Here is a 127,428-nt window from a genome sequence, read left to right as displayed (position 1 = left end):
ACTTTGTTCTGGGCTCCTGAGCTCAGTTGTGGGTACGAGGTGGTGGTGGCTTGGATGGGGGGCTGCCTCACGCTGCGGGCCCTTATGGGGGGCAGGATGGTCCTTCACTGGTCCGGAGGCCCCTTCAAAAGCCCCTCTTCCCTTAACTCCTTTTACCCTCTTCCCTTTCTTCCATCTTCCACCCTTTTCTCACGCTGCCGCATTTAGGCCCCGCACAAGTCCCTGGTCCTAAGCCACCAACCAGATACCTGTAAAAAGGTTCGTCTCCAGAATTTTGGGCTCCCTGCGCCGCCTGGTGGCTTCTCTGGGTAACCGCAGCTGCGCCTTCAGCTCATCCATTGTCGCATCCCCCGACCTACCTCGGTGTGAACCAGCCCTGTGCCAGCCCTTGGGGCGCAGAGGCGGCTTAGCAGATCCCTGCCCTTGACTATCTCCCGGGGGAATGTGAGCGCCATCGTGACATGCCAGAAGTTTTTAAGTTTGAGGGCGCAGGGTACAGCACTTTGTAGGGAAACACGTGGTCCAGGCGCAGCTCTTTTGGAAAGCAATTGGGTGGTCTCTCTCAAGTTCACTGCTAGGAATTGATTCTACAGATATTCTGCACGTGGGCAAAATGACAGATTGGCAGGATGCTTGTATCGTTCTTGATGGCAAATGCTAAGCCCCCCGGCGATGGGCGTGGGCTCAATGCATCCTGGGGCGTGGAGATAATGGGACACAATACGCCTGGAGGAAAGAGTCTCACCAGACCCACCTCTGACCTTGCCCTTCCCTCCCTCTGATCCATCCGGCAATGATCCTCTCCGAGCAAGCACTACAGACAGCCTCCTACCTCTAGGCTTTGCCTGGAACTCTCTCCCAGTCAGAGTGGCTCTACTGCCGCTGCCAATCTGCCTCCACTCCGCTGTCCCCTCACTTCAGCGAGGTCTCTCTTTTTTCTACAAAGCATACCATCTAACGTACTACATAATGTCTTTATTGTATTATCCATCTCCTTCCACTAGAATATCAGCTTTCAAGGGCAAGGACTTTGTCTATTTTGTTCCATTTTATATCTCAGGCACCTCTCCGAGTACCTGACATAGAGCTGACACTGAGTGTCATTTATATAGGCAAAAATGGAGACAGGGAACAGCATTACAGTGTTTTCTATTGTCAATGGAAAAGAGGCCAAACTCTGTAAAACAATTATAAAGACATTTACTCTGAGCCAAATTTGAGGACCATGACTCAGAGCCATGCCCAAGAAGCCTTGAGCAAGTGGGCTCGGTGTGGCTGGGTTACAATTTGGTTTTATGCATTTCAGGGAGACAGGGGTTGCAGGGAAAGTCTTAAATCAATATGTGGGAGGTGTACATTGGTTTGGCCCAAAAAGGTGTGGGTTTAAAGATGCTTTGACTTGTAATTGTTTAAAGACTTGAAGCTTTGTCTAAAGGCTTGGAATGTTTTAAGATAAGGAGATGTATTAATCAGAGATAAGCCACCCTGACATATATCTGTTGTGTAAATTGAGGATCTGCAGATTTGTCTTGCATATCCTTAGGCCTATTAATGGGTTACAAAGGATGTCTCCAAGAAGGGAAGAAGACAGGGTGAGGCATCTGACCTCCCTCCTCCTGGCAGGCAATTTAGCTTTAGGATATCCCCTTGGCCTGGAGGGGGTCCATTCGGTCAGGGTCAGCCCTGAGGGGGAGATGAAGGAGGGAGAGAACTCTTGGTCCGCTTCACGGCCAGCCACTCCCATTATCACCTTCCCTCCTCCCTGGCAGCCCAGCCAGCAAGCCTGAGCATTCCCAGGCTCTTCCACAGATGGGGAAACCGAGGCCCAGAGAGGCTGAGCAGCTGACCCATTCAGTCAGCCTGTGAGGGGCGGGGAAAGAGCCTTAAGATTTTTAGTTCACACTATTCGAGGCTCCAAAGAAACCTGTCCTGATATCTGTATGAAATATAAGCAGTATATATTGGGAGCTTAATAAGTGCTTGCTGCGTACATAAATGAATGAACCCCAACCAAGATTTTCCCTTCCTCCTTGTAATCACCAGAAGTATATATTAATAGTCACAGACATTTGATTGGCTGCTACTGGCTGCATTCCAAGGGGTTGCTTAACATGCCATTGTCAAGAGGTTTCTATCACGAGGGTCTCTGTCTCATGCACCAGGGAGTCTAGGTTTGAGTGAGAAATAGAGAACAACGGTTAAATTGTACCAACATAAAGGTCAGAAAGTAACAGCCATGGACTAAAGGAAGAAAACAGCCATGCTGGGGGCTACAGGACTCAGTCTCCAGGGCTTAACTTCCCCTTTGGCATAATAGATTTAGGGGGTCCAGAAATTTTATTTTTTCACAGACCCGAAGTGTTTCGTACTTGTAGAGGGGAGGGGAAAATGGCATCTCTCCATCTTTCTGGGTTCTGTGGCTGAGCTACAAATTAAATTGACATCAAACAGATTAACAGGAGAAAACCATATTTAGTTACATATGTATGCATGAAAATCCCACAAAATATGAGACTCTTTGAAGGAGGGTCAGATGACTGAAGCTTGAGGAATAGGGGCTTGGGGCTTGGTTGGCGTAGGGGTGGAGACATAAATCACGCCAGGTGAGAGGAGGAATTGCATGCTGAATAAAGAAAGATTTGGTTGTGTTGTTGTGCAGATGAAAAGTCTCTCCGGGAATAAAAGTTGCCTGGAGCAGCCCCCTTCTTGACATAGACACTTTTACTAATGTAGATTTCCTCTATAGATGTGAATTTCTTTTACAAGAGGACAGCTTTTCAGAGCTACTCCTGTGTCTGCAGTTTCTCAGAATAGCCAGCTCAAAGTGTGCCAAAGCAGTATATTTTGGGGAGGCATATTCTGGTCTCCTACAGACATATTTTGGGGTGGTATGTCCTGAACTCCAAGAGGACCAACACTTCCTGAGCCTCTGCGTGCTGAGCGAGGAGGGGTCTGGTCCCCTTCTGGCTCTGCTTACTTCTCATCCCAAACATTTGCCTGGAGACTGATTGTTTATTAAGTAAATGAATGTCGGCCGGGCACGGTGGCTCATGCCTGTAATCCTAGCACTCTGGGAGGCTGAGGTGGGAGGATCGCTTGAGGTCAGGAGTTCAAGACCAGCCTGAGCAAGAGTGAGACCCCCGTCTCTACTAAAAATAGAAAAATGATCTGGACAGGTAAAAATATATATATAGAAAAAAATTAGCTGGGCATAGTGGCACATGCCTGTAGTCCCAGCTACTCGGGAGGCTGAGGCAGAAGGATTGCTTAAGCCCAGGAGTTTGAGGTTGCTGTGAGCTAGGCTGACGCCACGGCACTCACTCTAGCCCAGGCAACAGAGTGAGACTCTGTCTCAAAAAAAAAAAAAAAAGTAAATAAATGTCTTGGAGAAAAAGCAAAAAAGCAAGGCTAGAATTATTTGTAAAAGTCAGCTTGCAATGAGCATTTACTAAGTGCTGGGACCTGTGTGGTGTTTCACATCATGTAGGTGCTAGTTGGAGTCTGGGTTCGAATCCTAGCCTCAGCCCTACACCTACCAGCTGTAGCATGTTCATGTACCATGAGCAAGTTCTTTAACCTCTGAGCCTGTTTCCCCATGTATAAAGTAGGGAATAAAGGTAGCACCTGTCTTTTAGGATGGTTGAAAGATTTAATCAGATATGAACTATTTGTCAGAGTAGCTCAGTGAGCATCAAAGACCAGCTCTGCCCTGTACGAGCCGTGTGACTCTGTGCAAGACTTTTGACTTCTCTGGGCTCATCTGTAAAATGGGGAGGGTAATCACATCTCTCCAAAAGGTTGTGAAGATTAAATGCATTAATTCACGTCAAGCCCCAGCAACACGCCTGGCACTCACTGCTGGTTAGGATCTCTGCCCCACAAGAGAAGGGCGCAATTGTTACCCAACTTTCCACATGACTTGCTTAAGCACCAGTATTTGAACTGTTTTTGCTCCAGGGGACTCTCTTCCTGAGTGAAAGGAATTATGGTGGCCCAGGGTGGGATCAGAGAGAATTACTGGGCAAGTCTTTTGCCCCCTGGGGATCAACTTTCATAAAATCTGGATGAAAGGAAGCTCTCAATAAAGAGAGCCCTTTATTTTGACTTTGTATCATCAGGATTCTCCTCCCAGCGGGGCGGCTGGGCAGATTCCAGGCACACAGTAGGCTCTTGGCGACGCTGGGAGCCCCACCCACCCTCTGCCTGCCTCCACCTCTGGGCGGGGACAGGTTAATAGTAGCCGAGCTGCCTCTGGCTCCTCCCATGCAGAGACTCTGGGGAACTGGACCAGCAGGTGAGTGCGCAGAGCTGGGCGGCTCGGGCCTGTGAGAGCACAGCTGCCGCCACCCGGGGCTGGCAGCCGGCTGGGAGCACACGGCACTGTGGCGGGGTAGGGGGGCGTTGTCTGGGGCTAGTGGGTGGCCCGGGGCCTTTCCCCTAGTTTCAGGGTGCCTGGTGGGGAGAGGCCAAAGGGATAAGAGGGAAGAAGGGCCTCCTCAGCTGCGTGCGGTCAAGTTGAGACAGGCTGAGCCAGCTAGGTGAATGCCAGACCCCTCGTGCTCCCAGGCCAAAAGGAAACAACTAGACTAGGCTGGAGCCTCACCAGCCTGGCATTGAGGGCCGGGAGCTGGGATATGGACGTGGTGGGGAGGGGAACCGGCCCTGCCCCGGGGGAGGCTGCTCCACCAAGGTCAGCCCTGGGAGGGAGATGAAGGAGGGAGAGAACTCTTGGTCCGCTCCATGGCCAGCCACTCCCATTATCGCCTTCCCTCCTCCCTGGCAGCCCAGCCAGCAAGCCTGAGCATTCCCAGGCCCTTCCACAGATGGGGAAACTGAGGCCCAGAGAGGCTGAGCAGCTGACCCTAGGTCGCACAGCCAGGGAGCACAGGCCTGGATGTCTGCCACAGCCTGAGACGTGGGTGAGCAGGGTGCAAGGAAGCACGGCATCCTCTCTGGGCCTTGGTTTCCCCACATCGGTGCAATGGGGACATTGAGTTGGGATGAGTTTCAGGACCACTCTGAGGTCCAAACAAGGAGAGGTGAAGAAGGTCTGTAGTTGCCTGGAACCCAGGACAACGTTGACTCAGACCCTTGTCAAAAGCGGGATGTGTCCAGCACCCAGGCTGTCACCTGGCACTGCCCAGGGGCCACACTGCTGACTCAACCTGCATAGTGAACTCAGGCTCCCTCCAGTGTGGCCGACAGGTTTGGTGCCTGCCGGTTGCCAGCAAGAACCCGGCCACGGTGCCAGAGGGTCGGGTGGCCCAGCCCTTGGCAAACCAGATGGCCACCTGGACCCCAGGGCGAGGACAGGGCCCTACTCACATGGAGATTACACTCCCATGGGAGAGACCAGCACTCAACAGACGGACACAGATAAATTCCTGTAACTGAGCTGGTGTCGCTAACACTAGGAAGGAGTGAGGCAGAGAGCAGGAGGGGGCGGGGTGGGAGCCGCCTGGGCTCTGATGGTAAAGGTGAGGGGGGCTGGGGAAGAGATGGCCCAGCCCACACCTCGAGGGCACACCAGCCCTGGGCAGAACCCCACTCCCAACTCCCTTCACTCCCTTGGGCCCTGAACTCTCTGCTCTTGATGCAAGAATGCAAAACAGAAACCCTCGCCTGAACTGATCCTTCTGGCTTCTCCGTCCGTTGCCTCCCCCTTCCCCTCCCCCCCCCATTCTGGGGCCTCTTAACTGCTTCATTCAAAGACTCAGGTTTCTGTTCTCTCGTAATTGCAGAAGGGGCCCTGGACCCTTGGGAAGCAGAATGTCTCAGCCTCTCTCAGGTCCTCCTGGGCCTGTAACCTGTCTGTCTCCTTCCCGAGCCCAGGTCTAGGGAGGTCATTGGCGAATGGAAAGAAACCCTGCTCCGCCGGGCCCCCAGGGTCTCCCAGAATCCCTGTACCCCAAGGCCTTTCTCGGGCCCCCAGTCAGACAGACCTGGGCTCAAATCCCAGCTGCCAGCTGCCAGCTGCCAGCTGTGAGACTCAGGCAAACTCCTCTCCCTTTCTGAGCCGCAGCGTCCTCGTCTGCGGAAATGGGATGATGCCCACCCCAGGATGGTTGGGAGGATTGCATGGACAGCGTCGGTAAAGACTTTAGCGCAGGGCCTGGGACAATAAGTGGCCAATAAATGTCGGCTACTGTCCTTACAGTTGTTATCATTATCTTTGTCATCGGGATGGCCACAGCAGCTTCCTACCCCGCTAACAGGCTTCACTCCTGCTTCCTTCCCAGCTTCATGACCCTGTTAAAAACTACATTAGAGCTTGGTCTCCTCTGCCCACGGGTGGAGCTATTGGCTCTAGAGAAAACCCCCAAGCTCCCACCCACAGGGCCCTGTCTCCTCCCCGGCCCTCTCACACCCACAGCCACACCAGCCGCCTGCAAGTGTTATTTTCTTTTTATTTCTTCTTTTCTTTCTTTCTTCCTTTCTTTCTTTTTTGAGATGGGGACAGGGTTTTTCTCTGTTGCCCAGGCTAGAGTGTAGTCATCATAGTTCACTCTAATTTCAAACTCCTGGGCTCAAGCGATCCTCCTACCTCACCCTCCCAAGTAGCTGGGACTACAGGCATGCGCCACCATGCCCGGCTAATTTGTCTATATTTTGTAAAGATGGGGTCTCCCCTTGCTCAGGCTGGTCTCGAACTCCTAGCCTCAAGAGATCCTCCTGCCTTGGCCTCCCAAAGTGCTAGGATTACAAGTGTGAGCCACCAGGCCTGGCCTCCAACATGGTTCTTTAAATACCAAGATCTAGTTCTGGGACATGACAGGTGAGGCCCCACCCCAGGGCCTTTTCACTTGCTGTTTCTCTCCTGGACCATTCTCTCCCCAGACGCAGCTCACTTCCACACTTTCCTCAGTTTCCCTCTTTTACAATTGCACGTTCCCGTTGACAATTGCAACCCCCTCCCAGCTTCACTTTCCTCCACAGTCCTTGCCTCGGGCTGACTTGCTCATCTTTCTGATTTTTATTCTGCTTAGTGACTGTTTCCCACACATTCCTGAGAGCAGGGATGGTTGTCCAGCACGCAGTAGGTGCCCAGTAAATATTCGTTAAATGAATAACCAAGAACTACAAGTTAACTGTAGAAAAAATAGAAAATACAGACATTCAGCTTTTAAAAGTATCCCTAGCACACTCTAGCATCAGCCATTCTGGGTCTCTTCCTGGTTCTGAGAAAAGTTTCCCAGGCTTTTTGCACATGGAGTTCCGTCTGCCTTGGACACCCCCTTCACTCTCATTGACGGCCGTTCCTCTCTGTGTCCCAGGTCCATGAGCACATATCATTTTTTGCGGAACGGGATGGGACTTGGGAGTAGGCCCAGCTGGGGAGCCACAGAGGAGATGGTGGGGCTGGGCTTGTTTTCCAGATAAGACAGACTCACGGACCCACATAATGTCCCTCAAGTCACACAGCTGTGGTGGCACCTGGGTCAGAACCCAGAGGACTCAGACTCTGTGAGGAGTCAGGATTCAGGCTTTGGGTGCCTGGGTCTCATCGCTCATAAGTGAAATGCAGACTCCTGCCCTGCCTGCCTGCATCACTCCATCCAACCTCTGCGGGGAAGCTGCTAGGGGTTGTAAATGTGTAACCGGACACCTCGCTGAACTCTCTCATTGGCTTAATGGTTTTTCAGATGACAAAGCTAATTATTTACTTGTTCCTCTTTATTGGGTATATCATTTATTGGCTCCTTCATATCCTTGTTTATTTTGCACCTTCCTCTGCTGCCAGGGCCTGGAGCAGTGTGAACCCCTTCCCCTGCGCTACAGACTGTACTGTGCTTCTGCTCATTCCTCCTGGAATGTCCGAGGCTGTCTGGGGAAGTGTCATTCAGAATGCAGACAGTCACTGCCGTCTCGACTCCTTTATGAATTATAGTCTGTCAACATGACATGACTCTGGGACTCCACGTGTTCCTCCCTCCCTCCCTTTCTCTCTTTCTTTCTTTTCTTACATTTCTCTGGAAGACTTTGCCCCCAAGTTTACTCATAATCTTTCAGTGTCTTCTTAAGCTGTGTATAAACAACTACTTTTGTTAGATTTTGATCAGGCCTCAGTCGGGACAGGATCTGAGTTTCAGAGTCAGGGAATAGGAGGTATTCGTTAGTTTTTGGTTACTGTAATCGGTCAGCATACTTCCTTGAACATGTATCTCTGTACACTCAGATAGTGTTTTGTTGTATATAAAACACTTAAGCAGAATTGAAGTTTGTTTACAACTTAAACAATAGCACTAAACAAACAAAATAGTTCAAGGCTGGCAGAACAGGGCTGGTATGGTTGTTCCCTGCCACAAAGTCCCAAAGGAGTCTAGCCTCCATCTAACCCCCGTCCTATCCCTCATAGTACGTAATAGCTGCTGGAATTCTGACGATCACATCTGAGTTCCAGACAGCAGGATGGAGGAAGAGCCGAAGGGCACACTGCCTTATTTTTAAAGAGACATCTCCAAGTCCCTCACAACTTCGTTAGCCTGTGTTGATCACGTGGCCATGTGCAGCTATAAGGAAGGCTGGGAAATGCAGTCCTTTAGTTGGGTGGCCCTTTGCCTACCAAAAAAATCTGGTCTCTGTGGCAACTAAGGAAGAATGGGACAGTGGCAAATGGGAAGCAGCTGGCAGCCCCTGCCTCAGTATCACACAATGCCCAGTATTTTCCCCCTTCCATATTTCACCAGTGATAGGCAAACATCTCCCAGAGATGTTGAGGGGCAGCTTTTTGTCAGTGGGATTCTGCCTGCTTGGTGCCAGGTCCTGGTCTCAGGAGCGGGTGGGAAGCCATCCTTGTTTCTGGGTCTTCTTGGACCGAACCGGGGGAAGTTAAGCATCTCACTGGGGAGTCCTCCCTCTCTGCCACTCGCTGATGCTCCAGGAGGCATCGCCCCACTCTGCCGCCATTTATTTACCCTCCTTGGCCATGGCGGGGCAGGGAACCCCCTTCTTCTGGCGTCCAGTCCCAGTTGCCCCCTGCTTCCAGCTCTGGCTCTGCACCTGGGTCTGCAGCCACACACCTCTTCCTCACGTCTTTCCTCCCGCGACCCTTACGGCATTGACCACAAGGCAGGGCACAAAGTAGGTGTTTAATAATTCTCAGGGATCAATTAGGAGAAAGTGATGACAAAACTCACATTTGCTGCAAGGGGTCATTTGTGTTGTGGTGTCTGGAATTGTGTTCAAGCTAATTGCATGTTTTGAGTGCAATTGATAAGTTTGCTAAAATAGTAATCTCATGATAGTTAATGTTTATCAAGCCCTTACCGTGTGTCAGGCACTTGGCACATTCGTCATCATAACACTCCTGATGTTGGTACTGGGAGCCTCCCCATTTTGCAAGAGAGACTCTGAGGACAGGCGGTTAAGTCACTTGCTCGGCTTGTAAGGGTTGAAGCTGGGATTTGAACCCTGGCAGCTGGCTCTGGCTGCTGATGGGAGAGCACTAGGGTGGCCAGAGGCAGTGCCTGGAGTCTGGGACCGAGAGAGGGGCCAAAGCTGGGCACAGCAGCTCCCGCTTTGCCCCTGAGTAGTGAGGGATCCTGCACAAGTCGTATCTGCCTCTCAGAAACAAGGGCTGGCCTTTATCAGGGGGTGCAAGGGCTGCCGAAGGTGGGGTTGAGGGGCACCTAAGTTAAAGAGGGTGAGAGGGATTGTTGCCACGTGGCACACAGGCCGGTGTGGCCGGGTCTTCCAAAATACTCCTGAGAAACCAGAAGTCCTGAGTGTTGCACGCCATCTCCTCACTTGCAGGTCACAGTATCTAATCGTTTAGAACACCAAGCAAACCAAAATAGCGTGTCTGCTGCCTAGCTTTGGCCAGTGAATAGACAATTTACAAATCCTGAGCTAAATCGCCTTCAAAATGCCAGATTCCCAAGCAGCCCTGCCCTCAAAGAGCTTCAGTCTCAAGGCATCTGTCTGCACAGAGACACAAGCAGGGCCTGAATTGCAGGGCCCGTGGGGCCCGGGTGAGGACACCTGTGAAGGCTGGCCACCAGAGAGGCTTCCTGGGGGATGGGATCTTGGAGACAGCTTGGACAAGGACAGAGGAAGGGGGTGGTGCTCCGGGCTCGGGCGGCAGCTTCCCTTTGCTCCTTGGGTGCTCCTGGCACGCCCAGAGCCAGCCCCAGACTGTGCTGTTAGTCAGGCCAGCTTCCTGAGTGAGAGGACAGAGTCTAAGGGACATGTCCCCAGAAGAGAGCAGGCAGGGCGGGACCAAAAGTAGGTCTGACCACATTCCACCCCAGTGGCAGCGCTTCCCGGAGGGGTAGCGGGGGCGGCCAGGGTGGCATGTGAGGATTGGGTTCCCCAGTGCAGGGAGAAGGAAGTCTGGGCCCGAGTCCATCCTGTATGTGGGAACCATGGCGGGAGCTGCCAGGGTCCTTCCCGGCTGAGGTGGAGGCACAAGGGACGCTCCTGCTCGTGCTGGAAAGAAGCAGCATAAGTTAGAGACCTGCAGTGTGAACTGAGGGGTCCAGACGTCACCCTGGGCAGGCTGCGTGCTGCAGGGGATCCCATCCAGATCCCAGGGGAGCCCCTGCACCCTTCCGCACCCTGTCTCCCACCTGTAAAAGGAGGAGATTGGCCCAGTGGACACATCTCTGCAAAACAGTGCAGATGCCACTGGTGATTTCGGTTGCTGTCTCGTGGAGGAACATTTCCCCTTTTTTTTTCTTCTTTGAGACAGAGTCTCACTTTGTTGCCTGGGCTAGAGGGTGGTAGCATCACTATAGCTCACAGCGACTTCAAACTCATGGGCCCAAGTGATTCTCCTGCCTCAGTCTCCTGAGTAGCTGGGACTATAGGCAAGAGTCACCATGCCTGGCTAATTTTTCTATTTTTAGTAGAGACAGAGCTCACTCTTGCTCAGACTGGTCTCAAACTCCTGACCTCAAGAGATCCTCCCCCCTTGGCCTCCCAGAGAGCTGGGATCACAGGTGTGAGCCACCGCACGCAGCCCATTTTCTCTTTTTTAAATTTTCATAGTCATGTGTTAATTTTCACATGAATTAGAAAAAAATATGTCACCACCAAACCTGCCATTTCACAATAATCATAGCTAACTCTTAGTGAGTGGCTACTGTGTACCAGGCACTGTTTGAAATAACATAGGCCCACCCACAAACATATTGACATCTCACTACTAACTGTGAGGTTCATAATGTCATTGTCCTCTACATGCAGATGAGGGAAATGAGGCACAGAAAAGAAAAGTCACTTGCCCAAGGTTACCCAGCTAGTAAGTGGCAAAGCTAGGGTCAAGACCAGGCAGCTGGCCCTAGAGCCCAGAGCCTTGCTCCTGGCCTCTCTAATATTTTTGCTTAGACTCAGGGTGGATGGAAGAGAGCAACAGCACAGGGCAGGTGACACTCATACTTGGGAAGGTGGGGAACAGGTGGCAGAATGGCTCTGGAGGGCTGGAGTAGGTGGTCTCCAAAGGCCTGTCCAGCTAGAAAGTTCTATACTTTCTGGAGATGAAAATCCAGATTGAAATTTTATTTCAGGTAGCCGTATTTTTCCATTAGGTAATATGTTCACAACGTTCTCAAATCAAAACTATATTAAAAGTTATATAGGCCTGGCATGGTGGCTCACGCCTGTAATCCTAGCACTCTGGGAAGTCGAGGTGGGAGGATCATTTGAGCTCAGGAGTTCAAGACCAGCGTGAGCAAGAGCAAGACCCTGCCTCTACTAAAAATAGAAAGAAATTAGCTGGACAACTAAAAATATATAGAAAAAATTAGCGGGGCATGGTGGCACATGCCTGTAGTCCCAGCTACTCGGGAGGCTGAGGCAGAAGGATTGCTTAAGCCCAGGAGTTTGAAGCTGCTGTGAGCTAGGCTGACACAATAGCACTCTAGCTTGGGCAACAAAGGGAGACTGTGTCTCAAAAAAAAAAAAAAAAGTTATATAGAGGTGCCACCCAAATCCCATTGTGTCCTTCCAGGGTTGCTTTAGGCAAATACAAGCAAAGAAAACACTTTCTTCCTCCTCTTCTGCATCCAAAAGGCAGTACACTATGTACACCTACCTTGATTTTCTTTCAAGATTATCAAGATAGCCTGGAGACCTTTCCCTATCAACCATCATGATCTGCTTTCCTCATTCCTTATTCCTTTAAACAGGTGTTTGGTATTGCAGAAGCTCTCTTTGATTAGCCCCTCCTCTATTGATAGCCACAGAGGAGAAAGTTCTCCATATTTTGCTATTACCAACAAGGCAACAATGAATAATCTTGTACATGAGTTGTTTTGTCCAGGGCAAGTAATTTTGGCTTTCAGACAATCCCATGGTGAAAAATGGCACCTTGGAGTCATTTTCCCATTGTCAATGAAGGTGATAATCTTTTCATATGTTTAAGGCTTACTTGTAACTTTTTTATCTGAACGTTCGTATCCTTGGCCCACTTTTTTATTGGACCTTTTCATTCTTGATTTCTAAAAACTCTTTATATATTAGGAAAATGAATCCTCTGTCTGTGATTTATGTTGCAAATATTTCCTCCAGGTTGTCGTTTTCCTTTTGACCTTGCTGTTGGTATTTTTTGCAGAAGGTGTTTTGTTTGCTGGTTTGCCTTTGTACATTTAACATTCATGCAGTTGAATGTATCAAACTTTTCTTTTGTGTCCTGTGGATGTTTGAGTCATGGGTAGGAAAGCCTTTCCCACTGGAAGGCTAGTTATAAAGGAATTCATTTGTTTTCTGTTAGAAAAAAGCCAGCTTGTTCATGGGGAGGGGAATGATAAAAGAAAACCCTGGGCCCAAAAGCACAGTCTCTTGCTAGGCAGTGACGTTAAAATCACTCACCTGGTGTCTTTCCCCATCAGCCCCGCTGCAGACTGACCTGGGAAGCAGTGGCCTCTAGCCCAGGGGGGACCCCGCCATGGCCCTCCTGATACACCTGCTGGTCTGCATCTTCGGAATGGGTTCCTGGGTAGCCATCAACGGGCTCTGGGTCGAGCTGCCCCTGCTGGTGACGGAGCTGCCCGAGGGCTGGGAGCTGCCCTCCTACCTCACAGTGGTCATCCAGTTGGCCAACATCGGCCCCCTCCTGGTCACCCTGTTCCATCACTTCCGGCCCGGCTGCCTTTCTGAGGTGCCCATCATCTTCATCTTGCTGGGGGTGGGCACCATCGCCTGTGTCCTCTTCGCCTTCCTCTGGAACGTGACCTCCTGGCTACTGGGTGGCTCCCACAGCATCGCCTTTATAGTCCTCACCTTCTTCCTGGCCCTGGTGGACTGTACCTCTTCGGTCACCTTTCTGCCCTTCATGAACCGGCTGCCCACCCAATACCTCACCACCTTCTTTGTGGGCGAAGGGCTCAGCGGCCTCCTGCCCGCCCTGGTGGCTCTTGCCCAGGGCTCGGGTCTCACCACCTGCGTCAACGTCACTGAGGTGTCAGACGTCACGCCAAGCCCCATGACCACCAGGGAAACCAACGTCACACAGGTACCCAGTCTCACCCTGAGCCATCCTCCACCCTTCTAGGTTGACATAAGGCAGATTAACAGCAGAAAAAACCATTTTCATTACATTAATATGTGTGCACGAAAGTGCTATAAAAATATGACACTCAAGGAAGGGCCAAATAATGAAAGCTTATATAGCATTCTGAGCTACAGAAAGGAACAGAGGCTTGAGGCTTTTGGGGGGGTGGGGGTGAAGAGGGGTGTGAGGAGAAGCAATGTATGGTGAATGTATGGAAAAAGGTTGCCTTGTTATGTGGATAAAAGTCTGTTGGGTGATAAAGTTTGTCACCTTTCTCTTCCTGGTACAGATATCACTTCCTGGTACAGATACCTTTACTAACAAAAATTCCCTTTAGGTGTAAATTTCCTTTACAAAAGGGCAACTTTTCAGAGCCACTCCTGAGTCTGCAATTTCTTAAAATAGCCAGCTGGAAATAATCGATATGTACAAGAGGTCTATTCTGGGTGGTATATTCTGGTGTCCTATGGTCATATTTTGGGGTGGCGTGTCCTGAGACCATGTGGCACGCTCCTGTTCCTAGGCACCTTGGGGAAGCGTACCAGCGGGTCCCCATACGTCCAGACCGATTAAATAAAACTCTCTGAGGATGGGGCTTAACTGAAGTCCTTGGCTCAGATTTTCTTTTGGAGTATGGAGTTTTAAACTGCAGGACATGCCTAGCCTACCACCCGCCAGCGTCCACACCCCACGGGCACAGCAGGGCTGTGGACAGCCTCACGTCCATTCATGTGTTGCTGCCAACCCGAGTCATGAGAAATGTTGATTTTCAGAGCTTCTTAGATTCTAGAATTGTAGATAAGGGATTGTGAACATGTATTTATTCAAAATTCCCCAGGTGATGCTAACATACAGCCAGGTTGAGAACCAGAGACTTGAGACATTGCTTCAATACCTCATTGTTAAAACACCAAACTTTTCATCACTGGATATTGAACAATTTACATAAGTCTGGTATTAGCCAAACCACAGCCGAACAGCAGCAGTTGCAAACCAGTGGCTCCAGGCCACATTGGCTTGCAAGCATGTTTTTTAAGTGTTTGAATTAGTTGATATTTTAAAATGTTGAAATTTCACATATCTAAAACTGGATGTATGACATCTCCCGAAAGAGATCTGGCCACACCAGGTCACATTACCATAGGGTGACCTTGGGTGGGGAGGTTCTGCCCTCAGGGGGGAGGTTCTCCCCGTAGGTGGGAGGCTCCCCCATTCAGTCTCCAGCTAGCCCCCCTCTGAACATATCTGTGGTTGCCACCTCCGTGGGATAGCAGAGTGGTCAAAGGTATAGCACTGGCATTAGTCCACTTTCCATTGCTATGAAAGAATACCTGAGCCGGGAAATTTATAAACAAAAGAGGTTTATTTGGCTCATGGTTCTGCAGGCTGTACAAGAAGCATGGTGCGGGCATCTGCTTCTGGTGAGGGCTTCAGGAAGCTTCCAACTGAGGCAAAGAGCCAAGGGGAGCAGGCCCTGGGGGGGGGGGGGGCACGCTCTGAGCGACCTAATAAAACAAGGACTCATTCATTACCTTGGGGAGGCCACCAAGCCATGCATGGGAGATCTGCCCCCCTGACCAAAAGGCCTCCCACCGAGCCCCACCTCCAGCATTGGGGGTCAAATTTCAACATGAGATTTAAAGAAGACAAACACAAGCAAACCATACCAGCTTCCGAGTCAGAAAGCGCCAGGTGGACGGGCTTTGCCACGTTCTCCCCACGACCCTCAGGTAAGTGACAACCCACGCTCTCCCCACGACCCTCAGGTAAGTGACAACCCACGCTGACTCCTCAGTTCCCGGTAGAATTGGGAACAATGGTCCCCTGTGCACAGGGCTGTTAGGAGCCACACAGGGCTGATATGTGCAAGAGTCTGGTGCTCCCTGGGAGATAAGTGTGAGCCATTATTTTTGCTGCCTTATTTATTTATTTATCAATTATCAATTAATGATAATATATAGTATCCTTTACATATTATCATTGTCATTACTGTTGCTGTTCCCCGCATTCAAACTCCCTTCAGGGATCTGACTGCCCCTGTCTCCTTCCGCAGGGAGTTCTCAGCACCCTGGCGTCAGCCCTCCCGGGGAGGACGGCCCCCGCAGTGCGGCTGGAGAGCCGCTACCTCCCGGCGCACTTCTCGCCCCTGGTCTTCTTCCTCCTGCTGTCCTGCATGATGGCCGGCTGCTTTGTCGCGTTCTTTCTCCTCCAGCGCCAACGCAGGCGCTGGGAAACGTCCGCAGAGGACCTCATCAACTCCCAGATCACCCTCCGCTCCATCTCGCCCCGGGAGCAGAAGGACGTGGGCCCCCCAGACAGCAGCCAGGGCCAGGAGCACGGGGAGAAGGCGGCCCCCGACTCCCCCGCTCGCCTGGCCTTCATCTACACCCTGGTGGCCTTTGTGAACGCGCTCACCAACGGCGTGCTGCCCTCCGTGCAGACCTACTCCTGCCTGTCCTACGGGCCTGTCGCCTACCACCTGGCCGCCACACTCAGCTCCATGGCCAACCCTCTCGCCTCCTTCCTCTCCATGTTCCTGCCTAACAGGTCTGCCCCTATCTGGCCCTGGGGAAACCTGTTTGGGGGAGCACTTCATTCCAGAACCCAGAATTCCAAACCCTGCCTAGGGGGCTGTGTGTATAGTGGTTAAGAAGATGGTTTCTGGAGCTCAGCTTCTGGGATCCAAGTCCCAGCTGTCCCATTTGCACCAGCTGTGTGATATTGGACAGGTCACTTCACCTCTCTGTGCTTCGGGAATATTTATCTGGAAAATGGGGGTAATAACAGGTTTACCTCCTAGGACTGCTGGGGCGTGAGATGAGCCAATTCTGGAAAGCTCTTGGAGCAATGCGGGTCCAGCCTAAGTGTCACCTGTCACTGCCATTAGGCAGAGAAGAGGGGCAGGTGGCTACTGAGGTTTCCATTTACAAGTGGAAACCCCGAGGCTTGGAGAAAGGGCTTGACCTGGTCCAATTCCCAGGATTTCAACCCTGCCCCCAGGCTGGAGCTGGTTCTCTTAGAGCCACGGCAGTTCTAGAAGAATGGCTGGGCAAGTTGATAAGATGCAGATGGATCCAGCTTGGAGTGGGAACAGAGATTTCAGTTTTTACTAGGCAACCCAGGTGGTTCTGACCCCTGCAGGAGAAACACTATCTTAGGATCTTGACATTTTAGGTCCCAAAGCCTCCCATCCACCCCTGGCCTGCCTGCCCCGCTGCCTCCCAGACCTGTTTACAGCCACCACCCAGCCCAGGAAGGAGCAGAGTGAGGACAGGGGAGCTAGAGAGAAAATAGAGGTTGCCAGGAGGTTGGATTTTCTCCCTTCGGGCCTAAAACCATGCAGAGAGGATGGAGGAATTGGAGGAAGTAGGACCAGAGGCCCAGACCTGCAGAATCTGAGAAACCCCAAATGTTAGAAGCACAGAATCTGAGAGTCATGGAATACAAGAATCTTGGAGCAGAGAGAGTCCTTAGGGCAGCAGCAGACCCCTCCATTCTCACCCAGGGCACAGACCAGTCTTGGTGTTCTGGGGACTGGACAGTGGGACCCCTAAAGGGAAGAACAGTGTCCTCAGTTGTCAGACCTAGGGTCTGCATGGAAGGCCACTTGCAGAGTGATGCTATTGCAGCAGCGAGCTAGCTGCCCGGGCCCCTAGAGATCATGCAACCTCTTGGTGCAGACTGGCATAGCTGAGGCCAGAGGGGGGGTCCACCTGAGGTCACACAGCACACCTTGAAGTGCCAGTGCCAGAATCAAAGCTTCCTTCTCATCAGCCTGGCTTCCTGGCTGAGATTGGGCCAGAGGAAATGACAGCAGATAAAATGCCGGGTGGGGCCCACAAAGCAGAGCCGTGTACTCTGCTCCTGTGGTCACCACAGCCCTGCGAGACTCCCATTCTGAAGGCCCAGGGACCAGTCTCACAGCTTAAACAGTGGAACCGGAATTTGAACCAGGACCTTCTGGTCCAGAGTCCATTCGGTTTCTCTTGCTGGGATACTGGGCCCTGCCATTAATGCTCGGGTGACTCAGGCCATCCCTCCCCTCGGGAGCCTCACTGACCCATCTGAGCCAGGTAGCCTGGAGTCTGACCTGACCTGCAGATGTTGGCGTTCCACATGGCCCCAGGGGCGGGGGTGGAGGTCAGGCTTCTCACCTCCTCCACTCACCTCCCTTCCCCCCAACTCCACTCTAGGTCTCTGCCATTCCTCGGGGTCCTCACAGTGCTCGGGACCAGCTTTGGAGCCTACAACATGGCCATGGCTGTGAAGAGCCCCTGCCCCCTCCTGCAGGACCACTGGAGTGGGGACGTCCTCATTGTAAGTATCCCGCCTTGGGGCTGCTCCCCTTCCCCCGCCTCTCACCTCCTAGCCATGGCCCCGGGAGACCCCAGGGACAGCCCTTTCTAGTGACCGGGGTCTCTGTGGTCCCTCTCCCAGGAAGCCCCAGGTGGGAGGGGGCGCTTCTCATTTGGGAGGCCTAGGGAGTTGAGGTGACTGGTTCAGCAGCACTGCCCACCACGTGTACCCCAGCAGTGGCCTTGTCTCAGGTGCCCTTGACTTGGTCACGGGGGCCAGAAAAGCCACTGCGTTTTCCCTTGCCTTGGGGGGGCCCCGCCCCTTAGCCCGGCGGGATCGCCTCCAAAGGCTCTCCTTGCCCACGGGTTTCCCGTAGCCCTTCAGGTCACCTTGTGAGGGCCCTTCGCCCCCGCCACTCTGCCTCTCTTCCCGCCCCGACCTCGCAGGTGGCCTCGTGGGTGCTGTTCATCGGCTGCCTGAGCTACGTCAAGGTGATGCTGGGCGTGATCCTGCGCGACCGCAGCCGCAGCGCCCTCCTGTGGTGCGGGGCGGCGGTGCAGCTGGGCTCGCTGCTCGGGGCGGTGCTCATGTTCCCGCTGGTCAACGTGCTGCGGCTCTTCGTGTCTGCCGACTTCTGCAACCTGCGCTGCCCCGCCTAGGCCGGACACCCACCCCGCCCCGTCACCGAGTCCTGCAAACTGCGACCCAGAGAGGCAAGGGATGTGCCCAAGGGCACGGAGCAAGCAAGTGGTGGGAGCAGGGAGGCAGAGCCCGAGTACTGAACGAGGAACGCTGAACACCCATTAGGGATCTTGAGGAATGTCCTAGGCTTCCTATGGGACCTGGAGGACTCTATCACAGTGCCTGTGTCTCCACCGCTTCACATCTTTCCTTTGACTCTTGAGAGAGAACTGATTTGCAGCATCCAGCTGGAGCCCACTGAGGATGTTAGACAGCAAACAGCTGGGAGGGTGAGCTGTTCCTTGAAAGCTGTGTGGCGTCGGGGAGGTCACTTGACTTCTCTGTGCTTCTGTTTCCTCATCCATAAAATGGGGATTATAAGAAAGAGCACCTACCTCATAGGCTTGGCCCAAGGATAAAACGGTGAAGCACCCAGCATGCGGCGAGCCCTCCTGGGCGCTTCCTGATCTGACACCCCACAGTAATAACAAGAGTGGCAATGAACACGACCTAGAAGTGGCCAGAGGGGTTGAGAGAGGGCCCCTGCCCTCTGTCCCTTTTCCCTCATCCTCACGGAGGCGCTCCTACAAGACAGATGGCTAATGGTAGAATCTTGGGCACCTTGGATTTCTAATCCCCAGTATCGAGGGACATTGTACCCCCTACACACCTTCCTGTCATCCTTCCTGGCGCATGAAGCCCTACTCCTTGGAGAGTAAGTGCCCTGCTGGGAGGCAGAGCTGATTGGAGCGAGCCAGCCCCAACTCCTAAAAGTGAACTCCCTGCCGGAGTTCACTAACTCCAGGCTGCGGCCTGGACACTGAGGACCCTTGGACACAGTTTCCTCAACTGGAGGGGAAAGGGGCGACAGTTATTTTGCTTTACTTTTTGTCTTTCTTTTTTTAAAATAAAGATATTCTCTGCTTTTGCACAGATCAGCCTTCAACGGAGAAGTCCAATGCGAACCGAAAAAATGTATCAACATAATCAGTTTTCAGGTCAAGGCTGAGCTCAGCAATGAACAGAATCAGTGTGTAGAGAATGTCGGGTCCTGGGACTTAATTTTAGAGGTTTTGCTTGCTCCTCGCCACCACAACCCTCCTCCTCCCCCTTTAATTTATTTTGAATAGGTAATATAGTCGTATGTCTCAAAACTCAAGAAAACATAAAATGGTATACAGAGAAAAGCCTTCATCCCTCTCCTCTCCCTCATCTGCCCAGTTCCTCTTAAAACACACACACAAACACTTTTATTGGTTCCTTGTTTACCCTTCCAGAGATTATGCAAATGTAAGCAAATACAAATATATGGTCTTCTTCTCAGACCTGTTTGCAGAAAAAATAGTAAGCTGTTTTGCACCTTGCACTTTTCATTGAACAATGAAAATGGAGAGGGCCGCCTCATTCTTTGTCACGGAAGGCTGGGTAGGATTCCATTGTGTGAAGGTGCTCCGTTTATCTAAACCAGCCCTCAGCAGAAAGACATTTGAAAGTGTTGGGGCCAAAATTAAAATCTCCTGTTAATCCAGAAACCTTTCTGCAAAAGCCAAAGAGAAGGGCAACAGTCTTATTATTGAACTCGCATTAAGCCAGACTGCAATGTGCATCATAGGTAATGCAAGAAAGAGATTGCAAAGGCAGAAAGACGTTTCTTCCTTTTGTATAGCCAGGCAGGTACAACTTACTGCATACGTGTTCTCAAACTAGTCCTCGAGTAGAATGACTGGACAGCGCTGTTTGTCATATAGTTCATCCTGAATTTGTCTGGTAATCGGAGTGGCCATCTGTTAGTTGCCTTTATCTAAAGGAAACATAAACTCGTATCTAGGATAGGTGATGGTTTTGCAACTTGGGGCCATGCACTGAAGTTAGGCTCCTCCTCTCCCGCAGCGGCTGGGCAGTAAGGGTGCTCTAGCTTCCTTGAAATTTACCTTCCAAAGAGTTGGCTCACGGGTCCTTAGGAAAACATCTCTGGGTTATAAAACTGGCAAGAGGCTCATTTCACTTTTAAAAAGGCGCATCTTAAAGGGACAGAGAAGGAATTGCAAGTTTTCTAAAGTGTTTTCTCCAAGAAAAGGAAAGGAGGAATATCTCTTTCCCTTTTTTGCACCCTGGGGAGCTTGACCCAGTCAGTCCTGTCCTAGGCTTGGGCAGGTCCAGCCTCCGCTCAGGAATCCTGGACCCAGGCCCAGTTTCTGCCCTGCCCTGTCCTTCCCTGCCTTGGGGCACACCGCTCCCAGTGGGCGTGGCTCGACTGGCTCATATCTTTTAACACTTTAGACACATGGCCTGTGCTTAGGTCTGCATGTGTGTCCCAAGCCCTGCAAATAAGGCAGCACACTAGTGGTGGTCCCACTCTTCAAGTCTCCGAGCTCCATGAGGGAGTCTGGATTATTCGCCCTGTAGCCCCTCCCCCCCTGCCCTCCCCTCCCCATCCCCCGGGGCTCAGCAGGCTGCCTCATCCTGAGAAGGGCTCAACAAATATTAGCGGTAGGCAGAAGAGCTCCCAAAGATGTAGATGCCCTAATTCCTGGAACCTGTAAATATGTTACTTTACACAGTAAAAAAGACTTTGCAGATGGAATGAAGGTTACAGACTTTAAAATAAGGAGATTATTTCAGAACACCTGAGTGGGCTCAATCTAATCCCATGAGCCCTTAAAACCAGAGAATTGCAAGAGACTCAGCAAAGAAGGTAAGAAGAGAAGCCGCAGAAGTCAGGGAGACTCCAGGGTGAGAAGGATTTGCCACCCTTGCTTGCGGTTGCTGGCTCTGGGATGGAGGAGGAGCCCGTGCAAGAGGAGGAGAGAGCTTGGAGCCCGTGGGCACTAAGGGCAGCCCCAGCCGACAGCCAGCAAGGAAGCGGGAAATCTCAACCCGCAACAGCAAGGAACAGGATTCTGCCAACAACCTGAGTAGCTTGGAAGCAGATCCTCTCCCAGAGCCTCCAGTAAGGAAGGCAGCCCTGCCAACACCCTGATTTTAGCCTCATGAGACCTGGCTCTGACTTCTAACCAACAGAACTGTGGAATGATAAATTTGCATTGTTTTAAAGCTACTGATCCACTCAGGAGGCTGACGTGTGAGGATCACTGGAGCCCAGGAATTCAAAGCCAGCCCGGGTAATGACACCTCATCTCAAAAAAAAAAAAAAAAAACCTGCTGTTGTGGTCGTTCTTGGCAGCAGTGATAGAAAACTGATACAACCTAGTTCTGACATCCCATAAGCCTGTAAGGTGTGTTCATGTGCATCATGACAGACTCAAAACAGCCCCAGGAGTCCAACATCACACTGCACATTTGGAAACAGCAGTCCAGATGGGGGAATGATCTAGCCAGAGTCACCCCAAAAGTGGGTGGCAAAGTCAGAACACAAAGGCCACTCTAGTTGGCTGAATCCAGGTTCTTTCTGATGCGCTGTGGGCATAAATACTAAGATGTGTCCACACTTCAGATTTGTCCCGGAGGAAGGTGGCCTCAGGATCTTGGAAATGTCAAATAGGCCAGGACTGTTTTGAGGACAGCCCCACAGTGTCATCTGAAAGAGAACGGATGAGTATTACATTTCCTCGAGGTTGTGCAGCACAGGAATGGCCAGGCGCTGCCTGGTGCGTCCCCACTGAGGCCCACCCCAGCGACCCTCAACTTTATGGCTTTAAAGAGCCTTCCCACTGCCACCCTTCCTGGTTGGCCATATGCCAGGGCATAAGGTCATGCCTGCTGTCATCTGTGGAGCGCCTCCCCATGCCCTGGGCTCTTTCTGAGGCTTTACTTGTTTAATTCTCAAAGAAGCCCTATGAAATACTTCCTATCAGTCCTGTTTTGCAAATAAAGAAACTGAGGCACAGAGATGTTAAGGGGCAGAACCAAGACTCGGAGCCAGGCCGCCTAGGCTCTGCATCACACGTTCTTTCTATGTCAGAAACATGAGCCTCAAAGCATGCGACTTGGTCAAGAAAACCTTGATTCAAAGCAAACACTGGCTTCCGATGGGGAAACCGAGTCACAGGGTGATGGAATTAAGACCACTGGGACTGAGGGATGCTATGTCTGAGGCTGTGAGAGGACAGGAGGTGAAGGAATTGCCTGAGCAGAAGCCTGAAATAAGGGCAGATGTTGACTGCCTAGTTGGGGAACATACATCAGCGATCTGGGAGTACAGCAAAGCATGCTGCAACCTCAGAGCCGAAGGGGTCTCATGCCTGAAAAACCGCAGAGCCGCCTGACGTGAAAACTCATGGCTGTAGAGGTAGATTGCAATATGTCAGCCCAGGAGAAGGGTCTTAAGGCTTCCATTGTTAGAACACTGGGACAAGTTCCTTCTCTCCCTTTCTCTCCACAATGCCTCAGTTAACGTAAAACCAGTCTCCCAGTGGAGAGCCTGTGGCTTCTTTGTTCCTTGATCAAATGGGTCACAGCTACTGAAGTTAGAAGATTGGTATCCATGTACATAGCTTGACCTTGGGATAAAATTAGTTAGTTTACCTTGATCAAAAGTGTTGTACCTACGGAAGAATTATGTGTTTTTCCCTTCTAGAAAGGAGAAGGTAATTAGCTAGCACAGCTTGTGATTTTGGGGGGGCTCCCTGAGATCTTTGATCATTGCACCCCATGATTTTTTCACATGAGATCATTGTATTTTGCAGCATGGCAAAGAGAATATAAAGCAAGTGCTGGGTTTCAGTCACTGCCACCTTGGCACCAGAGTGCTGGTGGGTCCCCTGATTTCCCCGCTCTTTTAAATACTATTTCTGTTTCTTTCATCTCTTGCAACACATTCTGCCAGGGGACCCCATCTTTATCAGGGATGTTGCAAACCCCTGATAACAGGGAAATAAAGCTCCTCCTTGGATCATCACTGTCTGACTTGACATTGGAAAGTTGAGGAGCCCTCTGGCCCCTCCTCCATCACCCCCCCCCCAACACACACACACACACACAGACATACACAAACTCCTTTGGAAGTGAATAAAAGGGCAGAGAAATTAAGTGCTCTTCTAGACAGGATGTGATTTACACACACAGACTGATGGTGTATCACTTTTAGAGTGACTAGCAGAGGATCTGAAAGTTGCCAGAGGAGTTTTGTCATGCACTTTGTTCTGCGCTTCTGGTTTTATAACGGGATGGCCTTTCCTGATTCTCTTCATGATGTTCATAGGAGTGAAATCTGGGGGAGTGCTGTGGTTGGCAAATACCGGTGGTGTTGCTGGGACTGTGCCTTTCATTTGGAAATCGCTGGCTGGGCAGCTGGCTGCTGGATGTGCCTTAAGAAAGAAGGGCTGCTCTATTATAACTTGTGACTTGGCCCGGGCCAGTGTCCTCTCGCACAGTTCAGTGGTTAGAACGTAAGACACAGAGCTTTCCCTTTTGATGGGGAAAGATAGTATCACTGAAAGAATAAGGTTGAGCAACAAATAGTACTGCTGGTTGCTACAATGTCCATTCTCTTGTTTCTTTCATAGTCATAGAACCCCTGACTTCTCACCCGGCACCATGCAGCCCAGAGTAAAGACCACACTTGCCAGGCTTCCCTGTGGCTAGGAGTGGCCATGTGACTACATTTAGACAAATGGGATGTGATCAAGAATAATGGGTGCAAATTCTGTGTTGTGTACTTAGAAGGAAGGAGCAGGCCCTTCACTCCCCATTTCCCCCTCCTGCTGGCAAGAATACAGATGTAATGGCTGGATCTGGAGCAGCTGTCTTGGATCATGAGGAGAAAGCCACGGGTTGAGAGTAATACATATGCTTACATATACTCACAGCCACACACAACGTGGACTGGAAAGATATATACCAAAATGTTAGCCTAGTTAGTTCTAGGAGAGAAGAGGGATTTCAGGTGGTTTTTGTATTCCTTGACACTTTGTTGTACTCTGAATTTTTATTTGAACATACCTTATTTCAAAATTCAACAAAAGTAAAGAAAAGTAAGAAAAGAAGGGTTCTATAAATAGATCCTATTGTTTAATTCACCTACATTTGCTTCAGCTGAGCCTCCAGAGGACACATACACACACGCTTGGACTTAGGTTTTTTGGACTATTTGGCTGTGTTTTCTGTGGGTTATGGAACTTTTTTTTTTTCAGATGTTCTTTTTACTGAACAGAATGTCTTGGAGATAGTCCCATGTCCTATGCGTAGGATGACCTCATTTCTTGTAACCGTCACCAAGCACTCCCTGGCTGGCCATGCTGGGATTTGCTGCACGGCCCCTGTTGATGGACGTGTGCCCTGTCTCCGACGTTAAGCTACTGGACACAGTGCAGTGACAAGCGTCCTCACACCTGCCTCTGTCCACTCACGTGAGGCTTTGGAGTCTAACAAATGTGGGTTCTAACCCGGCTCCCCTGCTGACTTGCTACATAACCCTCAAGCAAGTTAATGTTTATCTCTGAGTCTCTGTCTCTTTGTTAGGGAAAGTAACAAAGCTTGATCTATAAAAGACAATAGCAGCTAAACTGTATCCTATGTTTACAGCACACCAGGCACTTTTCTAAGTACCTGCCATGAATCAACTAATCTAATCCTCAAAACAGGGTGACAGGAGGTAATGCTTAGACAGCTGTCCTCAAAGTTTTCTAGAAGCTTTCAGCTTTTTAACAACCAGCATGACATCCTCTGGCTAAGTTCTCATATGGAACCCTTCCACTGACTCTCAAAGTCGGTGAACATGTGGACCTTGTAAAGCACAAACATTCTCTGGGGTAAATCAATGGCCAGACATTCCTCCCATCCCTTGTCCACACCCCTTTGCAATGTAACTAAGCTATTCCTCCTGTCCAAGGCCAAGTCTGCTCTCCATTGACTTGAATCTGAGTGAGCCATGTGACTTGCTTTGACCAATAACATGTAGCAGAAGTGACATCATGTGATTTTCACAGCCTAGGCCTCAAGAAGCCTTCCAGCTTCAGTCTTGGACCTTGGGCCCTTGAATCTCTACGTAAGGGAGGATGTTTGACCTAATAAAGGAAGAGTGACCACGTAAAGGAGAACACAGACATCCCGTCAACAATCAGAACCAACTGCCAGACATGTGTGGGAGGCCATGTTAGTCCTCCCAGCCCAGCTGACCTGCTTCTTAAATTTTTTTGGAAGAGTTTGAGAAGGATTGGTGTTAGTTCTTCTTTAAATGTTTTCTAGAATTTACCAGTGCCCTGTTCAGGGCTTCACTTTGTTGAGTGGCTTTGGAGTACTGATTCACTTTCTTTACTCGTTATAGGTCTATTCAAATTTCCTATTTCTTCATGATTCAGTTCTGTTATATTGCGTGTGTCTAGGAACTTGTGCACTTCATCTAGGCTATCCAATTTTCTGGTATACCATCTGTTTAAAGTATTTGCTTATAATCCTTTTTATTTCTGTAAGGTCAGTAGTAATGTCCTCACTTTCATTTCTGATTTTAGTAATTTGAATCTTCTCTTTTTTCCTTAGTCAATCTAGCTAATGGTTTGTCAATTTTGTTGATCAATGTTTTTGTTTCATTGATTTTTTTCTCTACTGATTTCTATACTCTATTTCACTTATCTCTGCTCCAATCTCTATTATTTTCTTCCTTCTGCTAGCTTTGGGTTTACTTGTTCTTTTTTCTCTAGTTATTTAAGGTGTAGAGTCAGATTGTTGATTTGAGACCCTTCTCATTTTTTAATGCAGTTGTTTATAGCTACAAATTCCCTCTGAGCTGCTTTCACTGCATCTCATAAGTTTTGGTATGTTGTGTTTCCACTTTCATTCTCTCAAAGTGTTCTCTAATTTCCCTTGCAATTTCTTCTTTAACCCATTTGCTGTTTAAGAATGTTTTTAATTTCCACGTATTTGTGAATTTTCCTGGTTTTCTTCTGTTGATTTCTAGTTTCATTCCATTGTGGCCAGAGAAAATACTTTGTATGATTTCAGTCTTTTAAAATTTATTGATATTTGTTTTGTGGACATATGGTCTATCCTAGAAAATTTTCCATGTACTCTTGAGAAGAATGTGTATTCTGTTGTTGTTTGGTGGCGTGTTCTATATATGACTTTTAAGGTGTGTTGGTTTATAGTGTTGTTTGAGTCTTCTACTGCTTTTTTTTATCTTAATTGTTCTATTCATTATTGAAAGTGGGGTATTGAAGTCTCTATTACTGTTGAAGTGTCTATTTCTCCCTTGAATTCCACTTTGCTTCATATATTTTGGGGCTTGGTTGTTAGATGCGTATCTGTCTATACTGTTTATGCCTTCCTGATGGATTGACCCATTTATCATTATAAAATGTCGCTCTTTATCTCTTGTAACATATTTCATTTTAAAGTCTATTTTTTCTGACAATATATTCAATCAAGCTTTCTTATGGTTACTGTTTGTGTGACATATCCCTCTCCATCCTTTAACTCTCAACCTATTTGTATCTTTTAATCTAGAGTTTGTCTTCTGTAGATAGTATATAGATGGACCTTGGATTTTTATTTAGTCAGAAAATCTCTGCCTTTCGACTGCATCCATTCACATGTAATGCTATCATCGATAGAGTTGGATTTATGTCTCCCATTTTATTTTTTTGTTTTCTTTATGTCTCATGTCTTTTTTGTTCCTCTGTTCTTCCTTTGCATCTTTTACACTAAATGACTATTTTCTAGTGTAACATTGAAATTACTTTAATAGCTCTTCACTGTTCTGTTTTAATGACTGCTCTAGGCTTACCACGTAGATCTTAACTCATCAGAATCAACTTCGAATTTGTACTAACTTAATTCCAGTGAGATATAGAAATGTTACTTCTATACAGCTCAATTCCCTCTTCTTTTTTGCACCATTTTGGTTACATATATTACATCTACATATGTTACAAACCCAATAATACATTGTTATAATTATTACTTTATATAGTTTTATGTCTTGTAAAGAAGCTGAGAGGAGAAAGGAGAACAACTATATGTTAACAGATTTTGTTAATGATCCCACAAGGGAGGTTCACTGTTACTCACTGCACAGAAAGCCAATTACTGAGACAACAAGGATTGTTAAGAAAGAAAGGATTTATTGCAGGAGACACGTCTACTGAGAGGAGGAAGGTACAGACTGCCTCAAATCTGCCTCCCCAATCAACAGGGTCAGGGGTTTTCTGGAGGTGAAATGAATAATGCATGAGCGAGTGAGCATCATTACATGTTTGGGGTGGAGTGCAGGGCACGCAAAGTGCAGTGAGAAATCATGCTAATACATACATCGCATGATCAAAAAATGGCTGATAAGTCCCTCCCAGGGTAAGGATTTTAGAATTATAATGAGATAGGGGTTAATATTGGTCATTCTTTCAACCTCGTGCACAGGCTCAATGGGTCCTTGGGCACAATCTGTGGTGCAGTATCACTTATCTTGTCTTCTCCGGACAAACAGGTGGTATAAGGCTTTGTAGTTATCTCAAAACTGCAAGGAGGCTCTGCTCTTTCTGGTAAAGAAACTCAAAAGGGAATGCATCAGTGCAACAGGAAGTTACAAAGGTCTGGTCAGCAAATCTTACTGACCTGGGAACTTGAAACATAAGAAAACTACAAAAAAAAAAAAAAAGCATAAAAGTGTTTTCTTGCTTATGGAGCTGGTTATAATTTTATTTTATAAACTTTCTTATTTATCATTTCTGGTTCTCTTCATTTGTTCCTGTGGATTTCTGTTCCCATTTTGTCTCACTCTCTTACTCCTATGCAGTTTTGCTCCCACGCACCTCCTGTGTGCTATTATCATCAAAATATGTTACATCTCTATGTGTCATGGTCCCCACAATATAATTATATACAGATTGTTTTTAACAATCAGTTACAAGAAGGAAAATAAACATGCATTTATACTGCCTTTCATAACTGTATAACTAACTGCCTTTACCAGAGCTCTTTGGGTTTTTTTGGTGTGTGGATTCGATGTATTGTCTGAAGAACTTCCTTTAGTATTTCTTGTAAGGTAAGGTTGCTAGCAACAAATTCTCAGTTTTTGTTTATCTGGGAATGTCTTTGTTTCACCTTCACGTTTGAAAAATAATTTTGCTGGATATGAGATTCTTGGTCGGTAGTTTTTGTTGCAGCACTTTGAATACGTTGTCCCACTGCCTTATGGCCTTCATTGTTTCTAAAGAGAAGTCAGCTTTTAATCTTATTTGGTCTTCCCTTACATGTGATGAGTTACCTTTCTCTTTCTGCTTTCAAGATTTTCTCCTCGTCTTTGGGATTCAACATTTTTCTTTGATGTGTCTTTTTGTGGACCACTTTGCATTTATCCTACTTGGAGTTCATTGAGCTTCTTGAATGTGTATATTAATGTTTTTTTGTCAAATTTGCAAAGGCTTCAACAATTAATTTCTTCACCTTTTTCTGTTTGTTCCTTTCTCTCTTTCCTCTCCTTCTGTTACATATAGTATTATGCATATGTTGGTGCACATAATTGTGTCCCACATTGCTCCAAGGCTCTGTTGATTTTTCTTCATATTTTTCTCTGTTTTTTTCAGACTGTAAAATCTCTATTTGCCTGCCTTCGAATTCACTGAATCTTCCTTCTGCCAGCTCAAATCTATTGTCAATTCCCTCTACTGAATTTTTCATTTTAGTTGTTGCACTTTTCAACTCCCAAATTTCCACTTAGTTCTTTTTTATAATGTCTTCTTGTTGATATTCATGAGACATGGTCATCATAACTTCCTTTCTTCTTTAAGCATGGCTTCCATTATTTCTTCGACCATATTTATAATGGTTGCTTTGAAATCTGTGTAAGTCTGACATCTGAGCATTCCCACAGGCAGTTTCTGTTGACTGCCTTTTTCCTGCATATGGGTCACACTTTCCTGTTTCTTTACAGCTCTTGAAATTCTTTTTTGAGGCTGGGTGCGGTGGCTCATGCCTGTAATCCTAGCACTCTGGGAGGCCAAGGCGGGAGGATCGTTTGAGCTCAGGAGTTCGAGAGCAGCCTGAGCAAGTGTGAGACCTGTCTGTACTAAAAATAGAAAGAAATTATATGGACAACTAAAAATATATATAGAAAAAATTAGCCGGGCATGGTGGCACATGCCTGTAGTCCCAGCTACTCAGGAGGCTGAGGCAGGAGGATTGCTTGAGCCCAGGAGTTTGAGGTTGCTGTGAGCTAGGCTAACACCATGGCACTCTAGCCTGGGCAACAGAGTGAGACTCTGTCTCAAAAAAAAAAAAAAAAAAAAGATTCTTCTTTGGAAAATGAACATTTTAGATGATGTATTGTAGCAACTTTGGACCCTGATTGCTACTAAAATCTCCATTGCTTCTGAGAGCACCCTTAGGTCTGAATTCCCCTGCTCTCTGTTCTAAATAAAATCAGTTCCTTTGGGAACAACTTCAGAGATCTGTGTTGTTAAGACCTGCCTCTCTCTGGGGAAAAACCTCTGGGACATTGCTCTGAAGCTGGGGGTGGGGACAATGGCCCACTTCTCCCAGAGTAATCCCTTTGTTTTATGAGCAGGGCTGTGGGCAGGGGCAGTAGTCTCTTGTTTTCTCAACTTGTATCTCTAGGCATGGAATCTCTGCCCTGAAAAGTGAGCCGATGAGAAAGCAATCAGGGCCTAAATGTGCTCAGCCTGCTGCACTTGAGGTAGCCACAGCCCTGTGAGTGGGAACTGAGTAGGGGAAGGAAACCCTCAATCTCTCAGCTACACCTGCCTGGAGTTTAGCCTCTGCAGCATGTGGCTGGGGCAGGATGACAAATGCTGGCAGCCTGCCCTTCCTGGGGAGATGGTGTACTCCGTGACTAGGAGCTGGGGACAAGGACTCCCATCTTCTTGGCCATGGCTGCTTGGAGTGGAGCTTCCATTACATTAGTGAAATGGTGGTGAGAAAAAGAGTGGATTGTGTCTCAACTTCCACAGACTCACGGTCTTACCTAGATTTAGTAGATTTTCTGGAATAAATGTTTCTTCATTTGCTGTATGCCTTTAGGACAATTCCAGAGACTTCAGATGATTGTTTTTTAGTAATCATCACCAACTGTTTTCACTGGGAAGCTGGTCTGCAGGGTTCCTGTCATTCTGGAAGCGAATCACCTGCGTACCTCGTTATGACCCAGCCTCTAAAATCTCGGAGCGCCCACTGCTGCCCAGACTCAAAGGGAGCAGTCAGGTTCTCACCTCATGATGGGAGGAGAGCCCAGGAGTTACAGCCAGTTTTAAAAACTTCCACAAGCCATGTGCCAGGCTCTGCTCTGTGCACTTGACGTGGATTATCTCAACCAATCCTCCCCGCACCCTGAAAGGCAGGTGTTGTTATCTTTTCCATTCTGTAGAGGAGGGAGGGAGGGAGGCACAGATGGATGAAGGTCACACGGTTCAAGGTGACAGAGCTGAAATACAAACTCCAGCAGTGTGGCTCCTTGAGGCCTCCAGCAATCTGAAGAACTGGTTATGATTCTGATCTTACAGGTAAAGAAGCTGAGGCCCGGTGAGACATGGGCATGTGTACACCGGTTACTGCACATACACTCTGAGTCGGGTCCCGGAAGGAAAGGAACAGAACTAGGGATACAAAGATGACCCAGACCAGGTTCTAGTCTGCCCAACAGAGCTTGTGGGCTGAAAACAGATAAACATGCACACCTGGCTGTATGGAGCCTCCATTCAGGTGGGTACCATGCTGGTTAAGTGTGGGTTGTGGTCCCAGGCTCCCTGGCTTCAATTTCAGGCTCTACCACTCACTGGCTATGTGACCTTAGGCTACTTAACCTTTCAGGCCTCAGTTTCCTCATCTGTAAAGAGGAGAGATAATACTACCTATCTCATAGCATTGATTATATGAATCAATACAAATAAAGGGGCCAGGAGCAGTGGCTCATGCCTGTAATCCTAGAATTCTGGGAGGCTGAGGCAGGAGGATCACTTGAGCTCACGAGTTTGAGACCAGTCTGAGAAAGAATGAGACTCTGTCTCTACTAAAAATAGAAAAATTAGCCAGGTGTGTTGGTGTGCACCTGTAGTCCAAGCTACTCAGGAGGCTGAGGCAGGAAGATTGCTTGAGCCCAGGAGTTTGAGGTTGCAGGGAGCTGTGATGACACCACTGCACTCTAGCCCAGGTGACAGAGAGAGACTCTGTCTCAAATAAAAATAAATAAATAAATGGCTCAGAGCAGTGTTTGACACACAATAAATGCTCAATAAATGTTCCCTGTTTTTATTATCTAACTTCATGCAACCTGTGTGTGGCCAAAAAGAGAGAGAGAGAGGAGAATGATGCACACAGTGTGGGCGATTCTGCCTGGACACGATCCCATCTGTGAGCAAGATGTGGGGGTGCGATCCACTGTTCAGAATCCCACACACCTCTGAGAGAGAACGGAACCCTAAAATTATAGTCTGTAAATATATGTAATCACTACCATATACTGCCCATCTTTATGGTCAGTGTGTCTATTACTGCAAAGGACCATATTTAGAAAACTGTCCATATTGTACTTTATGGGCAACTTAAAGGATTTTTAGGAGTGTTTTTAAAATGTGTTGATTTTTATAGTTTTCTCTTCGCATTGGAATCTAACGCCCACATTACATGCTCTCCCACAGTGACTATATTTCAAAATGACAAGTGCTTCCAAAGGTTGTTCTGCTGGTGGTTGGGGGTGGGGGAGGCAAAGCTGGACTTGAGCCTGGGGACCTCGCGTCTGGTGCTCTTTCTCCTACAGTCTGTATAGGGGTGGGGAAGAACTCCCACGTTCTCCCAAGGACCCTCTACCTCAGCTCCTGGCTCCCTGCTCAGAGGGAAGGGGTGGGTCCTCAAGGGTCCCCAGCAGAGATAAAACTGAGTCTGCACCCTAAGTGGGTGTTTGGAATGGAGGTAAAAGGGAGATGTGGATTCTAGCCCCAGCATCACAGGTGGCTCTGTGGGCCCTCCCTGAGCCTCCGCCTCAGTCTGTGTAAAACAAATGTAATGACCCCTATCTTGGTGTGCATTTAGGTGAGTATTCTGCACACAGCAGGCGCAAAAGTGCATATTCTCTTCCTTCTGCCCCACCTATGCAGGCTGGGTGAGTGCTGGATGCAATGTAGCTTTGGGACAGCAGGTGGCGCTGCAGCCCAAGAAGCAGGAAAAAAGGGGTTAAAGGAAAGGATGTGCGTGGAGAGGTGACAGCTGGGGTCCTGCCGGCCCTGATTGGGGCATTCAGAGCAGAGGTAGGAGTCCAGGCCCCACATATGCAGACACATCCAGAGGCTCACATATGTGCATACCCCAGTGCCAACCTTGCCCCAGAAGGCCTTTCATATATGATCTCCTTGAATTCTCGCAACTGCCCTATAGCTAGTGCCATCATAGTGCCAAAACGATCCCATTTTACAGGTGAGGAAACTGGGCCAAGAGAGGCAAAGTGACCTGCACTAGGTCACACAGCAAGTCCATGGCAGAGACAGGATTTGATCTATGCCTGTGATAGTAGCAGCCAACCACCGTGTAATTTCTGCATGTGCTAATACTGTCCCAAGCACTTCTGTGCCAATTACCTCATTTGATCCTCACGACAGCCCAATGAGGTGGGTATTAGTAGTATTTTTAGTCTCATGTTACAGAGGAGGAAATGGAGGCACTGAGAGGTTAAGCAACTTGGCCAAGGCCACACAGCCAGAGTGGGAGAGCTAAGATTTTAACGGCAGAGTCTGCTCTAAACCACCCCACTCTCCTGGCTGCCAGGAACAGGCATACAGGTGTGTACAAACACACCCCCATGTCATACTCACGTGCTCACTCAGAGCCAGCCTCCAAATCATACAGAGGACGTGACCCCCTGGGTGCTATGATGTGAACAGGGCCACAGGCACACCCCTCTTTCAGCCCTGACTCCCCTCTTGTCTGGCCACCTCAGCAGCCACTCCCTGGTGGCGACCTCCCCTGCTAAACACCCCTGCTTCCCAGGACAGCCTCACCCCTGCAGCCTCCCAGAGGCCATGGCGTCACCTCTGCCATGGCAGCTTCACCTGTTCAGCAAGGGGCAGGAGCTCTCTAGCTGCTGGGCAGGACAGGCTGGAGAAGGGGCAGCAGTGAAGCAGTGACCACGGAGGAGGCTGTGGCAATGGTCCAGGTGAGCGAAGGTGGGGGTGGCTGTGACCCCAGATGGTGGCTTTGGCAGAGGGAGGAAGTATTGGGATTCTGGATATGTTTTAAAGGAGAGGCTCACAAGATTTGATGAATTTGATGTGCAGGCATGAGAGAAGTTGTTATCCTATGTAATAAAATATAACAGAGATCATTTTGTATCAAGGTATTAGTTATCAAATGTCACATAACTAATTAACCCAAAACTTAGTGGCTTAAGATGACAGTGAGCATTTGTATCTCAAACCATCTCCGTGGATCAGGAGTTCAGGAGCTGCCTGGCAGGGTGGTCTGGCTCGGAATTTTTCGTGAGGCTGCAGCAGTCTGAAGGCTTGGTGGAGCTGGGGGACTCACTTCCAAGGCAGCTCACGGCTCACACATAAGGTGCCAGTCGCTACCAAAGCCCCTCAGTTCCTGTCCTCGGGCTGCCTGAGTGCCTTTGTGACATGGTGGCTGCCTTCCCCCAGAGCCAGTGACCGAGAGAGCAGACAAGATGAAAGCTGCAGTGCCCTTTATGACCTAGCCTCAGAAGTGACATTCTTTTCTTTTATTATTATATTAGGTTTTTTTTTTTTTTTTTTTTTTTTTTTGAGACAGAGTCTTGCTCTGTGGCCAGGGCTAAAGTGCATTGGTGTCATTACAGCTCACTGCAGCCTTGATCTTCTGGACTCAAGCTACTCTCCTGCCTCAGCCTCCAGAGTAGCTGGGACTACGGGTGCACTCCACCACACCCGGCTAACTTTTTTATTTTCTTAGAGACAGGGTCTCGCTCTTTCTCAGGCTAGTCTTGAACGCCTGACCTCAAGCAATCTTCCCGCCTTGGCTTCCCAAAGTGCTAGGATTACAGGCGTGAGCCACTGTGCCCGGCCAGAAGTGACACTCTATCATTTGTACAATATCTTGGTTTCACAAGGCAGCCATATTTAGTGTGAGAGGGAACTGATCCAGTCACAGATCACTGGGGGCCATTTGGAGCTGGCTACCATGCAGGAGAAAATTTTTCTCCTTTCTTTTTCTTTTTTTTGGTATGTGTGCATGTGTTTTAAATTGTGGTAAAATATACATAACATAAAATTTACCATTTTAACCATTTTAAGTGTACAGTTTGGTGGCATTAAGTACACTCACATTGTTGTGCAACCATCGTCACCATCCATCTCCAGATCTTTTCAATCTCAACTCTGTGCCCATTAAATGCCAACTCCCCAATCCCCCCTCCCCCCGGCCCCTGGCACCACCACCTACTTTTTATCTCTATGAGTTTGATTACTTCTAGGTACCTCATATAAGTGGAATCATACAATATTTCCCCATTTGTGCCTGGCTTTTTTCACTTAGAAAAATGTCCTCAAAGTTCATCCATGTTGTACCATGTGTCAAAATTTCCTTCCTTTTAAAGGATGAATAGTATTCCATTGCACATATTGCTACATTTTGTTTAGCCATTCGTACGTCAGTGGACACTTGGGTTGCTTCTACTTTTCGGCTATTGTCAATAATGATGCTATGAACATGGGTGTACAAATATCTGTTCAAGTCTCTGCTTTCAATTATTTCGAGTATAGACCCAGCAGTGGAATTGCTGGATCATATGGTAATTCTAGGTTGAAGTTTTTGAGGAACCACCATACTGTTTCCACAGCAGCTGCACCGTTTGACATTCCCACTACCAATGCACAGGGTTCGGATTTCCCGCATCCTCACCGATGCTTGCTATTTTCTGTTCTTTTGATAACAGTCATGCTAACAGGTATGAAGTGGTGTCTCATTGCTTGTGGTTTTGATTTGCATTTCCCTAATGATTAGTGCTGTTGAGCATCTTTTCATGTGCTTATTGGCCATTTGTACATCTTCTTTGGAGAAATGTCTATTTGAGTCCTTTGCTCATTTTTCCATTGGGTTGTTTGTCCTCTTGTTTTCCCTTTCTCTGCACTTAAATGCCCTGCAAGCTGAGACAAACCACTCATTTGGGCTCTGCCTTCTCTCTCTCACCCTCAGTCCATGCCAGGCCCTGCCCTAAATGCTGCAGATGCTGTTGGGAGCAAAACCCAAAGGCTCCTGCCCTGTGGGACTTGCTCTCCAGGGGGGACAACCAGACACTAACGCGATGTTAGATGGTGACAGAGCAGGTTTTGTGTCAGGGTACATCAATAGGCAGCCTCAGGCCCCATCCAGCCCTTATGCCTGGCATGTAAGCCCCTCATCGCATGTTCAAAAAGTCTAGAGTTTCCAGCATTTTGCAAAACAAGGAGAGTTAACATCAAAATCCAGATTTATAGCTTCTCTTGCAACAATGAAAGCTCTGACTACTCAGGCCCGCTTTCCCACCTGGCAGCTGTCACCTGAATCAAGGTGCCGGCCCCCACATGCCTAGAGTGTTGGCTGTTGCTGGCTCAAGCAGAGGGAGCTCCTTTGCCCAAGGTAACCTCCAAAGCTACTCCAAAGACTGGTCATTGCAGGGTACAGAGGCCTGACCTCCCTGCCTCACAATGTGGCATGTCTGAAGGGTTGTCCCAGCTCCAGAGCTCCTGATGGGACTGGCTGAGGCCTCTATTACAGCTGCCTGAGCCCACCTCCCTTGCTCCCCCAAGATCCCAAGAGCACTCCCCGGAAAGCCACCTGTGTGCAGAAGTCCATCCCAGGTCTGTCTCCTGGGCAACCCGACCTTCAGGACACGGCGTGTGCTCGCCAGCTCCCCACTGCCTCTGCCTGCCCCACCTGGCATTTAAGTTGTCACCCCGGTTATGTCTTGGCCTCCCCATAGTGATGGCAACAGGAGGAACTAACACTTCTAAGGCAGGGCTGCATACTGGGCGCTATTCTCAGATATACATGTATGTTCATCTAGCCCGCACAATAATCCTACGATTATCACATCCTTATAAAAATGGCTAAATGTTTTTTAAAAACTGACAATACAAAGTGCTGGAGAGAATGCAAAATGGTACAGTTTCATCGGGAAACAGTCATTTGTAAGTTATAAATACACTTAAAATATGACTCAGTAATTCTACTCCCAGGTATCTACTCTAGAGAAATGTCACCTCATGTCTACACAAGGACCTGTATGCACATGTTCACAGCACCATGATTTATAATTGCCAAAATTTGGAAATGACTCAAATGCCTTTCAGCTGGCAACTGGATAAATTGCAGTGTGTACATACAATGAAATCCTACTCAGCAACAGAAAGGCACGGACTTCGGATGCACGCAACAACGTGGGTGAATCTCGGATGCACTGCGCTGCATGAAAGAGGACAGACTCTAGAAAGCCACATGCTGTGGGATTCCGTCTATGTCATGTTCTTGCAAAGGCAAAACTGTACAGAGAAAACAGACCACGGCTGCTGGGTATATTAGTTTGCCAGGGCTACTGTCACAAAGAGCCACAAACTCAGTGGCTTAAAACAACAGAAATTTATTCTCTTACAGTTCTGAAGCCAGAAGTCTGAAATCAAAGTGTCAGCAGGGCCACTGTCCCCCCGAAAGCTCTAGAGGAGAATCCATTCCTTGCCTCTTCCAGCTCTTGGTGGCTCCTGGCGTTCCTTGGCTTGTGGCCACGTCACTCCGACCTCTGCCTCTGTGGTCGCATTGCCTCCTCTTGTGTGTGCTCGCCCCTCTTTTGTAAGGACACTCGAGATGGCATTTAGGGCCCACCTGGATAATCCAGGCTGATCTCCTCATCAAGCTTTTTAATTTAATTACATCTGCAAAGATTCTTCTTCCAAATGAGGGAAGATTTACAAAATTCAGGGGTAGAACTCGATGTCTTTGGATGCCGTTATTCAACCTACTACAGTAGGGATTGGGGGAAGGGCACTGACTCCAAAGGGGCATCAGGGAACTTTTCACGGTGGTGGTTACATTCTATATGTCAATCGCGGTGGTGGTGACATAACTTATGCACTCATCAAAACCTGCAGAACTGCACATGATGCCCCCAAGGTACCCAGCTGGGGCTGGCAGGACTGGAGAGGCACGGGGCAGGGCTGGGACCAGAGTCTGCGCTCAGTGTAATCAATGCACTGTTAATTATTTCAGGGGAACTGAGGTAGGGTGTGCGTTCAGGATTCCACAGCTGATAATTAAGCAAAAAAGTTTCAAAATGACAGGAATAGATGAGCTCTCCCACAGCAGTGACATTTCACGATTCTGCGGTCTTTTGGTTTTCAGAATTCCGTGAGGCTAAAGATGCTGCCCATTTTGGAGCCAAGAGGGCAGTTGTCTGGGATGCCCCGGCTGGGTGGGGGAGGGAATAGGATGATGGGGACGGATGAAAATAATGGAGGGGGTCTGACCCCTCTCCCCACAGAGCACTCACACCCTCTCCCTGGGGACAAGGCCTCTGTCCCCTCCATTCACTCATCCCAGCTGATGCTGCACCCCCCCCACCAGAGACGTCCCCACCTCCCATCATTGTCTGAAGGGCTCAGATGGAGGGGCAGCCCATTAACCCCTTCCTGGCCTCATTGCTTCACTCTGCAGCTGTCACACCCGCGGCCTCAGGCCCGAGCAGGAGAGGACCCGGTAGTTAATCACAATTAGAGAGCAGCGTGTCAGCTGCGAGGCTGGCCTCCTTCATCAGCTGACAGCCGGCCGAGGCCGAGGGCAACCTGCATCAGCCACGCAGCAGGCTCTGAGACCTGCAGAGGCAAAGAGAGGACAGTCCCTTCCTGGTTCACTCCTGGAGACCTCCCTAAAATCCCCAGCCAAGCGTCCTCTGTTGTCAGAGCTGCATCCAGCAGCTTTCAAACCCACCCAACGCCGCCCACCCCACCAGCCCCTCTGCCTGCTCTTCACATGGCGGCTTCTCCTCTCTGCTGAAATGCCACCTCCTCCCAGTGGCCTGCTCTGCCCTGGCCATCTTGGCCACTGTGTTCCCAATTTCTCTCTATCCCATGCCCTGTCCACCTGTTTTGTTTTTCCAAAGCACGTGTCACTACCTAGAATTGTCTTAGGTATTAATTGGTTTAGTGTGTGTATTTTTTTTTTTTTGAGACAGTCTCACTGTCACCCTGGCTAGAGTGCAGTGGCATCATCATAGCTCATTGCAACCTCAAACTCCTGGGTTCAAGCGATTCTCCTGCTTCAGTCTCCCTAGTAGCTGGGACTACAGGTACATGCCATGACACCCAGCTAATTTTTTCTATTTTTACTAGAGACGGCGGGGGGCGGGGCGGGGGTCATTCTTGCTCAGGCTGGTCTCGAACTCCTGACCTCAAGGGATCCTTCAACCTTGGCCTCCCAGAGTGCTGGGATTATAGGCGTGAGCCGCCAGCCGCGTCTGGCCTAGTTTGCATGTTAGTTTCCTAGGACTATAGTAACAAATTACAACAAACTGGGTGGTTTAAGACAACAGAAATTTATTTGCTCATAATTCTGGAGGCTAGAAGCTCAAAATCGAGGTGTCAGCAAGGCCATGCTCTCCCTGAAGGCCCTGGGTGGGGATGCTGCCTTGCTTCTTCCAAGCTGTTGGAAGTTGCCGGCAACGCTTGGTGTTCCTTGGCTTGTGCATGCATCACTCCAATCTCTGCCTCCATAGCCACGTGGCGTTCTCCCCATGTGTCTGTGTCTAAATTTCCCTTTTATAAGGACACCAGATATTGGATTAGAGCCCACCCTAATCTAGTATTACCTCATCTTAACTTGACTACATCTGCGTAGACCCTATTTCCATTAAGGTCACATTCCCAGGGTTAGGGCTGGAACAATCTTTTTGGTGGACACAATTCATCCCACAACAGCGTGTTTTCCCTGTATTTTCTAAGAAAGCAGGGCCCGTCAGTTCTTGGCTTGGGATGTGTTCTCTAGGCAGCCATCACTTAACTTCAAAAAACAGCACATTTTATCTAAGCTTCTGCCCCAGGCCAGAGCCGGGCCTGGGAAGAGGGAACTCTGGCAGAGTCTAGGGCAGGAGAACCTGCTGTCTGGAGGGGAGCAGAGAGGGAAGCAGGTCCCCCCTAAAGGTGGCTCCCATGCATCTCCAGGACTGACTCTGGCATCCAGCTCATAGTGGGCGTGGGGAAATACATGTTGCTCCGACAGATGAGGAAGAGGGAAGGGAAAAGTGCAGCGGGTCCACTGAGTCCAGAGGGACCGGCTCAGCCAGGGGACAGAGCTGAGCATTCAGGGAACGCGTGTATGCATGCAGGCAGGCCAGAGACCGCCAGGTACTGAGCTGTCTGCAGGTAGGGACAAGTGGCTGGCAAGGATGCTGCCTAGGTAGGGCCACATAAGGCCATGTCAGCTCAGAGTCTGAACTTTGTCCAGATTGCCATGAGGGGCCAGTAGAGGATCTACAGCTTGGACATGGTAATGTCAAATATGTATCTAACTGATCTTTTCATTTTTAGTTTTTAATTAGGTAGTACATTCACCTGGTTTAAGATTCAACAGGTTTGGCCAGGTGCGGTGGCTCATGCCTCTAATCCTAGCACTCTGGGAGGCCAAGGTGGGAGGATTGCTTGAACTGAGGAGTTTGAGACCAGCCTGAGCAAGAGTGAGACCCTGTCTCTACTAAAAATAGAAAAATTATCCAGGCATGGTGGCACACACCTATAATCCTAGCTACTCGAGAAGCTGAGGCAGGAGGATCTATTTAGCCCAAGAGTTTGAGGTTGCTGTGAGCTACGATGATGCCACTGCACTCTACCCTGGGCTACAGAGCAGGCTGTCTCAACAACAGCAAAAGATTCAACAGGTATAACAGGATATAGCAAAAAGTGTCCCTCTTCCCCAGCCCCCGGCCACCCTCTTCCCCTCCCGCAAGCAACCACCGTTACCAGTGGGGTGACCCTTCTAGACGGTCAGTGCAGATACAAACAAATGTCCTCTCTTTTTAAGGAGTATGTGATCCCATAACTCACACACTGTTCTGCACCTCGATTTTTTAAAATATTGAGGTATAGGCCGGGCGCGGTGGCTCACGCCTGTAATCCTAGCACTCTGGGAGGCCGAGGCCGGTGGATCACTCGAGGTCAGGAGTTCGAGACCAGCCTCAGCAAGAGCGAGACCCCATCTCTACTAAAAAAAATAGAAAGAAATTATCTGGCCAACTAAAATATATATATAGAAAAAATTAGCCGGGCATGGTAGCGCATGCCTGTAGTCCCAGCTACTCGGGAGGCTGAGGCAGGAGGATCACTTGAGCCCAGGAGTTTGAGGTTGCTGTGAGCTAGGCTGACGCCACGGCACTCACTCTAGCCAGGGCAATAAAGCGACACTCTGTCTCAAAAAAACAAAAAAAGATATTGAGGTATAATTTACATGCAGTGAATCGCACCTGTGTAATCAACACCCCAATCATGATACAGAACATCCCCAGCATCCCAAGAAATTCTTCATGCCCCTTCTCAGTCCATCCCCCACCCCAGAGGCAGCCACTGCTCTAGGTTAGTTAGTTTCACCTCTTCCAGAATTTCATACAAATGGCATCATTATAACATGCTATTTTGGGGGTCCAGCTTGTTTTTGCTCAACATGTTTTCATCCACGTGCGTGTTGTGTGTATTGGGTTTACTCATTTATACTGCAAGGTAGCATTTGACTACAGGGATCACCAGTTTATCCATTCACTGATTGATGGATATTGGGCTGCTTCTAGTTGTTCTCTATTACACATTAAATTGTTTTGAACATTTGCATACATGTCCTGGTGAAGATATATATTTTTATTTCTTTTGGCCAGAAACCTAGGAATGAAATTGCTGGATCATTGGAGAACTGTATGTTTAAGTTTTTAAGGAACTGCCAGACTGTTTTCCAAAGTGGAATATCTTAAATAGCATTTCATATCAGTGCATTAAGAGTTTCCTCGTGTATGTTTACGGCTGCGTAATGCTCCATGATATGGATGTCCCATAATTTGTATAATCAGTCCCCTAGTGAGGGACACTTAAGTTGTTTCCAGTCGTTTGCTGACACAAACAATGCTGCAATGAATAACCTTGTAGATATGTCACATGTCACATGGGTAAACGCACCTGTAGGACACATTCCTAGAAGTGGAACTCCTGAGTGTGACACAGATTGATGGTTGTCTCCCAATATCCAGGTAACACTTTTTCCTTTGAAATAGAGTCTCAAGATTCGTCAGGACACATGGTACCTGGAATACAGACCATATTTCTCAGTCTCCTTTGTAGCTTAGCATAGCCGTATGAGCAACTTCTAGCCAATGAAATATAAACAAAAGGATCATATGTGATTTCCAGAAAGGGTCTTTAAGGGGACCTTCCTCCCTTCTTGGCTCCTTTCACTTTTCTAATGACTCTCCATCTAGGGATGCAGATGTGATGGCTGGTGTTTGAAGAGCCATATTGGGACACGAAGGGGAAGCCAGGTACTGAAGGGGGTGGAGTAATGAGATAGAAAGAGTTTAGGTCCTTGAACTGTGAAGCACCGTGCCAGCCTTAGACTGCCTACCAATGGGAGAGAAATGTCCCTACCTTGTTTAAGCCACTATAATTATGGGTTAACGGTCACATACAACCACCAGGTTATAGATCCTGTGCATTTGTAATTTTGAAAAACAGTGTCACAAAGCTTTCTTTCAGAAAGGTCATTTTGGAGGATAGGGTGCAGACAGACTAAAGGGCAAGACACAGGAGACAGGGAGACCAGTGAGACAACCGGGCAGAAGTCAACGTGGGAGAATAACAAGGCCTGAACACATATGGGAGTGATTTAGGTGGGAGTGGGGCAGCCAAATTCTCTCCAAATCTAAAGCAGAGAATGATAAACTGGAAAGGATGAAAGAATGATTTGACAGGAGTCCCCACCCCACCCACAGCCCATGCTTTCAGGTGTCCCTGTGTGGGCTAACCTGGCCCACTTCTCTACCCCATTGCTCACCTCCACCCCCTTGCACAGTAAGTACTGCCGCCCCCTCCAAGTTGCTTTCCCGGGATGCACCTCACTTGCTCTTATGCACCCCCTCTGCACCTGCCAAACCCTCTTCCTGCCATGCCCTCATCTCCCTTGGCCCCACCCCTTCACCTGGTCTTAGACTGCGCTTCCTCCAGTGACCCCTCCCCCTGGTCCCCGTCCCCTGTGCTGCCCCTCCTCTAGCGTTCGCCTGGCTGCTTTATCGTCGTCTGTTTATTTAATACAAGGCCGTCTGCTGCATGCGGCTGAGCGCCCTTCCCTGGTGACGATGGGAACCAAAAGGGGCTCAGCTCTGGACGCCGCATTTAGAAACGCGGCCCACCCGCCCTGTCTCGGCGCTGGACCCCAGCTCACGCAAGCTTTGTACAGCCACCCTGTATATTGTTGAGGGAGTGAACGAATGAACGAGTGAGTGAACGAATGAATGAGGTCCCCACCAGGGGGCGATGGCGCTTTGCCACGGAGCCCAGGGCGGGGGAGGAGACGGGAAAGCCGCTTTCCCACCGCCCCCTCCTCCGCGGGTCTCGGCGACCCCCTCCCCAGCCTCACGAGGGAATCGCCTGGCCCCGCCCGCCCCCTCCCTGCCTCAGATAATTAACTCGAACCAATAAAACGCTGATTGCGGCGCCTTTGTACGCGCCGCCTCGGCATTGTCATGGAAAGCGGGGTCCCCTCCCCACCCGGGCTGCCCGCCCCTCCCCGGCCCCCGCAGCTGGCCCGGAGTCGGCCCTAGCCACCTGGACGGGACCGGGGGACCCCGAGCCGTCCGGCGCCCCGTCCATCTGCTCCCCACCCCCACCCCCACCCCCACCGTCAGCTGCGGACCCGGTTCAGCCGGGAAGGGTGGGCGAGGGCTTCCTCCCGGGCCCCGGCGGCCGCGCCCCGTCCCTCCCGTCCGCCCCGCGGCCCGAGGGGCGCGCGCGTCCGGGATCCCGGCCCGCACGCCCGCGGGGCCCCAGAGACGGCGCGGTGGAGGTGTGCTCCGGGCCGGGAAAAAGAATAGCAGTGATGAGAAGCCACCGAGTGCAGAAGGGAGCCGGTGGAGAAGCCCGCTCCCTCCCTGCCTAGTGCCCCCACCCCGAGATAACCTTGCAGAAATAGTCTATCATATATATGTATATATATTTTTTAAGAGGCTACAAATAACACAGGAAAACAAGTTGGACGTAACCAATTTAAACTGGAGTGGGGTTTATTTTGCAAGATTGTTTCCCCTTCCCCGTTCCCCACGACTGTCGGTTTGGGGTATTTCCCTGGGGGTTTTGTCCGCATGCACACTCATCCATGTATGTGCCCGTGCAGACGTATTTCCCTGCACGGAGTCAGAGGCGAGCAGCTACGGCTGGCTTTATTGTACATTACATTACGAGTAACGCGGCAGAGATCTTTCCACCGCAGGGCTGTTGAGGAAACCAGGCTGCCACGGGGCCTCTCTGCTGCCTGCCAAAGCACCAGCTCCCACCCGCAGCCGCTCAGCCTGGGTGTGACCTGCTGTCTGGCCCGTGTGCCCGCCTGCCAGGGCGTTCATTTGTGGGTAAAGGCCCTGCCCTGTGTCCCCGTGTGAATGAGGGTGGGGTGGGGGCTGGGTGTCCCTGGGCTCTGCGTGGTGGGGGTGCCTGTGAGGTCTGTGAGCTGCCTGTCATCAGAGAGAAGTATAATAATAGTAACAACCATGATAAAGAAAAGATATCCGAGCCTTGGAAGTAATGCAAAAGTGTGTCTGTGCACCCTTTCAATATCACACCAAGGCATCAGTTCCACGAACCTACCTGGGTCACCTGACTGTCAGAGAAGTGACATGGTAACTTGTAAGAGATGCACAAGTTGCAAATGATTTCTGTCCTGTAGGAAAAATAACAGCGAAAGCTTATGGTTTTGTTGCCCTGTAATACAAATTAACCAGTTTGGGATGTAATTTTGCCGTCTTATTCTCCTTTGAGCCAGCTTTGCCATCCTGCCGGCTTCCCTCGTTGAGTTAAATAAAAGTTTGACATGTGCTCACTATATATTTGTATGAGGTTCATGTTTTCAACTTCCTGAAAATAATACGTTGGCCCAGTTAACCTTTTTTGAAGCCTCACTCTGCACCAGGGACTGTTCTGAAGGTTTCACATGGAGGAAGAGGCTTAGGGGGTGGGCTCTGGGGTGAGACAGATCTAGGTATAAATTCCGCTTTTGCCACTAACCTACTGTTAGACCTCACGCAAGACTTAATTAAACATCGACTGTCTACCGGGTCCATTCACATTCTTATTCCTTATTTAACTCAAACTGCACAACAAGCCTGCAAGATGATTGGTTTTACATTTTTCCAGGTTGTGCTTGTCCTGGTTTATGGCCCTTCCCTCCCTAAGCCTCAGGGTCTTAGACTGTAAGATGGGCTTGGTAATAGATGACTCCCAGGACTGTGTGAAGACATGGTGTGATCATGCTTGAAAAGGTGGCCCAGGCTGGGTGCCCTGGCTCACGCCTGTAATCCTAGCATTCTGGGAGGCTGAGGTAGGTGGATCACTCGAGGTCAGGAGTTTGAGACCAGCCTGAGCAAGAGCGACACCCCATCTCTACCAAAAAAAAAAAAAAAATAGAAAGAAATTAGCTGGACATCTAAAAATATATATAGAAAAAATTAGCTGGGCATGTTGGTGCATGCCTGTAGTCCCAGCTACTCGGGAGGCTGAGGCAGAAGGATTGCTTGAGCTCAGGAGTTTGACGTTGCTGTGAGCTAGGCTGACGCCATGGCACTCACTCTAGCCTGGGCAACAGAGTGAGACTCTGTCTCAAAAAAAAAAAAAAGAAAGAAAGAAAGAAAAGAAAAGGTGGCCCAATCAGCAGTGCACCTTGTGATTTGCGGTCCAGCAGCAGGACGCTCAGGGAAGAGGTGGAGTAATGTATGCAAAGTCACAAAGCTGGTCCCAGTTTTGCTGGCTTCAAAGCTTGGGCTCCGGTTCCTCCTAATTCAGTCACTCAATGTCTCAGAGCCTCCACTTCCACATCTGTAAAATGGGGATAACAGACCCTGTAGGAGCTGTTGCTAGGCCGACAGCTAACTCTGCCTGGCAGAGGGGAGAGCTATTGTAGCAGCTGCAGACTGTTAGTTCTGTAGTTACGTGAAAGCCTTGATGGTGCATGTGTCACATATCAAGGTCATCTGTGGAGATACCTTTTTCATTCATGCTTTTAGAGCTGGCACCTGAAAAGAGAGGTATTTTTCTTTTTTCTACCCCCAACGATTGCCCTGGATTGGAAGTGCCCATGGCAGTGTGCTGAGTGCATGAGTGATGCGTGGGTTGCACCTCATGCACAACAGGGAGCCCCTCCAGGGCCCAGAGAGTCACTGAGACATGTCTGATTACCTCCCTGGGCCTCAGTGTCCTCACCTGTCAAATGTCAGGGAGGCCCCATCCAGCCCCAAGATTCTGCTCTCTTGTCAGCATCGTGAAATTAGAAGAGTGGAGTCAGAGCAGCATTCAAGTCCCAGAGCCTCCACCTACCTCATCTGCAAGGTCAGGCAGGTCGCTGGCCCCTCCACACCTCAGATCCCTTAGCTGTGAATGGGGCGGATGTTCCTCACCTCCCAGGGAAGCTGAGAGGAGAGAGTGTGAAGGCACAAGAAGGGTTAAACCTTGACTTCACCACTGGGCAGATGACTTAATCCCTCAGGGCCTCACTTTCCACATTTATTAAAGAGGGGGGCAATTATATCTGGGCTGTCGGGCTGCTCTGATCTGAGACTGCATCCGTGCAGGTAAAGCTCTGCACAGAGCCCGGCACACATCCAGCCCTGCCTCAGGGAACCCTGGAATGTCAGGGCTAGAATAACGCTGACATAATGACAGGCACATTTATTGAGCACTCACCATGCGGCAGGCACGGCTGGCAAGGGCTCCCCAGACATGGTCCTAGTTAATCCTCACGAGCGGCACATGACAGACGTGCAGCTGTCGGCCCCCCTCTACCTGCATGGACACACATGCTCAAAGAGACCAGTACCCTAACCTCAACTGCCCTAGACCAACTCCTCCATTTGACAGATGGGGAAGCTGAGACCCAGAGAGGTGACATGATTTCTCCAAGGACGCACACTAGTCAGTGTCAGAACCAGCCTTTCCCAGGCAGCTCACCATGAGAGTAACCCCAGTTCACTCGTACAGTACTTCATAGTTCGTCAAGCTCTCGTCTCCTCTCAGAAAGGCAAGGGCTTCTTTTGTTTAACAGTTATCACTTTGGGATGTTTATATATAATGTGCCAAGCATGGTTCTAAAAGCTTGATGTATATTAACTCATTTAATGCTCACAAATACCCTATGAAGCAGTTATGTTTGTTATCCCCATTCTGCAAATGAGAAACTGAGGCACAGAGAGCTTGAGTAATCTGCCCAAGGTCACACAGCCAGGATTCAAATCCAGGCTGCCTGAGACATTAACCACTATGATGTCCTGTCCTGTTCTTTTTTGTTGTTGTTTTTTTTTTTTGAGACAGTGTCTTGCTCTGTCACCTGGGCTAGAGTGCCATGGTGTCAGACTAGCTCACAGTAAACTCAAACTCTTGGGCTCAAGCAGTCCTCCTGTCTCAGCCTCCTGCCTCCTGAGTAGCTGGGACTACAGGTGCGTGCCACCATGCCCGGCTAATTTTTTCTATTTTTAGGAGATGGTATCTTTCTCTTGCTCAGGCTGGTCTCAAACTCCTGACCTCAAGTGATCCTCCTGCCTCAGCCTCCCAGAGTGCTAGGATTACAGGCAGGAGCCACCATGCCTGGCCTGTCCTCCCCTTTTTACTGCTGAAAAACCTGAGGCCCAAAGAGAGGACAGACTTGCCTAAGGCCACACAGTGGGGGGGGGGGCAGACTGGAGCAGCGGTCTCCTGCCCCCAAGTCCAGGACTGGTTCTCCTCCCCCACAGTGCTCTTTCTCACTCCAAGTTTGTGCATTAACAAGCACCAACGGGGGCCTTCTTCAGCCAGGAGGGCTTCTGCAGCTCCCCTCCCCAAAAGGCGAGGCAAATAGGAAACAGACACCTGAGATACAGAGCGATGCATGGGTTTGTGGAGGTACCAGCAGCAGCCGTGGGAGTACCAGGCAGGACACTGACCCACCCTGGGAATAAGGGAAGGCTTCTGGAAGTCTGATCTCTGAGTTGAATCTCCAAGTTCAAGTGGGACCCTTTCTAAAAGGACAGAGTGGAACACGGCATCCCAGACTGAGGAAACAGCACGTGCAAAGGCCTCAGGTGTGAGAGAGAATGTAACTTGTGAACCTGACATTAGATCCACTTGCAAACCTTGTTGGATCCACATACGAAAGAGATCCCGAATCCACCCATTTCTCCCCACCTCCACTGATAATAGCCTGACCCAAGCCACACTCATCTCTCTATTTTATTTTTTTGAAGTATTATATTCATATAGTATATGTATATAGTACTGTATTCAGACAGGTACGTGCAGCTCAATGAATCCTCACACAGTGAGCATGATGGAACCTCCCTCAGATGAAGACACGGAACACTGACAGCACCCTAGAAGCCTCCCTCACCCCCTATTCCTAGTTAATGACCCCCCTAAGAGTGTGTCCTCTCATGTGCCTGAGTCACCACCATCTCTCGCCAGTTTAGTGCACCAGTTCCCAGCAGGTCTCCTGCTTTCTCTATTGCTCCTTTCTTCCAGTTAATTCAGTTACTTCAGTCAATTCCTAGATCCTGTAAAATGTAAGTCAAAAGATGTCCTTCCTCTGCCTAAAACCCTCCCATGGCTTCCATTTCATTCGGTGTAAAAGCCAAAATCTTTACCATGGCCTGCAAGGTGCTACGCAAGCTGGCACCTCACCCTCCCTCTCCGCACTGGCTTCCTTCTTTCCTCAGACGCACTGGGCACACTCTCAGGCACACACACACAGGGCCATGGCACTTGTTCCCACTGCCCAGAATCCTCATCCTCTCCCCACCCCCGTAACTTCATAGTTGACGCCATCACCTCCTTCAAGTTTGTGTTGAAATGTCATCTTCTCACATCTGCTTCCACCCAAGATGGAGTAACAGAGGCTGGATTTACCCTCTTGCTTGAAACATACACGGAAGGAAAAAAAAATCAAAGCAAAATAATATGAAACGATAGTTTTCAAGACATTGGGCAACAGGCAATGAAGGATTCGTGATCCCTGAGAGATGGAAAACAAACTAGATGAGCCCTACAATTGCCTCAGTTTACTGCCTGGAGAGAGTTTTCAGATGCTAGTGCAGGCAGAGCCCAGCAGACTTCCCGAGTTAAGGAAATAGAGCTGAGAGTCCAGGAAGGACAACGGAGGCAGAGTTTGCAGGACAGAGTATTAGGAGGAGAGAGTCGCACAGAGAGACAATTCCTGACATGTGAAGAAAGAACCCCTTGAGTATGAGGCTGGGCACTGGTTGGTGCTTTTGTGTGTTGAAACTATTTTAGGCTGGGAAGAATCATCTGAAAAGATTAGAGAACAGTGCCCAGCACTAACACAGGACCAGAAATCGTGCCAAACAGAAAAAACTTAACGATTCCTGAGCCATATAGGGTCTTTTCTCAGGAAGGTCTTTTCTCAGTGGTGGGAAATAATTAGTCCTCAACAGAGCACAGCTCTGGACCCACCCAACAAAACATAAAAGCAAAATTAGAAAAGATAAAACTGTTTCCAAGTAACTTTGTTGCATCTTAGAACAAAACTCAATAAGATTTATAGAAATATAAAAGTATACAGCACCCAACAAGGGTAAAATTCACAATGTCTGGCATCCAAAGTTTACCAGCCATGCAAAGAAGCAAGAAAACGTGGCCTATAATGAGGAGAATAATAAATCAACAGAAACTGACCCAGAACGGACACAGATGTAGCAGACAAGAACATTAAAACAAATATTAAAACCGTATTCCATAGGTCTGCATATTTGAAAGTTAAGGAGAAACATGCAAGATATAAAAAGAACCAAACTGAACTTCCAGAGATGAAAACTACAATGTCTGAAATGAAAAATATGCTGACATGGCAGAAGAAAAAAAATAGTGAATTTGAAGACATAGTAAATAGAAACTATCCAAAATTGAGCACACAGAGGAAAAAAAAAAGAATTAAAAAAAAAAAAAGAGCTTCAGGAGCTGTGGAACAACTTCAAGAAGCCCAGTAAACATGTAATTGAAGTCCCCCAAAGAGAGGAAATATTTGAAAAATAATGGCTGAAAATGTTCCATATCTGATACAAATTATAAACTCATAGATTAAAGAAGCTTAACAAACCTTAAGCACAAGAAACAGGAAGAAAATTACCCATCATGATCAAATTGCTCATAACCAGTAAAAAAGAAAAATATTTAAAGCAGAGGAAAAAAGGCTTGAAAAGTATAGAGAAACAAAGATAAGGATGATGGCAGATTTCTTGTTGGATACAATGTAAAGAAGAAAAGATGTGAGTAACATCTTTTAAGACACTGAAAGAAAAAACCTGCCAACCTCGAATTCTATGCCCGGTTAACACATTAACTGCCATGTGAGTTGTATTTAACTCAGTTAGTTTTGAGCTTGGAGCCTCGTGAAGCATATGTAAGTCACATATCTCTTTACCTTGGGAGCCAAGTGGTACACAGGCTACTCACACTGCCCTGCTGTAACATACATGTTACATGATGGGTGGTCCCCTGGGCAAAACCCTACAGCTGGTTCATGAAAATCTTACTTGTTGATGTTCTTATGGTTACAATTAATATTGATAATTTAATTCTAAAGACATGGATTAAATGAATAGAATTCAATAAATATCATTTTTCCATTTATGTTTACCTTTATTTTTTTTTTTATTTTTTATTTTTTTTTGAGACAGAGTCTCACTCTGTTGCCCGGGCTAGAGTGAGTGCCGTGGCATCAGCCTAGCTCACAGCAACCTCAGACTCCTGGGCTTAAGCGATCCTACTGCCTCAGCCTCCCGAGTAGCTGGGACTACAGGCATGAGCCACCATGCCCGGCTAATTTTTTTGTATATATATTTTTAGTTGGCCAGATAATTTCTTTCTATTTTTAGTAGAGACGGGGTCTCACTCTTGCTCAGGCTGGTCTCGAACTCCTGACCTCGAGCGATCCACCCGCCTCGGCCTCCCAGAGCTAGGATTACAGGCGTGAGCCACCGCGCCCGGCCTTATGTTTACCTTTAAATTACACTTAAGCCTGACAAGTCAAGAAAAACACTTTACCCTTATGAACTATTTTTTCAAATTTTCACATTACTTTTTACATTACTAATTTTCAAGTTTTTATATTATTTGTTATTGAAAAACACAGAAAACAATAAAAAATAAATTTTTCATTAAATTTGAAAGGATCATTTTGTTTTCCAAGTTTTTATTCTATTTTCATAATAAAAAACCATGGCCCCAAGGAAAAATTTTTTTCTAGGGTGGCCATCAATGTGTTAAAATATCTTTCAAAAAGTACGGTGAAAGCCGGGCGCGGTGGCTCACGCCTGTAATCATAGCACTCTGGGAGGCCGAGGCGGGTGGATTGCTCAAGGTCAGGAGTTCCAGACCAGCCTGAGCAAGAGCAAGACCCCGTCTCTACTAAAAAAAATAGAAAGAAATTATCTGGCCAACTAAAATATATATATAGAAAAAAATTAGCGGGGCATGGTGGCGCATGCCTGTAGTCCCAGCTACTCGGGAGGCTGAGGCAGTAGGATCGCTTAAGCCCAGGAGTTTGAGGTTGCTGTGAGCTAGGCTGACGCCACATCACTCACTCTAGCCCGGGCAACACAGCGAGACTCTGTCTCAAAAAAAAAAAAAAAAAAAAAAGTACGGTGAAATAAAGATGTTTTCAGATATACAAAAGCTGAGCAAATTTGTCACTAATAGACCTGCACTACAAGAAATAATGCAAGAAATCCTTTAGACAGAAGGAAAATGATACCAGATAGAAATCTAGATCTTCATAAGGGAATGAAGATCACCAGAAATGTTAACTACATGAGTAAATACATAATATTTTTTTCTGATCATTTAAAAGATAACTTACAATTTAAACAAAAATAATAATATTTTCTGAAGTTTATAACATATACGTAAGTAAAATGTATGACAACAACAGCATAAAGGCCCAGAGGAGAGAAATGAAAGTACACTATTATAAAGTACTTTATATGACACATAAAGTGGTATAATATCACTTAAAGATAGACTGTGATAAGTTAGAGATATATACTATAAATCCTAATGCAACCACTAAAATAACAAAACAAAGAATTGTAGCTAATAAATCAACAAAGGGGGTAAAATGGAATAATTTTTAAAATAGTTAACACACAAGAAAGTAGAAAAAGATGAAAAGGAAAGAAAGAACAGATGGGACAAATAGAAAAAAAGTAGTAAGATGATAGACTTAAATCTAACCACATTAATGATCACATTAAATGTAAATGGTCTAAACACACCCAACTAAAAAACAGAGATTGTCAGATTGGATTAAAGGAAAAAAGCAAGACCCAAATATGTGCCACCTTCAAAGAAAGCACACCTTAAATATAAAGACACAAGTTAAAAGTATAAGGATAAAACTAACACTAATCAAAATAAAACTGGAGTGGCCAGTTCAATATCAGACAAAGTTGATTTCAGAGCAAAGAATATTACCTGAGATAGATAAGGTCATTTCATAATGATAAGGAGGTTAACTAATCAAGATCATGTAACAACTCCAAATATTTATGCCCCTAATAGCAGAGATTTGAAATACATGAAGCAAAAACTGAAAGACCTGCAAGGAGAAATAAATCCACAATTACTGATTGAGATTTCAAATCTCAGTAATTAAGAGAACAAGTAGGAAGAAAATAAAGTGTCACCTTCCTAGTGAGTCCTGCCTTGACCATCAACTTTAACTGCACCCTCTCACCGCCTCTCCCTGTCTTCTGCACACATCACCTTCTAACATAATATTTACTTATTAACTAATTAATTTTTATTTAGTTGTATAATATCTGGAACAAAGTCTGGTATTTAGAAGATTTTCAAAAAGTACTTGTTGAATAAAAACAAGATTGAAAGAATATTAGCTGCTATTATTAAGACTAGTATTATGTGACTGTGTATATAGTCTTTCTCTATTGTTATTCGAATGGGTAGACACCAACAAAATCAATAGTGGAGCCTCAGAATTCTACAACATAAGGGCAGAAATTATAGAACTCCAGAGTGTTTGTGTAAGATGCATGCATGGGATACCAAAATTCTAGAAAGTCAAAAGACTACAATATTCGAATGGTAAGATGTTTAGAGGCAGAACATCAGAACCAGGGACCAGGGACCAGAGTCGATGACAGAAGTCTGTGCATGGGGTAGAGGGGAGGCTCAGAGCCAAACAGCACTTTTTGTAGTCCCACCTTCTGGTTCTGGGTGTCCCCCAACCTTGCTACCCATAAGGAGGTGCCCATCCAGCCACTCCAGAGCAGTGAAGCAAAGGACTGAGAAGTATTCACTGGAGGCTTGAGGCGCTGCAGGAATGAGAGGAGTAAGGGGGAGGGAAGCTGTATTTCTCCATTTTAATTCAGCTCCTGCTCACTGGGCCCCTTCTGGACTGTGGGCTCATGAGGCATTGCGGTCATGCAAGACTGGAGTCTGTCATTATCAGAGAGAACCACTGCCACCACCACCACCACCTCAGGGCGAAGGGGGAGAAGCTGCAGCAGCCAGACTGTCCATCATCCCAGAGCCCCTGCCCCATGGCTGCAGAACTGGCTGAAGCCTGGGTCCTAGGGGTGGGGAAATGAGGCTACATGGGGTCAGGTGGCCCAGGGTTTCTAGGCCCATTCTAGTGGGTCCCACTCACCTAACCGGTTATCCTGCTTTGTTTTTACAGATAGCTCGTACCACCCGCTGACCTAACTCATGTCTTACGTGTTTATTTTATTTCTCATCCACCTCCCAAACTTGACTGTGAGTCTGTGAAGGGAACAACAGCTTCTGCTTTGCTCAGGGCTGTCCCTAGCACTAGTGGCACTGCTGTGGACCCGGCATACAAGTATTCAAACGATTCTGCTCTCTTTCCCAGGCTGGGACACAGGGATCCTTCACACACGGGTCACACCCTTCTTGTGGGAACTAGTGGAGGCTGTGAATTCTCTACCCCAAAACTCACACCCCTCACACACTGGTGGAGACACTTAGGATGACAGACACCCCGGCCCCCAGACCCGAGTTCTGCACAGACCACAGGGTTGGAGCCAGAGACCACTCTACCCCCCAGCCCAGGTGTCAGATGGAACTCAAGGGACTCTTTCCAGCAACATCAGGTTTTGGTTTTCCCTGTGCCCGTCCAGGGAAAATCACAGAAAACACCAAGAACCAACGCTTGTGAGCAAGCGCTCACTGTTGCCCACAGTGTGCCCACATGCCTCCGCCCCTCACCTCCGCCACCCTGGGCACGGAGAGGTTCTTTGACCCAACCCCACAGGGTGGGCAGGGGGCCCTTTCCGAACCTCCGCGCTATTGGTCTCTAAAACAGCCTGGATTTACCCTTCCTTTAGGCCCTTGGTTCGCAACATCACCTGAATCACAGGCTGCCTCTTTTGAGGCTGGGTCAACTGCTGGCAAAACCCCAGAAAAACGCACAAAGAGGCACTATTTATCAGCCGTGAGCCAATTCCCAGGGACGCTCCCTCCCCCCTTCCCCCTCCCCCATCCCCCAGCCATTGGAGCCTGTAGACCCCCAAGCCAATAACCAGGCGTTACACACCTGGGGTACAGAATGGGTGGCAAGGTCTCCCTCTTTTATGGACACTGCTGGGAACCCCCCCCCCTCAATTCCTCAAACTGCTGCTGGGCTTCGCACCCCCCCTTCTTAATTAATACCGTACTGCTTAATTGGGTAGTCCCGCATATGTGTGTGTGCGCGCGCGCGTGTCTGGGGCTGGGGGGGGTCACTTCTCACACATGGGGTGGCCAGGTGGAGGGGGGTGCTGGCTCCCTGCCCAAGAGCGAGACCCCTCCCCCAGCCCCCGGCCGCCGGAGGATTGTGAAGCTCAAACAGATGGACCGAGCCAAGGGGGCGGGGGCGCGCCGACGGGGTGCGAGACGGCAGCGGACCGGCCTCGCGGCGCCCCGACAAAGGCGGGGCGGGGGGCGCGGGGCGCCTTATCTGCGCGAGCAGACCGGGCGGCCGGGCGGGCGCCCACGGCCCGCGCTCGGGCGCACAAAGGCCGGGGGGCCGGGCGTGCGGGTGGGGGGCGCGAAGATTAATTGCCCAATCAACTTGTCGGCGCGGGGCGGGGGCGGGGGCCGCGGCCCCGGGGGACGCGGGGCGGCGCATAATGAAGTGTGCAAAAAGTTAATTTGCTCCGCGACTCGCTGCTCACCGCAATCGAAGGCGGGCGGCGGGAAGCTGAGGGGCTTGCGATCCGGAGGTGGGATGGGGAGACACGAGGCACCCCCAGTGCTGGGGGCAGAGGTCTCCAAACGCGCGTCCTACCCCCACTTCCGCCCGCTGTGAGTCTCGGGCGGGTCCTGTCCCCTCTCTGAGCGCCGCTCTCCTCTCCCGGACTGACGACGGTTGACATTTCTGGAGCGCTCACTCCGTGCCGGGCACTGAGCCAAGCGGCCAAGCGTTTCCCTGGCGTTGTCTCCTTTTATGTCACAACCTGAGGAGGTAGCGCTTGCGAGCATCCGCTTTGCTGAGGAGGAACCAAGGCGCGCAGATACTCGGGAACTGCTCCAAGGTCACAGGGCTCTTATCCGGCCCAGCGCCTTAGGTGGAAAACAGCACGGTGGAAAGTGTCAAAGATAACGTACACGGGACAACTGGGGAGATGATATTATTCAAGCTACTGCGACAGGGAGAGCACCCCGGTCCCAAAGGTCCCAAGATCAGAGCGTCTGGGCAGGGTGGGTTTGCCTTAGGCCTTTATAGGGCGGAGCAGACAGGTTACAGGTGGAGGACTGTCTTGCAGTCACGGTATGTCTCCATCAGTCAGCTGAAGAGGAAATGTTTATCTCTGTGTCTAGCTGGTTTCAGAGGGGACACAAGGTTCTAATCTCAGCTAATCAACCATGAGACAAAGAATGGGAAGTGGGAGGGTCTTTGTCTGGCCTTGTCAGCAGGTTCAGGGGAAAGATCCCAGGCAAACAAGGGAGTCATCCCCCCGGCCCCTGCAAATGGGAGTCAGGAGGAAGAGTGGACAGTGTATCCTATCTGAGTCATGTTGGGCAGGGTGGCTTATTTTGGTAAGCCATTTCCCTAAACAGAAAAGGACAGGGGGATTTCAGAAAACAAAAGATAGGGGGATTTCTTAACAATCGCTGTTTTCCAGGAGCACAGGGCTCAGGTAAAGTTTAACTTTGTCAAAAGATGGGCTGATAGCACAGGCAGGCAACAGCAGCTTTGCTGAGTGGCTTAAAGCCACTGCCTGGTGAGGAACCCCATCCTCAGGAAATATAAACCCCCCTTTGCCCATTCCCCTGGGGAATGTGACCTTGGGCAAGTTGTTTAACCTCTCCTCCATAAAATGGGAGTGATGGTAAGGATACTCACCTAGAATACTATTATCAGTGAGGGTGTAAACAGCAAGCCCAAAGCAGAGCACCTGGAACATGGTAAGTGCTCACTTAATGTGTGCTGTGATTATATACTACTATTTTCTCCGAGAGTAGTGGTGTCAGGATTTGAATTCAGTCTGCGTGGTTTCAGAGACCGCAGGCTTACAACTGGGTGCATGGCCAGCTCACCATATATGCATTCAGTCTTCGAACACCAAAGATATCTCAAGCCTGTGTCACCGTGACGAGAAAAAGAGCAGGCCTGACCTCCCTGAGTGGCTCACCCAGCGAGGCCAGCCAGCCCCAGACAGACAATGGCACTGCATGCACGCGGTTGTGGGAGCTCAGAGGAAGTGCCAAGGCCCCCTCCCCTAGAAGTGGTTTCCAGGCCTGGCCAGGCTCACCCCCTGGCTCTGACTGATGGCTCCTGAGTCCTGGTTCCCTGAGCCACTGCCTAGGCCTGTCCCTGGACCCAGGCATGACCAGGGGACTGGAAAGAGAGCCCTTGAGGGTGACAGGAGATAGGCTTTCAGGGGAGAAGGGACGGGGGTCACAGCCTAACCAAGATTTATGGGCCTGATCGTAATAATGAAAGAAAAAAAGAAGAAAAGAAAAAGAAAAAAAGGACACGTGGCGTGTTCGGCAATGCCCAGGGACCAGGACTGCTGCCCTATTACCAAAAATGTCGTCGCTCTCAACTCTGCAAATTAGCATAAAACATGCTGTTTTGCATTCATTTACATGTCATTTGCATACTAATGACTTGCCGCCACAATGCACCCAGTCCCCTAAGAGAGGGTTTTGGCCCTAGCTTTTTCCCCAGCCCCTGCCCTTGTCTTGCATTGAGAGAACCAGAAGATCTGGGTTCTAGGCTAAGCTGGGCCACTCGCTCTGGGCATGTCCCTGTCCCTCTCTGAGTCCCAGTTGCGCTGACTGTGAGCTGAAGGGGACAAACTGAGCGGGGGTTTTCAAATTGTGCTCCGGTAGTCCCCTTGGGGGCTGCAGACACAGAGACGGGGGAGCAGGTGGGGCAGGCGCCCCCCCTCCATCCCCTGCTAACAGCTGGGGCTCTGAGTAAAATTTCTCTTGAGCAATGCAGGGCTCCTCTGTTAAAAACAAAGACCAAAAAGTTTGCAAACAAATGGACTCAGATTTCTCCACTGAGTCTTTCCAGGGCAACATTCTCTAAAGACTTGAATAATATTATAACAACAATCAGAGTTAAATATATAGCACTTCCGTGGGGCAGCCGCTGTTCTAAGCACCAGACATACATAATTCACCGAATCCTCATACAGCCCTTGAAACAGGTGCTATTATTATATTCCCATTTTATAGATGGGTCAACTGAGAATGAAAGGTCAAGTAACTTAGCTCAGGTCACACAGCCACTACATGGCAAAGATTCGAACCCAGGCAGTCTGGCTCTAGAGTCTACACTGTGAGTTTATCCAGGTCAACTCTTCCATTGTACAGATGAAGAAATTGAGGCCCAAGGAGGGAGAGAAAATTTCTAAGCACAACAGTAAACTGCTGCTTGAAACTTGCTTTCTGCCCAAGTCCCCAGAAGGGGAAGGATGGCTGGAGAAGGGAGGCCTGAGGACTCAAATGTGGTCCAATGCGCCTTTGAGGGTGAGGGGTACATTCTTTGGGCCACTACCCGAGCCTTCTTCCTCCTCCCCAACCAGCCTAGTCCCAGCTGGTAGACTTCAGGGAACAGGCCCCTGAGCCAGGCAGGATGAGCCCCTAAATCAGAGCAGCCAGCAGGCTGGTGAGAGCACCAGGTGTGCCCTCCAGAGCCCACACACAATGCCCTGCCCGGCTGTGCAGGTGGAGGCGCCACTGGGGGGGTGGCCTGGCAAAGGGGGGCAGGGAGCTTTATCACGGCAGAGGCTGGCAGTGCCAGGCCAGCAGGTGCTCAGCCCCCACCCCTTGGTGGTCTGGCTGGGAAACCCTCAGACGCAGAGAGGACTAGCCCCGCTGTTGGGAGCTACTCATCCCTTCTCTCTATTCCGTGCCTCTCCAGGGCACCCTGCACTTTCTCCAGCCCCTCCCTTCGGCCCACCTCCCCCTCCGAACTGCCCCCTCACCCTGCCCCAGCCATCTTGGCCTTCTTTCAGTTCCTCCCACACCCCGAGCTCAGTCCCACCTCTGCATCTTTGCACGGGCTGTTCCCGCACCTCGAATACCCTGCCTGGCCCCTTCGCACCCTTTGGGTCTCGACTCAAGGGTCACTTCCCGGAGAGGCCTTCCCTGACCACCGCATCCAAAGGTAGCTACCACTGCCTCCTCCCACGACTCCCTGCCTCTTCAACCTCATTTTCTCAGCAGCTAGGATCACAATCTGAACTTCTCTTGTTTATTTCCGTACCTCCTCATTCAGTGCCCATCTGTATCACTAGAGTCTCACTGCAAGAGAGTCAGGACAGTGTCTGTCTTGCAGCAATAAAGTTCCCAATAAATATTTGTTGCAGGAAAGAAATAAAGAGGGAAGACAGTCGCTGCAGCTGACTTACTTGGTTGGTGTGTCTCGCTCTCCCCGCCCCGCCCTAGGACATCAGCTCCACAGAGGCAAGGATTTGTGTCTGTTGTGTTTACCGCTGTGTTCCCAGGGGCCAGCACTGTGCCTTGTACACAGTAGGTGCTCAACGAATATTTGCTGCATGCATGAGCAAAGCGTGCAAGAGCTCTGGGCAGGGAGTCAGGAGACCTGAGTCTGTTTCCAGATTGCCTCTGATGGAGGGTAGGACCGAGGGCAAGTTCCTTCGCCTCTGGGTCCTTCAGTTTCTTCTCTAAAAGCTGGACTTTGGAATCCTGCCACCTTCACCAGCTCCCTGGAGGGTCAAGTATGTCCTGTCCTCACTCACTCCCCAGGAAAGGCAGACTGTGTGACTGCCAGGAAGCCATGGGCAGGCAAACCTGGGTTCCAGTCGAGACAGGGCTACCACCTGGCTGTGTGACCTTAGGGAAATCACTGTTCCTCTCTGAGCCTATGTTTCTTCATTTGCAAAAGGGGCACAGAGACTGTGAGGACTACATGAAACAATGGAAGGCACAGTGTCACGCAGAATATACAGCACCATGCCCCCGAGTGTCTTTTCTCGCCAGCAAGCCAGTGCACAGGGCTGTTGCGCCATGCCCCACCCAGCACCCGCTCTGTTTCCTTGTCTGTAAAAGGGGCTCCCCACAGTACCAACCTCAAGGGGCTGCTGTGAGGATTAAAATGAGAAAATGTATGCCAACCCCTTGGCACAGGGCCTGGCACCCAATAGGGGCTTTATAACTGCTGTCATCAAGTGCTCTGTGGCTCTTCGTGTCTGATTATTCGGATTCTCCAGACAATCAGAGGACAAAGGGAGACATGGGTGAGGGTGGGGTGGGCACGGTTTGAGGTCAGTGTTGGGGGTGGGTTCAGGGCTTGAGGCTGTGGGTCCCACGGGGTGAGGCTGGAGAGGTGGGCCAGGGGGAGACCAGGCAGCCCGGAGGCTTGGGTGCAAATTCAGCCCTCAGCAGTGGGAACTGCAGAGTTGTTTTAAGAAGGGAAGTAAAATGATCTGATTCACATTTCAAAACACTCACTCTCTCTGGCTCCCCAGTCCCAGGCTGGCATTGCTAGTAGTTCTCCATATCCATTACCTCCATCTCCCTCAGTATTCCAGCTCCCAGATGTAGCCAGGCACATGGACACCTGGAACAAAGAGCTCACTTCCTAGCCTCTCTTACAGTTAGGCATGGCCACGTGTCTACATTCTGGCCAAGAGAAATTAAGTAGAGCACCAAGAGCAATTTCTGGGAAGAGTCCTTAAAGAGAGCGGGGCATTCTTTGCCTCTGGCTGGAATGTGGACATGATGGCTGGAGAAGAGCAGCCGTTTTGGACCATGAAGTATTAGGGTGGAACAAGATAGAACGAGCCTGGGTCCCTGAGGATCAAGGAGCCATTATACCAGCCTGGGACTGCCTGCCTCCAGACTGGTTATAAGAAAGAGAAATCAGTGTTTGTCTCCCTCAAGTCACTCTTCCTGTGGGCTCACTGCTACTCACAGCCAACTCCAAACCAGATAGATGAAGTTGACACAGAAGATCTTGGAGCTGTGGCCACCTTGAGGTGTACAGGGCGGAGGATGCTCCTGGGACTTCGACTTCCTGTCCATACTGGCCGTGAGGCTCCTGGCCCTGACTGCCCAGCTCTGCCCGTCCAAGGGCACAGTCTGGGTCAGTACAGTGGAATGGGCTGATGCCTCTGGCTGGGCCAAGCTCTGACAGGTGCAGAGCTCATTGGGGCCTGAGACCAGGCCTCCCGGTGCTGCCCTCACAGCTTTGATGAGCAGGACAGAAAGAGGATGGTGGACAATGGCAGGGTGACATTGTCCATCCTTTTGGGCCACTTCCAGCCCCTTCTTATCCACCCTCCACACTGCACCCAAGCAGGCTTATTAGCGCCCTCTCCTGACCTCACAAATTCCACCTCAGTGTCCTCCCCGCAGTCCGCCAAGGCCCTGAGATGACGTCCACTCACTGATCTGGCCCACCGGGCCCCGCAGGACATGGTCCCTGGCGATTCTTCAGTGCTCAGCCTCAAGTCAAACTCACGGGCACAAATCCCAGCTCTTCCTCTCATGAGCTCTGTGAACTTGGGCAACTTGCTAAAGCATTTTGGGTCTTAATTTCCTCATCCGTAAAATAGACATGATCATAGCGACCACTCCCTATTGTCGTGGTGAGGCTTACGTCAGTACAGGCTTGTGGTGATTTGCTGCTGCACAACAACCTCAGAACACAGGGCTGTTAACCACTCTCTTATGCTCATAGAGTCTTCCAGGTCAGGAATTCAGACAGAGCCTGCTGGGGGTGGCTTCCTTCTACTCAACAATATCTGGGGCCTCAGGTGGGAAGCACTGAAGGCTGAAGGCTAGAACCATCTAAAGGCCAGAATTCCCACTTGTGGCCTCTCTGTGGGTCCTGGGCTTCCTCACAGCACGAAGCCCAGGTTCCAAGCATGAGTGTCCCCTGAGACGCAAGCACAGGTGGCATGGCCGTTTCTAAACCACCCTTGGAAGTTTGCATAGTGTCATTTCTGCCACATTTTATTCCTGGAAGCAATAAAGAGAGGGGACATAGCCCCCACTCCTTGAGGGGAAGAATTTCAAGGCATTTGGAGACATATTTTAACTTTTTTATTTTATTTATTTATTTTTTTTTTTGAGACAGAGTCTCGCTCTGTTGCCCCAGCTAGAGTGCCATGGCATCAGCCTAGCTCACAGCAACCTCAAACTCTTGGACTCAAGCGATCCTCCTGCCTCAGCCTCCCAAGTAGCTGGGACTACAGGCATGCGCCACCATGCCCGGCTAATTTTTTCTATATATTTTTAGTTGTCCGGTTAATATCTTCCTATTTTTAGTAGAGACAGGGTCTCGCTCTTGCTCAGGCTGGTCTCGAACTCCTGAGCTCAAACAATCCTCCTGCCTTGGGCTCCCAGAGTGCTGGGATTACAGGCATGAGCCACCGCGCCCGGCCTGGAGACATATTTTGAAATGGCTTGAACAGTGCCTGGCTCCTCAGGAGCTCCCGCTAAATGGCAGCTAGGAAAAGGAGAGGTGGTACAGTGTATACTACTAGGTTCAATCCTATGTGCTTTGAAACAGTCATATTGGGTGACACTCGGCATAAAGGGGTTATGGAGGAAGCATGGGGACAGGTCCTGGAACCTGACATCCCCCTAGGCCAGGACAGGCACTAAAGGACAGGGCTAGGATAACACGAACTACTATATCTTGATAAGCCAGACACCAAGCCAAGCGCCTTCCACAAATGACCTCATGTAATCCATACAGCAATCCAAGAGGCAGCTCCTATCATTGTGCCCACTTATTGATGAGAAGACAGAGGCTCAGAGAAGCAAAGGGTCTTGCCCAAGGCCACACAGCTAGGAAGAGGCACAGGCAAGATTTGAACCCAGGCAGTGGGTTGTCAGAGCGGGTCCTCACTTCCCGAGACTGAGCTGGGCAATAGGCCAGCCTGCCAGGTGGAACAGGCCGTCCTGACTGTTTGGTGACAGACAGGGAGGGCTTGTTTCTGCTGGACGGAGAGCCAGGACCAGGAGGTTTGTCAGCTGCAAGCCCACAGCCACAGGCTGGGGGAATGGGGCCAAGACCTCCGTCTGGAGGGGTGGGGGAGGGAGGGAGTGGAGAGAACTCGGAGAGCAAGGCAGAGCCCCCTCCAGAGGCAGCAAAGCACAAAGGAAGGGAGATAAAGCCCTGGTGCCCGGAGCTGAGCCCAAGGGTCACAATGGGGCCCTGACTTCTGCTCCCCAGAGCCCCAACCAGGTTGTCCCTGGTGTCCCACCTGGAGCAGGGCTCAGCCTGATCCTGGAGGTCAGGAGGCCTCATCTGCAGGGGGACGGGGAGGAGGATGGGAGGGAGCACCATTCTGTGCAACACTCAGGAAAAGGCCACAGAGATCATGCTCCCGACAGCACTGGGACAACCGACACACCTGCAGGGGACAGGATGACTCTGCCTTTCATTCTCACCTACCTCCCTTCTCTTCCGTCCCTCCTTCCTTCCATCCATCCCTCCTTCCATTCCTTCCTTCCTCCCTTCTCTCTTGCACTTCTTTCTTCTATACTTCCCTCCCTATTCCTCCCTCCTTCCCTTCTTCCTTTCCTCTCTGCTTCCCTCCAGTCCCTCCCAATACGGAACCCCACAGATGGGAGAGGCTGCGTTCCCCACAGGCAAGGGGAAAGCTGGCCTGAGCCTGGCCATGACCATGGAACATCACCGTAAAATGAAACACGACTCCTAAGCTGTCACAAAACCAGTACTAACAGTGTCATGAGACTCCAAAAATCCTGTGTAAAAGGGGTACCCCCTTTGTACTCTGCCCCCAAAGTACAAAGTGTCTCCCACGTGAGTGTCCTGGGTGTTCCTGGGGTATGGATTATGAGCTGTGTCACCTTGGACTAATGGCTGAGCCCCACCCAGCCCCAGGTTTTGGGTTAAAACAATTTCACGAGGTTCAGAGGTGGGTAAGACTGGAGACACACAGTTGCATCGCCAGCCTTGCCGGTCCCCTGCTGGCACAAGCCTCTGACCTTTCTCCCAAGCCTGTGGGGCGGAGCCAACTCCCAGCTGATGTTGGCGAGCGGCTGGGAGGGTGGACAGGCAGGCTGTCAGGGCCGGCCATGTGCCCAGAGAACCTTCTGTGCCATGGCTCCCTCAGCCAGGCAGGCCCAGCCCACCGGCCACTTCCTGTGCCCCTGGCAGGACAGGGCTACAGGCCCCTCCTCCCCGCATCTCAGCTCAGCTGACCGCGGTGGCCACCCCTCCTCCCCCCAGGCCCTGGAAACAGAAGTCTCCAATATAAATGCAAATTCGCTGCGGTCCCCAGTCTCGGCTGGCAGCTCCAGCCTGTGCTGCAGGCTGAGGACAAGAGCTGACACTGGCCCAGAGGAGATAAGGCGCTTCTGGGCCACCCCCGCCCTCGGCCCTGCCCACCCCTCAGTCTGTCAGCTCCACAGAGACCCCAGGGAGTCCCAGGCAGCTAGCTTCCCTTCCTCTTCCCCGTCCCATAAGGCCTGCCAAGGGCTTGCAAAGCCCCCTTGCCACAATTAAGGAGGAAAGCAACCCTCAATCGGTGACGTTGCTCCACCCACCTGCCCTCCGGGGCTGGCAGAAACAAAGCAGGCACAGAGACGAGAGAGGAAGGACTACACAAGGTGAGGTCTCATCTCTGTCACCATCCTCCACGAGGCTTAGGGTCACCACTAGCCCATAGCACTCCTTTGTGTGAATTAGAAACAGGTACCCTTTATTCCTGGGGTGGCAGCCTCCCGGTGGGGTGCAAGGCATCCCCTGAGCCCCCTGCTGGGTCCCTGGAGCCCAGCACAGCTTGCACAGCTGTAAGCTACAGCCCTTGGCAGGGCCCATCTTGTCTTTGGGACTTGGTTTCCCCTTTGGCCAGGGAGATCACCTGGAAAGACCCTCAGGGTTGCACAACTCCACTGCAGGCTGAATGCAAGGAGCCCCCTGGAGTCGGGCAGGGCAGCACCTCTGGTGAGGCCTCGTTCCACCTGGATTCCTTGTCATCCTTCCGGTCCTATGTCCCTGATGCTCTGTGCCATAAGCCATGGCTGCAGGATTCTTAACAAGGGACTGAGTCTCTGGTGGAAGCATCGACATGAGACAGAGGGAGGGGAGGTCTGGGGTCAGGAGCAGGACTCCAGCATGTCACAGGCCAGGGTCAAATCTAGCACATCACTGGCTCCAGCTCTAAAGTCACCTCCTCAGAGAAGCCTTCCCCGACGTTCCTTCCCTGCCTTCAGAAACCGTATCATATTGCCCGGTTGGTTTTTCTCCGTGGCATTTATTGTTCTGTGAAATCATCTCCTTCATTTATGTATTCCCACGGTTACTTTCCGGCTCCCTTCTCCCTACTGGAATTCAAGTTTCTACAAGAGCAGACACCATGAATCAATAACTCCTGCCCTTGACACTTTCTGGGGGAAAATGACATATCCCCTCCCATCGGGTGAGTGTGAAGTGTTCAGTGAGATAGCCAAAGTTGCTTGGCATACAGTAAGCACTCAATAAATGCTAATGGTTATGGTTATCGTTAGTAGGAGAGGGCTGTGAGTGTCCTGGCCCCAGAGGTGCAGCTCCTGACGCATCCCCACAAATTCCACACCAAATTCTGCATCTTCCCACCATGCTGCGCACACCCACCACTGGGGCCAAGTCCCTCGCCCCCATTTACTTGCTGGAGACCGTAGGCAAATTGCTTCTTCCTCTGTGCCTCAGTTTCCCTCTGTAAACTGATGAGGTGATCTCCTCATTGCCTGAAACTTCACAAGGTTGCTGTGTCAAGTGATGTAACAAGGGAAGCCCACTTTGTAATCCCTAAGTATAATCTCGATACCAAGAACTCCACGAGCCTCTCCCAACTCTCTGGCCTCTGATGGTGACAGCCTCACCCTCCGGAGTCTCCCAGTGGCCCCAGCCTGGAGTCCCAAGGCCTACTTTCCCCCTGATCCAACCAGCCATGTCTTAGGCCTTCGTCCAAGGAAGCAGTCTCTATTGAAGCAGTGTCCCTCAAAGTCTGGACATAGTCACACCACCTCCTCCCCCGCCCCCATCTGCAGTCTGTCTTTCACCAATCTACTTAATATTTCTCTTTAAATTGCCTCATTTTTTAAAAATAAAGCCAGCTCATACTAGTGGGAAATCTTATACTACTTCCATAAATGAACATGAGTATCAATTGCTATAAAGAGAAGGTCTACATTGATATTCACTAAAATAAATGCTTTGCACAACAAAAACCAGGTGAAAAAATAAATAATAAAAGCAAAAAAATAAAATAAATGCTTAAGTATTAACAGCTTGGTACTCTCCCCCCAGCCCCCACAAGAAGAGAGTCCTCCTGATCTAAGGGTTTTGAGTTTCTCAAGCTGAGAGTTCTCTGGGGGACTTTTTAAAAAAATTCCTTTGTTCACCGGACAAACACTTCAGGAGAACGTTTTGTGCCCAGCCCAGGAGGCAGCAGCTGTAGGGGATCCTGTTTCCCACCCTCAACATATAGAGGCGCTAGTTGAGGCTGCAGCTTACACCACTGGAAATATAATTAATTAGCCGAGAATCATTATCCAAGCAGGCCGAACTGGGGATTGCCTGGCTCTTTTCTCTCAACACAACCTAATAATGGCATCTTACCTCGGGAGGGGGGGAGTGTAGGTGGGAAGGAGAGGGAAGGGGAAAATCTTTACCTACCAGGGCGACTCTTTCCATGCACACAGCGGAACATGCCTGCTAACTGCTCCAGCTCAAACACCGTCTCCAGGACCCGGACTCTGCTGATTCCAGACTCTTGGGAAGGACGATTTAACACAATGGCATATTGCTGCTTAAAAAGGAATCAAAAGTGGAACCTCCGGCAAATTTGGTAAAATGTATCAGAAACCTTAAATTCAATGGGCAATTTCACTCCTATGACTTTGTCTAAGAGAAATAATCATGAATGTGGACCACAACTGCTGCAGGATATTTTTGGCAGCATTATTGATCATAGTGAAAAGTTGCAAACAACCTAAATGTTCCTCATAGGGCATTGGTTACATACAATGGAAAACTATGCAACCATTTGCCAGTGATGCTATAGAATACTTAGCCATGGAAAAATGTGCATGCTATATTAAGTGGAAAAGTAGATGTAAAACAGTGTATAGGCTGGGCACAGTGGCTCACGTCTGTAATCCTAGCACTCTGGGAGGCCGAGGCGGGAGGATTGTTTGAGCTCAGAAGCTCAAGACCAGCCTGAGCAAAAGCAAGATCCTGTCTCTATTAAAAAATAGAAAAAATTAGCCAGGCAGGGTGGCATGTGCCTGTAGTCCCAGCTACTTGGGGCTGAGACAGGAGGATCACTTGAGCTCAGGAGTTTGAGGTTGCTGTGAGCTAGGCTGACGCCATGGCACTCTAGCCCAGGCAACAGAGTGAGACTCTGTCTCAAAAATAAAATACAATAAAAGGAAAAATAAATAGGCTAAAGATTTGAACAGACATGGAGAATAGAAAACATGAACAGCCAATAAACATTTCAAAAGATGCTCAACCTCTGAGTAATTAGAGACATCCAAATTAAAAGCTCATTTCATGTCCACTAGATTGACATTTAAAAGTTAGAGAAATCCCAATGTGATCAATTCTGTGGAACAAAGATGCCTTGACACTGGTGATAAGGAAGGCAGTTATACACGACTTTGGAGAACAATTTGGCATTATTTTGCACTTGTTCAATGACCCAGCAATCTATTCCGGGAGACATTCTAGAGAAATGCTTGCATGTGTGCCTCAGGAGGTGTAGGCAACGATGTTCAGATTGGTAGAACTGAGCCCTTCCTGAAATTCCTCTTCCTTCTTCACTGCCTTCTGACTTTTTGGGGACATTTGCCCCAGGGGTGGGGCTTTAGCTCTCCTACACTTCTGGGTGCTCTGTCGGCAGCCACTGGCCAAGCCAGGTTCCACGCACAGAGCCGGGCATCTGGGACATCATCTGTGTGGACACAGCAACCCTCCCCAGGGCCAGGGAGAGGCCAAGACTGCCTGGGGTGTTGGGAAAAGAGGTGGCAGGGTTGTGGACAAGGCTGGTTAATAAATGACATTCAGCCAAATAACAGACTGCTCTGTGGCAGCAAGAAAGGATGGGCAGCTCCATGTGAGCCAACAGGAAATATCTCTAAGATACACTGCCCCAGGAGAAAAAGCAGGCAGAGTGGCTACCATTGTGAAAACGGAGGGGTAAAGTGTATGATTACATGTTCACTTGTATGTGCATAAAATACCCCTGAACACAGGACACGGGCCTCAGGGGGAGGGGTGGGTGGCTGGGGGGAGGAGTGGGAGACAGACTTCCTTTTGGCTGCATCTCCTTCTGTACTTTTCTATTTGTACACTGCACATGATACTGTGGAAAAATAGATAAACACAGTAACTTAAAAATGGAAACAAAATGCCATCACATTCAATATAATATTAATATATATGTAACTATTACAAGAATTGAGTTGTTCATCACCGGTTGATATGATGCTGCTTGGTAGGTGCGTCATTAAATCTTATTGCTTTCAAGTTTGGAAAGTTTTCAAATCTTTTCCCAGACAACTTTCGTAGGTTTTAGATTTTTCTGTAGATCTTTGATGAGCCTGGGGCTTCTTGGCATTGTGCCTGCCGGGCCAATTGTGTGAAGCAGATCCACTCATGACCCATGTTCAGTGGCCCACTGCTGTCCCTAGGGCTACTCCGCCATATGCATTCCTTTCACTTAACTGTCTGTTGGGTCCTACCCCAGGGTTCTTCAGTGCAAGTGAGTCCATGGAGGAACTGGCATGACCCTCCCCTTTCTCAGGAGCCAAGGACACTTTGGGGTCATCAGTCTTCTGTTGGGCTATATGGTGTGTCTCTTCACCAATGCATGCTCCTCTCTCCTACCCTGCACCCCCTCATTCACTCTGCTCCAGCCACACTGGCTTCCTTATTCCTCCAACCCCCTGCTATGGAAGGCAGATTCCAAAACAGTCCCCAAGATTTCCAGTCCTCCCTGCTCCAGATGTACATGTCCTGCAAAATCCCCTGAGCTATGAATGTGGTGGCATTTACTCCCATGATTAGGTTATGTTATTTGGCACAGGCGATCTTAAGCTATGGAAATTCTCTCGGTGTGCCTAACCTAATCCCATGAGCCCTTTACAAAGCAGTGGGTTTTCTCTGGCTCGTCACAGAAGAGGAAGCCAAAGATTCGAAGCATGAGGAAGATTCAACTTACCATTGCTCACTTGTATAGATGGAGGGGCCACCTATTGAGGAATGTGGGCGGCCTCTTACAGCTGACAGCTGGCAAGAAAACAAGGATCTCAGTCCTACAAGCACAAGGAACTGAATTGCTGCCAACGACAAGCATGAACATGAAAGTGGATCTTTCCATAGAGTCTTCAGACAAGAACCAAGCCCAGCCTACACTTTGATTTCTACCTTGAGATACCCTGAGCAAAGAACTAGCCACTGTGTGCCAGACTGTGACCTACAGAACTGCCAGCTAACTGGTGTTGATTTAAGCCACTAAGTTTGTGATGATTTGTTACACAGTAATAGACACTAATACACATGCCAAGCTGGCCCCACTCTGGGCCTTTATTGGGATGGGTCCCTCATCCTGAAAGTCTCCCCCCACCAGGCCTACTCCTTTTCTTCCCCCAGGCCTCTGCTAAAACATCCTCCCCCCAGAGAGGCCTGCCCTGACCACACCATCTAGAACAATACCACCTCTTCATTTTCTATTCCCCTGCCCACTTGATTTTTCTAGATGTCACTTATCACTACCTGACATATGGTTTCAGTTTCATCTGAAAAACTTTTTATTTTGAAATAATGTTAAACTTACAGAAGAGTTGCAAACATTGTACAAAGAATTCCCATAGATCCTTCACCTAGAATGTCCAAATGTTGACATTTAAATGTATTTGCTTTATCATTCTCTCTTTAGAGAGAGAGAGATTATTTTTTTCTGAAGCATCAAGAGTAAACTGCTGACCTGATTCCCTGTTACCTTGGAATACTTTAGTGTATGTTTCCTACAAACAAGGATATTCTACATAACCACAATAAAACCGTCCAACTCAGGAAGTTGACAGTGAGATATTACTATCATCCAATCTGCAGAGCCCAGTCAAACATCGTCCATTGTCCCAATAATAATGTCCTTTATAATAAGCAAAAATATCCATCCAGAAACACTCATTGTGTTTCGTTGTCTTATCTCCTTAGTCTCCTCTCATCTGTGAGGGTCCCTCAGTTTTTCTCTGCCTTTCCTTACCTGACACTTGCGCAGATCACAGGCCAGTTATTTTGTAGAAGGTTCCTCAATTTGGGTTTATCCGATGGCTCCTCATGGCCGGATTTAGGTTTGGTGTCCTAGTCAGGAACATCACCGAAGTGATTTTTTGCCCTTTTCTGTGTACAACATCAAAAGGCCCATGTCGGTTTGTCCCAAAACAAGTGATACAACCTTTGATCACTTGGTTAAGGTAGTCTCTGCCATGTTTCTCCACTATAAAGTCACTCTCCTTCCCTTTCCAATGATTGTATCTCATGGGAAGATACTTTCAGACTATGTACATATCCTATCCTCAATGAATTCTCACATGATAGCTTTACTTTTAGCATCCGGTAATGAATGATTCTTGCTTGAATCAATTATTATGATAACATTTGCATCCTTCCTTCTACACTGATTATTGGGCATTCTAATGTGAGAAGAGCTTTCTCTTCCTGCATATGTGTGTATGTATGTATGGCAGTTCTATTTTTATTTAATGGGTTATAATCTGTTACTGTCATTATTTTGATAACTCACATTGTCCCGGATTTGACCCTAGGAGTACCTGGAGTTGGCTCCTCTGCTCTTTCGACATGTCCTCACCATTGCTTGAGCACTTCCTTAATTTATGGCACAACAAGATGTGTCATGTACCAAGGTATCAAGCAGTGTGGACTTTCCCTGCCGCAGCCCTCAAATTAGCCATTCTCCCAAGCCTTGATTCCTTCCAGTGGAGGGTGGGATTGCTAAACAAAGATCTGGATGCCAGGTGTACTCGTTGCTACATGGTGTGCTCATTACTGCTCCCAGGCTATCTTTGTGGATGGAATTGAGAAATATATGTATGCATCTCTCCCCCCGCACCCCCCCACACATATACTGCATGCATGCTTATGTAACTGTATATGTCAAAAGCCACACGTCTACACTGATTCCTCCAACTCCAATCTAACACCACAGGGTTCATTCTAGCCTTTTCTGTTTCCACATTTGTAATTCCCTTCTCCGATGGTGAGTGACCTGGCTCTCGTTATCCCTGATACATGTGCGTGTTTGTTCAATCCCCCAGCACGCTGAGCCACTGCCTCACTCAGCTGCCTTCCCTGCCTGGTCCCCAACCTCGCCAGCCACCGCCAACAAATATGGGGGAAGGGAAGGAAGAAGGAGGAAAGAAGAAGCTGAATGTTTTTATTTTATTTTGCCTTTTTGAACTAGTAATCCATTCACTGGTGTGAAAGTAAAGCTATAGAAAAGTATACAGTGAAATGTCTCCCTCCCTGTCCCTCATTCCAACCCTACTCTCCGAAGGTAACAACCACTTTTAGTTAGTTATATATCCAAGCTAATATAGATACATTTTTATCTTCCCCTTTTTACACAAACCGTTCCTTTTCTTATTTGTCAATACATCTTAGAGATCTTTCTATATCGGTACATTAAAAAATGGTCTTGCCCTTTTTAATGGCTGTATAGTATTTCATTGTTTGGATGTTCTATACCTTAAATGAGGTATAGAATAGTCAGTCCATAGAGAGTAGGCATTTAGATTGTCACTAAGATTGCAATGCCAAACAAAATTGCAAGAAATGTATTTTATTGAATGTATTCATTTCACATGTGTGCACACACTCCATGGAATAAATTTCCAGACGTGGGGTTGCTGATGTAACCTTTTCTATTCCCCTCGATTTTCCCAGCACCAGGAACCGTTAAGAGCATGGTAGGCACTGAAACATTTATTCACTAAATGGACAAATGATCGCTGTGCTCTGATTCCGGACATGACTATCTGAAGCATTTCTGGAGTACCCACTGGGTGCCAGGTGCTATGAATCATCTTGATACTCCTCCAAACACCCCTGGGAAGGGGGAACTGTTCAACAGGCCCATTTTACAGGTGAGAGTCCTGAGGCTCAGAGAAGGGCCACAACTAGGCTCATGTCACACAACTAACCAAGGCCAAGCCACCATTTCCACCCAGGTGAGCTGGCTGTGTACACGCAGCTTAGTCTTCAGCCCCATGTGGACCCCTCATCTGGCCTCACCTGCTTCCCTGGTCCCGTCTACTGCTCCCCAGCCTCACCCCCAGCCAAAGCGCCTGCCCCCCACCCTCAGCCAGCACAGGACAGGACCAAGGAGAGGAGCTGTCATTTCCATACAGCTGTCCCTGGGAGCCAGCCCTGCCCGAGCCCCCCCATTTTCCCTGAAAAGGCTGAATTGTCTTGGCCGTTTGGGGGGCACCTCTCAGCACAGGCCGGGCCGCCTGGGCAGGGCCCGGCTAGGCTATTATCCTACATTATCTCACTCCCCTGCTCCTGAAAAGAACCAGCGACTGCTCGGCCCCCTCAGCACCCCCCTTCCTGGTCCGTCTTTTACACTTAATTACCTCACTCACTACCCCACAGCCTGCAGAGGCCGGACCACAACTGGGGCGTGAGTAATCCCCGCATCGCACACCCAGCCAGCCGGCCAGCAAGGAGTAAATTGCTCACACAGCCCATAAATAAAGGAACAGGGCCTGCTCAGCCTCAGAGCAGGACTCTCGTGGCGGCTGCCGTGAGGGGAGGCATTGGCCCCAGCTTCCCAGTTGGCCTTTGCCAGCCCTGGTAAGATGGTCTTCACCTCCCCCATCCCTAGACAGTGACCTTGAACTTCCCCAGGCCACTGAAGTCACAGCTCAGTGCCACTGAGACAGATGGGGCAGCAGGGGCCGGCATCCTTTCCTCACTACAGCCAGGGCACCATCCAAGCATGACATCCAGGGGCCCGAGTGACACCCCCTCCAGCCGTCTCCCACCCCCTCCTCCACCATCCCCCATGGAGCACTATGCAAGCCCTGTGTCCTCTTTCTCTCCCAGCTGGCCATTTCTGCTTCCTGAACATCCTTCCTTAGCACTCAGGGACCTGATTCATTCCTCATTTGAGAGACAGCCTCCTCCGGGGACCCTTCTTGATCCCTCTAGGCTGGGTTAGGGGCCTCATGTACCTCCCCCCATCAAACCATCAGGCCTTTCTGTTGTCATTGTCACTGTTTGTCTCTTTTGACAGAAGGACTGAGTCTCACATACCTCCCTTTGCCTGGTGCCCAGCCCAGGTCCTGGCATGCTCCCAGGCCATTGAGTAGGTGCTAAGTCAATGTGAGTGAGTACATGAATGCTTAGCAAGTAACTGTTGTAATTTCCAAGTCGATATTTCAAGATATCTGAAACATCTGCAATGTGATAAGAAAATATCTGGGATTCCTATCTGTGACAATGTCACAGGTCCTGCCAATACCACTGTGGTCGGTTTCCTGCAGTCATCATTGAAGGAATAAGTTTCAGATAGAGGTTAATGAAATTAAAGACATAATACTTTTCCTATCCAAGCTAATGATAGACCTCCTGAATTTGTTCTCTGGACCCCAGGTTAGGAGGACCTGTGACAGGGAATGACAAGTACACCACCAAACGTTACTTCCCTTCCTGTGCTTGGCAGACATTGTTAATCAACTGCCCCACTCTTCTTCACTGAACCCAAACTCAACGACAGAATCTATCACAACATCATGTTCCAGGCAACCACTATCGACCAATCAAGATTGGGCTTTCGGGCTGTAATCAATTTGCCATTCCTTGGGGGCTGAGGGAGGGGGCAAGGCCATTTTGAGAAAGGGATTAAGGAAGAGGGGGTAGTAAAATGAGATTTCGCAACACTATGTGAGGGGGAGGCATAAAAACAAAACATTCGATAGTAGCTTGATATATGTCATCCCGGGAAACAAAAAGCTTAAGAGACGTCTGGCCATGTAATTAAAAGTCCAATATCTAGAGGGAGGGAGGTGACAGTTTAATTCTGCTCGGCTCCGCTCATCTGTTTCTGGGAGTTTTGTGTTCACCTGTGGGTCCCGTACTTTCAGAACATTGACAGACTGCAACGTGGCTCGGGGAAGCAACGGGACGGGCAGAGGTGTGGAAACCACAACCTGGGCCACTTATTTGTTCACGCCATGAGCATGTATGAAGACTTTCCTCTGAGTCACTCTGTGCTAGGAGCTGGGGACACAAAAATGAACAACCCCAGGCCGCTACCCTCGAGGTGAGGGCAGTGGGAAGAACTGGGTATCTGCCTATCCCCAAGGGGCCATGGGGACCAGAAGGATGGAGTCCGTGGACAGGGAGGTTCTAGGTCAGCAGGAGGCAAATGTTATTATATCACCAGAGTTTCCAGACCACAGCATGGGCTGCCCAACCATCCGCAGCTGCAGACACGCTTGAAGAATCTCCAAGAGGGTCAGAAACCAGGCTTGAAGGCTTCATATCCAGAAAAGAAAAAGCTCCAAATCAGACCAAAGCCATGGCCTAAGGAAGACATCGCTGCTAACATCATGGAGCCAAAAGACCAGAGCTCATAATACCAATGCTGGACACTGACACCAGGGCTTTTGTCCCAGTTACCTCTGGACACTCAATGTGGCAACCACCACTCTAGCCTGAATGGCAGGAGGTTAGCCTGGGTCACATGACCCGGCTGCAGAGGAGGCTGAGAAGGCCAGTGCTGACTCCATTAGTGAGAGGCTGGGCCTCATGTGGCATGGATGTCAGAGGGTGCTGGGCAGCCAAAAGGAAGGCCACCTGCCCACTGCAGCCACCAAGAACCAGGGATTTCTGGTCTGCCCTGTTCCATGGCCGGCAGTTTACATGGATTGTCTCTGTTGATCGATTCAGCTCTCCTGAGTGCATCCTGTGCTCATCAATCCCCATTTTACAGATGAGAAAAGTGAAGCTCAGGGAATCTAATTTGTCCTGTTCTTTTAACTACTCCACAGAGCTGAGTCAACTGGGGCAGGGGAGTCATTTATCCACTTTGAAGGCCAGGAGCTCTAGGCACTACCAGTCCTGGGATCTCTAGGATTCCAGATCAAACCTGCCACAGCAAAGTTAAATCAGATTCCCTGAGTCTCAACCAAGCATTTGCTGCATTCTGGACACAAAAGTCACCTCCTCAGAGAGGTCTTCCTTGACTACCCCACCTGAAATGGCTCTCACTCCACCTCTTTCTTTGCCCAGGTCACCTGTCTTCCTAGTGTTTTTTACAATAGGACCTTAGCTATCTACCTACTGTTGGCTCAGTAGGATGTAAACTGCATGACAACAGGTCTTTGTCTTGTTTGTTGCTGTGTCCCCAGCCCTTAACACAGTGTCTGTCACATAGTAAGTGCTCAGTAAATATCTGCAGCCTAACAGCTGTGAGCCCTTGGACAATTCTTTTTTTTTTTTTTTTTTTGAGACAGAGTGCCGTGGTGTCAGCCTAGCTCATAGCAAACTCCAACTCCTGGGCTCAAGTGATACTCCTGCCTAGCCTCTCTAGTAGTTGGGACTACACACACGCACCAGCACGCCCAGCTAATTTTTTCTATTTTTAGTTGCCCAGCTAATTTTTTCTTTCTATTATTAGTAGAGATGGGGTCTCACTCTTGCTCAGGCTGGTCTTCAACTCATGACCTCAAGTGATCCTCCTGCCTCAGCCTCCCAGAGTGCTAGGATTATAGGCGTGAGCCACCGCGCCTGTCCACCTTGGACAATTCTTAATCTCTCTGTACCATGTGTCCCTGTCTATAAAAAAGTATAATCATGCTATAAACCTCCAAATGTAGTTGTGAGGATTCCATAAGTTAATGTGGTATTATAGCCATGCAGACCTTTTAATGAGCACCTGCTCTGTGCATGGTGGCTCCTGCTTGTAATCCCAGCACTTTGGGAGCCCAAGGCTGGAGGATCACTTAAAGCCAGGAGTTTGAGACCTGGGCAACATAGCAAGACTCTGTCTCTACAGAAAAATTGAAAAATTTAGCTGACAGTTTGAGGCTGCAGTGAGCTATGATGATGCCACTGCACTCCAGCCTGGGCAACAGAGCAAGACCCTATCTCTAAAAAAAAAAAAAAAAAAATTAAAAAAAATAGTTCACAGCCTAGACAAGGTTTCAGTGAAATTTCATTTCAGGATCTTGACCATTAGAACTACAGCAGTCAGAAAGAAGAGAGGCTTCTCGGAGCTGAAAGGTCCAAGAGGTCGACACTGAGAGGATGGACTCAGAATTAACAATGACCGACACCACTGAGCACTGGCTGCACGCAAACACCTCACGCATCTCCCATCTGCCCTGTGAGATAGGTGCTATTAGTGTCAACATCCCCGTCTAACAGTTGAAGAAACCAAGGACAAGGGATAGGTAACTTGCCTTCCCAGCACAGATAACTTGTTAGTAAGTAGTCGAGGCTGGATTTGAACCCAGGCCATCCATGCTTTTAACCCCTGTGCCCCCCTGCCCCTCTGCAGCTGGGGTGAGATGGAGGCTGGGAAGGTGAGTGCAAAGCCTGGGGTCAAGCACAGGTCAATATTGACAGCCCCCTGCCTCCGCGCACCTGGGCCACCTCCTGGCTTTCTGCACTAGCTGATGGGTCCCAGCTGGTGTACGAGCAGAGGCAGGGCACAGGAGGCAGAGCTGGGCGTGCTGAGAGGGGTTGATTCTTCTGTGCTAGGAGTCCTGGGAGCCCGGAAGTGCCCACTCTGCAGCTCCAACAGCTGCCTCAGCATCTGCCAGGGCTGGTTCTGAGCTTGGCTGGTAGGGAAGAGAGGGAGGCAGGAGAGGCCACCGTGGGGTAAGGGAGCCAGCATGGACCTGGCAGGAAGCCTGAGTGTTCCAGGGAAGGGACTTCCCTGTCCCATGCCTCAGTTTCCCCAATTGCCTCAGTTTCCCCAATTGTCAAATGAGGGTGGGGAACAGATGATGCTGATATCTCGAAGGTCATTCAAGTAGAACTCCCATTCATTGAGGGCTGCCTTACTCCAAGCCTCATAGAGCCCTATTTAGCAGACACTAGCATTGGCTTCTGTTTATAGAGAGGAAACAGAGGCACAAAGAGGCAAAGTGACTTGCCCAAAGTCATCCAGCTTGAAGCAGCAGAGCCAGGATTAAAACTAGGCTCAGTATGACCCAAACTCCGAGCCATCTCACTTGCTCTAATGTGGGGCTTTTATGTAGGGGCCTTTAGCCACCCCATCCCCAAACCACACCAGGGGCCTGTCCCAAATTCCCTGACTCTGCACGAAGCCTAGTTATCCAATCCCTGCCATCCAGTCCCTTCTAGAGGTTTCAGAGAGCTGCTTAAGATGTGACCTTGTCAGGGACAGGAATTAGCATGTTCAGGAACGTCTCCGACTTTGAAAGAAAGGCATCTTAATGGGGAATATCAGTGTCTGTGATAGTCAAGATAGGAACCCAACTATCCCCCAGAGCAGAGGGAAATCTTGAGGCTGAAAAATCAACCTGGCCCTGGCCAAAGGGAACCAAAGTGAGTGGGGAGGGGGGGTCACAAGTTTATTCATTCATTCAAGAGATGTACTTACTGAGCACTTACTGTTTGCCTGGCACTGGGGAAGTAATGGGAGTGTGACAATGAATGCAGTGGAGCCAGTTCCCCACTCCAGGAGTTGTCAGCCCTGGCAGGGGAGAAGGGTAGGGACACTCCCTTGGAGGACCCTCTCCTCCCTGCCCTAGCACTGGCACCTTTGGCCCTCTTAGAGGAACTCATGGTTTAAGATCAGGGCTTTGCAGCCAGACAGGCTGTTTGAATCCTGATACCACTGGCTGCTAGCTGGGTCTCCTTGGGCAAGTCATCTTGTCTATATGAGCCTTAGTTTTCTCATCTGTGAAATGGGGATAGCAGAAGGCAACATCTCACAGGTTGTTATGATGGTTAAGTGAGGTCATCTATATAAAGGGTTGGACTTGGCTCCTAGCACATAATTAGTGCTCAGTAAGTGTTAGCAGGCCTTATTATCCTCTGGGACTTTGAAACATGCTCCTTCCCGCCACATACCACCCCTGTCCTGGGCTAGATCCAGGGACCAGGCAGGAGAGCAATGGGAGGAGGGGTTAATAGGCAAGGAGGGGAGGGAGGCATGCTGTGGGCAGTGGGAAAAGCATATGCAAAGGCCTTGAGGTTGGAGTCTTTAACAGAGTGGAAGGGGCTGGGACTCTGCCATACCCCCAACCACCCTAGTAGTCCCCTTTCTGAAGTCTGCTGAGGCTCTGAGGTCAATGAGGAATGAAAATGGTCCCCAGAAATTGGCTCCAGCGCCTTTGCAGCTAGAGAGGAGGTAGCATGGCAGAAGGGTCAGAGCACAGTCTCTAGAGCAGACTGCTTGGGTTGGATTCATGGCCCACCACCTACTGGCTGTGAAATCTTGGGCAAGTTACTTAACCTCTCTGTGCTCCATTTCCCCCTCTGTAAAGTGGGGCTAACAGTACTGTCTGCCTCAAAAGGTGGGTGTGAAGATTAACTCAGGTAATGTTTGTAAAGCGCATAGATCAGTACCTGGCACACAGCCCAGAGCTCCCTAAGTGTTTATTAAATGAATAAAGAAAAGTATGTGGCAGCCACAGGGAGGTGCCACTTGGATCTCTTCGGGACTGCTGTCACTGAGAGCCTCCAGCGCCAGCACCTTCGCAATCAGCCAGTGTCCCTTCCAGGGCAGTCCCAGCTGGTGACTGAGCACAGCGAGTCCAGCATGGGACTCCTCTACAGGGAATCTTTGCACTGGTGCTCCCTGTTGGGTTGGCCAAGACTTCCTTAGAGCCACACTATGACCTGAGGCTCCTCTTCCCCACCACTCCTTTCTTCCACCTCCCCTTTCTCAGGGTCAGACCTGCACCCAGGCTGAGGGTGCTCCTCCTTTCACAGGTCTCCTGCACTCCCACCTCCATTTTCACATCTGCTTCCCTGAGGACCAAAGTGACACAAGAGAGAACACAGCATGGATCAAATTTCAGAGGACCCACCACCTGCCCTTGGGCAAGTCATCTCTGTGAGCCTGGGTGCAGGAGCTGTGAAATAGTTCCAGTTTCATCCTTCTCCTACCCGCTTTTCTTTGGCTCGGAGGAGGCAGGTCTGCTAAAACACCAGAGAAACGGCAGAGTAAGTGAAGCTTACCGGAGAAAGAGCCCCATCAGCACGGAGCGAATGCATTTGTGGCTACTCTCCTCCTTGGAATCCATACAGAATTCCATTATCAGCTCTGGACAGCAGCTCAGGGACAATTTTGTCCCATTCCCATTTGACAGACAAGAAAGCCGGGGCCCAGACGTGAGAGCAGAGGGAGCAGAGCTGGGGCTGGAATGGGGCTCCTGACTTCAGGGTCAGTGCTCCCTCCTGGCACTGCAGGGAGAAGCCTACAAATCATACGATGCCCTCTTTACAGATGTGCAAGGTGAGGCTCATGGCGGCTCTGCCAGCCATCCAGGGCCACACAGCCCAGAGACTCACACCCAGACCCTGGTGGCTGCCCTCCTACTCATGGGCAGGGCACAGGTGAAATCTGAAGGACAGGCTCAGTAGGGCAGGAACAGCCAGACCTGTGGCCCCCACCAGCTAGACCCATTATGGCAAGCCTGGGACTCCTGGGGAGGCGTGTGTTGGGCCACATAGACGTGGGACCCTCCCCAGCTCCTCCACACAGTGGCCGTGTACCTTGAGCCCGTCATTTCACCCCCACCTGTAGAACAGGCCAGGGATAGAGCTGAGTGAAGATACATATTAATATATAACAATAGTCAACACTTACCAAGTTCCTGTGTGCCAGGTACTGCTCTAAGCACTTTACAGGTACATTATCATTTAATCCTCACTGCAACCTTATGAGATGGATCCTATTCATGTCCCCATTTTACAGATGAGAAAACAAAGGCACAGAGAATCACAGAGCTGGAAAATGGCAGAACAGGAATCTGAACTGAAAACAGGCTGCCTCCAAGGCCCTCAACCTAAAGCCCAGGCAAGGCCGGCTTCTTCAAAGAGGAAGTGCTTCGCACCACGCCAGGCACGCGGAGCTGCTCAGTGATGTGACTGTCGAGGTAAAAATAACCATCATTGTCACTGGGGAAATTTGCCCCTGGCAGTGCTGTCTTCCCAAAAGTCAGAAGAATGAATAATGAACACCCTGATGTGTTTTACTAAACTCTATCATTTCTTCTGTTTAGAAGTAAGTGGTTAATCAACAAGTGCTCAAAATGAATGTTTGTTGTACTGAAATATTCTGTGATCTTTTTGGAAAATACAAAAAGGGGTGGGGGAGCCCCTCAGTCCCACACCCTTCTTTCACGTTTCTATGCATGTTTATTTTTATTTTGGTTCACAGTTGTGAGCATGCTGTGAGAGATTTTTGGATTCTGTCTCCTCCACTCAACATAATTCTATGAGCTTTTCCCCAAGAGAATGTTGAATGGCTACAGAATATTCTGTCAAGTGGATGTCTTCCTCGCAACCCCCTCCTCACTTTCTCCAGCTTGGGGTTTTTATTACAGTCTCTGATGCTGAAGAAAACATCCTCGGGAATAAATGTTCTCTCCTTATTTGATGTGACTTGGAGAGATGAATTACTAACAATGGACTTTCTGAAACCAGTAAGATGGGATTGGGGGAGGTTCGTGGGACAGAAGGCCCTTGTTGGTGTCCTAGTGATGATACTATGTTGGCCATTGGGTATTTCATCCATGCTTAAGGCCTCCTCCCCTGAAAGTATTTTGGAACCCCATCTTCTGGGCTGAAGGTTTCTTCTTATCTGCTAAAGGTGCCCCTGCCACCTTGAGGTCAGAGAGCTGAGATCTTATCCTCACCCTGACACTAATTGGTTGCAGGACCTTAATATGACACTTCTATGAGGACTCTTCTGATCAGTTAAGGGATGGATCACCCCTTCAGTGAGAAGACCTAATGAGAGAGTCCAGTCCCAGCTCTGTCCCTAAGTTGCTGGGAACCTAAGTTCCCTGTTGAGCACTTTGGCTCAGTTTTGCCATCTCTTATGCAGGAGGTTGAAGGGGTAGGACCATCAGGCGGGCAGAGATGAGCTCACTGGCATCCACTTGCCTTATTTACCCCCACCGGACTAGGTATCCCTAGAGGACAGAGATCCCAGTACCCAGCACAAACTCAAAAATAGGGCTACACCATGAATAACCCCCACTGACTGAACAAATAAACCAATTCCTCTGTGCAAGCAGCAAAAAGTTGTTCTCCAACCAATAAGTCTACCTAGTTATAGTTATAGTCTATAGATATAGACTGAATCTCACCATCATATTCATTCATTCATTTATGCAGGATTTACTGAGTTCCCTCTAGGTTTGGGCCATGCCAGCTTCTTGAACTCACCTTCTTCCACTTCTTGCTGTTCCTCAACTGGCCCAATTTCATTCCTGCCTTGGCACCTTTGAACTTGTGAAGCCTCTGCTTGGAGCACTCTTTCCTTGGATCCTCCCATGGCTGGCTCAAGTCTCAGCTTGAATGTCATCCCTCCCAGGAGACCCTTGCTGGCCACCCTATTTTAAGGCATTATCACTCTCCATCATCTCACCTTGTTTTGTGTTCCTCACAGCCCTGGACAAATATTTGAAAGGATATTATTGATTTAAGGGTTTCCTTTATGTCCATCCACCTTCTCTTGAACATCAGCTCCAAGAGAGCAGAGACAAGGGATGTCTAGTTCACCACTTGTTCCCCAGAATCCCACAAACATGTGATAAATGAGTGCTGGATGCTACAGGCATAGCTATATATACAGAACCCCCATGCACTGAGCACCTACTATATGCCAGTCACCATTCCGAGCCCTTTCTATCTAGCAACTCTTGTAATGCTCCCAACAACTCTGAGGTAGCCATAATTATTATTCCCATTTTATAGCTGGGGAAACTGAGGCACAGAGCAGTTGAGTAACTTGCCCAAGATCCCATGGCTAGTAAGTAGGGGAGCTGGAAGACCCTAGTGCACACTGTTAGGAGAGGGCTGAGCTATACATGAGACACAGTCCTTGTCCTCATGAAGCTTAGGGACTAATGGATGGGCTGGTCCCGTCCATAGTGACGGCAGTTAGGGACACTTCCTGGAGGGAGCGATGCCTCAGCTATGTCTTCAGGACAAGTAGGGGTTTGCTAGGATGAAATGCAGGCAAGGACACTCTGGGCGGCAGACATGGTGGCAGACCAAGAGAACACAAAGACTGAAGAGCTAGAAGTCTGCTCCTGTGGCTGGAATAGAGAATACAGGGTGTGCCCTGAGGCAGGGGTGTGGTCATCTGAACTCTCAGTGACTGAGGTTAAACAAGTCCTGGGGACACGATACAAGGCAATACAACTGGAAAGATGGTCAGGGACCTCCAGATAAGGCAGGGCCTTGGCAAGATCAAGGGCCCAAATTTCATCCTGAGGCTTCTAAGCCACACCTCAGGGAGCATGGTAGGCTGACTCAGTGGTACCCAGAGGCCACTGAGGTCTCTGGCAATTGCTGCTGACTCACTGTGTGAACTCAGGCACCTCCATGCCTTCTTTAGGACTTAGCCTCCCAACTGGTATTGGATGACCCAGTCCCAAAGGGATATCCTCACTCCACCAGCCTTGCAGCCCATAAATGAAATGCCATTGACCAGTGAGAGCCTGGCATTCCTAGAGTCGCATTGGGGAACTCTTGTGCACTGGCCATCCCACACTTGCTGAGGCCGGCCCCCCACCATGGAGCTTCGCCCAGCAAGGCTGAGTTCTCCTGCTCTTTGGTCCTGCCAAGATAGGGGGGCTCCCCCAGGTTTTGGTGCAGTTGAAGGGGGTCTGCTCAGATCCTTCCAGAGACAAAGGAGCTGACCTGCAAAGAGTTCCAGCAGGAGCCCCGCTCCCCCTCCCTTCCCCCCTCTCCCTTCCCGGTCCACGTGTCTCTATTGTCTGCTCCCCGCTTCAGGGAAAGACACAGCCTCGGATGTGTCAAAACCACCACCCCCCCCGGCAGCAGGAAAATTAATTACTGGACGATTTTCACTTCCTCTTGCAGCGCCGGCCTGAGCTAGGCACCGGAACAGGACCGGCTGAGCGAGGCCGGGCGTCGGCGTGGGGGACTCATTCCCCCACCAGTTCTGGGAGAAGAAAGTTGAACCCCAAACCCAACAGGGGGCTCCAGCGCCAGCCCAAGCAGTGAGGGGTGGGGGGAGACTTCCTCTAGTTAAAGCTGAGTGTCCACACCGGCCACTTCGGGACGGGGGGAGCGGGAGAGGACTGGAGGCGGGAGGGCTGCGCCGGCGAGCGCACCTTTTTCCTTCGCGACGCCGTCGCTGGGTCCCCATGTGCTCGGACGCTCTCCTTCCGCTGCCCTCAGCTTCTCCCTCTATTTTGCACTTTTCTTTTCCTTTCTTTGCATCCCTGGGGGGCTTCCTTTTTGTGTGCCTGGATCGCTCTTTTCCGTGTGTGTGTGTGTGTGTGTGTGTTGCTACTTCTCTCCATCCCTGTCTTTCTTCTCTCTGTGTTTCTCTCTTGTGTCTTTTTGTCCTTATCTTGGTCTCTCTGCTTCTATTTCTACCTCTTTCAGCGTGTGCGTCTTTCTTTCCCTGGATGTCTCTCCGTCTTTCTCCGTGTCTCTCTTCCCCGTCTCTCCCCCCGCTCCCCTTTCTCTGTCTCTCTGTCTCTGTGCGCCTTTCTCGCCCTCACTTTCTCCCCTCCTGCCTGCGCGCTGCTCCCTGCGCCTGGCCTGCCCCCACCGCCGCCGGTTCAGGGGAACGTGTGCGGAGCGATTGTCCTGGGGGACATTTGATGGATTAGAGCGCTGAACAGTTCCATTGCTAGGGGACCACCTGATCTCCTCCAGCCTGCGTCCCATATAAAGCCGGCAGCCGGAGTGCTGAGCACAGCTCCAGCGATCGCCTGTCTGTGCGCCGCCGCCGCCGCCGCCGCCGCCGAGCCCGAGCGGGAGCCCGAGCCCGAGCCCGGCCGCCGCTACCGGTGCCGGCTCCGCGCGGCCGCCCGCCCGCTGGGAGCTGTCCAGTGCTGAAACCCCGCGCGGACAGCCAATCGCGCCCGGCCGGCCGCCTCCCCCCACCGGGGCCCCACGCCACTGCCCCCGCCGAGCCCCTGCCGGTTGCACCATGCCGCGCTCCTTCCTGGTGAAGAAGATCAAAGGGGACGGCTTCCAGTGCAGCGGGGTGCCGGCCCCCACCTACCACCCTTTGGAGACCGCCTACGTGCTGCCTGGTGCCCGGGGGCCTCCCGGGGACAACGGTGAGTGGGACCCCGCGGGGGCGGCAGGGGGGGAGGCGAGGGGAGCCGGGGCCCTCCCTAACTTGGGCCGCGAGGAGGGGCGCGCGCGGCAGGAAACCCCGGGAGAAAATTTCCCTGGCCGTGCGCGCCTCCCAGGCTTCCCGAGGGCCAGGCGGGCGGGGCAGGGGCTAGGACGTACAAAGGGAAAGTCGCAGGGTCGGCTCATCCCGCAGCCACGCGCCAGCCGGGACTTTCAAAGTTGTGGCCCTAGAACGGGGCTGGAGTGAGGGGGTGATGAGAGAACAGGGAGACAGGACTGCTCAGGAAGGGCCAGTGCTGAGGGGGCCAATGCACAAGGCAGTCCGAGGGTCCCCTCTCCCGGCGGAGAAAGAGAGTCTGGCTCCCTGAGTGTGCCCTCCCGCTGGGGACAGAAAGGGGCCTGGACTATCAGTCCCTGGGGAGCCGGGGTTGGCTCCCTGGGGGTAGCTGGGGGCGCCCTCCCTCCCTTCAAACCTGTTCCCGCTGGCAATGCCATACAAGTGCTCTCAGACCCCCTCTCTCAACAACTCTTTTGTTACCCTCAGCCACATGCCTGCCAAAGGCTGTGCCTGTCCTGGGGACTGCAAGGAAGGGGAGATATCTGGGAGGGGTTCCCCCAAAGTGGCTCCTGCTCCCCTGGGCTGCACTCCCTCACCATCCCCATCTTCTCACCGCCACCCCAGCCAACCCTGCTGCTCCCTGCAACCCGCCCCCACCCCCACCCCACCCCCCACACACTCCATCTCTTCTCAGAACAAGTTCCTGCAGGGAGAAGGGTTTGGGGGACAAGAGAGGTCATTCTGGCCCAGCAGGGGGTGATCTCTGGAGGGTAGGGAGAAGAAGTAGAGACTGCTTCTGTGGACCCCATCCTCCATGGAGGGGATTACAGAAATGTTCTCCTCTGGGGGCCCCCACCAGGGCAGGTGTCTGGAGAGGAGGTGTCCCTTGGTAGCGAGAGTTCTGATATCACATGTGGCATCAGCTTTGGGTGTGTGTGTGTGTGTGTGTGTGTGTGTGTGTGTGTGTGTGTGTGTGTGTGTGTTGTGAAGGGGGAGAGAGAGGGAGAGAGAGAGAGAAAGGAGGAGAGAGAGGAAAATAAAGAGGAAAAGGAGGAAAGAAAGGGCTTAAGATTGGGGGGGAGCTGAGATGGCAAAGACAGGAGCCTGGGAGGGTGGGGGCTCCCACCTCAGGGATTTCCAAGCACTTTGCCCACATTCCGTCACTCTGCCACGCCAGGTAGAGAGGGGGTGCTGGGCAAAGGGCTCTGTGACCTCATCAAGGTCAAAGAAGTTAGGGAGTGATCAGTGACACAGCTACAGCCCCTCAGCCCCTGGCCTCCCCGGATCTCCAACAGAACCCCCTTCTCTGCCCCATGTCCCTTATTCTACTGTCCTCTCTTCTTGACCCCAGGGCCTCTTGAGGTCGAGGACAGAAGCCCTCCAGATATGGCTGGGCTGGGCTGAGGGCTGGCAGGACAGAGGGTGGACCTGGGGCCATGCCAAGGCTAGGGAGTGTGTGCTAGGAGCTGGTAGAAACTGAAATATCTGCAAGACTGGGATATGGATCCCTTAGGGGACTGACAGAAAGCTCTGGGCTCCCACCCGTTGAACACCCCCCACACACACCAGCCCTTGGTCCTGTCCCTAGGCCAGCAGAGGAAACCCTGAGAAGCCCAGAGAATTTCCCATGCACAGCCAAAACTGCAGGCTGTTCCTCAGGAAAGAGGCAAGAGAATGCCTTGCCTTGAATTCAGTCCAAAAAAGCTTTGAAAGGAGCCCCTGAGTGAATGGTGGGAAGCAGGGTGGGGGCAGAGCCACCAGCAGGGTGTTTCTGTGGAGATTCCACCAGGTTCCACCTAGAACCACCTCTGTCTTTGTCCCTTTCCCCAAAGGGCTCCAGACCAACTTCCTGGCCTCTAGGGGATCCTGAGGCTGTCCTGATAGCCAGACGCCTGGCGTGGAACTTGGGAAGCCTGGGCTCTAACATCTCTGATTTGCTGTGTGACCTTGGGCAAGTGCTTTCCCTTCTCTGGTCCTCAGCCTTCCCAGCAGTGAAAGAGTTTAGATGGCATGAACTAAGCATCCTTCCAACTTTGACAAGCTCAGCTTCTGTGAAGGTCAATTATGGGGTGGGAGGTATTGGCTGAGGGTCTAACAGAATGCGGGGAGGCCATTGTCAGGGTTTCCTTAGGGCTCCATTGAGCATACGCCACCTGGCTGAGGGTGGCGGAGTTTCTGGGATCAGGCAATTTTCCTGGCTTCAGTCTCTGCAGGCTGCCCCATGGTGAGGACAGGCACCCTGGCCTGGCCACCTTGGCAGTGTCTGCAGTGGATGGGCAGTGCCAGAGATGGGGGGTGACCCTTCAAGCCTGGGTACGACTAGGAAATACACGGTCTGCCGTGTCCTGTTTTCAGGAGCGTCTCCCCTCCCTGGGGTGTGGCCACACTGGGCAGGGAGGGATCCCTCATTCCGTGGGTGGGTGGAGGGGACTGGGGGTCCTCAGAGAGCCTGCCAGCTCCTGGTGGCCCGTTGTCTCCGCTCTGCCGGAAATAACCTTGCTGAGCATTTGAGGGAAGTGTGAAAAATTGCTGAGCCGACGTTTTTCTCTCCCAGCGTGTGTAAGTGTGCTGGGTAAACAAGGAGAAAGAGAGGAGGGGGGAAGATGAGGAGAGGCAGGGAGGAGAAGGAAGGGAGGGAGCCAGCGAGGGAGGGAGGAAGGGGGAGGGCCCGGGGCTGGAGATAGTTCCAGTTATTAGAAAGATCTTCTTACAAGCCATTCCTGCAGCTCTGGCTGCAGGGTCAGGATGAGGCTGATGGGAGGGGGCCCTGGGGGGGTTGGGGGGCTCAAGAAGGAGTGGGAGGAGCTTGTAAATATGGAGCTTAGAGGAACCACAGGCTCCTGACTGATAAGGATGCAGGACCCCAAATGAAAGAGGTTTACCCCTAGCTCTGGAAATGCTGGAGGATTCCCACACACACACACACACACACACACACACACACACATGCACGCACGCACACTTTGCCTCCCTGCTCCCTTCCTTTTCAGCCTCTGCCGCCAGACAGGGAAAAGGGTGCAGCAGGTGTGTCTGTGCTCCAGGCTCCCTCAAACCCACAGAACCCCTACATAGAGAAGGGAAGCTCCCCAAGTGGAGAAAGCTCTAAGTCTCTCTGCAGAGCCTCCCCACCCCCGACGAGGGGAAATAAGATCTAATTGCATTGTCCCCTCCAATAAAATGCTTCCTTTCTCGCCTCTGCCTCTCTTGCTCCTCCACTGGTATCCCTCCCTTCTTCCCCTCGGGGTGATTCTGAGCACAGACTCAGTCTTTCCGTGAGGTGCTGCCAACTCTCATCCTCCTAACCCTCTCGGGACCTCACCCTCCAGCTCCACCAAGCCCATTCCTCACAGACCTGGGCCCCATCCTGAGGGATGCTGGACTCTCAGCCACCCCAGGCGGCTCATCCATCTGCATGGCAGTGGTCTCCGTGGGCCCCTGCCAAGGATGTCTTCTGGAGAGCCCACCTCCCCTCACACTGCAACTCTGAGCTCCAGCTGGGAGCCAGGCCCCCCTTCCTCGCCCCTAGCCGCTGTCCCACCCCCATTCCCTCCCAGAGTGCATCTGACCCAGGCAGAGGAGGGATCAATGCCAATCCAATAACGCAGTTGTCTGCCCTCTGCAGCTACATTAAGCCTCACCCAGCAGGCTGAGGAAGCTCTCCTACTTCTACCCATGGGCTTATCTAGTTGACCACATTATACCAGTGCCCACTTCCTCTCACTCCCTCTGATGGCGCCGGGTAGTCGCCCCAGGCCAGGCCTGGAAGCCCAGCAAAATGTCCCCAGCTGCCACACATCCACCCCACACCTCAGAAAGTCCATCTGGGGAGCACGGATGCAAAAGGGCTTCCCCAATCCCTTGGAAGAGGGAGCCCAGAGAAGGTTAGGGAAGTGCTCCAGGACACCCAGCAGGCCCTTCTGAGTCTTTTATAACCACCTCTTCCCCTGGTGTCTTAGTCTTAGTCCAAGTTCAAAGTCCAGGTTAAAGATATGTCAGAGGTCCAGGTTCAAAGTCTAGGTCCAGGCCCAACATCCAGTCCAGCATCCAGGTACAGATCTCAGGTCCAGTTCCTATATCTATGTCAAACCTCAGGTCTAGGACCAGGCCCAAGGTCTAGGTCCAAGGTCAGTGTCTGAAGTTATAGGTCCAGGTCCGATTTCCAGGACAAATCCATGTACAAGTTCAAGTTTCAATGTCTAGGAACAAGTCCAGGTAAACGTTCTGGGTCCAGGAATGAGATCCAGGTCCAGTTTCCAGTCCAAGGTCATGTCCAGATTCATTCTCAAGGCTGGCTGCATTCGAGTCTTAGACCCACTATTAGCTTTCTGTGTGGCCTTGGCTTAGTCTCTCCCCCTTCCCCTAGCCTCAGTTTCCCTCTCATGAGATCAAATAGTTGAACACAATCTCTTTCAGCTCTGATCTTGGTGATCCAGAAATCCAATTTTCCTATGAATTAGCAGGGCTCAGTGGGAGTGGAATGACAGGGCCCATGTGAGATACGGAATCTGGGGGCCCATGATTGCGCCTAAAGCCTGGAGTCACCAGGAGGACGTGTGGGCCCCAGGCCGAGCTTCCATGCTTTGGATAGGATCAGCCTGTGATTGCTGAGGGAGGGCAGGAGAGTACACCAAGTCCCTTATGTAGGGTAGCAATCTACACACCCAAAGGCTCTCAGGCAACACTCACACGGTGGGCAAAGGGCAGAGAGGGCAAGGAATGATTAGCTGCAACCTACAGAGGCAACAAGGAGGTCATGGAGGGCCCGTGACTTGCCCAAAGTCACAGGAGCATAAATGGGGGGCCCTGTCACACCTCCCTGGTGGGTGCTATCCCCACAGGTTCCAGGGGCCCCCACAGCCTGGAGGCCCTCTGCCAAAAGAGGTGAGGCCACCAGACCCCTCAGTCTCCTTCCAGGCTGTGGACACCACTAGGTGAAGTGTCCCCCGCCAGCCTACGGGTAGTGAGGGCTTTGAAATGGGCCCTCCGATTGCACCTTCTGGGGCAGAAACAAGGTAGAGCAGAAGCAGAACTGGAGGGACGAGGGGCATTGTGCGACACATCCTGCCTCCAGAGAGCCCCCTTGAGGGAGCAGGAAGCTGTTCCGTCAACCAGGGCTGGGCAATTCAAGACCCTGAGCCACTCACTGCCATCTCCACAGCCCCCTGAAAAGTCTTTCCTATTGATTCCTGCAGAGCCCTGGACCTCCCTGTAGGCCACAGGAATTGGGTCACAGTCAGGAAAGACCAGAATAGGGGGAATTCTAAGAGGTGGGGGTGGTGGGGAAGGGCCCTGGAATTCTCTAGAAACTCCCTGAGGCTGGGTCAGTGGTTATCAGCCCCATGCCCTTCAGCCCTGGTCATGTTGGACCACACTTCATTCTGTGCCCTGCTCATTTGGACTCAGGGACCTCCTCCCCCATGGGCAGATGTACCAGCTGCCAGGCGTTTGGAGGAGGTGGGTGTCATTTCTGGTCCAGTGCCCAGGGAACCGCTAACAAAGATGCTATAATAAGGGGAGGGGGAGGTACCCAGCCCCTTTGCCCAGCTCTGTGAGCAGACAGGAGAAACTATTTTTATCCCGCTTTGCTGCTGACAGACCTGGCTTTCTGCTCAGCTGGCTGGAGCTGATTCTCCAGGCCCGAGGCCCTGGCACAGCAAGAGGCAGCTCTAAATATACCCGAGCAGCAGCCCTCCAGCCCCACCGCCCGCAGGCCCGGCCCTCCTCGGGAAAGTGGGCCGCCCGGGAAGCTGGCCCACCACCAGGGCCCTCTCCTTCCCTGCCCATCTCAGGACAGGGAGGTGGGTTTGGGACTAGAAACGCCATGGAGGAAGTTTGGCACCCTGAGATTCAGGGAGAGACGGGGAAAGGAGACCTGGACTGGCTCTATTAAATAAAGAAAGGAGGCCAGCCCAGCCCTGAGGAGAACCTGTGTGGTGACCTGAGGTGGGTCAAGGCCCCTCTTTGGGCTTCAGCTTCTGCAGTACAAGGGCATGGGGGGAAGTGAACTTGAACGTGAGCTAATGTGCATAAAGCACTTAGCAGTGCCCTGCGCACACTGAGTCCTCAATAAGTGTTAGTCATTACTGTTATTAAGTACTATTTGCAAATATTTACAAGGCGCTGGAGCATTCTCTACAACAGCTACTTCATACTCCAAACACTCCCATAAGACACAGGCCAGATGCAAGATGTTATTTGAGGAAACCTACCACCCCTTCCCCAACCAACTGAAAATCTTCTCTCCCCCAGCTGGTCTCCATGCCCTCCCTGGTGTTCTGGGAAAAAACACTGGCTTTGGAGGGTTTCAAACCTGACTCCCCTTCCGGTGACCTTGGGCAAATCCTTTCCCCTCTCCAGGTGTTGGGCACAGTGCGGTGTCTGGCTCACAGGGAGGGGTAGTGTTAGTTGGAAACACTAGTAATAACAGTAGTAGAACTTGTTACAGAGCCCCCGCCGCCCCAGGGGGTCAGGCAGTTGGATGAGACAGTATCTACCACGGGCCCACACCTTAATTCTCGTAAATGTCCCTTTCCACCACTCCTTTGGGTACAGAATTTTTTTTAATGGATTCTGGACTTTAAGTTTAAAATATCAAGACTCTTGGGCAGGAAAAACCAAAGTCCTTCTCAGGTGTCATGTGCACATATCCAAAGTGCTCCTGGGCCCAACTTATATGCATACATGGCAGGGGTGGCACTGGTCTCCATCCCTCAAATGGAGGATTCAAGCCCAGAGAGGCTGTGTGACTTGCCCGAGGTCACACAGCTAGGGTCTGGTAAGAGCCAGGTCTCTTCTCTCTGGATCCCAGCTCCTCCCTACCTCTGTCGGGACCCAAACAGCTGTCTCACCCTGGAGGGCAGGCAATTCAGCCTTCTAGAGTCACCACTGGGGCAGAGGGAGACACCCAAAACCTGTCTGGGTTCCATCTGTAAGATTTGAGCATGGCTTATAGTACCCTAAAGGATTCTCCAGGGCTGAGGCCCAAAGAGGTGAGGTGGCTTGCCCAAGGTCAACAGCAGCCTGAGACACCAATGTGTATCTCCTTCCACTTTCTGGCAGATTAGAAGGCTATCACCAGGAAATGCAAGAATAACAATAATAACAATAATAATAATAACAGTTTGAGAGGCCAGCTGTTATGTGCCAGGTATTGTACTCAGCACTTTACATGCATTAATTTATTCAATCCTACGAACTCCCTTATATAGATGTGGCAAAAAGAGGTTAAGTAAGTAACTTGCCCAAGGTCACATATGGAGAGGTCCGTGGATCTGAGAGAATGGGGTGAAGTTGGAGGAGGGACACCCCCCTTCATCCACAAAGAGCATCATGGAGGGACTGATTCAGCCATGATGCAGAAGTGGTTTTCAGAGCACCCCAGTCAACCTTCTTCGTGTACAGACCCAGCCCAGAGAGGTTAAGCAATCTGGCCATGGTCACAAAGCAAGTTAGAACCACCTGTGCCTTACACGACCACACAAACTCATATGATGCTCCCAACCCATGCCAGACTCCATAGAATGGGGACCGGTCTGGGCCCACAACTCCTGTCCTGAAGATAATTCCACGTCGGTCCCTCAGCAAATAAGCAGCCTTTGTTTGAGGCAACCCTATCTCTGTATAAAGAGACCTTAACAGGAATAAGGTGCTACAGTGCTGAAGGCCGCCAGCAGAGGGCGCCAAGCAAAGAGCACCCAGTTGAGAACCGCCTGGTTCCTTGAGCTCCTACTATGCACCAGAAACTTTCTCATCACAACATCAGGTAGAAATTACACATTCTGGGTGAGGAATCAGAGGCCCAGAGAAGAGCAGCAAGATGTGTTGGGGTGGGCGCCAAGAAAGCTGCAGCACAGAAACCCATCTGGGGAGACTGTTACTGTTATTCACAGTAACAGCCAACATGTACTGTGGATTTACCAAGTGCCAGGCACCGGGCTGGAATCCTGGCTCTAACGTACTAGCTGAATGACCCTAGGCATGTTACTTAACTTCCTTGTGCCTTGGTTTCCTTGTCTGTAAAATGGTACCTACCTTAGAGTCATGAGGGTTGCATGCACTCATGTGTGCAAAGCCCTATAACAGTGTCTGACACAGTGCTCTAGGAGTCTGGGTTATTACTTGTTTCACATTGTTTGTTCACTATGGGGCTCCTTACTGAAACTGCAGTGGCAAACAAAGGTCAAGTAGTCTGTCCAATATCACACAGCTGGGAATGGTAAAGCCAGAATGCAGTATGGGCAGTCTGGCACCCAAGTTGTGTTCTTAACCAATATGTCATCCTTCTTAAATAATAGAACATATGAGACATTAGTCACATGATCAGTCACCCCCTCCAAATAAATCCCACACTATCCCCATTCCGGGAAAAATGACCTGAGGCTCAGAAAGGTGCACGGCTTGCCCGAGGTCACCCAGCTAGAATCTGTGTCGGGGAACCAATCGCCCTCCCCACTCCATGGCCCAGGTCCCGTGAGGCGCAGACCTGTCCTGAGACCGGGTGGACAGGACTCCTGCTGGGCTGGGGAGTAAGGCCACCTGGCACATCTCTATCACTCGTTCCACAAACACTGAGTGCTAGGGCCCTGGGGATGGAGGCAAACAGCCAAGCCACAACCCCTTCCTCAAGGACCCCCCAGTGTGGGAAACGAGGGGGCAGTGCAGTGGTTTCCGATCCTTGCTTCCCCCTTTGAGCAAGTACCATCGCCAGTCTGTACCTAAGTTTCCTTTGTAATGAGAGTATTTTTGTGATGATTCAGTGAGATGACGGGAGTGAAGCACTTAGCACAGAGCCTGGCACGCAGTAAGTGCTCAATAAATATTAGCTAGTGTTATCATCAGTAATTACAATGCAATGAAATACAGAAGGAGAGGGTCTGGGAGTGCCCAGCTGGTATTTAACTCAGTCTGAAACAATATTCCCTGAATGTTCTGGAACCCGAGTACTAGGCCTGTTTCCTGGGGTGGGAGGTAGGGGAACCTCCAGACCAAAAGCAGATGGGAGGGGAGGGATGGGGTCCTGAAAGGCTAGGCACTGACTCCCCCTAGATTAAAAAACTGCCACCACCACTGGGCCCCCTTGCATCTGACCACAGAGCCCTTCCCTACTGAATCATCCTTCCCCATGATCCCCAATCACTTCAGTGCGCAGAGAGCCGTGTGCTGGCTGCTAAAGGGACAGAGGAAAAAATAAGGGCACACCTTCCTTTGCATTCAGGGTCAGGGGACAGTCTGCACAGACCTGACCCTGTGACCATCCCAAATGCCAGATGGGAGGCGAAGGTCTGGAGCCTACACTGGCCAGGCTGTTTGAGAATGAAAGCTGGCCAGAGTACCAGCCATAAGTCTGAACGTCTTGGGATCCTGTTTCTGGCTTACAAAGCCCTCGTCCACCTGCTCATTTCAGTGAGGGAGGGTGCAGGGAAGAAGGGTGGTTACAGATCTAGGGGGTGGGGGGAGGTCAGAGGAGAGGGTCACATCCTGAGATTTGTCACTCCCCAGATGTGAAACCTCAGATAGGGGCCTAACCTCCATTGTTCCCCAGAATCAAAGGACAATGGAAACATTTGGTAATTAAGTGCCAGGATGATAAGTTTGTTCTATGTCTGCCAGAAACTCTCTGGGGAGCCCAGCCCCCAGGATCCACAGGGAAGGTGTTAGGGCCAGCCTAGGCCAGGGGAGGCAGAGGCAAATCAGGGTGGACCCTGCCCATGAGAAGCCCCTATGGAATCCCCTGGGAGAGCCCCAGCCTGTCCACCCACCAATCACTCAAACCCTGGGCAGACAGGATTTCTGGTCCAACTCCAGCTAAGTGGGAGAAGGAGGGGGAGGTGAATTCTCACTGCACCCTCAGGAAGACTTCTAGAGGAGCTCAGAGCAAAGCAGGGTTGGGAGCAAGTACAAGGCAGTTCCCTTTCGGGAGCACCTATAACATGCCACACACACCACCACTTTTAAATCCTCCAGCAACCCTGGGAGGTGGGTCTAACTGGATTGGGCGGGTGTTCGTTTATGCCACATCTATGCATCGCACACCTCCTTTGAGCCAGACACGTGCTGGGCACACAGATCCAGCCCTGGGGAGCTCACGGTGTAGTGGGGGTGGCAGACAAATAATCTTCACGCAAGTAAAAAGCATAATTGTAATTGCTAACATTTATACAGCAATTACTGTGTGCTCCCTCTCTTTCTCAATTTCCTTATGCGTAAAATGGGGATTATAATAGTACCTACTTCTTGGGTCTGTGCCCATTAAATGCGTTAACACGTGTAAAGTGCTGGGGCAGAGTCTGGCATACAGTAAGAGCTTAATACACGTTTATTATCATCACTTCACTCAGTCCTTCCAACGACCCTCCTGGAAGGAGGTGTCCAATCACAAGCCCCATTTCCTAGACAAGAAAGCCGAGATTCAGAGAAGTTGTCAGACTGGAGTGGCAGAGTGTTGTTGGAATAAAGAGCATGGACTGTGTCGTCCCACTGCCAAGGTCTGAATCTTGGCTCCTCCATTTACTAGCTGTAAGCTTAGACTGACTGCTGTATCGCTCTGTGACTCAGTTTCTCTACCTGCAAAGTGGGTCTAAGACCTTCACTGCATGGTTGTGAATACTTAAGATAGTGAACACAAAGTCAGTAGAACCGTGCCAGCCCCGTGCTCCACAGGGTGGGGTGGCGGCTATTTGTACCGGGCCCGTGGAAGAAGGATTTGAACCCAGGTCTGAGGAGCTGAGGTGCATGTCAGCGACCATTGTCTTACGAGCAGCCATCATGTTCCAAGACCTGCCACAGGGAGGCCTAGCTGGACGGCGCGGGGGTGACCTGCCCAGGGACGGAAGCCCTCCTACCCGCCTCGCCCTCAACTTACCCCGCTTCTCGCCCCTCCAGGCTACGCCCCGCACTGCCTGCCCCCGAGCAGCTACGATGCGGACCAGAAGCCGGGCCTGGAGCTGGCCCCGGCCGAGCCCGCGTACCCGCCGGCGGCGCCGGAGGAGTACAGCGACCCCGAGAGCCCGCAGTCCAGCCTGTCGGCGCGCTACTTCCGCGGGGAGGCGGCCGTCACCGACAGCTACTCCATGGACGCCTTCTTCATCTCGGACGGGCGCTCGCGGCGGCGACGGGGCGCGGGCAGCGGGGACGGGGCGGGCGCGGGGGACGCCGGCGGCGCCGGGGGACGCGCGGGGCGCGCGGGGGCACCGGCGGGCGGCGGGCACCGGCACGCGTGCGCCGAGTGCGGCAAGACGTACGCCACGTCGTCGAACCTGAGCCGCCACAAGCAGACGCACCGCAGCCTGGACAGCCAGCTGGCGCGCAAGTGCCCGACGTGCGGCAAGGCGTACGTGTCCATGCCCGCGCTCGCCATGCACGTGCTCACGCACAACCTGCGCCACAAGTGCGGTGTGTGCGGCAAGGCCTTCTCGCGGCCCTGGCTGCTGCAGGGCCACATGCGCTCGCACACGGGCGAGAAGCCGTTCGGCTGCGCGCACTGCGGCAAGGCCTTCGCCGACCGCTCCAACCTGCGCGCGCACATGCAGACGCACTCGGCCTTCAAGCACTACCGCTGCCGCCAGTGCGACAAGAGCTTCGCGCTCAAGTCCTACCTCCACAAGCACTGCGAGGCCGCCTGCGTCAAGGGCGCCGAGCCGCCCCCGCCGCCTCCCGCCGGCCCGGCCAGCTGAGCCTCCCGTCCGGGACTCGCTCTCCACGCGCCCCGGGCCCCCAACCTGCGCCCGCAGCGTCCTCTCCAATCCCCAGCTGCGTTTCCCTGCCCACCCTCCTCGAGGAGACCCCGCATCCCACCCCGGAACTTTTCTCTCCAGCCCCCGAACCCACAATTCACTTCGGGCGCTCTCCCCCAGCGCCCCCGACCCACATCATCTTTTCCGGCCGCCACTCGGACCTTGACCCCCTGTCCGCGCCTTCAGGGCTCCCAACTCAGGCACCAGGTCCGCACCTCCCCCGGGCCCCAGAGCCAGAAATTTCCCCTGCCCAAACCCTGCGCCGCTCTCTTAACTTTCAGACCTTTTCTCTCGCTTCTCAGCCGAGCCTCTCTGACCATTCCTCTGTTGGAGCCCCCAATCTAAACCCCAAACCTACCCTTGACTCCCATGCCTGCCTCAGTTTCCCTATGCAAATCTGGATGCAGGCCCTGTCGCCCTCAGACCACAATCCAACCCCAGACCATCCCTCTGGCCTCTGCTGAGTGTCCCTATGTGTCTGTCTGGGGATCAATCTTCCCCTTTCTCGGAGTCTCTGGTCTGTCCTAGATCCCCTGCATGCCTGGGACATACGCACACACACCCCACCCACACATTTTCCACTCTCTTCAGTCTTCGGGGGCCTCATCACCCACTCCCAGCCCCTTCTCTCTCCAGATCCCCTCATCCGTCTAGTAGGTCTCACCACTCTGAGTTTACCTAACCTGGAGCAAACTTGAGGGGGAGTTTAGGGCCTTGCCCCCTAATGTAACCCCTCTCCTACCCCAGGGCAGCCCTTCCCTGGGCTTCCAGTCTCCTCCTCCCAGCCACCCTCCTCCCAGAATCTCTGGAGCACTTTCCCCCACCCCCAGGACTACAGGTACCCCTCTTTACTTGTTGGGGGAAGGTCTGGAGCACCTCGCCAATGCCCTTCCCCTTGTCCGGCTGGGCCCTCCAGTTATTTATTTGTGTATTTATTTATTTATCTATTTATTATTCTATTTAATCTCTTGGCCTCACCCAGGGACAGTTTGGCTTCCCCAGCTGGACTGGGAGGTCAGGGAGCCAGGCAAGGAGAGGGACAGCAAAGGCCATAGCAGGCTGCCCCCACGACACACACACCTGTCTCGGGAGAAGCCCCACCCTCATCAGAGGCTGAACTGGTTAAGAAAGGGGACTCGAGAATGGGAGGGGCAGCCTGCTGACCCTCAACTTGGAGGGTGGGGGCGTAAGGAAGCATCAGGAGGTCCGGTCATGGGGCAGGTCCCCGCCCTCCTGAGCCTTCCACTCTAACTCCATGGAGCCCAGAGAGAGGGGCCTCCTCGATTTGTTTCCTATTCATTCCTCTTCTCGAGAGACCCCAGGTTCCAGGGACCGACTGAGCCCCGGACCCGCTGGGGCCTCCTGCCCGCTCCCCGGGAGGAGCGCTCCCTCCCGGCCACGTCTATGCAACTCTCCCGGGCAGAGGGGCCGGGGCTGCCAGCCACCCGCCCGTTGGCCGCCACTACCTCCTCCGCCGCGCTTTTGCATGCCCGGGCGAGGACCGAAGCACACACCTCCAGCGCAAGGGCCCTGGCCCCCTCTGCTTTAAGCACACGCCTCTGCCCCATCGCTCTGCGCCCAGCTTGTGGGCCGGAGTCCTGGACTCTCGGACCCTCCTCCTCTTCCTCACCCTAGCCACAAAAGAGGGTGGAGACTGGAGGGGCCCCTGGGGCAGGGGCACTTCTCTAGGGCTTCAGAGGGGTGGGCGGGTCTTGGCCCAGCTCCAGGTCCAGCGGGAAGGGAGGCTGCAGGGATGGTGGGGGGGGAGAGGGGTCGCAGAAGCAATTATGGAGGGTGTTGACCCTGTAAATAGGAACTTCTGACAGCAATAATTTTCCATGCATGCTAAGCCTTTTGGCCATATTTTGTATGAGCGCTTGGCGCTCCCCCTCCCTCCTCTTCTCCCAACTCACCCCCAGGCCCCCCTTCCTTCCCCACCTTCAACAGTATTACTTGTAACGCAATTCAGGGATATTAAAGGGACTTTGGCCACTCACCAGCGCCTCTAGACCTTGTGATTGGGGTAGGGGGGAGAAGAAGGGGAGGGCATCTGAGATGGGATTTTTCCACTGCATTTCCTTCTCTGTAGCCTGACCAACCTGTAGCTGCCACGGCGGGGGTGTGGGGGGGGCGGGGGCTTCACACAGCCCCAGGGGTCCCTTAGCCTCCACAAGGTCTCAGGCGTCCTCAATCCCAAATAGTCCTCAAATAAGGGTTCAAGAACCAGATTAATAATATAAGCAAATGAAGGGAGTTGCCTCAAGACATTAGGGAATGATGGAGCATGTGACTAGTTGGAAAGAGCCTGTCTTACCTTAAAGATTTCTTTCAATTCAAATTAACTACACCTGCCAAACAATTACAACTGTGGTCCAGATTTGTCTGTTGACAGCCAGTTTACAATCCCTATATTCTTCCCCACTTCATCCCCTGCCCCTCTGCCCTGGTCAGATATGGTCATGCACGCAGCAAGTGCAAGCATGCAAAAAGGTTGCCTTTGCAGGCAAAGTTGTCCAAAGATGATGAGCTGCCCCTACAGCCTGTGAGCTACCAGTCACTGAAAGTGTTCAGGAAGATATCGGAGAACCAATCCTTCCTGCTTGTCAACTGCCTTGGTGATCTTTTGAAATACAGATTTGTCCTTGCCTTACTAAAAACTTCACTGGGGACCACCAACCCCTGCCACTTCCCCTCAACACCCAACACAGACTCACCAGGTACTGGGGAGGGAGGTGGTTGCAGGCTGGAACCTACCTCCCTGGGGCCTTGTGGTGGATGTCCTCCTTTTGTGAGCAGTGCTTACACAATTTCTAGATGTTCTCCCTACTGCCTGTCCATCTTTGCCTTCACTCACCTCTGGACAAGTGGCTGCACCCTGAGCAATGTGCTAGATGATTCCAACAATGACAGCAGTTGTGGGAACTCCCCTACAAAGTCTCCAATAGGGTTTTGAGGGGCCCAGACACCTGTTGCATTCCTTAACCAGCCACACAGTCCTCTGGCTACACACTGCTCCTGATTGGCTGTTGGATCCCTTATGTTTGTTTTAGGTGCCAGGAATTTTTGGTGGGGGGTGGGGGTGGGTGGGAACAAATGTACCTGGATCTTGGATTTCCCATCATTAAATGCCCTGAGTCTAACACAATGCCTAACCAAGAGCAGGTGACAGTAATTATTTTTACATGAACTCCATACATTCAACTCATCATCAATAATGGTGGCTTATGCTGTTTTAAATCTCTGTGCCTCACAGCCATGGCCCATTTTTTCCAATGTGAGTGTCCAACTAGAACTTGAACATTTTCTCTCTTTCCTTTTCTCTGAACCATAACACCTGTAACTTGGGAGCTGTGGCTCAGTTTGCTATCTGCTTATTACTGTCTATTCTTGCCTTCCTTAGTAAGAGAACTCCAATTTTAACTGAGCTCACTGCCACTATGAATGAAGACTACATATCCTTGCTGTCTTTGCAGCCAGGCGTGGCCATGTGACCAAGTTCTGGTCAATGACATCCAAGGGGAAGTTTTCATATGAAACTGTTGAGACAGCATTCTAAAAAAGGAGAGGGTCATATGCTTTTGCATTTCCATTTCTCCACTGACTTCTAGGCTGAAACTTGGATGAGATGGCTGGCACTTCAGCAGCAATCTTGAACCAGGAGGTGACCCTGAGAATGAAAACCCTGCTCTTTAAAGGCTTTAATTCCATCATCACTGGGGGAGAGGTTCTCTCTCTCTTCTTCTGGATGTGAACATAGAAGGAGGATGCTCCCAGTTGGCACTGGCAGTCATCTTGTGACTATGAAGAGAGACAGTTTAAGTATGACACTGTCTCAAGACCCCATGCAGATGTTCTGCAGGTACCAAAGCTGCAGAAGCAAGAGGTGAACTTTCTGCATGAAATAAGAACAGGAACATAGGGGTCAGTACAGGGGACTAAGAGGAGATGGAGAGGAAAACAGCAAGGGACAGGGGGACCAAGCAACAAGGCGGAAGCCTGTAATCCAAGCCGTAGAAATGGACAAGAGCAGTTTAAGGGGGAAGGGAATTTAAAATTGAATGTTACTTTTGCGGCACAGAAATCCTTTTGTCTTCCCACACACTCAGGAGAGTCCTCTGCATACCTGAATGACTTATGTGCAAGATTCTTTGTCAAAGATGAACGTGAAGGGGTGAGCACTGCATCTAGGCCAACCTGCTGAGGGAAGACCAGAGAGCCCAGGGGTGGGATGGGTAGGGAGGGAAGCAGGGCCTTTGGTTGCATACAACAAACATGGACTCTAACTGGCTTGGACAGAAAAGGAATTTATTGGTGTCCTACTCTTTATCCCCTTGGGCCACCTCTCAGGTCTCCATAAGTAGAAAGCTTCATGCCTCTGGGTCCACAAATGCTTGCTCAGTTCAAGTGCAGGGCAGCTCAGAAATGCCAGAGATTTTACAGCTTCAGGCCACTCTCAACCAGTGAGGGACAGGAGTCAAAGAATATCCAGCCCCTTTGTTCCTCAGAGAGACAATTTGGATGCATGATGCATGATGGTTCTTCAGAGAGTCCCCAGCAGGAATTAGCCCCAGCTGCCCACCAAGTTAACCTTCTCATTAACACACTCTTTAATTGACATTTCTCCCTTCCCTGGTACATCCTGGGATCACCTCCTACAGCAGATGTGTCTTCCAAAGATAGTCACAACATTAGTCTATCCCATCCTGCAGGCTCTCTTTGAACCTTACTACCCCCGCTCCCATCAAGAGATGGTGTCTATGTCCCCTTCCATTGAGCCTGGGAGGGCTTGTGACAGCTCCCACAAATAAAATGTTGCAGAAATGCTGCTGCATGACTTCCAAGACTAGATTGGAAAAGGCCACGAAGCTTCTGCCAGGTTCTCTTGGGACACTTGCTCTTGGAAACCAGCCGCCATGCTGTGAGGAAGCCCAAGCCATATGGAGAGGCCATGTGTGGTTGTTCTGGCTGACAGTCCAAGATGCGGTTCCAGCCGACAGGCAGTATCATCCACTAGACATGTAAGGGAAGACACTTCTAGATGATTCCAGCCCTAGCCATCCAGTCACCTCCCATCTGATGGCCCAGACATCGTAAAGAAGAGACAAACAGTCCCCACTGCACCCTGTCTGAATTCCTGACCCACAGAATCTGTGAGGATAATAACATGATTGTTTTGTGCCACTAAATTTTGGAGTGATTCAATACTAACTAGAACATCTCCCAAATAAACTACATGCACACAAATCCTTATCTGAGGTTCTACTTTTCAGAGAATCCAAACTAAGACACAAAGATATTGGATAGATCCCAGAATTTCACCAGCTTCCAGTTCCAGGCTTACCTGAGCCTCGGTGGGAGATGGCTCACCTGCATCCTAACATGAGGCTTAAATCTGGGTCTCACTGGTTTGGGGATAGGTGGGCCAGTCTAATGGAACTGCTGACTGGACAGGCTGGACAGGTCCTCCCAGTCCCCCATCCCTGAGGGATGGGGTCTCCCCATCAAGCACACAGTCCCGAGAGTGGGGAGGGGAGGATCCCTACAGGAAAACTAGCTGCTGCTATCATGCCTTCCCAGTTCTATTCAGGGATCAGGAGCCATACACCTCAGAGAGGGTAAACCCTTTTGAGCATACGGAGGAGTGCCAACCAAACCAAACCAGTCACTGTAATTCCACTCCCCTTGTCAGAGGCTGGTTGAGGTCTGGACCCTAGCAGGGCAGGGTCAGAGGGGGAGGGTTAGGAAAGGTTTCTTCACTCTTAAAAAGAGGCACAGGCTGGGCACCATGGCTCACACCTATAATCCCAGCACTTTGCAAAGCCAAGGCAAGAGGATCAATTGAGTCCAGGAGTTCGACCAGTCTGGGCAATACAGTAAGACCCTGTCTCTAAAAAAGTCAGAAAATAAGCTGGGTGTGGTGGTGCATGCCTATAGTCCCAGCTACTCAGGAGGCTGAGGCGGGAGGATGACTTGAGCCCAGGAGTTTGAGGTTACAGTGAGCTATGATCAGACCACTGCACTTGGGGGCAACAGAGACCCTGTCTCAAAAAAAAAAAAATGGCACAAAGAGATAGAGATGTCCTAACTGCCACCTTTGAGCATTCTTATGTAGTAATGTGATGTGATTTGATGCTTTGAGCTACCACAGCCATCTCAAGACCACGAGGGGCAAACCTGAGGATAAAGGCCAGAATGCTGGGGATGATGGCACAAAAAGATGAACAGACATGGATCTTTGATGACATTGTTTAACTGCCTCTTTACCAACTTTGCATACACCTACCTCCAAACATCTTATTATATGAGAAAAATCCTCTTAATGTTAAAGCCATTTTGAATTGGGCCATAGGTATCTTAACATATAGAATTTGATACCAGGTGTGGGGCCTCACCGTGCAAACCGCGTTGAGAGAGTCAGGTCAAATCTCCATTTTTCGACTCCAAAAACTGTTATTCTGCCATCCTTACTTCCTATAATGAGGAAGTAGTCCTGGAAGGGACAACTTTCCTCTTGGTGAAATTGTCTAATTCTCAATAGTTCTGGGGCCGGAGTATGTGTGTCAGATCTACTTCCTGAAACAAAGTCAGATTCAGTTGCTCACAGGGATGATACTTTGGAACTGCAGAAGAGAAAGGGAAAGGCCCAAGTCAAATTTACAGTGGCCTAAGGGTTCTAAGGCTTTGTGAGAGGCTAAACCCAAAATGAATGATCTTCAACAGCAAAATGGGATGTTACGCAATTCACAGAGCACTTACATGCATCCTCTCAATCACACAACTTTGAGTGATGGGCAGCACGACCTCATTTTACAGACAGGGTTCGAAAGTGTCAGTAACTGGCTGAAGGCCATGTAGGCCCCCACTTTGGTTTTCTCCGGCTGACAGGGTGAGTATGCATTGCCCATGCATGTGCCAACCAGGGTGAGAGAGAAAATAACCAACCAGACATGAACAGAGTCTGGCTGTCCACCTCCCTGCTTGGAGTTGGGGCTTAAGTGGCCCCAGGCTTTGGACTCTGATGACCTGACTTTCATTTTCAGCCGACCCACCTTGGATAAGTGGTTTGATAACCACACCTACTTCCTAGTGATGCGGCAATGAAACAATGAGACAGTGTGGAACTTTAGGGCTGTGTCCACGCGGTCAGCACGATTCCAGAAGGCTCTTTGTGACAGTCACTGTTGCGGAACCCAGGAAGCCAGCAGCGGGGTAGAGAGCGAACTCTGGAGCCAGACTGACTTTGATCCCTGATTCAGCCATTTACTACTCCACGACCTTGGGGAAATCACTTACACCTCTTTGTGTCTCAGGCTCCTCTTCTGTAAAATGGGAATAATAATCATACCCACCTTGCAGGGTTGTTTTGAGGTTTAAATAGTTACTCTAAGTGCAAAGTGTTAGATCAGAGCCTGACGCAGCAGCAGACTCGTAGTATTGAGAGTATTATTACGTTGTGGGTACTATCACCCCTGTGGCTGTCATCCCCAGGGCTCCGAGGAACACGGCAGCCAAGCGCAGCTTTGCAGACTCATCCTTGCTAGGCAGGTCCGGCCGCCGTCCCCCGCGTCCCCCGCCTCCGCGGGCCTGAGTCACCCAGACCGTGCGTCACCCGCGCCCCTCCCGCGCCCCGACCTGCAAACTCACCCTGAGTCAGCCCGCCCGGGCGCTTCCACTCCCCGGCCGCGGCGCGGCGGAGGGGAGGCAGCGGGGCGCCCCCAGGCGGAGAGCGGGAGCCCCGCGCCGGTCAGGCCACGCCCAGCGAGCACGACGGGTGTCCGGCTGGGGACCGCCCGGCTGGGGCCGGACCACCGCGGGGCTGGGGGAGAAACGCGCGCCGCTCGGGTCCGGACCCCCCGCCCGGCGGCGCGGAATGGCACGGCCCGGCCCGAGTTAAAGCCGGGGGAGGCGGTACGTCCCGCCGCGGCGGCGGCGGCGGTGGCGCGATGGGGCTGCGCGCGGGAGGAGCGCTGGGCAGGGCGGGCGCTGGCCCGGGGGCGCCCGAGGGTCCCGGACCCAGCGGCGGCGCGCACAACAGCAGCATCCACTCGGGCTGCATCGCCGCGGTGCACAACGTGCCGCTGAGCGTGCTCATCCGGCCGCTGCCGTCTGTGCTGGACCCCGCCAAGGTGCAGAGCCTCGTGGACACGATCCGGGTGAGGCCCTAGGGAGGCCGGCCAGCTGGAGGGAGGGATCGGGAGGAGGGCGGTCGCGGTGGACGCCAGACAGACTGGTTCCGGCCTCTGCCGGAGTTCGGCCTTTGCTGTGTGACCTTGAGCAAGTGGCTGGGGCTCTCTGGGCCCCTGTTACATCAGGTCAGCAAGGACTGGATCGGGCGACATAATTTAAGTAATGATCGCTAAATCGCAGCGCTTGCAGTGGCCCAGGAGCTGTTTTAAGCCCCTTAGCGTTCGATGCCTACGCTGCGAGGTAAATACTGTCTCTCTTTTCCGACGAGAAACTGAGGCACCAGAGCATTTTTAGCAACTTGTCCAAGGTCACGCACTCAGAAAGTGGCACAGCCGGAATTCACATCTAGGCAGCCAGGCTGCAGCGCCCAGCTGCATGGTTATCACTCTCTCCAGAGGTAAACTGCAGTCGCTTATGGCTGTGACAGTGGCAATGGGACTGGCCACGTCACGTCTGCTGGGAGGGCCTTGTCTGAACAGGAAGTGGGTGAGGACAGGGGTCAGCCCCATCACTGAGGGAGGGTGTCCAGGAATGCCCGAGTGATCCTGGCAGGAACCTGAGGAGGGGGCTGCTGCAGGAACATGTGTGTCAGGCTAGGCCTATATGGCATTGTGTCCCCTTCCCCTGAAAGGTGAGCACATTAGATCCCTAAGCCCCAGCAACCCCTGGACAGCCCAGGTATCTTTCAGCCCTGGGATTTGCACTCCTGTCCTCACTGTCTGGAGCCACTTCCCCAGATGTCCACAGGGCCTGCTCCCCTGCCAGGTGCAGGGCTCGGCCTCCCTGACCACCTTGCTAATGGGTCCCTGGCCGTGGTAGCTCTCCCCTTAGCCTGAGGCGTTCCTCTGTGTAGCACTTACATCCACGAGAAATCATATGGTTTATTTGTGTTTTATTGTCCATCTGTCCCGCCCCATGTGAACTCCACAAGAGCAGGAACTTTGTCACATCTTGGCCTCAATGCTAGCACAGTGCCCGGCTGTTTGTAGGGGAAGGGACCTAGCGATGCATGCTCTCTCCCACCACTGGGCCTTTGCACAGGCTCTTTCTCCTGTCAGGAAACTCTCCCATCTCTTCCTCATTGTTTCTAACTTCTCCATCTTCCTGTCTCAGTGTCAGCATCTTCCCCGACCACCCCTACTGGGTCGGGGGCTCCTGTGGCCTCACAGCCACCCATGTGCTCACCAGCATAGCTCTGATCCCACTGGATTTTAGTGGCCTGTTTAGACACCTGTCTTCTGTGCTAGAACCATGTGCTCTGTGAGGACAAGAACCGGATCTGCTTTGCTTACTTACCATCTGCATTAGTTTTCATTGGCCACTGTAATAAATTATCACAAACACAGTGGCTTAAAACAGCACCCACTTACTATTTTACAGTTCTATGGTTCAGAGGCCCAAAATGGCTCTTCATGGCTAAAATCAAGGTGTCAGCAGGGCTGTGTTGTTTTCTGGATGCTCTAGGGGAGAATCTGTTTCCTTGCCTTTCCTGGTTTCTAGAAGCCACCCACACTCTTGGCCTCTTCCTCCATCTGCAAAGCCAGCAACGGCAGGTCAACTCCTTCTCACATTGCATCACTCTGACCGCCTCTTCTGCCTCTCTCTTCCACTTTTAAGGACCCCGGTGATTACAGTCAACCCATCTGGATAACCCAGGATAATCTTCCCATCTCAAGATCCTTACCTTAATTCTGTCTGCAAAGTCCCTTCTACCATGTAAGGTGACATATTCACAGGCTCCAAGGATTAAGACATGGACATCTTTGGGAGCCACTATTCTACCCACCCACCGTCGTGCCCCCAGCACCCAGCCCGAGGCCTGCCTGACACAGCTGCCCCTCGCTGGTGCCCCAGCAATGCCTCCCATGCGTGAGCTCGCTCACTCTTCCAAAACAGCCCCATAGGAAGGCTCATGCCCATTTTACAGATGAAGGACAATGTTCAGAGCAGTGAGGCCACTCGTTCAGCGTCCCCTAGCTGCTCTGTAAAGGAGCTGAGATTCAGATTCAGGTTTGTCAGGTTCTAGAGCTCTGGCCCTACTTCTTAGAAATCATTTGTGGAATTTATGGATCAATGACTCCATCCAAGCAGCATGAGAGAGGACCGGGGCCAGGGGTAGGAGGCCTTTAGGCAGCTCACACTTAATGGGGTCTCCCCAGCGTGCTCTACCCCCTACCCCATCCTGCCTCTGGCTTTCCCTACTTAGAGGATGACCCACTCTCCCCCTGGCTGCTTGGGCCCCTAACAGGAAATCGCTGTAGATTCTCCTCTCTCTCTTGCCCTCACATCCACCACTCCACAATACCCCTCGGATCTGCCCCCTAAACGTGTCCCAAACCTGTCTACTTCTCCCTGTCCCCGCCACACCATCATCCAGGCCAGCATCTTCACTGAACACCTGCAGAGACCTCGCCTCTGTCTTGCCTGCTGTGCCCTTGTCACCCCATGAAGCCTGTTTTCAACAGTGACAACTTTCTAGAATGTGCATCAGATCACACCACCCCTGCCGATTTAAAACAATTCAGAGCCTACCCACTGCTCTTAGAAACAGCCCCACATCACCTGGCTCCTGCTGCCCTCTGATCTTTCTGCTTGGCCCTTCAGTCCACTCTGGTCACACTGGCCTCCTTGCTGTGCCTCCAACACAGTGAACTTGTACTGGCCTCAGGCCCTTTGCATCTGCTGTTCCCTCAGGTAATACATAGCGTACATTATTGAGCGCTTTGCATGTGCCAAGCATTGTTTGAAACGCTTTACATATAGTAACTCATTTAATATACATATATGTATATTGTAGCATGAGGTGTGTCTATTATCTTCATTCCCATTTAATATATGGGGCAACTGAGGCACAAAGAAGTTAATTGCCTAAGGTCACATAGCTGCTAAATAGCAGAACTGGAATTTGAACCCAGGCAGTTGGGCCCTTAATGTATTCTGCTTCTCTATCTTCCCAAGTACTCTGCTTCTGTGTCACCTCAGAGTGGCCTTGTGGACCCCAATCCCTGTCATGCCACCTGTCTTATTGTCTTCATAGCATTTATCACTCTAATATTCACTTCTTTGTTCCATCTGCCCCACTAGACTGAAGCCCTATGAAGGCAGGGGCTGTATCTGTCTCATTCTGGTTGTACCTTTTTCTCAGAGTGTGGAACAGGGCCAGATGTACCGTGTGCATGTGGTGTGTTGAGAAATGGTTAACAACCTGGTCTCTGGGGGAGGGCGGGCGGGAATCCCTGATTTGTACCATTTGCCCATTTCCCTGGTGTAAATACTCTCTCCATGGCTGACCTTCAAGCTACCAAGGTGATGTCAACCAGCTCACAGAATTCCTGGCTATTTCACAATGTTTCCAGTGTGAGCACCCGTGAGCCCAACGCAGGCTGACAAAGTCTGCTTTGCCAGCTGTCAAGCATTGTACCACGCCCACTTACTCTGTGCCCCCTCTTTCCAGGAGGACCCAGACAGCGTGCCCCCCATTGATGTCCTCTGGATCAAAGGGGCCCAGGGTGGTGACTACTTCTACTCCTTTGGGGGCTGCCACCGCTACGCGGCCTACCAGCAGCTACAGCGAGAGACCATCCCTGCCAAGCTTGTCCAGTCCACCCTCTCTGACCTAAGGGTGTACCTGGGGGCATCCACGCCAGACTTGCAGTAGCAGCCTCCTTGGCACCTGCTGCCACCTCCAAGAGCCCAGAAGACACACCTGGCCTCCAGCAGGCTGGACATGCAGAAGGGTAATTTTTGCACCTGGGGAAAGGGTCTGACTCTCACCCCCCTTGGCTAGCTGCAAGGCCTGGGACTCATGCTGAACAGTGTGGGGGCCCCAGTTCCCACCTCTGTGAAAATAGGGTCATGGCCTCACCTTTGATGGATTATTGAGAGGATGAAATGAGAAAGGATTTGCAGAGCCACGTGCTGCTGGCTCCAAATTCCCAAGAACAAGGATCCTTCTGCGTTTTTGTTTCTCTGTACCCTATTGTATGGACTATCTGCAGCTGCAAGAAAAGGAAAATCTCAGTTGCAGTGGCTTAAACAGGTTGGTTTTTTCAACCTGGCATGAATTCTGGAGACAGGTGGCTAATGGTGTTGGTTCAACAACTGAGCAAAGGTAGGGTTCACATCTCTAATTCTTTTGTCTTGCCCTCATTGCTTGTTACTTCATGATCATGAGGTGGCTGCTGTATCTCCAGGAATCATGTCTGTGTTCAAAGAAGAAAGGACTAGTGAAAGAGGTAGGGCCAAGCTAGCTGGACCTGTCAACTTCTATCAGAAAGTAAAACCTCTGTCAGAGGACTGTTTCCTGCTGTCTTCCCCTGCACACTTTCACTGAGGTCTCCTTGGCCTGAGCCAGCTGCCATTGCCACCCCTAGTTGTAAAGAGAGCTAAGACAAACAGAACTGTCACAGTTGAGTAGACAAGTCATGTTCTATCTACTGAGACTGGCACACTGCCTCCTAAAATAAAACCGGGATCCCATCACCAAAAGAGAAATGAGGAGTTGTGTATCAGGTAGCCTTTGTGGTGTAAAAAACCATCCCAAAATATAGGCATTAAAAACAAATCATTTATTTGCCCATGATTCTGTGGGCTGGCAATTTGGGCTGGGCTCATCTGGGCAGTTCTGCTGGTCTTGCCCTGGGGTCCTTCATTGGGCTACAGTCAGCTGCCACCCCAGCTGGGCCTGGATGGTCCAGGATAGCCTTACTCATTTGTCCGGCAGGTGACAGGCTGCAAACTGGGGTCACTTGGTTCTCTTCCGTGTGGCTTCTCTAGCAGTCCAGCTCAGGCTCATTCACGTTATGGCTGCAGGGTTACAAAAGACTGAGAGTCGAAGCTGCAAGATTTCTGGAGTTGTGGGCCTGGCACTGGGACAGTGTCACTTCTTTGGTCACAAGCAAATCACAAGGCTCTGCCCAGAGTCAAGGGATGGAAATAGACTGTACCTCTTTACACCTGCTGATGGGAGGAGCCATGAAGAACTTGTGGCCATTTCTCATCTGTCACAAATAATTTTGGTTGGGCAAATAACAGTATTTTCCCCTCTGTCTCGTAGGGCCTCACTCTGCCCAGTCTGAAGCCACTGAGACATTGTCCTGGCACTCAGGGTCTAGGGGAAGAGGCGATAGGGCAGGAATTGGGTCTCTGCAAGGGCTGGACCCACCCTAGTGGAGGTATCTCATTTTCTGCCTTGGCGGAATGGGGGTAAGCTGGGGGAATATTCCAGAGAGGATTCTGAAAACCAGGAGTCCTGGGAAAAAGGGAGAGGTAGAGGGAGGGTACAGAGTGCGGCGGGCCTTGTTCTCGCTGCCCTCCAAGGGAACTTGGTCACTTGGCATTTTCAAGCCTCAGTTTCCCCAGCTCGATAACAAGGACAGCAGCTTTCCCACTGATTCTCTGTCCCAGGGAAAGATGACTGAGGTGACCAATAGTAGAACTGAAAAGGGACATAGTCCCAAATGTGATGTGGTATCCTGGATTGGATCGTGGAACAAAAACAACATTAGTGGGGAAACCGGAAATCTGAATAAAGTCTGGATTTCAGTTAAACATAATATACCAATGTCATTCTCTTTGTTTTGACAGTTGTACCACGGTTATGTAAGATGCGACGTTGGGGTAGGCTGGGTGAAGCATATACAGGACCTCTATACTATCTCTGCAACTTTCCTGTAAATCTAAAATCATTCCAAAATAAAAGTTTAAATAAAAAAGCAGGGGTGCAGTTGCTTTAGACCGATGGTTTGGGTTCTCAAGCTTGGTTGCTAAATCCCAGATTTCTGGCATCACCCCCGGAGTTTCTGATTCGGTAGATCTGGAGCAAGGCCTGAGATTTTGCTTTTCTAGCAAGTTCCCAGGTGATGGCAATGCAGCTGTTCAGGGACCAGAAGCCGAGAACTACTTATTTAGACTGCATCAGTTTCAGATGAGGTGACCGCCCCCACTCCCACCCCCAGTGGAGAGGAAGGCCCCTTAGGCTGGGCCCCAGGAGATCTGTGTTCTGGGACCAGCTTGTGTACTCATTGTGTGACATTGGGCAAGTCTTGCCCTCCCCTGGGGACTTTTTCCAAGCTGTCAACTGGACTGTGTACCCCTAAGGTTTGTATCAAGGCTCAGGGAAGCTGAGGACACACTTTGTGAGCTGTGCTTTTGTGAGACGCCACTGTCTGCTGTGACTAAACACCTGCTGGGCCCACTGGCCTGGAGGAAGCTGGTGGTCGCCCCCTCCTGAAACTTTTCCTGCTTGCAGAGAAGAGCCAACCAGGCAGCGCCAGGCACTGGGAAGGAGCTGCAGAACAGACGCGGAGTTGGAGGGACTAGTCATCTAAGGAAGAGGAGCTGGGTTTTGAAGGGTGTGTCACCTGCGCGTCGCGCGGGATGGGGTCAGAGCGCTGCGTTTCCCTCTTCCGCCAGCAGGTGGTGCTACTCTCCTGCCCCCGGGGCAGGGCTAGGTCTCGGGCCTGCTGCGGTAGGAGGGGGCAGGAGGGAAGGGCCTGGCTGAGAAAGGCCCGTCAGCTAACCCGGGCAGCTGGGGATTCAGGCACAAGGAGACCTGGCTGGGAGTCTGGGGTTTCAGGTTCTGCTTATCTGCTCTTGCTGTGTGACCTTGCACACATCACAGCCTCACGGGGCCCATCTCCCTGTCTACATGGGGGCACTGGGACAGAGAATCTCAGGCTCAGCAAAGAAGGCACGTCCTCCAAGAAGCTTCCAGGCCCCTCCTAGCAGAGCCATGTGCCTCTTCTGGGCTCCCATGATCCAGTGTGTCCCCTACCCCCAGGAACTTGGATCTGGTGAAAGGCAGCACACAGGGACCCATTAGGCCCCTCAATGCCCTGGAACCAACTCCCTTCACCATAGTAGATTTTTATAATTTTTTTTCATTTCACAAGTTATTTGTGAATATATTTACCTTTTAAACATTAAGATATTAAAATGTTAAATAATTAAATATTAAAGTGTTAGAGGCAAGCTGAACCCCACCGTGAGTGCAGCCCTGGTTGTCCCTTTGCCCTCTTGGGACAATTACCTTCGTGCATCTGGCATATATCCTTCCAGAACTTTATCTAACTTGGTAGTAGTATGTGTGTGTTTAAGTAAAGATTGTTTTTTTGTTTGTTTGTTTGTTTTGACATTATTTTGCATATTGCTTTCCTCCCTTGGCAATGTGCCCTAGCCACCTACCGCATTAGTGTTCTGGTCTCTGTTCAAATGTCACTTCTTCCAAGGGGCCTTCCCCAACCATACTGCCTAAGACAGCCCCCTCCTCCATCCTTCTATCCCCTTATCCAGTTTTATTTTCTTCATGGCATTTATCACACTGTCTGAAAGTATCCTCTGTGTCTGTTCACATGTGTCCTGCCCACTGGAATGTAGATTCTTGAGGCAGGACTTCATCTGTCTTGTTTATCACTAGGTCCAGTGCTAAGAACAGTGCCTGATACTTACTAGGTGTTCAATAGGTATCTGTTGAATGAATAAATTCCATGTAGGTCTGGAGCACTGCTTTTCATTGCTGCGTGGTATTCCAGGGCATGAACGTAGCCATTTATTAGTCACATTCCTGTTGATGGACATTTGGGGTCTGCAGTTATTTGCTGCTGTGAACGCCCACCACCATCACTCTGCGGGCCCTCCACTGCACATCTAGGAGTGGAACTGCCTGCCTCAGACATATGCCCATTTCCCACTTATAAGATACCGGCCAATTCCAAGTGCCACACCCTCCAGCAGAGTTTGGGGGCCCATTTCCCTTCCCTGCACTCCAACCAGCGCTTCTGAATCTTTTTTAGGCTCATGAACATGGTTGTGAACCAAAGAAAGCCATGAGCCCTTTCCCCAGTAACACACACATATTTTGGGCAATTTCTGGGGCTCTGTGTACTTGATGGCCTCCTCCCCCAGGGGACACTGTATCAAAAATTTTGAAGCCCAGTTGTCATGGATAGGAACACTGAGGCACGTGCAGATGGGGCATGTGAATGAATGAATGGGCTCCAGTTTTGTTGGGGGTAGAGGAAAGTGTTCAGACCCTGACCTACCCCCAGTCAGAAAAAACACCTATGTGGGTCGCTCCAGCCCTGCCCTATCCTGGACCAGAGGGCACCAGGGACAGGCTCAGTGGGTTCCGGGACTTGGGTCTGGGCAGCTCCACCTGTCAGCCCGGGAAAAGGCAGGCCAGGCTCAAAGCAGGGAACCAGGAGAGGCCCCGACTCCCCTTGGCTGCGACATCCATTCCCACCTCCCATGCACACACCTACTGTAGGTTACAAACCACATTTGCTTCCAGTTTCCTCCCGAGCCCCTGGCTTTAGCACTTCCACAGAGCGGAAATAGGGGCTGCTCATTCCAAGAATGCCGCCACCATCATCATTATCATCATCATCATCATCATCATGGTTTCCATACTTTGATTCTCAGGACAGAAATGATCTTTCCGGTTGGACAGACGGGTAAACTGAGGCCCGAAGCGGAACAGCGACCTGCCGAGTCGCCTATAATCGGCCCCCTCCATGCACCCCCGCCCTGCCTCGCGGCCCCTTCCCCGGGCCTGACCCCCGGCTCTGCCTGACAGATGACCTCAGCTGCCGCCAATCCATTGGTTCCAGCTCCCGGGGGGAGCGCAGAACAAAGCGCGCTTTGTGGCGGGGCCGTCCCCTCGCCCGGCTCGTCCGCCGCCGGGACCCCCTCCGGAACTGCGGGCGACGCCCCCCTGACGCCCCCCTCCGACAGCCGTGTAATGTCTTCCAGGCCCCGCGGCTCCTGCCAGAGCCCCAGGGCCGCACTGGCCTCCTCCGAGGGGCTCCCTGGGCGGCCCCCCAGGCGACAGGATTGGGGGGCGCCCCCAGCGGGGGGCTCTGCTGGCTGCCCACCTGTCCCTGCCGACTAGGGAGAGGGCCGGGGGCGATCAGCGCCAGCACTTGGGGCGTGGGTGCTGGGCAGGGGCTGCCACCTGGTAACCTTAGGCTCTAACCCTCAGAGATGCCGTTTGCAGAGTGAAATACTATCAATGGGGGTGGTGGTATTACTGTTGTTGCTTTTGTTATTAATATCATTATTATGTTGTGGTTGTGAGAGGGGAGTCGCTTTACAGTCATACACACCTGGGTTTGAGTTCGTTTGAGCCACTTACTAGCTGTGAGACCTTGGTAAGTTAGTTGACCTCTCAGAACAACAATAGTAGCCAACATTTGTTGAGCACCTACTATATGCCAGACACCACTTAGTGTTTAAAGGCTTTATTTAACTCATTGAATCTTCCAGGTAACCTTAGAAGGGAGGATTTGGTATCCCCATTTTACAGAGGAGGGAACAGAAGCTGCAGCTGTCCTGGAGGCAAATTCAACCTCTGAGCCTCAGTTTCCCTGTCTGTGGACGGAGACAAGCATAGTAACCTCTCACTGGCCATTCACTCTCATTAGTCTTACCTCGTCCCAGATGAGGACACTGAGGCAGTGAGCAGGGTCCCCCTGAGACCCTCTGTCTGTAGAGGACTGTCTGCAGAGGGTGCGGCTCCTATCAGGCTATAGGGGGTGCAGGAAGAGGAGGAGGGTCTACTCTGCAGCTGGAAACCTCTCTCAGAGGGACAAGCTTGGCTGCCCCAGCCTGGCCTGGAGGGGTGGGGGCTGGGGCAGGCGGAGAGGAAAGCCCTGCCCAGAGGGGCCACAGAGGGGGCTGGGCAGGGCTGGGAGTGACTGTCCCCAACCCTTCACACTCCTCCCTGGGTGTTCCTTTTACAAATCAGCTGTGTTCCAGGCGCTGGGGCCATGTGAGTCCAAAAGAGATTGGAAACCCCTGTCCCTTGAAGTGCACTCAGGGAGACGGGCAACAGCACACACAGTCTGTATGAATGTGACATGTGCTACCTGGTCGTGGTAAGTGCTCTGAGGGAAAGGCAGGGAGAAGGAGCCAAACCAGGAAATACTAGTTTGGGTAAGGTAGTCGGACCCTCTGAGGAGGGGGCGTTGACCTGAACAAAGAGAGGAAAGAAGCCCTGTGGATATTAGTGGGAAACGTGTTCCAGGCAGAGGGCATGTGCAAAAGCCCTGAGGTGGGACCTGCTTGGAGTGTCCAAGGAGCAGCAGGGGCAGAAGGAAGGCCCAGGATGGGCAGATGACAAGATCGGAGAGGTGAGCACCGTCAGCTTGGGAGGGGCCACCTAGGTGGGGAGGACTTTGGCTTTTGCTCCCAGTGAGCTGGGAGCCATGTGAAGCTCTGAGCAGAGGAGGTGCATGGTCTGGCTCTAGCCGCTGAGTGGAGTGGGAACAGGAAGGCCGTGAAGGGGACGCTGCTGCTGTCACCAGAGCCCCAAGTGAGGGTTGGCAAACTGCACCAGCATGGAAAGAAGTGATCAAAATCCAGATGGAATTTGAAGACGGAGCCCCAGGATTTACTAGTGGATGGGACTGGATCTAGGGGACAAGAGAGGACCCCAGTGACTCCCAGCTTTGGGACTCCACCCATCCTTTCCAGAACCTTGACTGCAGGCCAGAGTGCGGACAGAGTCCTGGAGTCTCTGGAATGAATCCTGCTCTGCCACAGATTCCCTGGGAGACTTGGCCAAGCCCAGGACACAGAGTGGGGCCTCCAGTTCCCCAAAAGCACAGCGAAGAGCTGAGGTCAGAAAAATGTCTCTGAAAGTCCCATCAAGAGCCACCTTCACAGTTTGGGCCACGGAGGGCTTGCCAACACTTTCAGGGACCATTGCTCTTGAATTTCTAAATCTATTTGCTTTAGTTTTATGTAAATAACAAATTAAGGAAACTAGGCATAGCCAGGTTAAATGGAAAATCCATGTCGTGTGGCACAAATATATGTAGCCGTAAATATAAACAGTGTAAACATATTTACTATCTCACTCCAGGCTGGACCCTCCTTGCCAGAATCAGGACTGGAAGAGATTGAAAAAAGATTAATCACTTGCTCTCTGTGTGTCCTCACCCTTTTTTATTATATTTAACAGAGGGCACCTATGGTATCCTAGAGCCTGTTCTCCAAAAATGAAGTCATTTAATCCTCACAACAACCCCATGAGGTAGGTATGATTTTGACCCTCCCACTTAGCAGATGAGAAAACTGAGGCTCAGAGAGGCAAGGAACTTGCCCACAGCCACACAGTAGGGATCAGGCAGAACCAGGATTCCACCCAGGCAGGTCCTCTCTGGAGGCCACTCATTCGATCCCCACACAGTCACACAGGACTGACCGGGAGTCCTGAAGTCTCTCGGTAAGTATCACTTTGGGAAGTGCCGAACTATTGGAGCTATTAATAGAAGGGCCTTCAGTTTTAATTCAGTAAATATTTATTGTCTACTAAAATATGTCATATCATATCATCTCTTGCTTAAAAGTGTTTGAGGATCAAATTTAGAAAACAATTCCAGGCTCCTCACCGTCAGCACCTTAAGGACCTGTCCTTCGCCTGCTCATCCCACTCCAGCCAGTTCCCATTGCTTTCTGGCCTCAGGGCCTTTGCACTTGCTCTTGCCCCTGCCTGGAATGCTGTTTCTCTCATTCTTCAGGGTCCTTTGCATTCTTCAGGTCTCAGTTCAAATATCACCTTCTTAGAGAGGCTTCCCTTGCCTCTCCACACTCCCCCCACCCCTGCCTGTTCTTCCCAATAGTCTCACCCTGTTGTTTCCTTCATAGCATGTACTTGTTTTGCTTATTTGCCTGTGTACTTGGTCTTTGTCCTACTGTCTCACTGGGATGTAAGCTCTCTGCAAGTGGGCAGAGCAGCTAAGCATCAGGGTGAAGGGCCCAGAGAAGAGCCAACTGGGAAGGGACAACATTTGAGCTGTCCCCAGGTAGGGAAGCAGATGTGTCTGTGGAGCCCCAGAGGGCAGGGGTTCTCCAGGAAGATCAATTTAATATGAGAAAAAGTCTTTTGCACACTCCTAGCATTCAGACATGGAAATCGCTATGTCATAAGGTAGTGAGTTCCCCATCCTAGCAGCTATGTAAGTTGAGATAGGATAACTTTTGATCAGGACTGCCTAATATATTGGGGCTGTGTAGAATGGATTTATACCATAGATGGGACAGATAATTCATTCACTTGCTCATTTGCCCATTCATTCATTCATTCGTTCCATCTCCTATCTATTCATTTATTTACTGACTCTAAACCTTACCATGTGGTTGACAACCTTCATGACTTTGGCCACACCCGCATGGCGTCTGTTCTATTTACATAATATCTTCAACATGTGTTTTTAAATCAACTTTGAGATATAATTTACATAAAATAAAATGCTCCCATTTGAAGTGTTACCATGCAATGCATTTCAACAAACGTACATAAGCCATTTAACTCCCACCACAATCAAAGGACAGAATATTTTCATCACTCCACAGGTTCCCTTGTGCCCCCTTTTAATCAAACCCCCATCACCACCCTGGTCCCAGACAAGCTCTTCATCAGAAAGTGCCAGACATTTCTCCAATGTGATGGAACTGCTTCGAACTCCCACCAGCAATATCCAAACACAAATAAATGGTAACTGACCAAAATGAATACAATGGAAACAAAACAATAGTCTCAAATTCTAGCTGAATAGTGTTGTCTGCAGAGGCTCTGAGCCCAAGATGAGCCCTCTCCATGTTGGGGGTGGGGAGGAGGAAGAGAGAGAAAGAGAGAGGGAGGGAGGGAGGGAGGGAAGGAGAGGGAGAGAGATCACAGGTGTCAGAAATATGTTACTGGCATCATCATCAGACACTTTCTCCTTGGCCTGCGAGGAGGGCTGGGAGATACTGAAAAAGGAACGACTTTCTTACTGTGGATCCATTGTTATTTAATAACTCATTGCTGTTCATTCACGTCATCTTTTATCCAGCCCCCACCCCCACCCCAGTGAGGCAGGCTCCACATTTGGGAAACATGGCAGCTCCTCATCTCCCCTTTCATCCTCCCACTCATTCATTCACTCACATGACAAGTGTTTATTAGTAGCTGGCTACTCTGAGCCAGCTCTGGAGCTACGGAGAAAAACCATGTGCTGGAAACTATGTCAGCCTTGATGGTGGCATAGTGCCGGGCACATAGCCAACCACAAATATGTGTTGAGCGGATTGCTGTGAAATGAAAGACACAAATACCCATATCCTCCATGATACTGTAAGCTGTTGCTGTAATAAATTCTGCCCGGAGCAACAAAGGAAGGCTTCCCAGAGGAGGTGGCCCTGGAACAGAAACTTGGCAGAGTTCATTCTCCTTCCCCTCATTTGACAGATGGGGAAATGGAGGCACAGAGAGGTAAAGTAACTTGCTCAAGGCCACACAGGAGAAAGAGAGAGAAATGAGGGATGGGCAGAACTCCAGACCCCAGCCCACCATTTCTCCCAAGGGCTGTTCGAGGTCCCAGCAGGCAGGAGAACAGGCCTGGGGAGGGGGCTCTCAGGCCCTGAGTCTGGAATCCATTTGCTCCGGCCCAGCAATGTTTTCCCAAGAAGAAGTGGGAGGCCTTGGGCCTGCCCCTCCCAGCACACCCTCCCCTACCATCTGCTCCCTGTTTATTTATTTATACTTAAGTCTCACCTCCCAACCCTGCCGGGGGCACCAAACATACGGGCATCCCTGCAGAGAGGGGAATGAGGGTGAGAGAGGCATTGTCAGCCCCCATCACCAGGGTCTGAGAGCTCCGCAGCCCTACTGTGCCAGCGGGGACCAACCGGGAGGACTGCGCTCAGATCCCAGCTCTGCGATCCTCGGCTGTGTGACCGCCCTGTGCCTTGGTTTCCTCACCTGTAAAATGGGGTCAATAATAGTAGCCACCTCATGGGGTTGGTGGTGAAAATTCAGTAAAGTGCTTTGGACAGTGTCTGGCACAGACGTTGCCATTGTGCTGTGTGAGCTTGAGCAGCACGTCGCCCCCAGGGTCTATTCCCTCATCTCCGCAGTGCGCAGCTTGTTGCACAATCTAAGGGCCCTCCCAGCCTGATGTCCTAGGGCTATGAGGGCCACAACTCTGTCCCCTTCCCAGGACCCTCACCCCTGGCCCAGGCCTAGGATGGCAAATAATGCCAGCACCCCACCCCCATCAAGATTGTCCCTCCTCCCTCTCCTGCTCTGCAGGGGAGGCAAAACAACACCTTCCCCAGCCCCATGTGAAGCCAGCGATCTTACCTCGGCTCCCTGAATCGCCACCCCCTGGAAGGCTGGCACTGGCTGCCATCCACAGTGGTGCCGATTATCGCTGTGAATGCAAATCCCAGGAAACCGGGGCCAGCTGCTCATTAATGGTAATTAGCTTGAGGTCTGTCAGCTGCGAAGGAGCTTCAGGGCCCAGGCTGCTCCCCTCGGGGCTTTGTTCTGGTGCCACTCACCCCCCACCCTCCACACACAGCCTTCCCCCTCCCCAGGCTGCAGAGGACTGTGTGTGCTCACCTCTCCCCGGATTGACCTTCCCCTCTGTTCCCATGTCCCCATCTCAGCCTTCATCCCCTTGTCTGGGTCCCCATCCCCTCTCTGAGTCTACCACCCCCATCTGAGTCCCCTCTCTCCAGGCTCCACCAGCCCCCCCTCTGCACCTCCGCCCTCTTTCTGAGCCACTCACAGGTCCCTGTGGGTTTCACCCTCTGTGCTCACCTCTCCCCCTCTGAGCCCCTCTTCCCTGACCGATCCCCACCCCGGCCCTCCGCAGCCCTCTCTCTGAGCCTGCTTCCATGCTGTTCCAGCCAGCCTGTGTCCCTCTTGCAGACCACGCAGTGCTTGGGTATCCACTCTAGATGCCCTGCCATCTAAGGCCTTTCTGAGGTCACGGGGCATCTGAGTCGACTCCTCCATCCTGGAGTCCACACTGCCCTGGGGAAGCCACAGGGGATGAATGTCTGCGAAGGAGAAGGGAGAACTTCCAACAGGCAGAGCTGAGGGGGCCACCGTCTCAGCTTCCCTAGCCTGTTTGGTTTTTTTTTTTTTTTTTTTTTTTTTTTTGAGACTGTGTCTCACTCTGTTACCCTGGGCTAGAGTGCAGTGGCATCATCACAGCTCACCGTAACCTCAAACTCCTGTGCTCAAGCAGTCTTCCTGCCTCAGCCTCCCAAAGTGCTAGGATTACAGGTGTGAGCCACCTTGCCCTGCCAGTGGGAGCTTTAAGAGGCCAATGAAGGGACACGGGGACGTTGACTGGCCACGCCTCACTGTCTGCTGGTTGCTGTGTGCAGCTCGTTCCCTCCTCGCTGCCCTGAGGTGACAGGCTCGAGAGGGGCTGTCGTCTGCCCAAGTCTCACAGGAGAGCCGAGCTGGGACCAAGCCAAGCGAGGCGCACTCAGTATCCCAGCTGCTGTCTGCTACATCCAGGCCTCCCAGGCCAGGGACAGAGGAGAGGATGTGGGGCGAGCTCTGTCCCGTCCCTCTGGACTGCCGGCGCCTGGAGAGAGGAGGCAGGAGGAACAGAGGCCCCAGGAAGGGCGGAAACTGGTGGGAGACAGAGAGGAGGCAGGTGCCTGTGATGCTCTATCCCTGCCCTCCTCGGTCCTCGGTTCCCCCCACCCCGGCAGGCCCCCCCGGCCCCCCCACCCCACTCTCATCTGGCCTCCATGTGCTCGAGTCTGCACCTGAATACACACTCCCTGCCAATCTGTCTTGGGCTGTCAGAGGATCAATGGTGCTCCCAAGGCCCAGCCCAGCAGGGAGCTGGAGGGGAGTCCCTAACAAGAGCTAGGAAGGGGATCCCAGTGGGGGGGGGAGTAGAAAGTGGGGAGAAACCAGGCTGAGAACAGGGGCATGAGCCTAGGTCTGGCATTTTGTCAAAAAGACCCTTGGAAGGCCTGGTTCCCCAGTGGTAAGACCTGTCGCCTCCCTTGTGCAGGGCTCCTGGGCTGGCTTCCAAGTCTGTTTTGCCTCTGACTTTGGGGACCTGTCCCTTCCTCACTCTGGGCCTCAGTTTCCTTATTTGTGAATGTGAAGATATTACACTACACTGGGATTGCACCTCAGGTGGACATAGGTTTCTAAAATCAACAAGAGGTTCTTCTTTATGTGCAAATATAAAACAGTCTCCAAAATATTAAGTGAAATAAAGCAAGATACAGAGTAATGTGTATATTTAGCTACCTTCTGCGTGCATATAAGGCTAAAAGAGGATGTATGTATGCATTCACTTGTCCACGCATAGGACATTTCTGGAAGGAAACAAGAAATGCTGGGACTAGGGACAGCTTGGGGAGAGGACCATGGAGCTGGGGATCGGGTGGGAGGGAGACTTGCCTCGTTCTTTTGTACTGTTGGAATATGGGTCCATGCTCTTTAGTTCTTGGTGGAATAATAGTTACATCTAATGCAAAATGTATCATCCTGCTAGGAAGTATGTGGGCAGGAAGTATAAAGAGAAACAGGATATTTACATTGTCTCAATGTATCTCCCCACAAGATACTATTTAATTGCAGAGAAAAAACAGTAACTTTGCAGTGGTGAAAACTGTCAGATACTACCTTAACCAAGTGATCAGAGTGAACATCGCCAATAATGGGGCCAATTGACGTCATACGCCCCTGATGGGAAGCTCTGTGAAGGACACAGCGCCACTTCCGTGGTGTTCTTGCCACAAGTGCCTGATCTGAATCTAATCATAAAGAAATAACAGAAAAATCCTAACAGAGGGACAGTCTACCGAACTACCGGCCTAAACTCTTCAAGAGCTATCAGCATAAAAGTGAATGAAAAACTAAGGAACTCTTCCAAATGAAGGAGACTAAAGAAACATAAAAGTTAAATATAATGTGTATCCTGCATTGGATACTGGATCGGGGGGAAAAAACAAATTTTTTTGTTTATTTGCTGCAAAGGACAATAGTGGAACAATTGGGAAAATTTCAACAAGTCTATAGGATAGACAGTAGTATTATATCAATGTTAATGTCTTGATTTTGTATCTGTACTGTGATTTTATAGAAGTTCTTGTTTTTAGAAAATATATGTGGAATAATTAATTTAGAAGTAAAGAGCTGTCATATCTGCAACTTCTGACAGTTTAGACAAAAATGTATGCAGAGGGAGAATGATAAAGCAAGGATAATAAAATGTTAATATTTAAGGAATCGGGTTGAAGGGTATGCAGGAATTCTTTGTACTATCGTTGAGACCTTTCTGTAAGTCCAACATCATTTCCAAAGAAAAAGTTAGGTATAGATATAGGTCACCAGCATAGGCACATAAGCATGTGTGATGTTCAGGTCCTAGGCTAAGCGCTTGGCACACATGATCAAATTTCATTCTCGCAACCATCCATGAGGAACTGAGGCACAGAGTGGTTGAGAAACTTGCTTAAGGTCACACAGCTGGAAGAAGTGATGCCCAAGGACTCCTCTTCAGCAATATCCTATAGCTCAAAGAACAAAGCATCTAGGATCAAAATTCTACAATATGAATCCAGAGCTGTGAATTGTTTTCTCAGCACTGAGATTGTGCTGCTATTGGGAAATAGATTTTGTGTCATTATTCATCCTTTCACCCCCACATTCATTCATCTTCCCAACCATGTATATCGAGCACCCACTGTCAGCCGAATGCTGTAGCTACGAAGCTGGGTGAAAGGGGCGTGACCCCTGCCCTTGTGGAGCACCCACCACATGCCAGGCTCTGGGTTCACCATGGGGACTACAGGGATGAGCCAGACCCAGTCCCTGCTCCCAGGAGCTCATGGGCCACCAGGGGAGACCAGCAGTTGAGCTGAGCCAACCAGAAAAGGGATGTGCTGTGGGAACCCAGAGGAGTGGAAGGCTGGAAAAGGAGGAAAGAAACTTTAGGCTGGGTTTTTACGGATGTGTAGGAGTTCCTGAGATAGTGAAAGAAGGAAAGGGTGCTTTTGACAGAGGAAACAACACCAGCAAAGACTCTGAGTTAGGATCAAGTGGGTTTGAGACAGAGTGTGGCCGGGGGTGACTGGGGCACTGTGGGGAGGGTCAGGAATGAGCCTGGAGAAGCAGCAGACCCAGCCAGGGAGGGGCCTCAGGGGCCAGGGGCTTGTTATAATCATGCCCTGGAGAGCCCAGCTAAGATTTCTTTCTTCTTCCTCTTCCTCTTTCTTTTTCATTTTTGTATCAGGTGCAGAGAACTGGGTTAATTCTGTTTCTCCAGTCATAGCTCATTGACATCACACGCACCATTTTATTTTAGTTTTCCCCTCAATCTCCTTTGCCCCCTACCCCCAGCCACCACGGGCACCCGCTTGTATAGAACTGATACACAACAGTGAAGGCAGCACATGACGACAGTGAAGCAAAAGGATTCGGAATTGTACCACCCAGATTTAAAGCTGTGTCCATATCTTACTAGCTGTGTGAACTTGGGCAAGTTACTTAACCTCTCTGTGCCTCAGTTTCTTAATCTCCATAAAAGACTGATAATAATGATGATAGTCTCTATATCACAGGACAGATATGAAGGTTAAATGAGTTATTATTTGAAAAACACTTAGAATAGTATAAGTATCTATTTAATAAATCTCAAATAGCCGATGTGCTTAGATATCCTTGTATCCTGTAGAAAGTGCTTACTTTTTTACACTTAGCCTCTTTTCTCTCCATTCCCTTCCTGGTTTTTTTTTGTTTTTTGGTTTTTGGTTTTTTTTTTTTTTTGAGACAGAATCTCACTCTGTTGCCCTAGCTAGAGTGCCGTGGCATCAGCCTAGCTCACAGCAACCTCAAACTCCTGGGCTCAAGCGATCCTCCTGCCTCAGCCTCCCGAGTAGCTGGGACTACAGGCATGCGCCACCATGCCCGGCTAATTTTTTTCTATATATATTTTTAACTGTCCAGATCATTTCTTTCTATTTTTAGTAGAGACGGGGTCTCACTCTTGCTCAGGCTGGTCTCGAACTCCTGACCTCGAGCCATCCTCCCACCTCGGCCTCCCAGAGTGCTAGGATTACAGGCATGAGCCACCGTGCCCAGCCCTCTCCATTCCCTTCTGCAAAGTACTCTCATCCAGTCTTGTGGCTTTAGTTTCATGCCAGTGATGTTTAAAGTGTGTCTCCAGTACAGGTCTTACCTTGACCTGCTGCCTCAACATCCCCATTAGGATGCCCAACCACACCCCGGACCAACCTGCCACTGTCCAAAACCTGCCCCACGCCAGCCCCCCTGCCCCAACACAAGGCTTCGTTCCCTTCAGTCAGGCCTAAAGCCTCCAGGTCATCCCAACATTAGATCTATCAGCAAATCGTGTTGGCTCTACCTACAAAATATCACTACATCCAGGATCCAGCCACTTCCCACCGCCACTGTCCAAGGCTCCTTTGTTTCCTACCGGGATTGAGGCCACATCTGCCCTACTGGTCTCTGCTTCCACTCCTGCCCTGCCACATTCCCTCCACTCAGCAGCCAGAGGGATTGTCTCCAATGCCAATTCTGATTGTGTCACTCCTCCTCCCAAAACTCCCAGTGAGTAAGAGCCATGGGGGGGGGGGAATGCCAGATTAGATTCAGGCCCCTTTTCTGTGACCTCCCAGCTCTCCAGAATCTGCTCCTGCACTTTCTCCCTCTCACTGCCACATCTGCCTCCTTGCCGTGCCCCGATCACACCGGGCACCTCTCGCACCTCAGGGCCTTTGCACTGGCCATTCCCCTCACCTGGAACGCTCTTCCTTCAAATCTCTCCTCAATCGTCAGCTTCTTGGTGACCCTTCTCTGGGTCACCCTGCCCAAAAGCTGATACTCCCTTCTCTGCTTAATTTTTCTTCTTCTTTTCTTTCTTCTTCTTCTTATTTTTATTTATTTATTTATCTTTCTTATTTGTCTGTTTCCACAGATGGAATGCTCATTCCATAAGTGTCAGGATTTGTGTCAGTTTTGTCTATTCTGTGTCCCCAGTGCCTAGAACAGTGCCCGGCACACCACAGGCCCTCAAGAAGGATTTGTCGAATGAATGAAAGGCAGGTTCGGTGCCTGGCACCAGTTGGGAAATAAATGAATCAATGAAAGGGAGGAAGAGATGGAAGACAGCTGGGACGATAGGCTCAGAAGTTATCTGAGAGAGCATCAGAATCCCAAGATCCCAGGGACCCCTCCCGGTCCCTGTGGATGCTGCCTGCCAGGAAGCAGGTGCCAGCCATACCCAGAGGCCTGCCCATCCTGGCCCTGAACCCCCAGGGCTAAGAAGATACGAGCACATATCCCAGCTCCTCGACCCACTCCAGGCCCCGGGAGCCCAGAGAGACAGATGCCCCCCTGAATTCATCGTATTTTCCTCCTCCATTGTTTCTGGGAAAATGCAAGGTGCTGGTTTGGAAAGAGCCTCCTGTCCCGTCGCTGCAGCTGGGCTGTGACTCCAGACCTCAACTTCTGTGTTCAATCTCCAGATCCCTTCTGGAAGGAGATGCCTCCCTACGGGGGAGGGCTACAGGCCACTGACACACAGTGGACCCCCTAGAGTCTCGGGCTGGGGCAGGGGAGCTGAATGTGGGGAGGTGGGATGTCTTAAAACCATCAGGACTTTGGAGACAGAGGAGTGGAAAAGTGGCAGAGCCTCGCGATTGGGGACACCAGAATGCCCTGGCTGGCTGAGGCCTTCGGCACAGCAGCTGCCAGTCTTGCCTGTAGCTTCCTCTTCACACTTGTCCTTCACCTTCCGCCTCCTCTGCCTCCCAGGGCTGTGGGAGCCACTGAGGCAGGGTGGCCCCAGGGTTAGACAGTGAGCTCTGGATAGTCTCCTCTGGTTCAAATCCCAGCTGCCCCACTTGCTAGTCCTGTGACAAGTGGCTTAACCTCTCTTTGCCTCAGTTTACCCCTCTGTAAAGAGACGACAGTAACAGTGCCTATTTCCGAGGATTGATGAGTGGCTGAAATGAGAAGATGCATGTGCCAGCTTAGAACAGGCCTGTTACATAAACAGTGGCTATTCTTTCCAAATAAAATCTAAGGCAGCTCCCAGCAGCTGAACTAAAGTCCCCCAAGATGGATCTAAAGTTTCCACTGGGCGGATGGGAAAACCAAGGCCCAAAGTGAGGAAGCTGTTCTCAGCCATTCCCAATGCAATGATTTTGATTGAGGGCTGCATGCCAGGCATGTGCCAGGTGTGGGCCAGGTGTGGGAAGGACTGGGACGAAAACCCACTGCCCCTCCTGTTCTCCTGGCCTTCCCCTCTCGCTGCAGAAAGGACCAGATGACTGAGTGCTGACCACACAGAGCAGGTGCTGGAGGGAACAATGAGGGAATACCAACAGAGACCAGCTTGGGGGGCATGTGAGGACAGACAGCCCATTAGCTGGGGACGCAGGAGTGTGACATGAGAGCTGAGACCTCCAAGGACAAGAGGTTGCCATGTGAAGAGGGGGCGAGGGCGACTGGATGCTACCAACACTGTTGTGGGAAAAACCAGAAACGACCCAAAAGTTCAACATGGACTTTGCGATGACACATTGTGGTGCGTGCACGTATTGCAGCGGGGCCGGCACGGCAAAGGAGGGGCATCCTCAACACAGATGGTCTCCCGTGCACAACGTGTGAGACAGGACACATATAATCCACATAACATGCATGTATTACACACTGGGCATTTCTATACATTTTTAAGAATGAAACATAGTTCCATGTATTGTGCAAGGATTTGTAATATATAGTAAAAGGTAAAACATTCATGGGAATAATAAATAATCAGGAGAGTGGTTTCTTTGAGGTGGAAAGGAGGACTGTTATGGGGAAGGGGTACCAGGGCCTTCTGTATTGGCTCTCTCTCCTGCGTAACAAATCACCCCAAAACATACTGCCCTAAAGCAATGATAGTCATTATATCTCACAGTTTTTGAGGGCCAGGAATTTGGGAGCAGTTTAGCCAAGTGGTTCTGGTCCTCAAAGAGGTTGCATTCAGATGTCAACTGGGGTGGGAGCTGGGAGGGAGGGTCAGCCGGAGAATTTACTGCCAAGCCAGAGGGGGCTCATTTGCGTGGCTGGCAGATTGGTGCTGGTTGTTGGTAAGGGACCGGGAGGAGGGAGGAGGGAGTAAGTTCCCCTCCACATGGGCCTGTCCATTCGGCCTGGGTTCTATCACAACATGGTGGCTGGATTTCAAAAGTGAGCACTGAGAGACAGACAGACAAACAGACATCTAGGCAGAAGCTGCAAACTTTTTATGACCTGGCCTCAAACCTTCCTTCCACCACATTTTCTTCACTAGATGTGAGTCACCAAGCCCAGCCCACACTCAAAGGTGAGGAGAACTGGACTCTACTCTTTGAAGGGAGGAGAGTCAAAGAATTTGTGGACACATCTAAAACCGCTACACCTTCATGATATTTAAAAAATTTTTATTTCTTCAACTGGGTGGTGAGCACACAGGGTTTTATCCTGTTTTTCTCTATATTTGTTTGTGTGTTTAATGACAGGAGGAGTTGGGGAGTTGGGGCAGTGTTCCAGGTGGAAGGAAGGAGAGAGTGACAGTGAGTGGTGGGTGAAGGCAAGGGTGGCAGCCGAGGTGGGCAGAGGGGTGGGCAGAGGTGTGGGCAGTGTCCAACCAGCTTGTTGGCTGAGGTCACATCTTGGGTGGGGCAGAATCAGGACCCTGAGCATCTCGTAAGCAGGGTAGGCTCCCTGTCCCCTCTGAGCCCCAGCACCTGGCATGGGCCTGGCCTAGAGGGGGGGGGGTTCTGATGTTAGTGGTGATTCCTCCTCTGAGATGCCTGTTCTTCTAAATGTGCCATCCACTCCTGTCCCCTGACATCTGGCTCTTTCCCCCCAAAGCACCCATTTGTATTAAGATTCCTTGGATATCCTTCCACAGATACACCCCTTGTTTATAGACACATATACAAATACATACACTTTCATCTCCCCCAAATGGAAGCCTATTATACACATTCTTCTACATCTTTTCCATCCCTTATCAACATACTTTGGAGATCCTTCTATGCCGGGACACAGCAAGCTCCCCCAATCATTTTTATGGCTTTATTGTATTCCATCACGTGGATGTGCTATAATGTATTTAACCAAGCCCCTATTTGCAGACATTTATTTTGTTTGCCTTTATAATCTTTTACACTTCAAATGTAGAGGGTTGGGTTTATAAAAACCTCAGCCCATGGAAGATTATCAGCATTGACCCTTGCACACCCTCCTCTGTTTTGTCTCTTTCTAGTTATTCTCCTTTGTCCCATTTCCTCTTCACATTTTCTGCACCTCTGTGGACCCATTCTATGTGTGTTTTGTGGTGTGTAAAGTCTTGTTGTGGAATATGATACAATTGTATACATGGCTTGATCTATGGTTTCTAATTGCTGGCTACAGCTCCCTGCATCCACCGTGTGGTCCTCTCTACCACCCCACTTATGGGCACCTGGGTGGCCTTGAAATCCCTGCTGTCACAACAACATGGCCATGTCCTCTATGGGCTGTAATGAGAATATTGTTGGACATATAGCCAGTATGCAGGAGTGCAATTGCTGAATCACAGCATATATGTAATCTGGTTATCTTTTGTACCGTAATAAACTACCCTTGACCTATAGACTGAAAACAACCACTTTGTTTTGTTCATGATGTTGTGGGTGGCTCATATGGTATCAGCTGAGACAGCTGGGGCTAGAGGTTCCCTTTCAAGATGGCTTATCCAGCCAGGCATGGTGGTGCACACCTGTAGTCCCAGCTACTTAGGAGGATGAGGCAGGAGGATTGCTTGAGCCCAGGAGTTCGAGGCTGCTATGAGCTATGATCATAACACTGCACTCCAGCCTGGGCAACAGAGCAAGACAGCTTCTTCACTCATGTCTGCAGCTTTAATGCTCCTGGGCACTCTCTCTGTCACATAGTATCTCATCTACAGGACTCCTCTCCATGGTTAGCTGGGCTTCTTCACTGTATGGCAGTCTCAGGGTGGTTGGACTTCGTTCATGGCAGCTAACTTCTCCCCAAGTGATTGTTCCAAGAAAGGGGAAGTAGAAGCTTCCAGTCTTAAGGCCTGGGCCTGGACACTGACACAGCATCCCTTCCACCATAGACATTGGTCAAAGCAGTCACAGGCCAGCCCAGATTCAGAGATCAGGTACATAGACCCACCTCTCAATGGGAGGAGCGTCAAAGAATTGGTGGCCATCATTTATATACCTCAATATAC

At 50.7% G+C, this 127,428-nt stretch overlaps 3 protein-coding genes across 4 annotated transcripts; all 3 read left to right on the top strand.

Annotated features, from left to right (window-relative positions):
- Positions 1–4,247: 4,247 nt before the first annotated feature.
- SLC52A3 (solute carrier family 52 member 3) lies at positions 4,248–19,404 on the top strand. 2 transcript variants are annotated; one of them, XM_045528860.1, is made up of 5 exons: positions 4,248–4,294; positions 12,831–13,453; positions 15,546–16,039; positions 17,686–17,809; positions 18,235–19,404. In XM_045528860.1, the coding sequence occupies exons 2-5, from the start codon at positions 12,887–12,889 to the stop codon at positions 18,445–18,447; spliced, it is 1,398 nt and encodes a 465-aa protein (XP_045384816.1). In that variant the 5' UTR covers positions 4,248–4,294; positions 12,831–12,886; the 3' UTR covers positions 18,448–19,404. The 2 variants fall into 2 exon arrangements, with proteins under 2 accessions (XP_045384816.1, XP_045384817.1); XM_045528861.1 differs by lacking the exon at positions 4,248–4,294 and adding an exon at positions 4,332–4,390.
- Positions 19,405–82,620: 63,216 nt separating this feature from the next.
- SCRT2 (scratch family transcriptional repressor 2) lies at positions 82,621–97,190 on the top strand. The gene is made up of 2 exons (XM_045529541.1): positions 82,621–83,385; positions 94,344–97,190. Exons 1-2 carry the CDS (start codon positions 83,253–83,255, stop codon positions 95,132–95,134), a joined length of 924 nt encoding a protein of 307 aa, XP_045385497.1. The 5' UTR covers positions 82,621–83,252; the 3' UTR covers positions 95,135–97,190.
- A 5,768-nt stretch (positions 97,191–102,958) lies between these two features.
- Positions 102,959–108,936, top strand: SRXN1 (sulfiredoxin 1). Its single transcript, XM_045529540.1, has 2 exons — positions 102,959–103,347; positions 106,836–108,936. Exons 1-2 carry the CDS (start codon positions 103,138–103,140, stop codon positions 107,037–107,039), a joined length of 414 nt encoding a protein of 137 aa, XP_045385496.1. The 5' UTR covers positions 102,959–103,137; the 3' UTR covers positions 107,040–108,936.
- The last annotated feature ends 18,492 nt before the right edge of the window (positions 108,937–127,428 follow it).

Source organism: Lemur catta, chromosome 17 (assembly GCF_020740605.2).
Source record: "Lemur catta isolate mLemCat1 chromosome 17, mLemCat1.pri, whole genome shotgun sequence".
NCBI lineage: Eukaryota > Metazoa > Chordata > Mammalia > Primates > Lemuridae > Lemur > Lemur catta.
The sequence above is the reverse complement of the archived record's forward strand: the minus strand, read 5'-3'. Positions and strand labels throughout refer to the sequence as shown.

Coding starts and splice junctions, on each gene's coding strand:
- SLC52A3 (XM_045528860.1), top strand. CDS start 12,887: ATGGCCCTCCTGATACACCTGCTGGTCTGCATCTTCGGAATGGGTTCC. Junction 13,454..15,545: donor GGGAAACCAACGTCACACAG/GTACCCAGTCTC, acceptor CTCCTTCCGCAG/GGAGTTCTCAGCACCCTGGC. Junction 16,040..17,685: donor TCCATGTTCCTGCCTAACAG/GTCTGCCCCTAT, acceptor ACTCCACTCTAG/GTCTCTGCCATTCCTCGGGG.
- SCRT2 (XM_045529541.1), top strand. CDS start 83,253: ATGCCGCGCTCCTTCCTGGTGAAGAAGATCAAAGGGGACGGCTTCCAG. Junction 83,386..94,343: donor GGGGCCTCCCGGGGACAACG/GTGAGTGGGACC, acceptor TCGCCCCTCCAG/GCTACGCCCCGCACTGCCTG.
- SRXN1 (XM_045529540.1), top strand. CDS start 103,138: ATGGGGCTGCGCGCGGGAGGAGCGCTGGGCAGGGCGGGCGCTGGCCCG. Junction 103,348..106,835: donor GCCTCGTGGACACGATCCGG/GTGAGGCCCTAG, acceptor CCCTCTTTCCAG/GAGGACCCAGACAGCGTGCC.